This window comes from Pomacea canaliculata, linkage group LG3 (genome assembly GCF_003073045.1).
Source record: "Pomacea canaliculata isolate SZHN2017 linkage group LG3, ASM307304v1, whole genome shotgun sequence".
Taxonomy (NCBI): domain Eukaryota; kingdom Metazoa; phylum Mollusca; class Gastropoda; order Architaenioglossa; family Ampullariidae; genus Pomacea; species Pomacea canaliculata.
Genome location: NC_037592.1, coordinates 26,948,358 through 27,092,536, shown reverse-complemented (window position 1 = coordinate 27,092,536; position 144,179 = coordinate 26,948,358). Strand labels below are relative to the sequence as shown.

The 144,179-nt window shown below is 38.4% G+C and overlaps 4 protein-coding genes across 5 annotated transcripts in view; 2 read left to right on the top strand and 2 right to left on the bottom strand.

Moving 5' to 3' along the window:
• Nucleotides 1-31,242, bottom strand: part of LOC112560739 (gamma-aminobutyric acid receptor alpha-like) — a 41,090-nt gene extending 9,848 nt beyond the window's left edge. The window contains exons 1-4 of the mRNA XM_025232766.1: nucleotides 30,976-31,242; nucleotides 13,751-13,848; nucleotides 10,025-10,092; nucleotides 6,367-6,590 (exon numbers count right to left, since the gene is read on the bottom strand). Coding sequence (XP_025088551.1) covers nucleotides 6,367-6,590; nucleotides 10,025-10,092; nucleotides 13,751-13,848; nucleotides 30,976-31,022 — 437 coding nt within the window. The 5' untranslated portion in view covers nucleotides 31,023-31,242. The remainder of the gene's footprint in view (nucleotides 1-6,366; nucleotides 6,591-10,024; nucleotides 10,093-13,750; nucleotides 13,849-30,975) is intronic.
• Nucleotides 31,243-56,566: 25,324 nt separating this feature from the next.
• On the top strand, nucleotides 56,567-115,843 carry LOC112560694 (gamma-aminobutyric acid receptor subunit beta-like). The gene is made up of 9 exons (XM_025232710.1): nucleotides 56,567-57,033; nucleotides 58,793-58,884; nucleotides 68,800-68,867; nucleotides 87,609-87,832; nucleotides 88,429-88,511; nucleotides 97,968-98,105; nucleotides 98,254-98,406; nucleotides 102,494-102,744; nucleotides 112,280-115,843. Exons 1-9 carry the CDS (start codon nucleotides 56,948-56,950, stop codon nucleotides 112,670-112,672), a joined length of 1,488 nt encoding a protein of 495 aa, XP_025088495.1. The 5' UTR covers nucleotides 56,567-56,947; the 3' UTR covers nucleotides 112,673-115,843.
• Nucleotides 115,844-120,366: 4,523 nt separating this feature from the next.
• LOC112559419 (phosphatidylinositol 3,4,5-trisphosphate 3-phosphatase TPTE2-like) lies at nucleotides 120,367-134,053 on the bottom strand. Of its 2 annotated transcripts, XM_025230667.1 has the most exons (16): nucleotides 133,749-134,053; nucleotides 133,031-133,392; nucleotides 132,138-132,329; nucleotides 131,577-131,714; nucleotides 131,301-131,312; nucleotides 129,920-130,086; nucleotides 129,418-129,482; nucleotides 128,948-129,008; nucleotides 128,687-128,768; nucleotides 128,133-128,283; nucleotides 127,260-127,340; nucleotides 125,154-125,259; nucleotides 124,663-124,760; nucleotides 123,833-123,928; nucleotides 123,133-123,206; nucleotides 120,367-122,749 (listed from the first exon to the last, which is right to left on the bottom strand). In XM_025230667.1, the coding sequence occupies exons 2-16, from the start codon at nucleotides 133,306-133,308 to the stop codon at nucleotides 122,635-122,637; spliced, it is 1,716 nt and encodes a 571-aa protein (XP_025086452.1). In that variant the 5' UTR covers nucleotides 133,309-133,392; nucleotides 133,749-134,053; the 3' UTR covers nucleotides 120,367-122,634. The 2 variants fall into 2 exon arrangements, with proteins under 2 accessions (XP_025086452.1, XP_025086453.1); XM_025230668.1 differs by lacking the exon at nucleotides 131,301-131,312.
• A 95-nt stretch (nucleotides 134,054-134,148) lies between these two features.
• Nucleotides 134,149-142,326, top strand: LOC112559418 (ankyrin repeat and LEM domain-containing protein 2-like). Its single transcript, XM_025230666.1, has 11 exons — nucleotides 134,149-134,705; nucleotides 135,311-135,465; nucleotides 135,905-136,093; nucleotides 136,481-136,675; nucleotides 137,030-137,152; nucleotides 137,906-137,975; nucleotides 138,366-138,553; nucleotides 138,951-139,066; nucleotides 139,350-140,648; nucleotides 141,406-141,534; nucleotides 141,780-142,326. Exons 1-11 carry the CDS (start codon nucleotides 134,333-134,335, stop codon nucleotides 141,991-141,993), a joined length of 3,051 nt encoding a protein of 1,016 aa, XP_025086451.1. The 5' UTR covers nucleotides 134,149-134,332; the 3' UTR covers nucleotides 141,994-142,326.
• Nucleotides 142,327-144,179: the final 1,853 nt, after the last annotated feature.

Genomic DNA, 144,179 nt, shown 5'->3' with positions numbered 1-144,179 from the left:
GTCACATATTTGGAAAAAGGAAAAATGCTTTTTTTTCATTTCTTATGCAGAACAAAAACAAAGACTTGCAACCCTAGGGATTCACTCGCATAGACGCGTGCACGTGTTTGTCCCATGTGATGTCTCTTCAGTTTGTTCGTGCTGGCTGCCATCCTCAATATTGTGTCATTTTTTTTTTTTCAACTTCTTTGGCTTGCACTTAGATTCATTCTTTCTTCTCATCAAACTAAAACTTCTCTTTTTTTGCGGAACAATTTCTCGCGTTCTGATAGAGTGGGCCTAGGTTTAGACCTAAAAATCACGTGACGTTTCCCTGTAATTTTTCTCTAATTTTGCACTCTGACGACGAAAACCTTCCAAAGAATCAATAATCTAACTGGTCCACATCTCTTTTCAATAAAAAAAAGAAGAAGAAGAAAAAGAAGAAGAAAAAAAAAGAAACTAAACTGCGGCATGTGGAGGTTCTTCACCAGCGTCTCGGTTTGTCGTCTGATTGTCCTAAGCATCCGAAGAATTAACATCCTAATTTGCGAGGCATCTGAAAATCGACCTGCAGGTCGATGTCGCAATTAGCTTTCAACTTTTTTTTTGAGAAGAAGCTATCTTAAAAATGGGAGTAAACCTCTCTAGGAGATTGGTTTATTTTGTTCACCCTGCACTGAGGTTCATAAGACAAAGAGACACTTGTGTATTTCTCAGTGCAGCAAGTCCATACCTAAATTTAAATCTGATTTCCAAGGGAAGTTGCAGATGGCAAGCTTTCTGTAACTGTTTCTTATTTTTGACAGGCGGTTGTTCAGACGTTTTAAAAAGTGATTGAAACTATAATTTTTAACTGTGCGTGCGAGAGCGAGCTGAGATATGTATGGTACACAGCTCACACAATTTTTAGGATAAAATATTACAATGCAAATAGAAAATGTGAACATAAGTTTGCATCAAAAGAGAATGATAATAACCACGTGGACATGTATTTATTCGTTTAGGTATTAACACATTTTACGTCGTAAAGAGAGAAAGAGGAAAAGAAAAGATGAGAGAGAGAGAGAGAGGGGCGTTTGTTCAAGTATTCAAGACCACGAGACTGTACAAAAAGATGCCCTGTCAAAGCCATCACAGGAATAAGCACACACCCATCGATTCATTTCATCATGCCCTGACTAACCTCCAAACACACTACTCTTTCCGTTTAGAGACAAAAATGAAAGGCATGCCACAAATCTTGTCACGTGTCAATGTGTCATTCGCTGTGGCGGTCAAAAGACACTAAACAAACTGCAGCCAGTTTCCGCTTCAGCGCGCACTAAAGTTTTTTTTTCGCGTCACCGGGTTCTGGAGGCAAACAATTTCTTCTGAGGGCGAAGAAGCCCGATTTGCCGGGAAAGCGTGAATAGACCCTTTTTCATACACACTGCTGTCGTCCCAACATTTTTACGCTCCTGTTCTCGGCCTCTGGTCATTACGTGTTCGTCACGTGTGCACTCGAGCAGATCCGTTTTCCAAGCAACAATAACCTCATCCTGGTCCGCCATGAAATTGTTTGCACTTAGGTTCCTGAAATCTTTGACAGTGTTATGACTATGTTTATCCCGAAGAACCGCATGAATTAGTAAATACACTCAGCAAACAATTTGTGAATATTTTTGTTTGCCATTAATAGGATATTCTCCTTTTCATGTCAGAAAACTTATCTTGGCAGCTGCGGTTATCTTTATATTATCTTCATCGGAAAAGGTTCAATGGAGTCTCATTATCGCAGTTCTCATTTTCGTCAGCTTTTAAAAACTCAGACGACATTCATTTGCGCCATGTGAAAATGGAGTTTGTTCGATCATAAAGCAAGAAAAATATACGCTAGAAGAAAAAAAAGTTTTCTTTCCTATTTATTTCATAAAGTCGTATTAATACAAACTCGAACTTGGGGATTACAGCAAACGAAGAGTAAATGAATGGGAGAGAAAAAAAGCCAACTGGTCAACATTTTACCTTAACACCTGTAAAAATCGCATACTTGCCTCCATCTGATAAAAAATGTGCAACATCTACACCTCCTTACACATTTCTTCACGTAATCATACACAGCTATCATCTTGAAAATAACTTTTACATTTGAATTCCTATTTTGGGGTCAAGAAAGTTTATTTAATCAGAAAAAGGTTTTATGTTTTGGTCTCAAGGGCTTTTTTCTATTTCTGAATATTTCGTTTAAGAACAGCAAGCATGTCTTTCGTTCGTAGCGGTTACAGGTCGAAGTTTGCCCAAGGATAAAAACATAAATTTTGAAATAAAGTCTGAAAGGATTTTATCCTATTCGCGTGCAAAATCGTAGACTAAATTGAATTCAGATTCTCAAACTTCAGTCACCCGGCTCTGAAAAGGTTTACATGATCATTGCAAGCAAGAATAGTGATCATTCTTAGCATTTTCAGTGGCACTCAAAACTCCAAGTTCTTTCACATTATTTCATTGACCTTTTTTCATTTTCTTTCAAATTTGCATGCCTGGTTTACAATTAACTTTACTTTTTATCAAAGTATATTTATTTTTGAAAGTTTTCAATAGAATTCTGCTTAGTGAATCAGGAAATCACTTGAAAATTGCGCAATGCATATTATCTAAAAGGAAGTCCGTTCTAAAATGTCTCTAAGTAATTTGATATTTATTACAGGAGAACAAACAAATTTTTGTTTTGATCCACTTGCTTCATTGTCTCCACTGACTGATCTGCTTTTAGGCTTTAGTTTAAATGGTTTTTATCATAGCCTTGTTCTCTGTTCAAACATTCTATTTCTGTTTCATTTCAACATTCCTTTTACCTCTTGTCCTAATTTTGTTTTTGTGTTTTTCTAACCGTTTGTGACCCCATGTCCAAGGAACCAAATTTTCTTCCTCAGACAGAAAATACAACCTTTCCTGGCAACACAAGAATGCTGAAAGCTTGATTGTTTGGGGTCTATGACCTGCCTTAATGTCTGTTGGAGATTCCCATAGCCTCTACCACAGGGGTCTCAAACACGCGGCCCGCGGGCCGAATGCGGCCCGCGAAACATTTTTGTGCGGCCCTCGGCCACGTCCGCGGTGTATATGTATGTTGTTCTTGGTGATTAACTCCCGCAGTGAAAATTACCCCCGTTATTAGTGACAGAGACAACGTCAACTTATTTTAATAAAGTAAACTGCCTGTGCATGTAATAAACTACACTAAATGTAATTAATAATTATAAAAACTTTATTTTAGCATTTAACTGCAGTGACAGTAGTGTTCGTAAAATTTAATGAAAAAACATTTTCTTTTCGTGGTGCGGCCCGCTGACTGGCTGTTACTTTCCACTGCGGCCCACATGCTAATATGAGTTTGAGACCCCTGCTCTACCACCAGCACGAGGGACTGAACCGAACTCAACCCTAGAGCTATTCTTTATTTAGACTTCATTCTCAAGATTCAATGTATTTGTCAGTGTTCTTAACCATACCTCATTCAGCTGATACCAATTGTGCCGTCTGCCAAGATTGCCTGAACCTTAAGAAGGATCATAACTCATGTTCCACAAGTGTCTAACATTGTTGCCCCTTGCTTTCACGCATTGTATAAATTCTCAGTCCATAATCTTTATCTGGACCAAGCAAGTTCTATCTTGTATATTTTGCTAAAATTGGTAAATTCATAAAAAAAATTCTTTTTTTAGAAAGCCTTCCTCTGTCTCTGTGCCCTTTGCCAATTCGAATACTTTCTTTGTTTCCGCACTGTTCTTTTCTGCTTTAACCTTTTCCCAGCAAATCACAGTCCGCTCCTTCGTTTTCCCATGCTTGCGCAGACCACCCTTTCTCTGTCCTCATGTTTCTAATCTCTAAATCGTTACACAGCGCCTTGGGGTTCCTTTCTTCTGTTAAATTCACTTCATCGATTTGAAGGAACTTCCTCCTTCTCTGTATTTTACTTCTTCTCGAGGTAGAAGTGCCGCTGTCTTTGCTATCCTGCTCATTTCCTGTGTGAGAAGGAAAGATTTAACGCTCGCCTCCCGCCGAGCGACATCCTCCGACACTCAGCATGTGGCATGCGGAAAGATTTTCGGTCCTCCCAGGATTTGACCAGCCCACGTCAAAGGTCACGCTGATCGCCGCGAATGAAAGAGGATTAGAACTATCTGCAGATTTTGTAAGCTACCAAGATTATTAAATAATTTTCCTAATTTGTGACCTAACAAGTTCTCACTACTTCCTCCTCCTCCTCCTCCTCCTCATCATCATCATCAGTAGCAGCAGCAACATCAACAACAATTTAAAAGGACGCCAGTTTGAAAGCCAGGGCTCAGAATGATATTCTAAATGAACTTTTCTGAATTAAATATTCATTTACTCCCCTGTCTGATCATTATTTTCATGAGTCTTCATTGACTGCGCTGTGACTAACATGTTATTTACTTCATCTTGTCAAAGCCACTAATCTTCCCAAACTCTGATTGAAGGGCAACGTTTGTCAAAACCATTCAAACCCACATCTACACCGTGTTATCATCTACCAGCGATCAGGGCGTTTCTGCTAATCTGTCGATCTCACTGCTGGAAGCAAACCTCATTTGGTATCGAGCCCGATTTTGCAAGAGAATGCCAAGTAGCAAGTTTCATTACACACTGAAGAAACCTCTTTCCGGACCAGGAAGATTACGTCAGGTTCGTATGCAGAGCCACGAATGAAAACTGTCGCCGCCTCAGCGTACACGGGGGCTTCCTTCATTACACTGAGTACTCCACTTCGATTTTCGTCCCTTCTCACCCGTCGCAGAAATAAGCTTCCCATCTTGGTACCCCTGGCTTGCTAAATTCTCGCTTCTAGTTCAAGAAAACACGTATGAAGATGCATCTGGCAGAGGACGATGCTGCAGACCTGTCCCCTTTATCCTGTAGCCTTGCGAACTATCTACTTTGTTTAAGTCTGGATCTTGATTTCATCCTGAAAATCGAATAGCAGAGCCTAATAATTTCAGGTTAAAGAATCCTTTGCGTGTTCAGCGAGCTTCACCTGAGGAGGAGGTGTCCTGCCAAGTGTAATGAAAGAGCAAAGAAGGTTTGCGTGTTTAGTCCAGACAGCGTTCATTGTCAGAAGAAACCAGGGACAGGGAGATAATTTCTGTCCATCACAAGAAACGAAGATGTAGGTTTTCATGGCTTCTGTACATTTTCTGGCTCAAAGCAGCTGCATCTGTTTATTTGCACGACGGAATGTAATGGGATACTTCTCAGAAGGTAGCCATGATGGCAGAGACATCGTGTCCTACTAATAGTTGTAAGACGAGGAGAAACAGCAAAAGGATAAAATAATTCGATAAAATATCAGTATAGATAAATAACACCAACGATAACAACGATAACATCTCAGCGAAACACGTTTTCATTCCTCGTCCCAAGTCTGAAAAGTATTCCATAAAAAACAACCCACTATTGGTTACTTTGGAAGTACATAAGAATTTCCCCAGAAAGGCAGCGAGCTTCCTCAGACGATGTTGGCAGGAACGTCAGGGCAAGAACGTCTGCGCGAGACATGCGCGTGACAAGCTCTCTTCACAGGACAAAACAACCATCGCCCGTGATCAGAAGGCGCGGTCGATTGGGTGTCTCTCTTTCCCTCCCTTCAAACGACCAGACAGGAACGCGAATTCCCGGACAAGATGGCGATAGACATGTGGTTGACGGCTGAATATGCACTTCAGTTGTAGGAGCTTTTACGAGTTGCAGCACATTACTTTGCGGCAAGAAAGTAGTCGTTCCGTAACGATTTATAAATCGTAATCTCAGTTGCTGTCTATGTATGTCTATGTCTATGTCTATATGTCAGACCGGAAGACTCAACAATAACAGTGGAGACAGGTACGCAAACAATGGCCTAGCGCTCTAATTGGTTTCAAAGGACACCTGACGCACACCCATCGAACTTTTCTCACTACTCTTCCCTTTCTAGATTCACAGGGCTGTAAGGGGAACTCCACCTTCATTATCCCCCATCTTTTAGCACTGCGCTTTAGTTTGTGCATTTGTGATTACTGATTTACAAACTCCACGGATGGAGGCTGAGCAGACATACCACATACACGTATCCATTGTCGCAGGTACATTATACGAGATACATCATGCTGGGGGTCATGATCCACAGGTCATCGCTAACTACTCCATATTCAACGCCCCGTAATGCGCATGTAAACCTTAATTTAAAATCCAAATTTATATTCAAAAACATTTAGAGTTCTTGAAAATGAATTAGAGATTACAGAATGTTAACAAAAGGAGTCCGTTTCAAAAATGTGTTATTTGAGTTAACAGGAAATAATAGTAAAGGAGCATAACTATAGGAGTTATAAGGGCACTGCTCACCTTTTCGACATGTAGATGTTGCCATTGGAATGAAGGCGGAGAAACTGGTTAGGTACCGTGATGTTGTGCAGCTTGGATCGGCGGCCGTTGAGAAAGTAGGTGGTTGGCTTCCATATGTGGTTCATGAAGCGGTTGCTAAGAGTGAACTGTGTGACGTTTGGAAGGTAAAACTGCAGGCGGTCATCCTGCCACCTCTGCCGGAAGTAAACTTGCATGGAGTAGGACTGTTTAGTAGAGACAAATAAAGGCCATTGTTACACGGACACACTACTAGCTACCACCATTAGTTTCTGTCCCCGAGTCTTATTCACATAAACAGTATTCAGATACTCGCCGCAATACCTATATACATATAATACTTTCTGTGAGGTATGTCTCTGCGAAGATCAAAACCACAAAAATTATGATTTACATTCTACGAAACCTTGTCATGCGGTTAAACATCCTCTCATTTACCAATACACATCAGTACAAGTTCATGCCTTAGAAAAAACAATAAAAATATAGTTTGGCTAGTTTCCTTGCGTCCACAATCCCAAATTGTATTTAATTTTTTGTTGTCTTTCGTCTCCAGCAACCAAAAATGTCCTGCTTCGTTTCGCTAACATGTTTGCGGCCGAAAAAAAATGGAAGAAACCTCGGAAGCAAGCATAAAAGTGCGTCTGTCTGTCAGTCAGTTTGTTTGCCTGTCAGTCTTCTGTTTATCTCTGATCGGCTTTTGTCGCAAGCGGTAGAAGGCAGACATGAGAGGAGGAGAGAGACACGAGAAGTGTGCTGAGGCCATGGAGCCAGATGAGACTGTGCACGCTTGTCTTGCCGTTCTCCCTAAAACATCCTTGCAGACGAAGCGTTTATTCACAATCAAGCTAAGCGGGACCTAAACGTTTAGAAAAGAAAGGCGGGGTGAGCTGCTGAATTGGGCAGCCAGATCACGTCTCTCGCCATATCGATTCTCGTCTGTTTGTCTATGATCCTCCCCGAAGGGGGCAGCACAGGCCAATTTGCACGGGAGGGGCGGACGCCAGATTGGCACGTTTACTATTTCCAACGATGACAGTCTTCGGCTGTGTCCGCTCTGGGTTGCGAACTCGGTGGGGGATGTTAATGTGAGGGTGTTCCTGCATGTGTGTGTGTGTTCGTACATGTGTGTTTGAGCCATCGTTTGGCTGCATGTCTTTTATATATTTTTGTGTATAATTGAATGTGTGTGTGTGTGTCGAAGCGCGTTTGTGTGACATTTTTTGTCTTCACTCGAGAATTAGTTTAGTCATCTCAAACCCGTCAGCTCATCCTGTTTTTTTTTCTCTTACACATCCAAAGCAACATGATCTTTAAAAGTAACTAAAGCTTCTCGTATCTAAAGAAAAAAAACTATTTACACAAACGAAAGCAAGCAGTTATCATGTCAAGCTGCGCTGCACAATCTTTCTTATTGATGACAATGGCGCGCCTGCTGTACAGACTGGAGACAAAGGAAATGTCTTTCCGTGTAAACCGTCGAAAAAGTTATTACTGAATCTTCCACAATATTTGCACAACAGTAAGAGTTCCCTACAGCTGTGATAAGGGTATATAATGATCGTCAATTACGGCAGAGAGTGTAGACGAGGGACATGAAAGGACTCTGCACACGAGATGTGCAGTTCTGCATGTGATTTCTTTATGATTTCAGCACTTACACAAATCCTGTGATGACTAAATTCATGTAACTATCAAGTCTATTGAAGAAAAATTGATGTACTACGAAGAACGGCATTGGATGTTTTCGCGCATAGAGCTTCAAAAACTTCCATCAAAGCTAAGAAATTTATGCACGCGATGTATATCTTTTGCTCGCTGCTATTATTTGAAAGATTAATCGTGGATTGATGTCAGATATGATCATAGCTTGTTGAGTTTTGGAATAGAAAAATTCAAGCACTTGTAAGTATGCATCCATGTCTGTAAAATGTTTATATATAAAAGAGTCTGCAAGTCCACTAGTACTATATACCATATATATTACAAGAATATGTGACAAGAATTTTTGACTCCATTAATACTGTATAACATTTATATCACAAGCAGTTATTTTCTCTGGTTGAGTGGAAAGAGGGGGAGAATCTCGATTACAGATTAGTCTGCTTGTTACTAACGGTCCCTCTACCAACAGATCGCTACTTCCCTCAGACAGCCACCGACTGGCGATAAGGCAGGGTCCTTTAGTATTGCCTCCTCTGTATACTGTCTGGAGTCAGGGTTCGATATTTCTACATGAATGCTAAACATTAGCACGAATCGTTGAAAGGATATTGAGGAACCTGGTTTGTGACTAGCCTAGCAGTGGCATAGTTACATGGACTACAGGAGAGGGAGGAACACGCAATTAAAGTGGAAGTGAGGGTACCGGGGTAGATCTGACACCAGTGCAGAAATGTTACTTGGAGGGCAATAAAACAAGATATTGATTGATCGATTTCTTGAAGAGGCCTTCAGCTCATTTCAAGGGGAGTCAAACAATACACAGTACAATATAAAAATATGCAACATGAGTAATATTTGTGCATCTCATAGTTTTAAAAAAACTAGTGCCAAATGCACACCAAAACATACGTAGAATGATAATAACACCTTTTTGGCACGACATGCAACATCCTCAAGTTATTGGAAACAAGATAAGAATGTTGAAAAAAATCCCTCAAAGATATCTGTACATATTTGCAACTTTGATCTCCTCACTTCCTAAGTAACATTTCTCCTGACCAGGTAACCCCTATTGCGGAACACAACACTATTTCATTTCTCCAAATTTATAACCAAGCTTAGCTGCTTGGGCAGTACTCTATAAAATATCTAATTGACCTCGAAGGCCTTGTGGGGCATCTGAAGTAAGGACATCATTAAATAACAGGATTAAAATATGTAGTAGGTGTACTCCATGTTTACCATGCTCAATGATATTTTTGTTAATGTGTCAATAAAAAGGTAAAAGTGGACAGAACTACATAACACCTTGTTTAACCCTCTAGGGCAGAAGAAAGAATTACTAACACCACAACCTACCCTAGCTTTTGCTTGGATAACATTATACAGCGTTTAGCCTTTTCCCTGTGGCCGAATCTCTATTCAGAACTTCCAAGAACTTTTTCCACGCAATAAAATCAAATGCTTTTTTGAAATCTATTCATGCTACTTAAAGCTTTTTGGGGTGTGCCAGTTGTTCGTGAACCATAGTTGATTATTAATACTAACTTGTTTCTAAAACCAGGTTGTGCATCCTATATAACCTAGTTTTCTTTAATACATTTAGAACGTCTTTTGTTCAATATATAACATTTAATACAACTTACAGCTTATATTTAACAATGGCATTCATTTATTATTGTCAGGGTTGTTAGGGTCACCTTTCTCATACAAGGTTTGAAGTTGAAGCCAATCACAACCACTTTGTTTATTCATTCGGAATTGGATTAAATGAACACGATCCACTGAAGGATTCTGAGAAATAAAGTGCCAATCCTGCCTGGAGCTATACCATAAATAATCCGTTATTTATAAAATAGGTAGGTGCCTTTTGCAGGCTGACAATTTATTTAAAGCTTCTAAGTAAATATTTCATTTTTTCGATCGTTTATTTTGCTGAACCAAGAGGAGTTCGTAAGAATAATACGCAGCTCACCATGTCGTTCTCTGAAATAGGCCCCATGCTCTTTATTAGCATGTTGGTGTCCACGTAAACTGCTTCGCCTGTAAAAGGAGACAACTCTATCAATTTGTCTGTCGATCAGGAAGATAATCATGCATTAATTAATGGCCACACACTCTCACACACAATTCTGATTTAACTTTATTCATTTTCAAACGATTTAGTAATTGAATGACTTACTTTTAAATGAAAAAACAAGCAAACATATTAGAAGTTAGAAAAAACAGTGCTAAGTATTCCAAGAACATTAGAACATAAATACTCCTAACAACCCTGGTAGCCAATATCCTCAGCGCGAGGGTTCTCCCTGGAGACTGGAGGCCGGTGCACAAAGGGACTGGCACCTCAATCTTCTCGCGACCTCCTTAGGCCGCGTGCCAGCCGCCACGTGCCGGTGGTCAGACAATGGACAGGAAAATGAAGCCTTTGACCGCCCGCGTGTCAAGTCCGCGCTCCTGGGGTGCTCCGAGAATCTGGATCGCCTACTAAAGCAAGGATCCCTGACATCGAGGGCTTAACACGTAGGGATAGGGCTTCAACGAATTTGCGGCTCCTCCTTGAAATTAAAATGTGCCTCAACTTTATAAGCGACAGGAAATTCGAGCACATAGGATGAAGGCGACAGCGATCCTGATTGTCTGCAAGATTATTACCAAGAGTGCCGATGATAAAAAGTCTGTGGTCGAAAATATAATCTTGCTGCGCTAATGAACTCACCTCACTTTTGACTCTTGAAGAGCTGGTAGGACTAGACAACGAAGACAGCGTAAGAGAGCACATAAACTAGAAGTAGGATAACCGATTTATAAGGTTCGAAGTATAATCTGCAAATTCGTCTTAATGCACCAAATAAAATGGATTATAAATTAAAGGAACACTTCAAGAAAATGAAACTTATCGTTTATAAAACCTCTATGTTAGAACTAGATGATTAGCCTTTATCAGATGATTAGTTCCTTCATAGACCTATGTGCTGATCTCTTTTGATGTTTTCCTTTTCTTTCTTCTAACATTCTTTTTCTCCTCATTTGTTTCCCGAGTAAGGGACGGAGGAAACAATTTTAGGAATGCCTCCTGTTCATGTTTCGCTTCCTCCTATTTGTCAATATAAAGTGCACATAAAAATTCATTCGTGCGTTTTGAGAGAAACAAGCAAGCAATTAAAACGAACAAAAAAAGAAACCTTGTATAAAAATAAAGGAAGGATAAATGTAATAGGGAAAAACTCAATGATGGGCAGATGGATGGTTGGACATAAGAACGTGTGAAGAAGAAAAAAAGAGAATTGCATGTATAACTGACATCCCCGGATGTGTTCGAGAATTTCCCGCACCCGAGAGACACTAGCGCGTCACCGAAGTGGAGATGGGAAATAAGGACTTTTCCCTCTGCCCAGCACGTCGACACTTCTTGAACCCCAAGACCTGGTCCCTGTAGGAAACTCTTTCTTTTGTAAATGCTCTAGCCTGGATCTTTTCTGGAGCTGGGAATGGGTTCTTTTGTCGCCTTCCAGCAAAGGAACTTCTTTTCTCTCTCAGCTTGAATGCTAGGTGGGAGTGTGTATCTGGCAGGCATCGGTGAGGGGTAGCTAAGGGCTCTGGAACGAGGCTTGTAAATGGTCGAACGTCTTCGCTTGTTTATGGCCATCTGTGATTGGACAGCTGTGCCCTGGAGATAATTTCCGGCAAAAATATGGCCAATCATCTCTTTTTAGCGTACCCATCATTACATCGAGGCTCTATTTTCGGAGCAGGGTGGAATCATAGGATTTTCCCTCCAAGATATTAACCCCCCATCCAAAAAAAAAAAAAAAATCGAGAGCTGATCGACCGGGTTTCCAAACACCGCCATCAGATACTAAATTTTTTATTCTCTGTAGCTGCATCAAAGCTTATATTCAAAAATACAATACATTAAGATGCCCTACCTTCGCAATCCCAGTCAAAAGCTGTTCGATTATGAAAAGAATTTGTGAAACATTATACTTAATTCTGTATGATAGTTCTCAGAAACTCGTAAAGAGGCAACTAAACATTAGTATGTCTTTCAGGTTAATTAATATAACATAAGAAACATCTAGTTTTCCAGAAATACAATCACCTCACAAACTATTGGAAAATTATTAGCATTCACATACAATTCTACGCAGAATTTTAGACAAATACTGATGACACTTTCTGTATGTAAATTTTTATTTAATGTGTGATTATAAAATAAGCAAACTACGAAAGAAAGCACAATGCTCAGAAAATCAGCGGTTGGGAGGGGTAGAGAAAAGTCGCATCATCCTTTGTAATTTCATTTTTTTATTAATCACTTTATTTTATTGTACAGCGCATACTTTGATGTTCAAAAAGTGTTCTGTACCATGTAATACATTAATACACACAGTTCTTCATGTCTCTGTTACTAAGTAGGCACTCCTTCGTGTTTGTCTGCCCGCCTGGTTGCCTCCACTTTCCCTATTTGTCTGTCTGCTCCTCCGTCTGTATGTCTGGCAAGAATACTTAACCTAGAATCAAATAATGCACTGGTTTTTTTCGCTCCAGATCGATTCCCGCACAAAATAGGCGAAAATGCTAGGCGGACTTCATTGACTGTCTGAAATCAAATTTTATGTATAGAAGATCTGAAAAAAATCTGCTTAGATAGAGACACTCCGGTTTTTTTCCCTTCCTCAGAAGATTTGCCTGTCTGAATTACCAAAGTAGCAAAGAGTCAAAGCTCAGCTGGGGGGACCAATAGATATTGCTGAAAACTTCGCTTTTCTGGAATGGTGGAAGCAGGCATTAATAGATTTTGCTGATCTGTCCAGCCAAGATTGCTGGTTATTTCGTCAGTTTAGTAGCTTCTTGCTTTACCACCAATCTTGTCCAGAGAGCTGACATTTATCTGGGCAGGGAGCGTGTGTTTGCGTTGACGTGAGGCGGTCAATCCGGACATACAAATATCATTTCTGGTCCACACGGCACAAGGCCAGACGAAGGGAAAAGCTGTCCTCTGCAATTTTTCTGACTAGACGGGCCTGATGTAATCTGACTTGGAGTGAGTGTTTAACGGAAGTGAAGACAATAATGTCTGTGCACATCACAAAAAGTTTCGCGAAGAAGTAATATCACAGAAGAGTCAGCATTATGACAAACAGGCGATTTTATTATTTTTTTTTTTTTTTGGTTTAAAACATTACCAGGGTTTAAAAAAGCACATTTATTGTAAAGAAAATACAGTAATAGATGGATCAGATTCCGAGTCTGTAATAGTTTTTATAGTGTTTTATTGCTTCTTGAGATGAAAAGATATTGGAATTGTTCACAATAATACAAAATGGTGAAACTAAATTCTTAAACTTTTTGCCATTCTTTGCTGTATAGATAACTGCGACTGTTTACGATATTTTAGCACTAAAAGCTAATCTTCCTTGAAATCAGAGTATGATCAAATTGTGTGTGTGTGCGCGCGCGTAAACTCTTTATTGAAGTCTCTCTAATTAAATGCTTTTTATTTATCTTCCATTCAAAGCAAAATCGTAATATCAGAATTGCATATTACTTTCCGCTTAAATAACACATTCAAATACAGTATGGCTCTGTTAAACTCCATTTCAGCTACATTATTTTGGAATATGGCATGCCACTCACGAAGTTGTTTAGTGTCTTGCAACAAGAGTCATCTATTATTAAACGAATGACACATGCATACCAGCTATCCCCGGCCTCATTTCTTTGTTGTAGTTGACCAGAATCTCATCCAGCACCTTGGAGACCGCCGCATGATTGGACAAAACACCTTGTCCGAACCTGCAACAAACAAACCAAATGTGACCAAGACTGGCAATCAACGCATCACCTGCTGAACGAAACGTGATTGTTCATGTTGAGAAACAGAGAAACATCAAACATAAATTGTGTTCTAAATCTTTATTTGGCTTCGTTTTCCCAGCGTTTAGTTCTCTGCATGTTTTTCCATTTTAGTTGGTACCCAATCTTTTCTCTCACTTGTTTTATTATTGTGTGTGAAATAAATAATCATAAACCTTTAACTTATAAGTGTCATTTTTTTATTAGTAGTATGCATTGCAATATTAACCTTCATTCTCGGTCTTGACATCGCAGATGTGCAAACCAGTTGGAAATCAAGAAACAAGACTGAGGAGCACACCGGAAAATGATATTTAGATGAGTACTAAAACAGGCATGGAGACTCCTTATTTAAAATTCCACACGATTAGTCTGTCGATCGCGAGGAAAGGACAGAATAAAGAAAGTCATCCAAAAACATTACGCTCAGCCTAACCCATCTACTCTTGGTTCACAGACTCCTTGGTGGAGGCTTGCTTGCGATTCATCCGGCTGTTGCAAGCTGTTACGAACGAATTACGCAAAAGGCGGAAATGTTAACAGGGTCATTTTATGGATGAAAGACGGATTCAATATGAATACAAAATAGTGGGTTTTCCAGATGATGGCTTCGATAATTTCTGACATCAAGCTCGTTTCTGCCTGAAATTTTCGTCACTGTCGGTCACAAACCAATGTCGTAGCGAAGAAAAAAAAATAAAGCGAAAATAGTAAAAAGGAGAACGCAGATTATGAATAAATTCAACTTTATTCAAAGATATGATAATGTTTTCATTTATTTATTTCGATTGTCTAAAGTGTGATTACAGCTTATGGCGGGGAAAAATGGTTCGATCCGAGGGTGATGACGAACACACGCGGTTCCCGGTGCCGAGGTGGTGACTCTTCGCTAATTGCTTCCTTCTGGCCAGACAAGTACCTTCACCTTCCTACAATGGATCGAATACATTCTTTCCTGCTAGACAGTAAAAGTTCTGCCTTTAAAATCTTCTTTTCGTTAACGATTCTAACAGGACTGAACGGGTGCAATCGTAAATAAATTTATTGGTATGCTTCTCCTCTTTCTGTTCCAAATATCTTTGTCTGGTGCAAGATTTGTAAAGTACTAATTTTTTAAATAAAATAATTTAAAAAAAAACAGTGAGGGAAGCAAATACACAATGAACCAAAGAAAATAAATAAAGCAAACAGAAATAGCAAAGAAAAATCTTGACAGACTGAATTATGCCACTGGATATGACAAACCCGTATGCACAAAAGCACACACACACACACACAGACAACATGCACGCATTCACCTACGCATGTGTGGAAGGACAGGCATCCATCATCTCTGAGAAACACTTTAACCATTTTCGCACGACCGAGAAAGTTCAAAAGTCCCCTTGTCTCTCAAGGTGTATAAAATTTTATGTCCTCCACGACACATTTCCTCACCACTTTCCTTCCACCACTTTCCCTGAAGGAAAGTGATGATTAGCACAGCAATAAAGCGTACTGTACTATGCCGACGAGTACTAATTGGCTGCCATAAAACTGCGAGCTTCGAATTACAGACTCCAAGAATAACGCGGTGCCAATGTTCCCTTGACTCGACCAGTCTTCTTAATTGATAATGGCTTCTCCTTCTCCCTCTTACGCATCTCTCACCCCCACCTCTCTCTCTCTCCGTTCTTTATTTTTTATTGTCCCATCAGGTTGTCATGGAAACGAGTCTCAAAATCTGCGCTGTAGCCTTAAGAAAATCCCAATCTTGATGGACGCTGGAGAAGTCCATTAAAGTCTTACTATGCACTCTCCTGAATTTTCTTGGTTCAAGTCAGTGCAGTTGCTGTCGTTCGTTCAAGTCACGGTGCATAATTTAGTAGCATTGATAGGTACTACAGGACTTGGATGTCCTTTTTTGTCTTTTCTGCCCGTCTTTCTCTTTACTGAAACCGACTTCTAAAAGGACATCTGTCCCGACCATCCCATCCTTGAAAGCCTTTTTGGGAGCAATCTCTCGCTACTCTCACGGTATCCTAAGAAGCAGCACATGACACACGGAGGTCCCCTGAAGTGAAGGCAGGCGTAAGTATGATCCAAAGAAGCTGATCCCCTTGCGCCTATTTCGTCTTCCGCACTCACTCTCTCCTCCTCCCCTTATCCTGAATAATTGCCTTGCGGTCTCTCCAGGGGTCTGTTTTTATAATTATTTTTATAATTTTTTTCCCGTTGATAAGGAGATTTTTTTTTTTTTTTTTTTTTTTGCTGAGAAGACGCTTGTTGTTTACGTCCTACTCACGTTGTTGTAATCGGCTGGACAAACAAACTAAAAGCAGCAGTCATCTGCTCATAAACTATAATATAAAGATGTTTCGAGTGCTTAATTTGCAGCTTTGCGTCACACTAACTATAGCAATTGAGATAGTACTCTTTGCTGGGAGATATTGATTCTAAGCCGATTTTTGTCCTTATAATTGCACAACTACGTTGTTCTCCCAGTCAATATTCTAGTAAATTACACAGCGTGTGCATCAAATAGAAAAATCACGCCCACCAACAGGGATTGAACAAAATGAGAATTAGCGCCTATTGTAGTTTTTACCTTATGTGTGGCACTTGTGAAACGTTGTCGCCTCTCTTCTCTGAACTAATCATCAGCTATTACAATAACCCCCTCCCTCCTGCTTCACACAAATTATATCCCTTTTCCTTAACCACGGGTTAGTGTAGGAAACGGGAATATATAAAAAAAAGTTGGTCTTTGAATAAATCCGAGATTTCAGAACATGAGAAAATGCACAGACGAGATTTCAAGTCAGTAAACCAAGTAAGGGATAAAGCATGTTTAATATGAGAAAACCCAGACACTGCGCACGTGACAGGTCTAATCCACGAAGCAAAGCATTGTAAACAACGAAGAAGAAAATGTCGTCTGCAAGTCAGCGAACTACATCACAATAAAAAATCTATTAAAAAAAGGTAATAATACTAATATGTAAGTCGAAATATCATTAAAGGATCTTCAAAATATTCCAAAATGCTGTCTTTGCTTTATAACAAAGTAATAAATAATGAGAAGAAAATAAGGTTTGGTAACGAAAGTAAATGCATAATTTTCATTTTAAGTCTGCATGTGCATCCCAAAGATTTAACTTTTAATTTTTGAGTTAACGCAATAAGTAATAAGAAATAAAAAGAATATTAAAGTTTTCCGTGTTTTTTCTTTCTTCAATTTCCTTGCTTCTGTTTAAATGTTCTGATTCTGAAAAGATGAATTTTCTATTTAATTATCAAAGATATTTTTTTCTGATTAAATAATATTACTCTTCCGGAATAGATTGTTGATTTTTCGTTAAGCTATTTAATCATAGTTTTTTGCTTTGCTTCTCTTCATATTTCTTAGTTGTCATTATTATCATTTTATAACATTATTATTTTATAATTGTCCTTCAAAGAACAAGTCGCTTGTGAAGTGCCTCCTTGAACCCCTCCAGCAAAATGTCCTTTCATCTGGACATTGTCACATTTTTATGTGTATTTTAAATTGTTTCTCGGCTTTGCGCTTTGAAACGAGAGACTGAACAGAGGTTTAATGAGCTGGCTGAGGTTACATTTCTGAACAAATCTTTTGATTAACTGGATTAAGTATGATTTTGGAATGTCATGTTTGCACCTGCATAAGTGCAATCTGGAACTTGCGTAAGAAATGATGGAACATTTCTTTCAAAAGTTGTTGCTAATGGCATGAAAGGTTTTCTTTTTTTATACTCTTGAATTTCTGTTATACGGATAGTGAAGCTTCAAAGGCTCTAATTATTTCATAATTTTCAAACACAATACAGCCCAATGGAAACTGGTAATTTCGAGCAAGGAAGCTCTTGTAGTTGCAGATTTCTTTATCTGTTTGTTTATTAATTTATTGTGAGAAGCGTTTGAGAGATTGTTTTGTTATATACCAAGCACCAAAATGACAAAGATTGATTATTCTAGTTTGTATTTAAGGAAATGAGGTAGTGATGTGGAAATCAATGAAATAAACAGCCTCAATACACATCAAGCACTTTGAAACCTGCACATTATTTTGCATTAAAAACTCCCCATTCCCTATTAACATTACTGAAAAAATCAAAGTCCTCAATACACGCAGTTGTAAAGACATTATTAAAGCAAATGCACTGAGCTTTGTTTTCAAAATAATCTGATGACAAAAAGGTTTTGCAGTAATGTAATTAGCATTCATTATAGATTGTCACGAATTGAGTGTATGGAGTGCTAGCCTACTTTTATTTTCAAATTCTAGTCCATGAGCAAAGGCACTTAAACAGGAAAGTGCATGCCATAAACTGCACCGAACACACGTAGAAATAAATTATAGCAAGTAAATTTATTTTTCTTCTGTTTCGTGATGTTTAGGCAGCATTGTGTCCTTTTGAAGTTGTAAATACCTATAACACTGGGGACTGTTGGTATCCGATTGAATTTTTCTTTTCTGGGAATAAATTATTTTATTTGATTTATTGATACATGTAAAGTATATACAAGCTAAAAAATTTAATTTTTTCTCGATCTTCCTTGACAAAAGAACTTGAATAATTACAAACATAATCTTTCTTTTTGCCAAATGTCTGTATTACCGATTTTATTCCATACAATCGCGAGTCTAAATTTTAGGATACAAATACTAGGATATACCTTCTAAGTAAAGAAGTTCTTTTTTTTTCGTCTTACTTTAAGGTTATAGGTAAAACCGAGTGTTTAGGCGATATTGCCGATTGATACATTAGACCCTAGAAGAACTCATTAAACAGGTTAATTACTAATTATTAATGAGGTTGGATTTCTGTCTGAATAACCTGGAAACCTGTGGTGGTAGTTACAAAGCAACGATGAGTTATTGTTCTAGGGCAGCATGGGGAATTCAAGGAAAGTGTCTTGTTTCCAAAATTACAAAGGTGTTGTCCAGACTCCGACGATGCTGTTTTGTCTCTGTAACTATAGTTACAAAGCGGTGACAAACACGCCATGGGATACAGAAACATGAAATGGGATCCAAAGAGTCTAGGCAACCATCTATAACTTCAGAAACAAGACGCTTTTCCTTGAGTTCCTGATGTGGCCCCAGGGAGACGACTAACCTTCATTTATAACTACTGCCCCTGGCTTCCCCAGTGGTATGTGCTGTTATGTCTCGTCTGTCGCTAGCTTGAAGATAACAAAACCAAATCGTTCTTCGTGTGCAGCATATATCTTTCATAATATGTTTATGTATTTGATATTTGAGAACTACTTCGGAAGTGTTAAATGCTGAAAGGAAGTCTTTACATCAATCTTCATCAATCTGACTGTTTCTATTTGCGTCTACAGATGATCCGACTTCATTATTGTATTAGTGGAATAATCTTTAAAAATCTGGATGATCTTTAAGTTTTAATTTTTCCCCTCAGCATCGACCAACGCTGGCATCTCTAGAGATGTACATTCTTTTCAGTTATCCCATGCCCTTCATGACAGCAAGGGCACCTCTATGCAATGTGTTCTTTTTACAACATTTCTCTAGAGTCCTTAAATCCATGCCTCTTATCCATAATCAAGACGAATGACACATAAGAAATGAACAATGTAGTGTTCAAGCTTTTTAAAAAAAGGTGTGAATTGCTATTTTCGAGTAATAAATAATCTTCTCTGTTTCAGTTACAGATTACAATAGCATTACAAAATGACAAGGACCACGTCAGCAACAAGACGGTATAGATTTTTATCCAATTAATATTTGCCGGTTCCTGGGCTACAAAATGCTCCAAAAACAAAAATCTGAAAAAATCAGGTCATTTCGTCCAAAGATGTGACTGGGGTGGCATGTGATGACTAAAAAGTCAGCCAAGCAGAACAGGAGAGCTCTAGGTGTTGGAAAGGTCTTCTTAGTCAAACCAAAGACACAGCAACATCCGCAGTCCAACATCAGCCGACACCGAGGTCGATGTGATGCGCTCGTCCTTTGCTGACGAGACAAAATCTGAGAGACTAGCGGGAGACAACTCTAACCGAAGACAGATCTTTGCCCTTTTCCTGGCAGCCCCATCAACGCCCGGGGGATTTCCGGGTGCTACTTTCTTGTGACCAGCCCGTTTACAATCGTCTGTATGCTGTTTTAACTTCCCTAAGAAGCCACAGACTTTACCCAAAAGTTTCACTGAAAGGAAAGAGCAGGCAACCGACAAGACGCGAGCCATTCTCGGAACTACACCTAACGAACCTCGCTTCTGAATCACTGTCCTGTTATAAAGCGATGATGTTGAGAGATGTTTACAACGAATCGACTGTTCTATCACTGAGTGTCTAGATGAGACATTTTCAATTACTGTAATATTGATTGGTGGGAGGAGTTGAACGACACTCTCCATCGAAAACAGTGCATGTTTATATGTCAAGAGAGAAGTGAGTGCACAAAACGAACACCTTGCCCTTCCTTAATTCTGTGGTCTGACCACACAGTGATTGTTCTTGTTCTGCAAAATTATTTGTCTGATGTGTCCTTTACATTCAGACTTTTAAAAGGAATTACATAATTTGTTATTTACTTTCGTATACACTAAATAAGCATAATATTCTCCGGCCTTCTATTTGTGCAGGCTAGCCTAGAGAAGAATAGACTCCTATCAAATGTCTTAATTACAACGAAATGCATTGTGGGTAAGTGCAACATATAGAATAGGTTGGTACAAACAACTACAAGGAAATGAAGAAGTGAGAGAAAGGGATTTGTGATCGTGTAGCTGAAACAATGGCAAGATATAAGGAATTACCATTGTAAGAAGCAGATGTCTTTGATTGTGCAGATGCTTTGTGTCTGCCGCTACTCTGTAAACCTGACTGAGATCAACTGATTGTACCTTAGTTCATCTTTCTTTTGTGACAAAGTCGTGGGATTCTTGAAGCTGTGTAAGGAATTTATAACCAACGTGGTCTAACCTTTGTATGTTGCTTACAGTGTCTGAGAAAACACACCTTCTTGATAAAGATCGCTAAGCAGAGCAATAACAAATACATCCTGTAAAAAATATCCTGACACTCTTGAAATAAAGATCGAAGGTACTATTGTATGTCTTCGTCGCTTAGAGAAAGTGATACGGGTGCACACAAATCACCGGGTACAAAGACACCGTTGACATCTTTACACCCTAAACCAAGTCGTGGGATTCGCAAGCAAATTTTTCATAAGACTACTGTGTGAACGAAACAGCATCACCAGGCGACCTCTTATTGACCTCTTCCAATAAGAAGATTAAGATTTCTTGGCTTCTGTTCCGGGCGGTAGCACGTTGCCGCCATGTCGGTGTTGCTGTACGTGTTCGATGCGAGAGGAGGAATCACGTGGCTGGAGCCAGAAGGTTGAGCTGCATGTTCCTCTGTCTCGCCATGGCAGGGCTTTGAGTTTTGTCAGGAGCACGAGGATCACGAAGTTGAAGATAGCGGATTTATTTTTCTTGTGTTTGAAACTTGTTCTCTTGGGTTAACTAAGAACTTGTTTTTCAGTCTTGTTTTGTAAACACCTCCAGAAACATGACATTTATGATAGTCATATTACATCCTGTTTTCCTGAAATCTCTATGCACGTGTGTAAGATCCGAAGGATTTGTTTTCTCAGAGAGAGAAAGAGAGAGAAAGAGAAAGAGAGAGAGAGAACTTTGCAAAGAAACAGCAAGGAATAAGTAAATTTAAGACCGAACAACTCATGTTAAGTTCGGGTGTATATTTACCCGTACATGACCTGTTTGCATGAAAGAATGAGTAGGCAAGTGTGCATGCAAAGGAAGGAAAGGAGGAAGCGATTGAAAGAGAGAGTCAACAAATAATATGTGGCGATAAAGAAGAACATTGCTGTCTTTCCATGTAGCGAATACGGCAATAACGAGATTGAGGGCGCAACAGAATGCATCATCACTTAACATCAATAACCGTCAACTGTCAGGCACCCTTAAATCTCGTGCAAACGGATCTGTTCAGGAGAGAAATCCAATTCTTCCCAGTTACCCGAGCGCTTGTGTGTACTTGAACGTGCTCACGAGTGAGCATGCCTCTGTTTTCGTCTGTACGTGAGTGTGTCTTCTGTTGTTTGATGCTGACTCTCTACAATACCAAACATGCAAGTGAGATTTGAGCTGCACTGTCTGACAATAATGTTCTCCTCGACCAAGTCTACTTCTGGCCTTTAAAAGGACACTTGAATCTGCAGCAGACAGGTGCTGAAATCACATCGCCACAAGACTGAAGTGTCCTCCATTCCCCAGAAGACGAGCAATACGAGGTTACTCAGCTCTGAGACCCAAAGAGTTAATGGACGTAGGCAAGACTAGAATTCAATTCTAGACGCTCAAGTGCCAAGGAAGTCCCTGGTCAAACTGTGCACCTCCCCCTTGATTACCCAATTTACGGTTTTATCATTCTCCAGGCTGAAGAAGAGAGGCAATTAGATCAGAGGGCAAAGAAAAAAGTGGAGAAAAATTGTGTGAAGTGGCAAAGGGTAGAGTCAAACCTCCAAGGATAAAGAAGATCACTGTCCTGGGCGGAAGAAGACAAAACTTTCTCAGCAGCAGTTTTTTGGACTACAGACTCGTTAAAAAACGCGCAAGACGAAAGAAAATGCAAAAAAGGGAGAATAGAACATTTTGCCGGGTCGATATAGAATTTTTTACAAGCAGTGCACTGTAATAAAAATTATATACATTTTTCATTTTGTTTCTTTTTTTATTTTCTATTTCCGTTTATTAAGTTTCCTTTAAAATTTGAAAATTAAAACGTTTTCACATGCAGTATAATTAAAAAGTCAATAACAACATTGTAACAATTCAGTATTATTCAATTATGTACCTCATAAATATGTGTAAACAAACGCGTGTTGTTCTTCATCTTCCCTCGAGGGTAATTTGGAAAAAAAACATAATCCTTTGATCCTACTGTGGTACCATAGGTTTCTGTGATCCCGTCACTCTATGGCTCATGGTTTATTTTTTAACTTTCCTGATCAGTGACCCTTCCACGTATGCTAATCATATTCGTAATTTTAGTGTCTTTTTGCTTATTTTTTTATTTATGTTTTCTTTCAGTTTGAGATCAAATGGACCCTGTGGTACCCTTCGCGTTATGTAGGTTTATTCTCTTTTTTCAAGGCTCACGTTTGTTATTTTTAGTGAGAATGTTACAATCATTAGACAACATAAAAATACAAACGACAAAAATTCTTGAAGGACAAGAAAACTTTATTTATTTGTGGTGAGTGCAATAAGTTTATCTGCAAGATCACATAAATGGCTGTGCAACCAGTGCCATCAGTAAAAGGTAGGAATATAGGAATACAGTGATATGAAATAATTAAAAGCTCACACACGCAGCGTTGTGCAATATTATTTTGTATTTTATAATGCAATGCTGTTTAATATTATCTGCAAAATATTGTTTATATTCTTGTGATATAGTATGTTTTATGAGAGTGGGCCAAACTGACCCCATAGTTCTCACAACTTAACTTTTTTAATGGCACCAGAGTAAGATTAAGAATAACAAAGGAGACATACAGTAGTATAACTACATCACCAAATTAATCTTATATAAATATAATCAAACTAAAAATTATTCTACAATAAACACGATGAAGAGAAATATTCATCCTGAAAGAAAATACATTTTGTTTGACCCTAGAGTAAAGCATTTTAAAAGAGGTAATTTTTTTTACAATTATAAAAAATAGAATGCAAATCATAAAACCTTATGCATGAAAGGAAATACGTAGTTATATGTAACATTATTAAAGAGATTCGCTTCTGTTGATTTTTATCGCCTTTAGAAGGAGCGGTCAAAAAAATTGATCTGTAAATCGAGAAACACTGCAGGTTTGATTCCACTACGAGAGGGTGGAAGGACAACTGACTTAACATTTATAATTACTTGACATATACCTCAAAGAAAGAAAGAAATAAGGAAAGAAAGAAATGAAGGAAGAAAGAAGTGCACGCCAGGCTGTTGTTCCCTGTTAATGTCTTCCTTTTTTCTCTTCACCCCCACAAAAAGAAGCAACAAGAGATCAGATAGAAAATGTAAAACAGATTGGAGGACACCATCACTCTTTGATGCGCGCCATCTGAAATGCCGGTAGAATCTTTTTTTAATAGGATTGGAAAATTTTTTATAGGTCTGTATCACTCATTGCAAAATATTGCTATTGAGTTAGTCTCCCATCAGTGATTTTCAGTGATTTTGTTTTTATTTTAGGAGAGGACCTGTCTGTACAGCAAAAAACCTTCTGCAACGCTAATAATCAGCGAAACATGGGGAAGACTAGGAAAAAGTTGATTGAAAACCAAATTTAATCATATAAGTTAATTCTTTGAAAACGCTGTGCAGCACAGCCATGGCATTTACTATTTCGAAAATGTCGAACTTTGATTCAATTAAAGTGCGTATGTTCAGTTGAGAGTGATGATGATTGTTGAGTGCTACTGGGAAATCGCAAGAGTGCAAAGCACGTGAACGCAGTGAACTACAAAGACGACCAGTAGTTTATCAAAATTTCAAGACGCGAACTTATCAAAGATTCAAGATGCTCAGCATTTGAATTCCTCTCAAAATTTCAAGACATGCCTCTACCAGACCAGCTTACATCGTTGACTGAATAAATGTTGAATAGGAAATCAGAAGCATCAGCATAAATGCTCGTGAAAAGAAGTTATCAGGTACGGAGAAATAAATCAAGTCCTAGCTTCAACTCGACTTTTCCCAATTTAAAAGTTGTTATTTTTTTAAACTAAATGAGATGATAGCACACTCTGTTAAAAAATATAAACAGGTTTTGGACACTAGCAATAATCTATGGTCGACGCTGACTATATCCACAGATACATGTTATTACTGGCTCGGCGAGGAGAGAAATATTCCAACTCCACAAACAATACTTTCCAGCCAGATTTAAGGCGAGAAGACAAATTGGCACCGCAGGATGTCCAAACGGGTATTATCGGAAAATGTAACTGTCCCGACAAGTTTAAATTTGCGACAGCGACCAGGTTCACAAACGACCTAAGAAAGCAAAGTTTTTCCAGCCACGGGTTTCTTGTTGAAGACATTTCTTTAGTGCAATGTACTGAACATGGTTCTCGCACGTTCTTTTGACGACACGGTATGCAAGATTGGCAAAACGAGAAGGTACATAGAGCTCAGACTTGAGGGAAGCCGTATCCTGGCTTGCAGGAGAATATTAAGCGCGTATATCACGCGCGGCCTGAGGACCGTGATAGGCTGGGGGGACAGGCTCCGTGTCCTGGCGTGCGGCAATAATGAAAAATTTCCGGCGAGGACCAGGCGAGAGCTGAAGTCCCCGATGAATTACGTCGGTAGATTCTGCAACGGCACCTCGTAAGGGGTCTACTTTCTTTTATGCCATTGACAAAAGTTAAGACACCTTCATGCGAGACGTTTCAGTCTGCCTTGCGCTAGTTTTATCTTTAAGCCTGTCGAAACTTCTTTAAAATTCATGTTATTGTGCGAGACATGCTCGGCATGAGTGAAAACTTGTGGGAATATCTATTCCCTGAAAACTGCCAAACATGATCAGGAAGCGAAATGTTTAGCTTGCCGCTTTTTGTTTTTCTGCGGGTCTTCATGGGAAGGTCAATCTGCGCTCTCAAACAGCTTTTTCAAATGTCATAGGCTCATGGATTCAGGAAGAACAGACTATGGAAAGAAGACAATAGAGAAATAAGCTCTGAAGTTCAGCATATACGCTGTATCAAGACTCAAACAATGTGAGCTTTATTAACCATTTCAGACAGCTTTCTACATCACTTCGTACTGGTTGGGTCTTTTTTTTCTAACCTAACCCTTTCAGCGACTCTCTAGAGCGGAAATTATGTAGGAAACCTAGTAGCCATACTTTCATCTCCACTAATGGACTCTAGCCCGCATTTTGGTGAGCAATATTCTAATAGGTAAGAGCCGACAGCAGTATGAAAACCTGGCCACGACCTCAGAAACATGATACTACAGAATAAAACAACAGAAGTGAAAAGAGAGAGTATAAGCATCATCTACTTGATGATCATATAAATTTTAACATCATGTTGGACCTCCAACCTTCCTCCCTCCCCCTCTACCCCACTGATCCAATATATTAGCACACTTCAAGAAGTTGAACGGTCATGATGATGATGATGATGATGATATGATGATGATGATGATGATGATGATGATGATGATGATGACGACGACGACGACAACGACAATAAAAGTATCTTTATGTATCTATATTTATACAGAGGAAAAAAGGAAAAGAGCGAAATAAAAATATTGATGAAAGGAGCGAACTAAAAAATGCAGGATGTGGCGAAGAAAATGAAGGTTTTAAAATTCGTATTGAATATGCATTGAATCATTTTGTGAAATAAATTTCTTATTCCGTATTCGAAATTAGTTTAAAAGGCTTTGAACATGCGCTAACCCGAAGACACATCGACAGACAGAGTTCGCAAACCGAGAGTGACAGGAGATTTGTCTCGGTCGTGCAACTAATGGTGACTTGCCGAGTCCCTGATAAATAGAATCAGGTTTCTAGATTATCTCTTCCTGCCAGGCTGTAGGCAGCTGATCCTTAAATCTCCTTATGTGTCTCCACTAAAAGGAACTCTCTATTTCTTCCTGTTTCCACACTGAGAAAAAGCAATGTTTTATTTCATGTTGCTATTTGGAAACACTATATTTTTCTGTAACTTTCTTTTGGACATTAGATACTGGATTCTCAAAGTGCCTGAAGACTATAAGTTTATTTCGATTGGTGACGGACGCAAAGTAATAAGTAATCGCGATGTACATGCTAACGATTAGGAAAGGAGTTACCTTTATAGATAGGACTGTCAATGGCAGCTGACAGGAATCGTAGTGATCTTTATTTTTCATATAGTTTTTTCTCAGAGAGTACAACAAAAGTACAAAATTGTCAAGAGAATGAATGGATAAAGCTGTTCAAAAGTTTACTTATCTCTCAAATAAAAATCTTGAAAACATCCTGTTGATCCGTATTTAAATAAAAACTGTTTCATACATCCAGTCTAATAATAATGAGCAGCAACAAGATTACAATGCAAACAAAAAAAATGATTTTTTTGTTCTGTTACTTTTCAGAAAGGTTACAATAAAGTAATTAAAAGCTACAAGGAAAATACAGATGTTAATTTGAAACACATGAAGATTATAACATCTTTTTTACCCCCTTTTCTGTGCAAAAAATAAATTTAATGATTCTTCCATAGCATCTCTGTGTGTTTGAACGAGAAAATGAGGAACGTCCATGGCTTCTTCAAACAGGGAGACCACTACAAAAAACTCATGCATCACTGTGTCCATGATCGCAGAAGATTGACCACCGTCCTGAAGAAATGTTGACCAAAACAAACTGAGAAAACAGAACGGGACAGGCCGCGTCCACCACAGCCCTGAAACTAATCATGCCTTCAATCGATATCCACAGTATCTGACTTCATCCAGCAGGGACGTGTATATATGTAATTTTAGCAATATGTAAACACAAATCTCGCCAGCGTTCAGGTCACGCGAGGTCTCGCGATAGCCACGTCAAAGCGCAATGCATGCCGGTAGAACGATTACGAAGTATTTAAGGCGCGTGCCCCGATGCGACCTGGGAAGGATCCAAGAAGGGCTTAAGTTAATGAAAGTGGGGTTTGCAGGGTCTTCCAGTCACGAGCGCTCTTTTCCCGCTTGCATCGCATGGCAATCACTTAAAGGGTAGCTGCCGGGTCTCGTGTACGATTGTCAGACAAGTTCTGAATGCACACAGGCACCAGACATGTCACAGGCTGTAGGCACTTTGCTATGTAAACTGTAAACATTTAATTTTCATATATAGAAAACAATTTTCTTCATCAGGGTACCCTAGTTTTAACTAGTGTAGTTAATGAAACATTGAACATTAACAGAAGCAGCATTTCGAGATCAAATTTTAGTTTCGTGACATTTTAAAAGCTAAAGTTTTGAAATTAAAATAAAATTATCACAACGCCTACATTCGATAGAGTATAATTTTTATTAGTGACACTAACTTTTAGTTTTCAAGATACATAAGAGTAAACTGTATTTTAAACAGAAAAGTCATCACAGTCATTATAAAAGCTAAAAAAATTGAAATAAATATTTATCTCGGAAGTATAAGTTGTGTTCATTATTCTTTTCACTATTCGAAGTTCTGTGAAAAACACTTTGTATGGGCTACATATCATGATCTAGGCATCCTACTGAAAAAAAAAACCGAAAAGAGAAAAGTCATAGATTAAGAGCGAGAGAGAGAGAGATCGTCAACACACATACATTACCATGGATACAGACTCCAATCCCCAGCCAACCCCTCTGAGATGGCCCCTACATTTCTTAGAAACACATTTCCTCCCGGACAATCAGGAAAGGCGTTAACAACCCCTCTTAAATAACTCAAAGCGTTTCTGTTTTGTGCACTCCTAAGTCCACTCCTTTGAAATTTCCTTAAGCGAGTTCAAGAGGACTTAGCAAGGATGGCTGGTAGCTGATGAACTGTTTGCTTCGTTTTACGACAGCAATTTTGCATGAGGCAATACATCACTGCTTCAGTAGTTTGGACTCTTAAAAAATAAGGTGGTCGTAATGGCTGATTCGTGCGGCTGAGCTGCGGCCGCTACTTAGGGCAAACACGGGCATGGCGACAGGCTGACAAAAGCACGGCCATTGCAACTGGCTTTGATGTATAGTTTTATCGGGGTTATCACGGGAGCAGGTTGTTTCGTGAAAAGTGAAATTAACCTCCTGCAGATATTTTTTTTCATCCTTAGCTCATTTTAGTTTTTGTTGTCAATGTGTACAACACCTTGTCTTCATCACTCTGTTTTTAGCGCGCGTACACACACACACACAGGATACGCACACATACACATACATATACACTCTCCCTCTCTCACGATCTGAACCGCATAAAAATTAAGTAAACGTGCATTCAAATGCAAGAACGCATTCACACAAAAATAGATAATTAGACTGATAGATTAATAGATTGATTGAAACTTTTAAAAATTGATATTGATAAATAGAATGAGAGATAGATTGAAAGAGCGATAAATAAATTAATGGATAAATAGGTGATCGAGAGATAACTAGACTGATAGATAACTAAACTGAAAGATAAATAGAGAGACCAATCATATTTGCTTAAATAAACAAATTTAACGCAAATCTACTCATTCAAAATGTGCGGATATATATATACAAATGTTACAGGATTTTTATCCCTATGGAAAAAGAAGTATTCGTAACCCATAGGTTTAATTTTTTTTAATTCAAAGTATCTAAGCTAAAGAATGTTTAGATGCTCCGATTTGTGTATAGCATTTTTCTGAGTGGAGGACTATAGATAAAAGCTCTTTATGCTCTTTATACGAACTATAAGAAAGTTATTAGTACTTTCATGGCAATATTTGTGAAACTGTTTTAAGTCCTTTGCTCACTATCCATCAGTCAGGTAATCGTTTATTCTATGCAATCATAAATTATGAGTAGCCAGCGCATGCACACACACACACACGCGCACCCATGCAAACACGGAGAGAGAGAGAGAAGCAGTGGGTGGCTGCCATGGCTCAGTGAGTTCTGAAGTCACTCTGGTACATCATTACACTTTTGCTCGCACCACTTAGCGACGAGGTTAACGTTGTATTTCCGGGTGATGAACTGTTTCAGGCAAACAAAAATCGTTAGCTGGTATCCAGACCCCTCCCTCAACGGACAGCATCGTTCTTGTGGGTGTTATAAACATCATAATTCATTTGTTAAACATTTCATTTTGTTACTTGTGTTTTTGTGGTACTCTATCTTTTACAGACAAAACTTTGAGCTTTTGTTGCAAACTGATGCAAATATTATCACTAAACCCTCTTATTTCACCTTCTTCAAAGTGGATATCTACAGATTACTATTATTAAAACATGTTACTTAGCTGACTATAATCATGTTAAAATTACTAAATTATATATCAGAATAAAATACCTAAGATCATAATGTTTCTTTTTATGTACTCATCAAAGTAAATATAATATATACATATATTATATGTGTGTGCTTCATCAGATTGCATATTGTGTTTATAAGGCACACATTATGATCATAAAATCCAAAATCAAGTGAAAATACTTAGTTAACTATGGTTACTAACACATCTGTGACTTGTAATCATCGAGATTATTCTAACAGAGTTAAGTGGATGGCCGAGAACACAAGTTCTTTTTCAATCGTGGACATTAAAATAGCTAAATATAACCTTAATGTTGTCTGGATACGTTAATTATAATTATATATAGACTAATTATGAGAATCGTGTCCTGCAAAAGAAAGAGTTAAACAACAAGAAATGCAACATTATGGCAGAAAGAGACAGAAGGAAAGAGAAAAAGCAAAATGAAACAATGAAACAATGAAACGAAGAGATGAAAGAAACAAGAATATAAATAACAAAAAACACACACAAGAGAGAGAGAGACAAAGACAAAGAGAAAGACAAAGAGAAAATATACCAGGTCTGTAAGCTTAACAATTTTTAATTATCATTGATTAGGGAAAATGGTTGCTGCTGCGACGCGCATCTAGTTACTAATGAGGCATAGGCATTGACAGAGCAAACTAGCTTTGCCCTAAACGAAGAAAGCCGTAAGACAAACAAAAACATAGACTTGCGAACAAACATGCAGGCAGGTAAACATAGAGACAGGCACACATAGATCACTTGTGACGGCTACGCGTCCTTCTTATTCTTCACGAACCGCGAAGTAGTAACTTCACATTTAAGTTTATGAGAATAAAAAAATCTGGTGCGCACACACACCAACCCACCCACGCACACCCACGCACGCATGAAAAGACGAGCTTCAAACAAACAACCTTTAACAAACCAATACCTGATCCAACTAATTTCTAATATTTTACCACAAGATGGAGTGTGAACTTTCATTTCTTTTTGAAACAGCTCCCTTCTTTACAAAAAATTAAAAGAAACTTTTGTCTTACCTGAGCAGAATGCTAAAGGCCATCATGAGACAGACGTGGTCAGCCATGCTTGAAGCGGCCCCTGCGAGGCGGACGACGCTAGAACTAAGTGCCACGTCCTTCTCTCTCTCTCGCTGGTGGCGCTTACACGTCTGGCTGTACCGCTACCCTCCGCGCCAGCGCGGCTCGCGGTGGCCAGTAACGTGGCTCCCGTACCACTACGTCCTCCCTCGCCCAGAGCTTTTCTCTGGCAACAACCAGGGCTTACTTCCCTCTATTACGCTCGGCTGGCCTCGGCCTTCGCTCGGTTCCGCGTCTTGGGAGGAAGATGCCTTGTGTGGGAAGCAAGCACTTGGTCGATGACTAAAGGCGCTTCTCGAACATCGTCCTTCTCCCTTCTGGCTCCGGAAGCTGTCCTTTTTGACATACTCTTCTAATGTTTAGTTACCCTATCCTTTGTTTTACAAGCAGTCGTGGATGGTTCCCCCGCTTGTCCATTGACCGAAACTCGATGGAAACGAGAAAGGGGCCTTAGGTGGCTTCAAAGAAAATTGAGCCTTGTTCTACGCGGGGTGGGCAGTGGAGAGAGTTGACATTTTTAACAAACGGGAATGAAAAGTTAACAGAACCAGCAAATAGGGCTTCGCGGGTTTCGTGTTCCAGACGGAACTACTGGTCACTAAGGACGACAAGAAATAGCAATGAGGATTGCAGAGAGCGACAGAGTGGGTGATAGTGAGGCACGCATGCGGACCTGCATAATACTTAATTTTAAATAACAATTAATGATCATTTGGCAAAATATAGTTAATGAGCTTTGACTTGTTACATGAGAAGGAAGAGTGTGGTGGGCAGGAAAATCTAGAGAAAGAGGAAGAATATGAAGTAAAAATATAAAACAGTTAGCTATAGGGTATAAACCACTTCCTTAATAATTAACTACTGACGAAAACTTTGTTCTTCTCGACGGTAAAAAATAATTGTAGTTGCTCGTAATTTTATGTCTATCACTCAATCGATTTCAAAGCAAGTAGTCAACATTAAACTGTTTTAATTATTGTTTATTGCTAAGATGATTTATTTTAATAGTTATTATTGATAATGTGCTTCAGTAACAACGCACAACTGGTATATAAATGATGCTAGCAAGAGGGTATATAATAAGAGCAAGAAGAACTTTGCAAAGAAGGGGTAAGGGAGTGGCAGAAGAAGGAGAAGCAAGGAGGCACAGAAAGAAAGAGAGAAAGAAAAAGAAAGATAGAGAGCAGAGGAGAGAGAGAGAGTGGAACAGAGCAAGGCAGATAAAATGAAGATGAGAGAGATCGACGATCAAAGAGACAGAGAGGAGTACGGGGTGGAGGAGAGCGTTGGGAGGGGGTATGAGAGTCTGCCACATTAGGAGCGGCTGAACCGTTGAGTGTGGAAAGAAAGCGCAGGAAAAAATCAAGCTGGGTTTTGATCCATGACTTCTTCTTTAAAGAACAAGGTTCCCAGAGGGCTGTACCATCGTTACTGAGTCAATATTCGTACCGCATTTCCTTGAAGGGCTGATATTTTTCTGTCACTTCTGACAACATTAATGCATCTCGGCCTTATGAGGTATAGAAAGCTGGGGAAAGGAAAAAATCCACTTGCGCAACTAATCACAGCAAACGGCCTAAGCTCAGACTAAGTGCAACTTGGCATGAAGTCTGCAACACCCTGGGAGCGTGAGTCAACATATTTTTGTCTAAAGCTGACCTACCTTTACACTTACATTATGAGGCCTGTCGTCTGCTATGCAAACAGGCGCGTCTTACCAACGGTGTGGAGCTCCATACCTCGGCTTTTCATTCTTAATGTTCAGAAAATCTAGCATAGGAACAACAAATCCCACAACAGAATAAAATGTTGTTGCAGACAAGAATAAATAACAGGCCAATATTTAGTTACTAGAAATCTCAATTTTTTCTTGCTTTGAAAATCTTTGTCTTCAGTTTCCAAAGACACGATGAATTTTGAGTTATTTCTCACAAATGGAAAAAAAAAATGCTTTACACTGCACGATATCGGCTAATACTGCTTCATTTTTAATTAAAAATGATAAGAAATTTAAACTTCTAAACTATTGTAACAATGTATATGCTCTGTCAAGAGGCAAGACAAGTTCTCATGTCAGAATCAAATGATTAATAATAATAAAGGCATGTTTTGTATAGCGCATATTAACGCTCGTAAGGAGGTACTCTTGAGACAAGAACGATACAGGTACAACATACGAACGAACGGAAACGCGAAAAACGGTATTAGTAATGATGATGATGATGGAAATTTATACAGCGATTTTCCAATGATTTGCTCAGAGCACTTTATATAAATAATATACAGATTAAATCATCAACAACCATGAACCCATGAGCATTTAACACATCCTCACACCCGATTACAGGGATGATTAATAAAAGACAAATGTAGAAAACGCAAAGAGGAATCAGGTAACAAGAACTAAAAGTGTCATGATTCAGCAGAGGAAGGCGAGTAGGGAACTGGCAGTAAACTGATGTCAGGAGTAATACTCAAGGAAGAGGTGTGTCTTTAGTGGACATTTAAAATATTGAATGGTGGGTATGTAATGTGTATGGAAGAGGAGAGAGTTCCATTGTTTTGCTGCACAGTAACTAAAAATGCTGTCACCATATGTTGTTCTGGTGACAGGAATGTTTCTTTTGCTTTTGTCAGCAACAGAGAAATCATCGTTGTTTTTGATGTAGACAACATGAATGAACAATATATTGCGTACACAAAATATTCCCCCATTAACTTGCGAGAAGCGATTGTTGCTTTTTCTCGGCTGCCGGACTTGCCTAATCGACAAGTCACTGTATAAATGTATAAGTGTATAATAAGTATAAATGTTTGCGTAACTACATGTAGGTAAGTACACATGCACGTACGCATACCTAATCATTCATAGCCTGACATAAATACACATTGTATGCATATATATTCACAGACAGGGCACACACATACAATAAAACTGCATACATCCATATGCATGATCGCATAGTCATAGACGTAGATAAATATTTTCACTTACATACATGAAGACACAAAGGCAAACATACCTACACGTGCATAAACATTCATAAAATGTATAAACGCATACCCATCCACACACATACAACATGCGTGCATATATTTACACACGCATGTGTAAACTGATACATACCTATATATATATGTTTATCTTTCCTTTATTTACATGCACCCGCTACTGCTGGCCGACGACGCTGACAACTGACTTCTGTCCACTTACTTCATCCTCGCTCAAGCCCTGGATCCGCGGAAGGACACAAATAGGACCTGATTGTACGCATAGAATAACATTATATTACCAAAGTCTAGCTGGCCAGCGTCGACGAAGGGGCGCACCAGTCGTGCTTTTCTTTGATTTCTGGCGGCATCAACAACAACCCCGCCGCTTCTCTCTAAATAACCAAAAGTCCAGACTAGTCTGTGCGGGCAATGATGGCTCAAGCCGCACTGTCTCTGAACCGCATTGGTGCCCGACAGCCGAGTACAGCGGTTCGTCTGAAGGGAACATCGTTAGCCTCATTTGCCGGGTTCTCCACGAGTAGAAGACAGTGAAGTCTAGTGAAGGTGTCCTGCTTTTCACTTTAGTGGTTATTTTTGTTATTGCCATTTCATGCTTGTCGTCTTTATTTTTCCGTGGTTTTTTTCTGTCTTCTACCTCGTTGACTTTTTGGACTTGTTTTGTTCAATTCTGGTCCCAGTCTTCACACTTCACTTTATAACATTTTGTGTGTGTTTTTTTTACTTTCTCTTCAGTTCGTAGTATTGTTCAGGATAAAACATCTTTTTACCTCCTTGCAGTTTAATGGTTTGCCTCTTTAATCAGGTATTGGCTGCGTTGTACTTTCTTTAATAACATTTACTTTTAAGATCATCTGATAAAATTGTGGTGTGAATGTTTATATTATACATGTGTGTATAAAGTGCCTATCACTATGACAATGAAAATCGAGTATCCTGGGCTCGTATCTCGGTTCTAACATACCTCTCCCTCTCTCTCTCTACATGTGATACACGTTTACAGGGCTCAGCATCCACTGTGTGTGTGAATAAATCTGTCAGACCATCTGACCCCAAGTAATAAGTGTACTCGAGCGATGCCATGTATGAGTCCGTCCTTGTTGTTGGGATAAGCCACTCTGTAAATAAACATTAACATTAATAGTGAGGGAGGGGTGTGTATGCGTGTCTGTATGTGTAGGGTACTTTAAACTATACATTACCTATTTTCAAAACTAAAATTTTGTGACTGCTCCAATAAATATCTGATCGTCGTTGCGTCATCAGACTGTCCTAGAGTTTTTCGCTATTTTCAGAAAGAATGCGAGGGCTAAAAGTCTGTGTCTGAAGATGACGATGCAGCGCTCGATACGTTTACACACAGCCAGTGGTCCGGGAATCATTTAGTGTAGTAGTCAAGCCGAAGCGCATATGAAATCAAGAAGCCATGTAGGGCATTTATGCCTCACTGATCATTACTGCCTTGTCAGCAATGACGGAAAAATATATCCAATATTTATAACTGTCTGAACATTACAGATTATAGGCTGGAGATGGCTTCCGTTTTAAAAAGGGGAGACGACTGCTTACTGGCGATGTGTAATTTGTGTCACTCCGGGAACGGAAGCGACGTCAGTGTCTGGAGCGGCAAGTCTTCGTATCATCGTGAGATGCATTTCATCCGTGCTTTATTTCGTTTAGGAACCAGTGGTCTTAAATAGGTGAAACTGTAGCCTAGTTTATAGACGAGAGTCGACTGATTCATATTGCGCTCCCCTACTCACCTCGAAAACATACCGCGAATCAAACACACTTGACAAAACTAGAACGGAAGAAGCAGAGTAATGACTTAGAAAATTCGAGTGAATAGTAATGCAGATGTCACGTGATATATTTTACAACACAAGCATCATACTCAAGATGTGTTTACATTGATGAATTCTGCAATAGGTTCAACTACACAATTATGTTTCTCGCTTAACTGTCCCCCCAAAGTCTTTACACAGCGGAACTAAGTACAAATAACATTAAAATTGTCTGAATATACCTATATTTAAGATTAAAAATATCGCAAACACACTAAAAAGTGCACTCGACCAAATCGTCACCACATGTAGACATTCAGTCTATATCCGATATCCACTTCCGGTGTTCGTGAATTAGCCTGCTGTGATGGGAGGTTGATGTTTACGTAACCGTGCTGGCCAAACAGAAGTGACCTGGACTACGAGGGTCACACTGCACAAGTGTGAAAGTTTTGTCTGAAATAGTGTGGAAAGTGATATCCGGTCATAAATGAGTTCTCGGGCGTCAAAAGAAAAAGTGCTCCACGGTCGATCACTGGCGCCATCTTGCTTTTGGAGGATTTGTTTACATCCTGGAATGAAGACTTGCAGTCTCGGATGACGAGCTGAGTAGATGCTTCCATTACAAAGCATGGCAACAACTCTCTTACTTTTTCTTCTCTCTCTCTTTAACTCGTTTTTTTGACAGCCTTATAAAAAAAAAACGCGTTTAGCAAAATCCAGGATGTACACAAACCTACACACACAACATTCATTTGCCTGATCGCACAATATGTTTGAAAGTCAAGGGTTTGCTATTTGTGCTTAATGATTCGTTATAATTATCTGTCATTTAAACATGTAAATTAGTATGCAACAGTGGATGTATGCATGCAGCCCATGTGTGCATGCGTTTATGCATGTGCAGACAAATGGATAGAAGCTATGAAAACATTCATATATATATATATAAATACTGATGCTTGAATGTAAAGAACTATCATTTTACAAGTATGTTTGCGTGTACTAATGTTTCTTTGTGTGTGTGTGAGCGCGTGCGGGTGGGTCGGTGCGTGGATGTGAGGTGTGGGTGAGAGAGAGAATTTCCTGTTTGGATGCATTCAGAACCTGAACAACCGTTTAAATCATAAAGTTGCTATATTAGTAGAAAATTTATGTTAGCGTCTTCTATCGAAATAACGGATATTTTGATATAAACAAGACAACTCTTTCGGCTTATGAGATCATAAATCTGAAAGCTGCTCTGAGTTTTCTGCAAACTCCAGGCTGCCAGCAATGCACACGGCTTTCATGAAGGGAAGAGCACTGTAGTCAAAACGAGGCCACACTTGCAGAAGTAGACCACTAAGCCAGTGAGGATTTCTAAAGAGGGAAGCAAGAATTTAGTTGACCAAAATCTTACTCCATTGTTAAAAATTGAACCCTCGGTATAAATTGGTCGTCACCGTCTTCTGTAGTCTCTGTCGCAATCTGTGAAATATACCTTTTCGGGCAGGGATGACTTCAACTGATATTACTCAAGGGAAAAAAAAAGAAAAAAAGAAAAGATAATAATTGCCTGAACTTTGCTGACAAAACAGCCGATAAATTATACGCAGTTTGTCAGTTCAGCTCCATCGCCTGCAAAATCAGTGGTAGTGGTGGTGGTGTGGGTGGAAGCGGAGATAAAGAGGGGCAAGGCGCAGAAGCGCTTAAGGTTCTCCATTGTAACATTGGCTGAGCAGAGGTCCCTGAGGTCGATCATATGGAATTCTATTCAAGAAAACGTATTTATGAGTTAATTAAAAGAGTTAACAGCTATTTGCAAAAGTTTAACATATTATATGATATGTGTCCCAGAGCACTTGATACAAACTTTTTTAACAGAAATAAAAAGCGAGACGAGACAGTCTTTAAGATTAATAAGGAGGTATCGTAAAATATTTTAAACACTGACATAGTGAAAGAAGTATGTGCCATAATATGTTTCGTTTTAAGTATCTATTCATCTGTACTGAAAAAGGGCTACTGCATTCAGCTCCTTGTTTGCAAGGGATATGATACAAACTGCAAACACTATAAACCTCTAACCCCGCCCCTCATTTTATCGCATTAAACATGACAAGAGGCAGCCAATCAATGTTTGGTCCTGGCATCTCGTTGCCTGATTACTTGCTGTATTAGAGATGAAAGTTCTTTCCATTTCTTTGTCCAGTAGCTCGCACGCTCCAGTCGCAGGGAAGATCATTGCTACAAACAGAAGACTGTTTAACTAGTTACTTTTTCCTGAAATCGCTTGGCCACGTTGCGACCCCAAAACCTTCAAGAGGGAAGAATAACGGCTCGCAGGATAATGTCTAATGGATCATCCAATGTTTACTCACTGTAAGGAATTTGCTGGCTGAAAGTCTCTGTATTTTGAGGTCCTGCTATGGTAAATATTAGTGCGTGCTGCTTTTGTTGGCACCACAAAAAAATGTTTGACGTAGTATGTGCAATTAGACCTCAAGCAAGTCTCGTGCAGTTATTCCCCAAAATATTATTGATTCCTGAACGTTTCTGGACACTGTCAGAAAATCTTTCCCCTCGGTCTCCTTAGATAGTATTTCTGTACCATTGAGCGTTTTGTAGCGAGTCTCCGAAGTGTCGAATTAATGCATTAGCTAGTACACCGTGCAGACACGGTTTGGTAGCACTGCCCTCTCTGGTCAACCATCTCGTTTACAGATCAAAGGACAGTATTGACAGAACATGAGTAGGCGTGAATGTGTAGGGACAAGTGAAAGCAGCGAACAGAAAGAACGAAAAACCGAATTTATATAGACACGGAGAGATAGGTAGATGAATGGATGATTAACCAGAAATGGAAAAGAGGGACAAGAAACTCAGAAATAGGGCAGAGGACGCCCACAAGTATGTTTTTATAAGCGAAACAACCAAGACGTAGAATTCGTGATAAGAAAGCAATACACTTTAAAACTGAGACAGGGGAAAGACGAATAAGTTCTTAAGTATTTGATTCATAAAGTGGAATGAGAGATTTTTGCGATTATTTAGCCAGTACAGAGACCCAAGACTTGAACAAGAACTATTAGACTGTCGACATCTATTTATTAATTTCTATTTCTATTTTACTTCAGTTCTGAACTTTATCTTGTTGACATTTAAAATATGCAGTTTAGAAGGACAAACTATAAATAAGACACATGTTTCATGTTATCCCCTTTCGCTGAGTATATATTCTGACACCCACCATAGTGCACTTTAGCTGAACCTTCTCTTTATCTACATCTGCGTCTTGTTAATTTAGAAACTAGTTTTCTCAACATGTCAATAACCATATTCAAACGGCAACATGTTCGCTCTACTGACACCGACTTCCTGGCATTGAGAACAAACTTTCTGAAGAAAAGAAGTTTTAGAAAATTGTACTTGACAGGCTGTTATGTTAAAATCGACGTTACCTTCCTCTTGGGCTCAGCTTGTTACCCGCTAATTTCTTTTGGTTTGTTTGTCAGTGTCACACGCTGTATAGAGAATGACATATCATGCAGTGAGGAGCCCTATTAGGCAGATTTCGATAAAAACAAAGCGTAAGGGAACATCTCTTCAGGGGGTTAAGGTTAAAAAAAAAAGATGGTCGCAAGAGCACGAGCATGGCAGCGGTGAGCTGATTCAATGTGAAGTGTCTTCTTTACCTCAAACTTTCTATTTGTTGAAAACTTCTCTTCAGCTTTTCTTTTAATGTTTATTTTGTCGGCAATAGCCTAATTACCTAGTTTATTGCTTATTTTAATTATGTACCAGTTGTCTTGACCAGTTTGTTTGATTTTTCTCTAAATGTACGTTTCATCCCGAAATTGTTAAATCTTTAGTTTTAGTGTTAGATGTTAAAGCCTAACACCCAACACCCAACAATTATTTTTTAATAAATTTAAAATAGTATCCGTTTGTCTTCAGTGTGAAGTCAGTAGTAGACCCGTAAAAAATGGGAATATGTGAGTTACTATTCATACTATTAACGAGATACAGCTGACAGCAAGTGATGTATGGTTCTTTCCACTCCATCTGTGATCAAACTGTGGGAATGTACTCTATCTCAAAGCTATTTTCTGCTGGAGCAGGCCTGTGAGGTCCACAGAGCAGCAGCATCGACTAAATTTATGATGGTATTGATGATCCTGGACGTGGTACCAGTATAAACCCGGCAAAGGTTGCTCTTGTTAGTCATCAAGTGATCTGGAAACAGTTTAGGGATATAAAAGCGAACTGTAGTAGTAGAAGTAGTGCGCGCGGACGCGAGTCTGTGTGCGTGTGTGTACCAGAATTCTGTGCGCGTGCTTTGTGCTATAAAATATAAAGTTAGGTGGTAGGAGTGTATGACTGGGAGAGACTGGGAAGAAACTAACAGAAGACAAGAAAGTTCTAAGAGTTCTTAACAGAGGAGACGGCGTGTGTGATGAGGGATTGTGAAAATGGGAATGGCAAGAAGCTCTGTGTCAGACTGAAGTGAACTTTCCGGTCTTCAAACATTCTTGAAATAATTTGCCTTGAATAAAAAAGGTTTTACAGAGAGCTTTCACGTGTTTGTTTCGCCCGATTTCGCTGGGAACAGGAGAATAAAATCAATTAAAAGAAAGATAATGAGGCCAGTTATAGTGATGAATTTATCTGTCAGATACTGGGGCTCTATTTCGCGGCAATGAGCCGTCAAAATATGCCAGATGAGAGCTGGGATACGGACCAAGCGGCAAGTGGAGAAAACCTAGATGGGAGATCTTCGGCTTCCGGACGCGAATCAACAAGAAAGGCTTTGGGGACACTTCGCAAAATGATCCCTTGGAGGGAAATATCGTCTCTAGCTGATTTATTATCAGAGTCCAGTGAAATCAATGGAAATCCTCGATGCTTGAAGACAGCAAGTCTAAATCTCATTTATGCAATGACTAGGAAAAGAGCTGGACTTTATGGTAATGCCACATTCAGGACACAGTACCAATTCTAAGACTGCTATCATAAAAGTGAGAATTACTATTCAGCTAAGGAGTTTTGTATTAGCTCGCAGAGAACAAAGCAGAAAAGAATGGCTGACTTCTACTGTGGACAATCATTCAATCGCGATAATACTGAGACAAAAGGCATTCAAAAGCTTCCTTTGGCCGTATCTTCATTAACTTTCTTATCATCCAATACAAATATTAAACATCATACTTAAAAATTATGAGGTGCAGCATGAAATATAACTAGTAGATATTTAAAGCGAAAGCATCGTGTCTGGTTTCGTGTGGTTACCCTCTAAATGACGAAAGTAGACATATCCACATTAGTATTCAGATTATATGACACTTTTTAATTAAATTAAAGTTGAAAGAGTTTTCTAAATATACAACTGTTGTGCAAGTACAAAAATCGCTCTTAAGTTATGGAAAAATCGAAAATAAAAAAATAAACTCAACAAAATAAAGAACAAAACCCGAATATTTGTTGAAAAGTACTTAGTACGACCAGAGAGACAGGCAAATAGGTAGACAGGCAGCCATGCATGCAAGATGACAACTTCAACATCCTTAGCATGCTTGACATTCTACATCTTGCTTTGTGACAGTGAGATGAAGGGAAATCACAGGGACAAGCAAAGTGGTAGTTCGTAAAATGACTGGGACGTTAGTATTCCCCGATGTAGCCCCCGGGTGTACGCTACCCTGCACGAGCCAGCTTCTGGTCGTGGGAGAAAAAAGGGTGACTACAAGATTAGAGTGGCCTTCCATGTCACATTCAGCTTTGCTCTCCGTGAAAGAGGAGTTTTTTCATTGAAAACAACAGGAACTGCAAAAGAAATACAGTTTTTTAAAATTCTGAATCGCACTTTTCCAAATGGAGACTGTCGCTTCAGGAGTAGTATATAAAAAAGTTAAAAAATGAGTTTTTATTTATTGTTAAACGAAGACGAACAATGCTACAGAGCAATGACCGTGACAGATGCTAGTCAAGGGTGGTTGAAATGTTGTCAAGTTCCAAAAGTAGCGGTTGGCTGAGACGTTAGGCAAACAAAGAGAAGAAGTATGAAGAATGAGGAGGGAGTATGGGGACAAGGGGTTTTACATAACAAAGAACATAGGCTGTTACAGTTGCAGGGGTTATAGCATTACACAAACCGCAAAAAGAGTGCATAAAAGGTTTGCTGAGACAGCTGTTGCAGAAGTCGGTTGCTGGTTACGAAGGTCTCTGGTCTGAAGATGGGTCAGAGCAGTGACTGGAGGCATCCTGCCCAAGGAACAGCGATAGGTACTGATTATCTTTCAGCAATAGTATAAGGAGATGGTAGAAAAATCTGCATACGTCATTCCAGAAATATAGTGAACCACCTACAGTTTAGTTCATTAGTGGTTTCAGTTCTTTTTTCACGGAAAGATTTCGCAATCGACGAGGTTCCCCAGGCTTCAGTTTCTTTGATCTTTGTGTGGTTTATGGATAATTTGTCATTCCTACGAACTGCATGCTGACTTTGGAATGTACTCTGTGTTCATACTGATGTTTAGTCCGTGACATACTTCACATTAGAATTTCGTTACCTGATAAGGACTTTTCAGGAAATGATCGGAAAACTAAACCTCTGAATTCTTGGAGTGTAAAACAATAATATAAGGTTGAATGGTCAACTATGGCCATAATTTAAATGACGACAGCAGACATTTCCACCTGATGATTCAGTCTAGATATAACAGCTGTTGGGCAAGTCCAAACCGTAGATGACACACATGTGAACAGTGTGCACGAACGAAGAGAGGCAGTACTGTATTTTAAGAGATCTTTTCCGGGATGACTTGTCTGTCCGTCCGTCCGTCCGTCGTCCGTCCGTCCGTCCGTCTGTCTGTGAGAGAGAAAAAGAAAGACGGAGGGAGCATGTGAACGCGCTTGTGTAACCGCTTTTTTTCTCATCCGTGTACATATAATTTATGTCCTCGCACGAGTAATCTGAAACTTTGAAGATTGTAAACGAATGCGGACCTCATTCAAAATCAACGCAAGTGGATCAGGGCCAGCGCATGCCAAGGACCGAGATCGATGGGACAAGCTGGGAACTTAAGATCACAAACATTCCGCTCCTTTGAGGCATATGGTTTTGATGCTGTTTGTCTCCGCATTTCTTTACTAGTGGCAATGAGTCTCAATTACGGCATCAAGCTGCAGTGTTGCGGAGTCTTGGCTAGCCACCACTTTGATCTCTTGCCTACTTTCAATTATCCTTGGTTTACCTCCCAGTCCCCTCTTCTCATGATCTCGCCGGGGTAACGCGTGCTGTGAGTTACAAGCATGGCATTTTCCCGCCACCACTAGAGTTGTCGCCCATTGCGTGGGGAGAGAAGCGCGAAGAGGCGCAAGGAGGAAAGAGCGTGAACAGTGAACAATGGCGGTAATGGGTTGTCAAATCTTCTGTGATAAATATGTAATTAAATAATTTTCTTGGCGCCACACTCGTATTGCCCCGTTCGTGTGACGAAGGACAGGTCTGTGAAAAGGGGAGATTACTTGCATCGCAGCTCACACAATAGCCAGAAATTGAAAGACATTTGTCAACTTCCCTGCGACCTTTTGAATGACTTGTTTATTTTGAACGTTGGGGAAGCTAAATATAAAAAGAATTGGCTGCCGAAATAACTTTTACACCCAAACCAAAGGCACACAATTTTGAAGTATTTGTTTTTAATTTACTGGTTTCAAGCATTTTGTTTTGAGACAGGCCATTTTCAAAGTTCAGCAAACTGAATTTTGCTGATCGGGTTAATCTAATTCAACATAACTTTGCATAATTTACCGTAAAATCTCTAGGACATGAAGAGGACGTTAAAAGACGCAGAAGAATTATTTTGACGAGGGAAAGTTTTCCAGGAAGCATTTTTTCCCATCACATCTTTCACTCCACAAAATCTGTCTCAAGCTACTGCATTGATTCGTGAGAGGACCAGCTGCTGGCCAATTAAGGCGACACAATTTCATTGCAAAATCGTGCTCTGCATTTCAGCAGGCAGGGACGATAGCAGGCGGCCACAAAGCTGCATTTGGGGCACTTTATTTAACGCCTGACAAAGCCTCACGACTTATTTCATTCTTACGACTTAATTCCCCGCCGCCATGTTGCAACCTTGAACCCATGAATAATAATTAACACCCATACTTTATTGTTAAGGAATACATCAAAATGTCTCGTGCTCTCAGCACCACTGTTCAAACAGGTGAATTATGCGAATGAAAATTGTTAAAGCAGTCATATGTGGTTATTATTAGATTCTTAATGCCACAAGTAGGAAAATTTCACAAGAACGCTTCATGAATACACTAGTTTTTGAGTCAGTTCCTTTTTGTCAAAAAAGTTTCAGTTTTATTTTAATTTTTAAAATTTTAATAATTATTTTATTTAAAAAATAAGGTGTGGAAGATATACGTGGAATATAGCAAAGGTGAAAAATATAGTATTAATAATGCGTTTTGATTTACATATCATAGAATCATGCTCCCATAAGAGTATGCGCAATGCGCCTGCGAGAGAAACAAGAGTATGTCAAAGAAATGCGATGAATGCAACAATAAAGAGAAAGTCACTGGAAACATCAGAGACGTAAGAGGAAACAGGTACATTAGCATGAACTGTATATAGTCACATGAACTCCTTCAGTACAATAATCACTACCAGATACTAAGTGGAAAAGAATTGGAATACAATTTGTGTTAAAAAGCCGGCACTTTTCGACAGCTTCAAAGAATAGAGTTTCAGGTATATAATTAAGGATTTTTAGCAACGTGAGACACAACATTGCTCATGGTTTTAATAGAACATTATTCATTCACCCACAAGATGTACTAAAACAAAGTCAACCCTTATATTGTCAAAAACTGAAAAACCCTGGAGAAAGAAAGACGAGACACGACAGCCAGAATAAGAAAAGGGTAGAGAGAGAGATAATGACAAGCACACTGACAATGACTTAAAATCCTGCCCATAACCGATATTGGTGGAGAGAGATGATGGGGAAAATCAAATACAAGTTAAAATGCATAATTACAGCAACCACAACAAAATAGCAATGCTCTGAAATCATTAAATTGACTCTATACATAGTATTTACTTAAATATCATTGATAAGAAAATTATTATCAATATACGTTAACAAATTGTTTATTCTCCCTAGTCTGTAGCTCTATAAAGTAGGCAACTTTTGAATTAATTTTGGGCAATTACTTGCAAAAATACTTGATAAAACTGAGAAGTATTCTGATACCAATTTTCAGTTATTTACAACTGGCATAGACCTTTACATGTTGGGAACGTAAAAAATGTAACTGTAATGGAGAAATTTAAATCGACAGGAGACAAATCCTTGTAACTCTGTTTGTGAAACCTTATTTTGTAGCTACTAGTATAAATTATTAGCAAATTATTAGTAAACCTCTAATACCAATATGTCTGACGCCAATCAAGCAGCATTATAAACGACTGCCATGAACTGTAGCAGGAAAATCGATCATCACTACGATTGAGTCAAAAGAGATTGATAGATGAAGACAAGACTGCTGAGATGACAGAGGAGATATAAAAAAATGCATAACGAGAGAAAAGGATAAAAAAGAACTTAGAGGAAACAGAGAACGTAATAAACCAAAAACCAAAAATAAAAAAGACAGAAAGGAAATGACAAGCACCATTATACTGAATGAGAACAGGAGACTGCGCACAAACATTTTTGCTTGTCTTTAGGTTCTTTAATTTCTTCTCCTAACCGAGCCGGTCTGAAAGCCCAGTCATATCAATTTCCCAGGATTTCTCCTGTAATTATAATGCAAAGGTTCTCTTTTCCTTACCCCTGCTTCAAAGAGTGCATTGCGCAGAGTTGTGGGGTTGTTTACCCGACGGTGTCCCTGACTGTGCCAATGTGATGGGTGTATGTATTTAATTACGGGTGCTTTGTAGGTGTTTACACATGTGTGCACTTTATTTTTAGATGTATGTAGATGATGGAAAAATTAAGTCTAATGATTCTGTTTACATTTTTCAAGCCTGGGTATCATACTTGTGTGTGTTCACGTATGTAAAATTTTGTACGTACAATCATGCGCATGTGTGTGTGTGTGTGTGTGCGTGTGTGTGTGTATCACAAGAGACATTTACAAGATGGCAAAAATTATTCTTTATCGAGTACAACTCACATAAATCTGGCCCCGTGTCAGACACAGCCGCACGCTTACATATCAATATTCAAGAGATTTCTGGACTTTCCTTTCTCAACACGTAGATAACTGGCTGTCCCCTGAGGTGGATCCCACATACATCATTATTATTCTACTTCAAAAACGGCGCGGGGCAGATGTAGTCTGTGAGCACAGAGTAATCCCATGAGCGCGAGCAATCGCTCCGTGCGCCCAAAATTTTTCAAGGGAGAGAAGCAGTGACAGCTTGATTCTTTTCTGGGGACGACGATGGAGGATATTGATGGTCCTTGGCTTGGGAAATACTTCTCGTACGAAGATTCCAGAAACTGTCTCGAGTGCGATTTCATTTACGGATAACTGCATTTGTTGATTTAATGACTGCTATAATCTTCTCCACGGGGTCTGGGGCTGGAGTTGTTTTAGGCTTTCAGAGTTGTCCCCAAAATGTGCTTGAAATGTTTAGAGACGATGACAGCGCATGTAACTTTTAGAGTATGAAGGAGGTAGGCTTTTTATTTTAAAATATGTTATAATGAACAATCAATAACAATAAATCAAGAATAATTGGTTATAATAATAAATAATCTAGAAATAATGAAATAATAAAACTACAAAAATTATGAAATTAATAAGCAAAAATAATAAAAGTAAAACATTAAGATAAATAATTATAATGATAAATAGGAGAAATAAGTAAGATAATAAGTAAATAAAAATAGAAAACAAGTACACTAACAGGAACTGATACACGAATCCTTATTCAAACTATCCCAAGGGGTGGCATGTATAAACACTTATATCGACTTTCCATATATGAAAGTACCCATAAATCGCAGAGGGTCGTTCTGTTTATAAAGAAGACGATCTGACAGCTCATGATTCAAGATTAAGTGGGTTGGGTGACCTAATTATTTATTATCTCTTTTTAATCGTAAACGGAAAGAAATATACCAAAAGGGGAGACTTACTAGTTTACGGTTGATTTTATCAATGAAAAGAAAAGAGAATATTCACGAATGAACCATAGGGTATCAGAGGTTAGAAAGTCAAAACTAATGGATGGCAGGAACAGAGTGCTAGATAAAGCTGAAGCATAAGATCGAGAATAAAACCGACGTTGATGAACTTCCGACAGTCGTTAACACAAAATGATGGGCTCAGACCACGATCAGGAAATAAGTAATCTGGAAGATGAACCTGTTTCTTATATGAGGGCTTCCAAAGAATGTTCCTAGCTATACATGGGATTCAACAATTTTTTCCTATTATTCTGTATCTCATACCCACATGCACACATTATAAACGAGGAGCATTGTCTTCACCGTCACATAACATCACAAGTTGTAGCTTAAAAATACAAACGAAGGCTAATTTTGGTATATATAAAAATAAATATTTTTTCAACTTTGAGAATTTGAAAATATGCAAGAAAATCTTTTTCTTTCCTACAAAATACTGTTTCTAGTGTGTAGGGTTACATTCGGTGAAAGTCAACTCTATCGCTCCTGGAGACAGAGCGCAGGACATGAAGAACTTCATTTGCATTCCCTATACGGAAGCCTGGAGCAGCCTGTGACATATTTCATATTTTTTGGCGAAGTACTGTCTGCTCCTCAGATCCTGTACTGAAGTGCGAGTAGACATGAAACAGGAGAAAGCAACGCTACGCTTCCTCATCCATCCTCTGTCCGGTCATCATCTGTTGTTGTAAAATACCATGGCATAAAGTAGGTTCTGCTGGTCATTGCATTGGATTACTGGCTCCTGTGAAAAGGGGATACATGGTATAACAAGCAGCTATGATATCGTCTATAACAACATATCGGGGGTAAGATGACATACGAGTCGGACATATAATTTAGACATACTTATATTTTACTTGCCTATCTCTTGCTCAGGAAGTATATAGTTGAGTGGTCAGAGCTCTGACGATTTAAAACTAAGCCGTACATAGATTCATACATTTGAAGATAATGGTAAGGCTATAAAGCTAGCTTTCAAATGACAAACGTACAAATGTACTTACAGCCATCTAAAAATCTGTACTTAGCAGGATCACATTTAGGGTAAGGGGAAAAGGTTGTCTCCCCTGTTATCCATCCCGAGAAATAGAGAAGAGAAAATTTATGGCCCATCTGTTTTTATATAAATATGCATTGCAACAATCTAAGTGCTTGTCACAGGCTAAAGTCAAAAATTTTCACACTCATTTAGGACGTGGACATTCTTTCAACATCAGCAAAACCTTTAGTTTGTTAGTTTTTGTGGCTGTCCATGTTGTATTTCAATACCTTCCTGGACAAAGGACTTTCGACAGGACAAAATAAAACAGTAAAAACCAAATTCCAAATTCTCACAGGGCTAAGTGATAAGGGGAAAAAAGCCAAAGAACTTTTCTTTAACCCAACCCACACGTAAACAGCATAAATCCATGTGACTATTTGTTTAAAAGTTACAAGCGTTCTAATTAGTTAGTAAAATAAGGTCACAATTTGAATCTCAGTTCGGTACAACGTTCATCTCTATTTGGTAGAAATAACTTACCACTGACAGAAAACCCGAGATCCTCAATCCCTTTACAACATGATTAATAGGAAAACTGCTATTTATTATAAAGATGAAGAGAATTTTTGGGTTACACGGTTCGCACATTTTGAAGCTAAAGAAACAACTTTATCTTCAGTATCAAGCATCCCTCTGGCGCCACAACAAGCATATTGAAACTGAGGGTTGTGTGATACCATCTATTACTGTAACTTGTCTTAAGCCACTCGATCAGCAAACTAAATGGGATAAAGACCATCTGAAATACACTGCTCTTAACCCAAAATATAACCGCAAACTAGGAACAACAGCCCAACCACCTCTTATTCAGAGTGTATAAGCTTGACTGGACTGAAAAAAAGCAACTCACGCGCACGATCCCGGCTTACTTTTTATGGGCGGGTATAAATCATTTCTCATATACAGTCGCATCGACGACCGCACGATTATTGGTTTGGCTGACAGAGAAATTGCGTTTCTTGGACAAAAATTCTAGCAAAAGCGGTAACTGTTAAAAAAATACAAATGTGCCTGCAGGAAACTGATTTCTGTACGACCATTTGTGCACAGTCAATCCATTATTAATAATAATTAATTAATTTTAGAATTCGACATGTATGCAAACCTGCTGTTGCTGATAAAAGTGTTGATAAGTTATTGCTTACTGGCGCAAAGTTATTGCTTATTGCTTACTGGCGCAAAGAGTCCTGCTTTAAAGTCACAACTAGACATTTTTTATTTGGACTGACTTGTGGGACCAAACTCGACACGTAAGTGCCAGTCACATCCATAAAGCGTCTTTCCCCTGAGAGCCTACATGAGGTTTGCCTCGTGCTTTAGCTTCCGGTCTAGAGCTTCCAGATATCACGACAGCTGTTTTGAAGAGAGCTTCTACATAGCCAGAGAACCTAGAGGATGCTGAATGACCATTTCAAAGACTTTCCCAAACACACTAGTCTCTCTGCCAGACAGGTACTGTGCCGAGTCCAGGTCGGTCTGAACAAGCGTGTCTGGACAATGTGGACCAGGAGCGGCTTCCATGATTGCCAACGTGACCAAATAATTAGAGCAAGAAACCGGGGGAACTCTCCTTGCACCTGCAACAACAGCTTTGCCTCAACGAATCCACACAACCCACGTATCTAATCCTCCTCCTGTCCCCAACAGTCAGCCTACGCACACAGGCAAACACACCCAACAGTCTCTTCTTCTCGGTATTGTTCTGAGACTCAATTCACTGACCACTCAAGCAATATTGCACAAACATAGACTTGTTTGAACTTCGTCCCAAGCCAATCGATGTTACTACATTTTTTTTTATCTGAGTTGATGTTTGTAACATCTGACTATGCTCTACGGACATAGATACTGGGTTATGTAGTGAAAGTAGAAAACTTCTTCTAAAATGGTATTAAAGTATACATGCAGCCTCCTCTACTGTTTGTCAGTCACACAACAACAAAACAAATTTGAGCTCATGAGTGTCAAGCTTTAAATTAGATAAACAGTGAGCTATCGCAATAGAGAGCTTCGGTCATCGTCAACGTCTCTTAGAGTGAAACAAGTAATCCTAATAAATTTAATATTTCACTTAAGATTCAAACGTTAAGTGAAAATTACATTATAATTGACATTAAATAAACTTTAATCAGGTTTTTTATTATTATAATTTATTAATACGTCTACGAGTAAAAAGACGAACTATGAATGATATATATATATATAGAGTACAAATTATTCCAGAAATTTCTGTAAGACATTTGTGCTCCCCAGTTTGAAGTTATTGCTTATCCGTAATCGTAATTTAATTACAACATCAATGTATAATTAATATATAAAACTATGTATACACATAATTTATTCCACGCGGTCTTGATGTACTAGTAATGGCATAGAAACAGAGATGCGCACGAGAAACACATTCTCGTCTACACAGCCAGTCAGCCCCAAATTCCCGGCACAAACTGACTTCAGAGTTGCCTCAGTTACAACACCCATGGCAAGTCTGGAATTAGCATGACAATGCCATTAGGTTTCCTACCAAGTATCAACTGTACAAATACTCAAAGATTCATTACTGTCCGACTAATGCAAGACTTTAAACTGCATGCTTGCAAAAAAAAAAAAATTTATCAGGGGTATTTGAGGCCAAATGTCTGAGGAAATTTTTATTTAAACTTTTTGTCACATAGGCCCTAAGATTCTAATCTCTGGTGGGCAATGGAGAGTCCCTTCTGGTAACAGAGAAATGTCTGGCATGGCCACATGACCCAGTACAACACTAAGACTCTCTCTGGAGTAAGGCAGACGCGAAGGGGATAGGGGAGGAAAGAGAAAGAGAACAGGGTGGCAAGGACAAGAAATGGACTGATAATAACATGCAAGGATTGATTATCTCCTTTTCACACAGACTTCGGTGATCAGTATGTATCAGAATCCCCCCTCTTTCTCTCCCCCACACTTCAGAGACCTCAACGGCTGACCAACAAAAGTTAGTACTGGTGACGGAATGAATGAATGGCACTGACACAAAGAATCGTGTGAGTAACGCTACTTACTATGTCTGTCACAGAAGAGTCTATTAAACGGAAGTGCATCTTGTGGGATATCTGCGCAAGACTCGCCTCTGGTCTTAACGGCGTTTCAGCTTCACCATGCAGGAGACGGCAGAGAATTTATTCGCTGTAATGACGGTGCAAATCGCACTCTGACGGGGAATAAACACAAGGAGGACTTTTTTTCCCTCTGCAGAAAAAGAGTGAATTTATGCTGGCTTCTCGATTTTCCTGTGGGAAATTACCCGATCAAGCGAGAAGGCGAACGAGCATTAAAAATGTGGACAGGATCGAACGTTCTTCGGCTGTCACGTGACTCTAAAAAGTTCCAGGCTAGAAGAGGAAATAAGAAGTCTGTTAAGTTAGTAGTGCTACGTATAACCTGGTCAGTGAAATAATTGTTACACCCACCATTGCCTGTCACACTTTCTTTCCTTATCACCTTCCCTCCTGTCCTTTTTATATTAGTGAGTGAGATGGAGAGAGAGGACAAGAATTAGAGAAAAAAATTAGAAAATCTGCTTGACTGAAAATGTAATCGACCCATATCAACTAGGAAAATGCACAAAGCAGCCCACGTATCTAATCCTCCTCCTGTCCCCAACAGTCAGCCTACGCACACAGGCAAACAAACCCTACAGTCTCTTCTTCTCATTTATATTATCATATGCACATAAATACCTGTGATATACAAATGAAAGCATTCAAGAATGCAACAAGTATGAATTTTAACAGGAAGGTACCAACGGACTAGGGCTATTGCAGTAAAATGAAAAGTTTCTTTCAAATTACGTACATCGAAAGCATCATAAATTTCAATGGGTTACATTACTACAAAAATGCTTTTTACCAATAACCAGCAGAAAAGAACTAGAAGAAAGAAAGATGATATTTATTTGAAAATCCAATAGCTTAGACTGAAAATAAAACAAAGTTGAGGATAGTCATTTCTATAATTGGCCGTATTTGTCTTTGTCATTCTCCCTGACTGCCTTCTTCTATTGATTGTCTTGACAATGGCAATGCTCAACTTTATATGTCTGTCTGTCCGTCCGTCGTCTGTCTGTCAGTTGTTGTCAACGTTAGAAATTAGCATCTCTCTAATGTCTAAGACAAATGGAGTTTAAGAATTATGTGGCTTGAAATTCAGAATTATGCACCCGTGCTTTTTAGTCTTCATAAAATCTCGAGCTGTGCAGTGAATCTGTCATCAGCAACCTCTTTATCTGCATCTTCCTGCCGGGGTCCTTCTCGGAGACTTCGTTTCACGATAAACATGTCGTCTTCATCTGGCGAAATAGCTGCATTAAAAACTAGACGATTTCTACAATAGTGCCATAGTTTGAACAGTGTTTTACTGATCCCTGATTTATACAGTGTCAAGGCGTTTTAACTGTGTGTTTGTCTTGCAAGCTGTAAAAGAAAAAAAAAATACATGTAAAAATAAAATGGTATATAAAATATAAGATGTGTTGTAAGGTGGAAACTAGAACCTGTACGACGATCTTTTCTCATAAACTCTCCTCACTTGTTAGTGATGAAAAGCCGTGTGCTGGGTGAATCGTTTCATCAAGGTTGGATGAAGAATCAATGTAGACATTGATACCGGGTATTTACAAACTATTACAATGCATTTAGCCAAATCTTTGAAGAACGATAGGTAACATTTGTTGACATCTGTCTACGATAATACTTCGCAACTTTTTTCTATAGTATGAAAATTACTTAGTATGAAATTTATGAAATAAAAATAAAACCTTGGTGACATGCAAATACATTCATATATATATATTTCTAAATATAGATCACAACTATGAAGCCTCATGTATTTGGAAAAAGGTCATTTAATATGGCCGGCATGGTCACATAATCTAACCCCATTAGACTTTGTAGTGTGTTCAAGTCCGAAAAGTTGCCTTGTCGTTAACATCTCGGTCCCTTGACGAAGGTAGGAGTCCAAGCAATTACTGAGCAGCAGCTGCAGTGTAGTCTATCAACGACATCAACGCCGCTACAGGTTTGTTCTGTAAATCACTCGCTAAGTGAAAGTTAAGGCAGCTTAATAATTTTTTAATGGTTTGTTTGTGAATGGGAGAACAGTTTATAAGCAATATTAAATGGAGTTTAAAAAACATAAAAACATTAACGAAAGCATTTAAACATCAGAAAACTTGCCGGTGTGCATGCACAGGTTGGTTAACCTCGATACCATTCTGCCGAATCCAGGTGAATATCCTTTGTGAGTATATGATATACATGTCATACATAAAGGTTAACTCGTGGCATCTTGTTTGTACATAGATACACCTTATTTACATATAGTTCCAGCTGCTCCATCGAATGAGGCCTTCACAACATAATGGTATCCATGTTTAATTCTAATATTTTACCTCTTTCTGTGTGTAGTGATGTAGGCGTGCGTTCTAGAGAACTAAAAGTGAAACTGAAAATAGTTTATCATTCCACAAGGATTTTATGGACACCCTGTCTCTTTGAAGTTGATGCATAAAATTAAAAAAAACCAGCAGAATTTACATAAAAGCGTGCATCGACGGAAACCCTTCAATGCAACATTTGAAGGATGTGTGTGTGTGAGAGAGAGAGGCTGAGGGAGGAATAGAAGTTGGAAGTAAACGTGGTTCACCGTGTCATATTGAGGAAAAAGCTCAACCCACTATTTATCTTTTTTTTCTATCTGCTGGTTACCTTTCTTGATAACTCAGGTGATAACCTATTCCTGTAGACTAGTAGTTTGGTAAGCAGGGAAACTTTTTTACGATAGAAGTCATTAACTAGGGACCTCGTGCTGCAATAAAAAGCACTAACAACTAGGCTGCGCCGTCCAAACACACAAAATGAAAGAAACGAAAGAAAAAAAAAAGCAAAGAACAGAGGAAACTAGAGCGATCGAAACGAACAAGCAAAAAACTTATTTAAATGAGTTAATTAAAAAAACAAATTCCCAGAATCTGATTAACAGTTTCTGTACCATTCACGTAGTGCAAGCACTTGAATATTGAAGCCATCATCTGAGTTTTGGAAAGAGGTCAGAACCTTATTTCCTGTGACTTGACGAGTTGATATGAGCAGCGCCTCATTACCATACGCTCGAAGCCATCATATTGGCTGTGACCTTTACCATGTAAAAATAAAAATCAAACAGTATAAATTAATGTCAAGCCAAGTTGTGTTTTTATTACAGAATTAATTAATAATTCACTGCGCATTTTGTAACAAACTAACAGCAGCAATGTTTAGCTTTTTTTCCTGTTCGACGCGAGTGAGCCTTTAAATCGATCTAACAATTGATTGAAATTCAGAAATGACTAGCCTACCTAACAGACACAAACTCCCACACGTCTGCTATAAATTCTCTTGGAGCTGAACACGTGTTTTTAAAAAACAGTGTGATGCCAAATTTGCTCTGAAACATTAAAAGTGTTTTTCAAATCTCTGATGCCCGTCAAACTTCTTTTTCAGACTTGTGCGGGTTTCTTGCAACGGATGACCGTGCGTTTGGCCAGGCCTGGTGCAGAATTACACTTCGGTGCCAGAGCTGCAGAAGTTCACCCCCTTTCCAGACGCAGAAGCCCAAGCCTGATCGCCAGAAGCTCGTCAAACGGAAAATCGTATGACCTTTCGAAACTTCTCGACAAAGCAACTTTCCTCCTCTCCTCCTCTCTCCTCCCCCTTTCTCTCTCTGTGCTCCGCTGGTGCAGATTGACAGACATGCAGGCATACGCACGGACGAACAAAGAATACTTCTGAACAAGACAAGTATTTCATCAGATCATCGTTGCATAACTCCATCTCAGAGGTCGAGACACCATCTGCCAAACGACATCAAACCGGAAAATTTTGCCCGAGGTGAGGGTGGGGGGCACGAACTCAGGAGCTCTTCTCAATGGCGTCTTCTATTCCAAGATCCAGTTTGAAGTTTACCGACAAAAGCGGCAAAGATTTCTTTTGATCTTGAGAAGCACTTGCTTTACTATCGAGCTCCGGGGAGAAAAGGATATGCATTCAAACGGCTTTAAAATGTAGTGTGGGTTTACTGTAATGCAATGGTATGCAGATATATTTGAACATTTAATTTTGTGGATAATATTGTGGATCCACTAATGATAGCCTTTAACATGTAAATATTTAACTTTAATATTTTTTTGAATCCTATTGTATACTATGCATGCAGTCTGTCTTGATAGAAGCTGAAGATATTTACATCGTAATTTAACCGTCTTTTGCAATCAATAAGTAATGATCAGTAGAAACTGTGGGTAAAGCAAAGAAAAAACATTTTTGTGTCAAAATACGTGATTCGGAGGTCATGAAAAAGACTATCAACAGCTTAGATACAACAAGTTACAAGCAGGGCTATGGAATGGTAGAATTTAGTCAAATATCGGACTCTGTGGCTACCATTTCCTTAGGCTCGTTACATGTGAGATAATATATAACTGCCTTGATGCATATTTCGCTCACCAAAAGCTTTCAATCTCAAGATGTAAAAATTTCCCACGGGGACGCATTTATGATTATTACTAAATTTTGTTGAGCATTTGTGATAGACCTATGTCATAGTTTAGAGTTGCAAATGACTCCCTGTTAATTATAAACTTTAAAGAAGAAACGTGACGGCATTGATCAGTTGGATTAAAATACAAATAATTTTTATTATATTTTAAGAGATTTTTCTCTCTGTCTTCATTTCCATGTTCTTGTTTGACCCATGACTAGGTCAGTGTAACTCAATTTGTTCTCCTTGTAAGCCCACTTTAGCTTTGTGGGTGAAAGGACTCATTTCCACCTCCCATCAGAGGGGCGTTGTAGATCCCGAAGTCGCAGACCTCGATCCTGTTCCATCTCTCTTTTATCTTTAAAGAACACTTTTCTCCGTCATTGAGCGCCCTTCGTGGCCTTTTACATCTCCCTCTCCACGACTGACTTAAATCTACTAGCACCGCCAGTCTGGTATCCATTCAACGGACAACAGCTCGGCAACGGGGCACGCCGCTGGTCGATGCCAGTAACTGTGGCGAACACTTGTACGGAATCAATTCAGTACCAAACTGTCTTTTCCGCTAGCTTCCTTACTCGTCGCAGCCAACACCTTTCATTCTGCGAAAGCCGCAAGGCAAGACGGGCACCGGGTTACACCAGAATGCCGTCGGTGGCTGTCCCTCACATCTTAACTGGCCAGCCTGTGTGGGACCACCGCCAGCTTCGAGCCAGACCCACAGCAGCAGCAGCAGCAGTAGCAGCAGCAGCACAACAACAAAAGCGGCGGCGAAGTCGCAGCAGCGTTGAGCGTCAGAATTCGTAAGCCGCAGTGTCTTCTCTCCGCGTCCCACCAAGTTGTGGACGTACCCCAGACGGGACGGCGGGGGCGGTTAGCGAATGAAGTCCTTCTCACTTATCGCCTCGCTCCTCCCGCCCCCCAACCCCTTATGCCCGCGAGGGGTGAGCGCAAGCGTGATCTCACTGATTTTTGGGCCCGTATTGAAATCGCCGGGTAGGTGCTGCACGACTTTCACCACCGTCGTCGTGAAGCGACACGCACTTGACGCACGTCAGCTGCAGCAACCTGGAACCATCGCGCTTCCCCTCCCTCCCTCCTCCCTATAGACGGGCTCTAACAGATTCACTGTGAGGGCTCACTCGTCATCCGAGTCTCATCCAGCCCTGTGTATTCCTCGACTCCACCTCCACTACCCCATCCCGAACCTTACACACACCACCCTTACCATCTATTTTCCTCTCCTGCTATCATCTTCGGCAGACTGTGACGTCTTTAGGACCACCGTTACAGCAACGTGTGTGATTCCTTCTCGGATGTTAACACTTCTGACAAGTGATGTCATGGCTGGAACCGTAATAGTTCTTTGCATAGCCTGGGTAACAACAGTTATGTCAGTCGGGTGAGTTAAAACTTTTCTTAGTCTGATACAAATAGTCTATTCCAGCCATTCAGTGCATGCATAATATTCTTACCTTTCTTTCTCTGTCTGCTAGTCTTTCTCTCTTTTGTTGATTTCTCTGTTTGCTTATTTGTATGATCTGCCTTCTTTTTCTTTTCTGTCTCTGTATTTTTTTTCTAGCGAACTGTCTACTGTCAGGTAGAGACACATGTAGAAAATTAGCAGAGACACAAAGTCTCTTAACATGAGCAAAGTTTCATTAAAACCATAAATTCCCACCTAGGTAGAACATGTAGGCTGAAGTTAATCATGTGATGTAAAAATGGCTTGTTTCCTGTAACGGACGACAAATGACTCACTTTATCAATCCCAGTGAGTAATTATAACTTGTAAAAGTATGCTAATTTACGAAACATAACCAAAGCTAGTTACAAGCTAAGTGATGGTATCTATACAAGGCCTTGTACTCAATCCTACTCGTAACGCAATCTCATTCATTTTCTCTGCGTTCCACTTCCCTCTCTTGTTTCGTCTTACATATACATCAGCCCCCAAACTCCCTTTGTCCTTCATAGACATCACTCTAAGTACTGATGTGTGAAAATGTGTTTTTCTTTACTTTTTAATATGGAAATTGTGTGCCTAAAACTTTACCTTTCAGCTTTCACTGCAATATTGTGGTGGTATCACAGAAATATTTTTAAAAAAAAAACGATATTTGCTTCCTCTGCACCAACAGTCACACCCACCACCGGAGCCAGTATCATCATAAGCAAATCTGTGATTACTGCGTTTATGTTTACTTCTAAAATTGGTTGTATTCAACACTATGTGAATTTTCTCGGTCTTTAAAAAAAACCCCAATCATTATCAAAGTATAGCCATTAAATGTGTTTACACTCATAAAAAGATCATTGTCAGTAGCGTTTTTTAAATTTAGTTTCTTATTGACTTACCCCTTCCCAAGTAAAAAAAAAACTGTCTGACAAAATTGAGTGCAATTGAAGCTTTAGTGTTCTCAGCTGCCTCTTTTATGCCACTAAGACTACTCTTTCCCTGCTTAAAAAGATTACCACTCAAGGCGATACCAGCAACCCTTTTTCCTTGACTGTAGAGTCACCTTCATAAGGGAACGCCGACCACAATTGATGCTATCAGGAAAGTAATTTCAGTGGAGCTAAGAACCCCCAGACCCTTTCTGGGTTTCCCGGAGATGATGCATCACGCAGTCTCGGATCACAGCCTCGAAGTCGCTGTCTCTAGGAAGGCGAAGCAGTAAATTTCAAGGAGCCATTGTCGTGTGTCTTGACTTGTAGGTGTAAAGATATGCACCAATGCATGTTTGTGATATGTGTTTGTGTGGGGAGCGTTGTGATCAGTATGTTTGAAATATTTTGTTATTGTTTTGCTTATATTCCAGCGCTCGTGTGCCATTGTCCTATGCGCGGAGGACGGGGAAGACGGGTTGTGTGGAAAATGTGTAACTTCCACGATAAAATACTTTGTCACCTTTGTAGAGTTTCATGGGTCTGGTTTTATTTATGTCTTATGTCCACGAGTATTTTTTTAAAGCCGAAAATTTCAAAATATTTCTCTTAACAGAGTCATATTTTATATGAACATTTTCCTCCCCGCCAGGGTCGTGGCCACCACTATCGATCTCATGCGTGACATCAGTCTGCATTTTGTAACAACACGTCATAGAAAGCCCTGCCGAAATATCTGCAAACCATTCAAAATGGTTTTTTTTTTTTTTCAGAGCCCAGAATGCATCGCAGTTCAAAAACGTTTCAATCACGATTGATAAATTGCTGAAAGATTACGACATTCGCTTACGACCAAGCTTTGGAGGTAAGCTCACTATGTAAAAAAGCTCATTATACTACCATACTACTTTCATTCTTAGCAACTGCATTAATTACTGTCTTATTATGTTTAAACTATGTTTGGTCATCCCTTTCACAAGCATCCTCGTCATCCAAACGGCTCTGGCAGACGTCTGCTTTTCTTTCTGTATGGAAATTGCCTCTTTGGCAGTAATGGGATCGGACTATAAATATCTACTATGAGGACCACCGAAGAAATAGATCATTAATAATTGTCGCATTATGTGTTTTCTTTGGGAAAAAAAATCGTTATTACCTCCGACTTTATATCCACTCCAGACTACCTACTTCTCTCCGTCCATCATATTTGATTTACTAGCGCATATAGTCTACTGGTTATCAGACACACCACAAAAACCATAAAGACCTTTATTATGTAACATACATTTTATTATTTGATTAGTTTGAAGGTGCAAACTATTATTCATCATAGTTTTAGAAGTATTTGTATAGCTTTATTATTATTATTATTATTCACTTTTTAATTCTAAACTTGTTGATATATCCCCGCGTTCTGAGCCTAAGTTAATGGTTGAAAGATTTCTTTCTTCTTCAGATTTGAAATCCGAGTTAGGGCACAAGCGTATCAACGTAACAGACATCCGTTCTCTCCCCCTAACACTGCCATCGATTGGAGTGGTCTCCCCTGTAGAGTTCGCGTTGCTCGAGCTCCGGTTAGATGTCAGGTGCAATTTTCACGCCACCTATCCAGATTTAATGGAAGAACCTGGGAGAATTTAGCAAATATTCACCCTATGGAAATACAGTTTGTAGTGTCTGATCAAACATTCCTAGATACTATGCTAATGAAAATTAGAATGAAAACAATAACGAGATGAAAACTTGATTTAGATTTCTTGGAGGTGGGAGGGTGGGGCGACAGGCAGTATAGGTGAAGAAAAGAGCCGGCTCTACAAATATCGAGAAGGTGCCAAGAGGGTGTTGGGAGTACAACCTTTTATTATTGGTGGGTTTTTTTTGTTTGTTTGTTTCTTTCTTCTTCTTTCTTCCTTCTTTTTCTTGTGAAAGGGAATGTAACGGACAACCATGATTACGTCAGGCCATCTACAAATTGACAGCTTGCCGCTGTAGCTCGACCTAGGTGAGGGGTTATTCTCAGCAATCAGTGAAGTTATGCTCTTTTTTGAATAAAAGTGCGAAAAACATTTTTGAGGCAGGTTTTGACGAGATCAAACACGTATATGCGGCAATCACATTTGGAAAAAATACAACAGCGCATTTCGCTTCCTATTCCTCTATGTTATCTATCTATTGTTTGAAATGAGCTAACTACAAAAAATGTAGGCGTTTTATATAATGTGTGTTTGTTCCTTCAAGTAATTAGCCCAATATCCAATAACTTTTTAATACTCACGTCATTTACACTAGGATAACTTTTGTAGACTATGTAATGAGTTATTTGAGTTATCGATTTTCATAACAATGTTGTCATGAGAGATTACATTTAAAAGTAACAAGCTAATATTTCAGGTGTTTGAAGGAGGGAGATGGGTGGAAAGAAAAATGTTCTATTTATTGTTTCACGTGGACAAGGTTTAAATCGCAGCCACCCATTTGAGGTCTGTACGCGAGCGCCACATTAAAAGAAAAAAAACAAAAACCGCCGCGAGATTGTGCGGAAAATAGAAAATTTTAAAACAAATGCTGCATTGTAATTCGTCATTAAGTCGCATCTGAATATTTCTAAAGAAGTGCCTGTAGAACCAGTATCGACCGAGGAGTCCAGAGTAAAGACCTAAAATAACACAACCTATAATACCCTTTAACGAGGCATCAGCCAATTACATTCAAGCCATCAATCCACCCGGATTAACACAAACTCAGGATGAAGTGATCGAAACAAGACAAGTGTTCTTTAAGAAGCTATCCTGATTCAGATAGATGCGAGTAGCAGCTGGAAGAAGCAGTTCTGGTTATTCTGAATCCTCACTCAGAGGCGTAGCCCACCATTCATCACCGCGCGAGAAGTCTCACACAACGCCCAGGCGTGCCCAGGTCCAATAAAGGAGTGTCTTACAAAAATGAGCTGTTACGACATGAATGCAAAGAACAGATAAACGTCGTCATTTGTCACCCAACCACTCGCTGCATCGCATCCTAGAGTGGTGTCCCCTCGCGTGTCGACTAAAGTTAGCCCTGAGAGAAGACAGAGAGTTCGGTGGCCAAAATGCTTCAGCTGGACTCAAATATTCCTTTTTTTTTTTCGTCTTTTGAATGATTTCTTGGTGGGTATTTCTGGAATGCATTGACCTGGCAAGGCAGTTCTAGAATGTCCAAGCATAGTGTCTACAGGGAATAAACTCTTCAGAATTTTTGAGAGGATGACCAGGACTCCATAAATCCATTCATTATTAAGGGATCGAATGCTTTAACACGGTACTGTCATCTGAGGTTTTATCTTGGCAGTTTCGCCCACAACAAAAAGCCACACGTCATAGATTATTATAACACACCCTCAAGATGACACAAGGAGGGCAGGAATTGGTATTTAACACCGACCCAGCACCTAACGATATACTTTGGCAGAGCCACAATAAACAGATGCCGCATTCAGAGAAAGAACATCGTGCCACAGACAAGATCTGAACCCAGGGCAGCCAATCTTCAATGTATTGGCGACAGGCACTAACCGCTGCACAGTAGGACCGCCTGAAGCTTATAGAAACATAGGAAATAAACACAGTTTCCCAAGACGGCATCTACCTCTAGTCATATTTATGTGGTTTAATTAATCACGGTAAAAAGATCTGGAAATCGGCAACAAAATGTGAAGCAAAGTTGTCATGAACATCTTTTTGTTGAAAATAAAGTTGTTATATCAGAATTCAAAGCACGAAACAATCTGTTTCGTTGATTTCATCAGACATTGTAGAGGATGGTTTGCACTCAGTGATGACGAGGCGGACGCCATTCTTGTGGACACACAACGTCCTCAGTTTACTTGTTTCTCCTCTCTCCAAATCGATGATACTACAATTCATATTTCTTACTATCTCAGAAACCTGGCTTTCATATTTGACTGAACTCTGTCCATGTACCACTTTGTCTCTTGTACTGGTGAGATAATCTGTTATAAACTATGTTGCAGTAGCCAGACTGGAAAGCATCTTTCAGCTGATGATATTTATGTCGTTTCTTTTTTCCTGTTGTCTTTCGCATTTACTGAAACTCTCTTCTGTCTAATCTTTCGGAATATACCATGTTTTTCAACATGTTAAAAACAACGGTACTCGCTTTATTTTTAGAAACCGTAAATCTGTCACATCACTCCTTTCCTTGCGCACTCTAGTGGCTGAAAACACATTCACTTCAGTTAACATTCTCTGTTACAAGCGCTTCATGGGGTTTGCTCCTGCCTGTCTACCATTCCTTCTTAAAATCTACACTCCAACTCTATGTGTCTTTGCTTGCCTGTATGGATGTCTATATGTGCGTTTGCGTGTTTGTATGTATGCACCTTCAACTGTTCTTGCTAAAGTAGGCGCTTTACAAACACTGACTATTTAATTAGCATCAAGGAGGAAAGAGACTGGATGATTAGGACCATAGATATTTTGTATTTCAATACAAGGAAGGGCTGCTCGATGTATTCGTATAAGAGTACACCAGTGTCTCAATACTTGGAGAGCAAAAGACCATAAAAGTTTACCTGGATTTGTGACAAACAAGTTCTATTACAATGACAACATTTTCTGGGAAGCTAAAACAAGCACATGGATTTTAGATGAGCGGTACAAAGATCATTTCCCGGAGTGCTTTTTCACAGATTCTATAAACTAAGGAGCAGATAAGCAGAGGGACCGTGAACTAATGATGCTGTGAAAGAGACACAGACAAATGTCTACATCGCTTGCTAATGACAGCGCCTTCATTGCCTCCCACAGTTTAATTTTGTTTTGTTTTTGAAGCAAAACATTTTTGAATGGTTTCCTCTATGTTGTTGCTATTTCTGCTTTCTTTACACTGAAACCAGGCAGAATTAAATTATATTTGTTGCCTTTGTATGGTTGTCTCAGCAATTTTCAAAACTGAACTGTTTAACACTGGGTAATGGTGCGAACCAGAAAAGCTTTTATAGCTCATCAAGAAGCCAAGAAGGCAATCTGTTTTTCCCCCTCCCTGGGGGTTCCCCCCGATGTTTCTAGGAACGAAAACTGGTGGAGGTTGCCAAAATCAAAGGTTAGGGTTTAGCTCTTCTGGGATCGTCGACTGCCACTATGTCTATCCATTAGTGACTTTGTGAACAGAAGGTGAAAGTAAGCAGACTTAACCCCCTTCTCTGGACTGGACATCACAGTTAGCTTGTGGCAAGCTCTTTCCGGTCCCAAATATCGGCTTCTAGACTGAAGGAATTTCGAGTGCTGCGACTACTCAAGTCTGCTTCCTGGCTTCTCTGTTCTACTGGCTGGTCTGGTCTTTGGAAGAACTACAGACTTGAAAGAGGCCACACTCCCACAAGGGTTTCGTATGACAAAGTGCTTTCAAAGTGCACCAAAGTATCAAGAACAAATAATCGTTGAAATTTGTACATGCACATTTATTATATCAACGTAATTATTTAACTTACAGAAAAACTATATATATTAACATGCTAATGAAGAACAATCAATTATTTCCAAGATACAATTCTGTATTATTGTACTACAGACAGAACAAGAAGGATTCAAAAGATAATCGAATTATGTGGCTAAAAAGCTTATATAAAAGTATATTTTGTCTTTTTTCCAGCTTAAAATGGTTCTCAAATATCTAAGCTAATTTTGCCAAAATATTCTAAGTGTATTCAATCTTGATTTGTAATAAAAATTAGTTTGTCTAACAATGAGTACCTGAAAATTTCAAAACGAAGACTTAAGAACACGTGCGTTTGATCATTATTAATGCCTTTTTCTAAAATGAGATCAGTAAAGGTTTTGCTAAGAGAAAGCAATAAAGGATCAAAGGATACGCAAAAAACTCATTAGCAAGAGCCCTTGCCCTAGAATCTGACATCGAAAGCCCGACCAGTTGACAATAGTATTACTTTCTGTGCGAAGCGACTGCACTGGGTTTGTGCCATTGAGCTTTTCTGATGGAAGATTCCACAGTTTGGATCATGTTCAGACTTTCTAGTTCGCGAAGGTGCTGATGGCCTACTCAAGTTCTTTGTGTTGGACCTATTTCCAACTGTTTGCTCTTAATCTTGATGACCCGAGACAGCGAGCGCAAACTCGTGGTAGACGATTTCGCTGACCATTGACCAGACCTGTTTACTGGTGGTTGAAACCCACCCAGTCCTGGTTCTGCTTAACACCGAGCTCAAATAAACGATGAAAAGGAAATCGTTTCGCTTCTGCGTGTGCGGGGAGCCGCTGTCTTAGAGACGTCTTTAGAGGATTGTGGATCAACTCGACATTGACCAAGGCTCAGGGTGACGAAGAGAGAGTTACTGAGATGGTTCTCAGGATGTCCACTGATTTGCACAGCTCGCGGGATAGTTTCTTTTCTCGCGAATCTGAAACTGCTCGATTATCTGACAATTCCTGGAAACTCCAAGTTTGTGGAGGTCACGGCCTCTGTACAGGGAATGTATAAAACAAGAATCAGCAAACTCTTGTCTTTAGTAATTTATGACAGAAGACTTTTATACTTTTAACCTTTCAGTCACTAGAAAGTAAGGTGTAAGAACCACAGGTTTTGTCGGGACAGCTTTTGTGAGGGTGGTGTCCATGTTTTCCTTTTACAGCTCGGTCATCATGGAAAAAATCTGCGCCCGTACTTCATGTGTGAGTGCTTGTTTTAAGTTTTTTTTTTCTTTGATTGATTGTTTGAGAGAAGTGTGACATCAAGTGGATATGGAGGGGAGAAGATTGGCACATATCAATTTGATTTTTATTTTTATCTCTAAAATTTAAAAAAAAGGTATTGACATATAAAGATTAGTCAGTTTGTTGTCACTCTCAGGATGTGTTGTACATCATGACAACATTAAAAATTTCTAAAAGAAATACTAATTGACTTTTAACTACTGACAACCCCTTCACGGTAATACTACGTGCAAGTGATACAACTGCTTAGGCCAATGTGTCTGCGCCTTTAGTTGACGGCTTGACGATGAACCTGAACAGCTGCATCTGATCATCGACGCTTTGATCGCTTGGAGTTAGGTCCCTCTATTTCATCTATACCACCTCTGTAGCCATTCATCGATGTCATATTTTATTAAAGGTACAATTTCCATTATAATTGCTTGTATTTGCTATGTACGTTCAGGATGTTCTATAACGCTGACCTGACTTAAAATACTTTGTCAGCTCTAATACTGCAGGCTTGCGGTGGCCATCATCGTCTTTGATCGACCTGCCTCCACCTTTCCTTCCTCCTGTTGACCAAGCATTGAGTTTAGTTGTGGCTTCATCATTGTGCCCTTTGCTAAAGTTTTATAGGAAAGGCAGACGTTATTTCCATAGGCACGTTCTGATCCAACCGCAGACACTGTGGAGGAAGGCGTGTATTCTCCTGTGTCAGCCACAGGACCTGCCCATTGCCCACGTGCTGGCCAAGCAGGCTAGACAAGCTTGGACGAAAATGCAAAGAATCCCGGAGGCTTTATAAGTCGTGTCGAAATGGAACAGACTGGGAGTATTTCTGACGCTGGAGACTAGATGTCAAGAGCACACTTCAGACTACGAATGTTTGCACTTCAGGTTTTCCTTTGACACCCTTGCTGATAGGCAGAGGCTGCCTCGGTTTCCCAGCCTGCGCGATCAGAGAATTAAGTTACCGGGCTCCTCCTGTCTCTTATTTCGTCTGCTGGACGAGACAGGAAGTGAATACGCATCGACTTTGTATAGCGTGGCATGTCAAGGAGTCAGCCAGTCACCCAGTGCGTCAGCCAGCCAACATACCAGCTGACCACACGTGGGAGGAAAATACCTACCAGCCTACCGCTATACACCCACCACTCATGCCAATAAAAACCTAACAAGCTTGCCACTCACCGTAAAAGCTGTCTTTCCCTGAGTTATGTCACTCCTCTTTATTTATTATGTTGCTTGCTGCTCGCGGGAGAGAAAGGAGAGACAAATTTAGGATTGTATTTTTTAAATGATAGTAGTACTCAATATACCGTGTTATTCCTGCGATACATCCTTCTCCAAGAGGGTGATGGTTTCGCTTAGTATACAATACTTGGCATTTCTCGTCGTGTGTGGCTCCTAGTTATTGGGCCACCCCTGGCCTTAACACATCTGAATGAAATAAATCCTTTCTTATATTATTATTCTTTAACAGCCATCTTTCATATTAGAGAAGGCACCATGAGGAGTTAGAGCCAGCTGAAGAAACAATAACTAATGATGAATGTGATCAGTTTACAGCAGCAGCAGAAGAAAAAGAGAGGAATATTGTGTTGTCATCTAAATTCAGCCTTCTCTAATTAATGCAGACATTGTGTTTTTCTTTTGGCTGTACGTGACCCCAGGCGTCTTCTCCTCGTAAGAAAAATGGTTGATTTCATACACAGCTTGTGCTTTCTCAGAGGGTCCTGACCTCACTCTGAATCGTTCGAATGTTCGAAATCGATGATGGACCCAAAACAAAACTCAGAAACTTAAGGATGATGAGTCGAGCGAGCATTTCCCTTCATGGCTAATAGTAAGCAGGATCTTTATTTGCTGTTCGTGGCGATGTTTTAGCTCTCAGAGATTTATCAGTCTGTCATTTCCTAGTGCTATAGAAAGGGGATCGATTCTGTGGGTGGTCTTACAAACAGGACCTGCCACAAGATGTCTCAGATCTGTTTCAGAAACATATCATTCTTAACAATTCACTCTTGGTGCAAGCGAGATGCGATAGCAGAAGTGTTCTTCGTCATGTCTTGGACACAGGAAGAAACTTCAAAGAGTTCTTAGTGCCATACACAAGCACGCAGGCGTGATTAAAGAAGAAGGCCTTCATTTATCATGTGGTCCATATGCTGACATTGTGATCTTGAGAAGTCGCCGATCATTAGAAACCTGCAAAACTATCAAATATGTTCCACAATGCATTTCAGGAAGACTTACACTGTGTCCAAAGAGTTCTGTCAATGACTGTTGTCCGTTTAGCAATCAGTCCTGTGAAGAAGAGATGTGTAGGCTGCATTAAAGGTTTTGTCAGAGCTTTGTTATTCATTTATATATATAAGTGAGTGCTAGGTTTTTTCAATGTAGGACTAGAAGTACTATTTTCAGACATGTCCTGCGGGTGAGCTTGCTTAGGAAGGTAAAGAAAACTTTAAAGTAAGCAACATCTACGCAGCCAAAAAAAAAAAAAAAAAAAAATCAACGAAAGAATCCTCCTTATTTACTCTTCTCGATTACATCTGGAAGCTTAATTTTTCGCACATTGCTTTTATTCACTGACTTTCTCCATCTAAAATTGCCTACGGCTAATCCCGCTACTTAATAGCCCCGAGTGTCTTCAAAAGCTTCTGTTCAAATAGCCAGAGTAGTTCTTCACAGTAAATCGTTTCAAAAGTTGTCAGCACAAGTGTTAAGGTAATTGCTAATAAACTGGACATTTTTGAATCTCTCAGTAAGAACATGCTCGTCAAAGGATAGCAGTGAGACTGATAATGGTGAAGGAAATAAAAACATCAAAGAATCCTTCCTTGCCTCCTGGCTGTCCGCGGGGGTCTTTTTATCTCTGTCTGATGTATGTAGGGTCAGAAGCATAATAGAGGGATGTCTACTTTATCGGAAGTCTGTAGATTTTTATATCTTGTAATGAGCGTAGAAAAAAATAAGTCATAAGAATTTTCTGCAGGTCCTAAAAGAAGAAAACATTCGTGCTGTTCTTAATTTTAAGACTTGTGTAGTCTTTTGACTTCTTTTATTTTTATTTAATTTTCTACTCCCTTTTATATAAAGAGATACTCGTTGTATTTGTATGAAAATAGATAAATCTGTTGGTATTAACTTTCCTAGAACTTGTCAAGAAATCTTTTGTCGTTAAGACTTAAAGCTTTCCTCATTTAAACTAACCTCTCACATTCACTCTTACTCATTTGATAGTAATATTTAATGCTTATATTTAATGTAATATTTTATATATTATATAACTTAAAGCTTTGTCTGTGAATGATGTTTGATAATTCGATTGGAAACGCCCACAAATGCATTGGTTTTGACGAAATAAGTAAGGACCAAACAGTCGACAATAAGAGAGCAAACCATGAGTACTCGCTGAACCTCGGCGAGATAAAAGAGTGTTTATGAGAAGAGAAACGCAGTAAGCGTGCAAAGGTCTCTACCTCGGCGTGATGAAACTATGTTTATGCCGTTGTTGTTTATGTCAGCCCATGAAATGTTTTCGGGTCGGTTATAACAAGAATGGGTTCAAAACACAGGCCATAGCAAGTTCCCCTTAACTTTTGATTTTATTCTACGAAAACACGTTTTACGAGTTAGTGAAACGAATAGAAGCAGCAGTTCTGGTGCTTAAGACAGACAGTTGATGTGTCTGCACATAAAACTACAGACAACTCTTTTACAAAGTTTAATGTTCGACTTCCACGCCTACTTTTCTTTAAACATCCTCTTGAGTCAGTGCAACAGATGCGAATGTAGTTATGGGATTCTTTGTTTGCATTGCTCTGAGCCGATACTTTATTCAGCTGAACCCTGCTAGAATAATCTGGTTCTCATAAATTTCAATGAAACATTTACAAAAAATTAGAAAAGACATTATATTTTGTCTGTAATATTATGTAAGGAAGAAAGTGATTAAAATAAGATGGATAACATTAGACAAATGGACGAATGGGTCGCACTCATATAAAGCTAATATGCAAGGTATTCATAAATATGTAAAATATTTTTTTTTATTATTATTTAAGGTGCTCCATTGGAAATAGGAATCGAAGTTATCCTTGCAAGCTTTGACAGTATATCGGAGGTCAACATGGTAAGTATACATCTCAGTTTCTTTATTACATCTTTATCATGTTTAATTCATGATTTGATATTTTGGCCACAGCTTCCCACTAAAGTCTATATTTTTGTTGTCCTAACAGGGTGGTAAAGGTAGTCACAAGATTTATCAAAGCATAATAGTATTGCCAATGACACATAGGTCATTTTTTGAATAAGTTTATTTTCTGGGTCCCGTTACTGTTAAAAAAAATGGTCAAGATAAGTTTTGTGATGCTTTAGATATAAGTCTACAATAAAATAAAAAAAGAATAGACGTATTTTAAAACCTTTTCCCACATCTTTTCTTGTTAATGTCAATGGCTTCTGCTTACTCTGAAATCGTATCCGAAACCGTTATGTCTTTATCCCAAGAGAACGAAGCCAAAACTTCTCAGTCACCGAAAGAAACGGAAAGGCCCTTTCGAATGTTAGCTCAGGTGAGGACCCCAAGACTGAAGATTTTTAGGGTGGGCTAAGTGAAGTAGCATGTTCACCATCACAGCTGTTAGACAGCTGCTTGGAGGCCGGGGCATCGAAGAAAGGCTTCCTGGTTTTGCAAACCCAGGACGGGAAATTGATCGCAACTTAGTTCTCCGAGTTTCCAGTACGACTTGTCTTAAAGGCGTTGACCCATGCTGGAACGCAAATATGGTGTTCGTTAACACCGTGGCCTTTTCATTTCAGAACTCATCGGTTCAGCTAAATTTAGAATTGTAATTTTGAATCGTTTTTAGCTTCGTGCAGAAAAATGTTAGAAATAAATTAAAAAATACTTTGAAAAGAAATTATGAGATCCTCAATAACGCGATGGGGTAATATTGTGCGACAAAGCTTGTATCTTGACATGTCTTTCAATTAGCTTTATTTTCCAGGATGCTTGCCTGATTATTGAAAGGTTGTCTAGTGCCAGTAAGATGTATGATGAAAAACACCACATCCATAGAATCAGCCAACAATAAAAAATCAGTCAAGGGTCCTCTCTCTGTCTTCAAAAACTTAGACCACCTTGTGTAAATGAGATAATTTTGAGAACATTGTACACAGTCTTAATTGATAGCCTGTGGCTTGTTGGCATTGGGATCTGAGTGCAAGGGACAAACATTTGGGTAAAAAGCTTGTGAATGTGTGTGGACATGTCCTAGGCTTATATCTTTGTATGCATTGTATAAATGTAGAGCAAGGACAAAAACGGAATCATTCAGGAAGATTCGTCCTTTGTCGTCGTCGTCGTCATCATCATCATCATCATCATCATCATCATCATCATCTCTTGACATATACTAGCTGACGTGGTTGTTCTTGTCCGCCACTATATGGGTCGCTGGGGGAGTAACTCGATCAATGCAGCGACTGACAAGGTTCGCCACTTAGTCTTTGCCTGACCAGTTTATTCTTCTCTGTTAACTAGCCAGCTTTCTCTCTGTTGTTCCGCTGCATCGACCATCTTTCAAGGTACCCAGGAGAACATTCTTAAATAGACTGTTCCGAATTTTATGACCAAACCAATACTGCTCAGCCCGGCCATCGTTGCTGTCGTTGTTTGCCATCCTGAAGTGGACGTTGCCGTGCAATCGCCGTCTTTTGAAACGATGACTTTCAAGCTGTTCATCTTCTCGAGCTGTATTTTGCTTGTTTAAAAAGATTTCTGCTTGCTATGATACTCATGTTAACTACGACTTGCTCTTGTCAATGCTGATTTCCATTCTACATTCTTTCAGTTTGTTGGCAAGGTCATGCAGTTTTCTGTTGATGCCTTCACCAATCAATGTTATCTGCAGAAGCGTGTGTTGCATAGGAGCCTCACCGATGGAAATGAAGGTGTGATAGTCGTGAAGGGGTCTTTTCGACAAGATGTTCTCCAAATAGATGTTGAACAGAGCAAGTGATGGAGGGTGCTCAAGACGGACATCCTCAGTTGCCGCAAGAAAATCTCCCAGCTGGTTATTCAATTAAATTGCACTCATCGACCTTTCACTCTACGATAACTTGAGCGATGTTCAAAATTAACATCAATATTTCCAAATTTATCGTAAAATAAAATAGAAATTCAGTGCGCTCATTTGCTTAAACCTTTTATGTAGGACTGGTAGGTCTGCGGTTTTGCTTTGGAGTCTGCTTCGAGGATGATGGTGTCTGTCATCAGTTGGAAGACGTACAGGTCGTTACAGTATTCAGCATCTACTAAATAATTTGTGATCCATTTTGTTTCTGCTTTTTTTTGCCTCTTTACCATCTGAATGTTGCGACTTTCTGATATTTTCAGAAAGGATGTTTATATCACAGTCCAACGTGTTTAGGGATGCAAACTAGGGCCTTGAAGGCTCTAGCATCACTTGGGTATTGCAGGTTTTCTAAGTCGAAGCGAATTCGGGAGTTTGCTGTGGCATTTTCCATATATTAGATAGCAATTACCAGCTACATTAATTAGGGCAAAGATTAATTGCGCTAAAGCTGTTGACTAGTTGGGCAAAGAGAAGCTTCATTTATTTTCCGTAACATTAATAAACTAGGATTTACTTGATTATGCGCGTGTGTTTGTCTGTGTGTGTGTTTACCCACTGAAGTATTTGAAACCCGATTAGATGCGACATCAAGTTTTGTGAAAGTTCCAGAATTGGTTTTTAATATTTTGCCGAAGCTTCCCACAGGACACGTTCGTGAACTCCATCAGGGTTTTCTAATTCTTGTACCATGTCTGACCTGACATAAACGGTTGTCTGCTCTTCCATCCTCTTGTGATCGTATCATGTTAAGCGCTGGCATTTTTCACAAAACAGTGCAATAAAACCTTACGATCTAGATCATAGCCTTTAATGGGTTTTGCTGTTGACAAGACAGCAGTAACCGTTAGTAAAAGACCCCTTTACTCCTTCATCTGAATATCGATGCTTCAGGCGATCCAGATGATCATTACGTCTTCTCAACTTTCCTGACGCGAGGAAAAAAAGTGCATCCAATTTCTTTGCATTACTGATAGACAAAGCTGACATTTCAATATTCGGCATTCGTAAATCCATCCGCTAAGATAAGAGCCTGTGGCGCTCATTTTCCCGGGCAACGGTGGAGGGTGTGGGACCCTCGTTCCCCTGACTCTGCTCTTCCTGGTCAGCCACGGTGTATGGAGTCGTCACAGCAAAACGTGCCGTTGTATACCTACCTCATAGGGAAGATTGTGCTTCGATAAAGAGGCTCTCGCGCCCAAAATCGAGGCACGTGACTCGAGCTAAGCCAATATGAGCTGTCACTACAGTGAACTCATTTATCCTTGCCGACCACAGCTAGTCGGGGTATTACTACACAGAGAAGAGGCCATGAGAAGGACGAAGTGTGCGTGTTCAGGGCACCTTGCATCGCTTCACTCCAGCCTACATGACTTTTTAGACTTAAATTTTTATATTTTCCACCTCTTTTCATTAATGCAATAACAATAATGTATGTAGGGCATTATCGATTCAATCTCCAAAAAAGTGTAGATTTTATAGATAAATTTAACTTAATTTGTTATAGATCGAAATCTGCCAGCTGCAAAGAAAACTTTCAAACTTTCATCAGTGTGCACACGGACAAACATTATATGTGTCTGTCACTCACATGATCGCTCAACATCCACGCAATCGCCCTGACAGCTGAGCTTTATTTTGTTCCTGGACAAAGACAAACATATATCCAACGCATATCCGCTAAGGAAAGAAGAAGCCGCCAGTGAGGGACGGGTGACTTGTTTCTTAGCAACAACAATTTTTCGGCCAGCAATATCCAAGCCATCAAAGTTCGTTCGTCTGATGAACCCTTCACGATTTATATGCCATCCTAGGCTTAGAGGTTGTGCTTATTAACAATTTATTAAAGGAGTTAAGAAGGTTTCTGCATTTTAACAAAATGATAAAATTCCGAATCCGGTATACAAGAAGTGTACCCCACGTTGCTTGGAAAAACAGCCTCAACTTCCCGCAAGTAGTGTCTCGACACCTGCCGTGTCTCGGGAAGTGAAAAGTTGGTTGAAGACGGTTAATTACACCACACCACTATCCCCTACTAGAATATTCTAAGCTATTTGTAAAAGGAACAATCACTCATGCTCTCGCTGTTACTCATTCAACATGTCCGGCTTGGCTGGTCTGGGTCGTGCTCCGGCTGCACACCATGTCCCTCGTCCGTGACACACACACGCATGGTCTTGCACTAACACACACCCGGTTTAATACAAACGAGAATTCACGAGCATGAATAAGCAGTTAGCCTTAAAATCGGAAGAATACACATTAAAACAGTTTTAAACGGTAAAGCTCACAACCAGTGTTGATTTATATAGCCATTTAGTATTTTTATTCAATATTTTGCAAGGTATTGTTTTATAAACTTTCCTTTAAAACTACTAATAGCTCTCAGTTACAATTAATAATAGAACTCTGTTTCTTACCTCATTCGTAAATATTAGTAGTTTTATAGAAGACTGAGTGGACAAAACTTTGTCTTACTTATATGTTTCTATATTTAAGTTAGAGATCTCAGATCCAGGCAAATAATATTCCTATGAACACTTGTTTCCTTTTTTTCTTTTGTCGTGTCTTTCTTTGCTTGTGATGAAAAAATTTACTTTTTGTCATTATAATGTTTACAGTGATCTATTAATGTTATATTATCAGTGACTTTAGGAGGGCAGCGGCCATATCTGCTTCAGTGAAAACGTCTCTGCCCGATGAAAGGTCACCGTGTCAAATGGTATAATTTGAACGAGAATCGGATCATTTTATCTGCTTTCGAAAAAGATCGACAAAGCCGGATTTATAGTCCGTGAACGAAACGGGAGGTGGGAAGAACGGAGACGGCCTCGATAAAGGTGACATCACCGCCTCCCCAAGTAGATTCCTTGAATTCATAAAAAATATCTACAACTTTATCCTCGATGAATCTCTTCGATCTGCGAGAATTACAGCTCCATCTATTGATCCGAGGACGTCCCAGGTTCCATACACAGTGCAATAGCTTCGTGCACAGTCAAGGGATATTTTATCTCTTGGACAGTCTTCCGTTATAATAACTGGTTACAGACTTTACGTCTGGTCCTCTGTGCGGTTATCTCCGACAGGCGATGACTAGCGGGACTTTTGGCAAACACTGCGTGGAAAAGCATGGCAGGCGAGAGCCAGGTCAATCGTTGTAAGCCCTCATCGCTTCCAAAACAGCAGGACCCAACAGGCGAAGAAGACTTCTTGGAATGACAGCCCTTTCATTCGTTTAATAGTCACTGTTTTATATGCATTCTACAGAACGCTTTTATTTGCCGATGTCGTGGGTATTCTCATCCATTTTTTATGGAATGTCTCCTTCTAAGACGGGTTTTAATAAATATATTTACATAAGCTGATGTCATAGGCTGAGTACGTTTAAATGGCGTAGAGTGTATTTTTTAAAACTCATTTGGGCTAATTGTGCATCGAAATTTATGTAGACTATGCAGGAATAAATCAAAGAGCATGTACAGGTTATACTAATAACGAATAAATCCGTTAATATAGATACTCTAAACTATTTTCTAGAAATGTTTTCCTCATTGGAAGGCTTATTCAGGGAGGCTAATTCTATCTGCGCCCCTATCCACTACTAGGTCTGTGCGTCTATTCCTCCATTCCCGCCTCTCTACTACCTGTCACTCACACAAATGCACAAACAAACAAATAAACAATCAAACATAAACTCACAAATACCAAAGGGGCTACTGAAGACTAATATTGACTAGTACTTCGATCCAGCCGTGCCGAGGAAAAAGTCTGGAAAACCAGCCATGTTTATGAGACTGAGAAACAGAGAAGAGAGCGATAAAACATTAAATAGTTATACACGACTGACCAATGAGGGGCGAGAAGACTCCAACGCTACACCTTGTTGAACTATGTGTCTTTGCTCTACTAACTCTCTGGACCCCAGGACGACACTGTCCTCATCGTCGTAATTTAAGCAAATCAGGACCTCTACCTTTCTCCTGCCTCTAAAACAAGCACACCCAGTGCATACCCACTCACGTGTACACATACTGTTATGCCTACTAAAATGTTTCTTTGCAGATTTTAAAATTAATTTGACCACATGAAATAATTTTTCTACTCTACGAAACATAAATTAAATTCCTACACTTTTTCGGACATAGTTAAAATGTCTTTTTGTGGCTATTAAGCAAATGAGTTTTCACCTTTCTTACTTTAGACTAAAGGTGTTGCACGTTATATGCTACCAGTGATTCCAACTGAAATGACCCACGGCAAACCCTGACGTCACTAGCAGTGACCTTATATTTTCAAGTCTTTGATATTTACTTTATTTCATAGGTTATTCAATTAGGGGAAAGATAGGGAGAGGTAAAGATATTTCCTGATCTTAGAACTCTTTTTGTTGAAGGGAAGGTTATAGATTGTGCTTGGTCAGTGGTCACAGGGAAGCAAAGCAGAGCTGTCAGTCTTCGCTAGTGCAGAAAGGGAATGAAGAATAAGCATCGGAAGCACAGAGAAATTGAAGCAGCGTCAGAACACACGCATCTGATTATTGGAACTAGTCTTTCACTACTTTGCTACACCAAAGCCAAGCATGTTACTGAAATGAAAATGCTTGATTCAAATAAAGTAAAACGTTGACAATGTAATTACATTTGGAATTGCTCACAAGAGAAATCAAACCGGACAACGCGAGATACAACTGCCAGGTGTTTATATAGACATAGACAATCTCACAATACAAATTTAAACATTAGCTTAATTTATTAAATACTGTTTCATTATTAACTAATGCACATTTGTCTTTATATCGACAGCATCAATTACAAGAATTTTCACCACGTCCTCGTTTGTCAAACGTTTTACCAGTCGTACTTTCTTGAGATTTTTTTGAGAGAGATACAAAGTCCTGTCAAGGCGCCAGTAAAAAAAGCTCTGTAACATCAGAGATGCAAGCAACAACTCCGTCTGTGAGATGAAATTCATGCTTAAGCTGGTAATAAATGGCTTCCTGTAATGGTGTTGGAAGCAACATATGCACAAGACACTTTTCTGACCTTCAGCTGACTTCACTAATATCAATTCATTATCTTCGGCTAAATGGTAAAAATAGGACAGTTTATGTTCTGCTCAGAAATAAAATTAGGAATTTGTTGACATTCTGTCTCGTCCTCTTACATCTCAGTGCTTCCATTATCGGCCAGCTTCCTGGACATTCTAGACAAACTATTGCATGACGCAGACCCTTAGTTATCGTTCTCCTTTAAATCTTGGTCCTCCACCGCTAACCCTGGATTTTCCCTGACAATAAAGGGAATATTTGAATGGGAATGCACAGATTACGGACATCAGAACTATGTTTTCGCACTGTAAACGCAAAAGGAATGCAACACTCTCGGCAGAAGAAACAAGCACCTGATCCTTTCATGTGCAAGTGTTCTTGGTGATGACTGATAAGAAAGAAAAGAGGAATAAAATAAACAAGAAAAACCATGTAGCTGTTTTGGGTGTTCTAAATGACCTTTTGGACGCTTTGTGGTTACTGGACTTTCAACCCCTCTCTCTCTCTTTTATTTTTCTTTCAATATGGGTGTGCGAACTTTGTGACCCGACAGAAATTAAGCAGAAGCAAGTCTGCCAATGCTTTCACAGTCTCTTGGATTAACTACTGGCAGGTACCGCTGCTTCAAACATCGAAGGAAAGAAGCTGGGTAATTATCAGCTCGCCGTCGCGTCAGTGCCGATAACCAGACCGGCCTTTACTTGATTAAAGTCGGGCACTGAGTTGTCGGACCTGCGTGCTTGGTGGGGCAACTGTTTGGCTTACTGGGCTTCTATCTCCTAATTTGCACGTCCCGTGGTCTACCGAAGCACCGCAGCCCAGCGTGCAAAGACGGCCCAGCCAATGCTGTGATGGATGGTCGTTTCCTAGCCTCATCCTTCGTCCAGTTTGCTTTATCAGGTCAAATAAGTTATCATCAGGCGGTGGTCTCTTAGCGCGACTCGCCGACACGAACCTTGGGGAATGGTAGCTAACAAGACAACTGCGGCTCATATGTGAAGTTGATTTTCATCAGTAAAGATGTGCTCTCCAAAATGGAGGTGACGATTATGGGCGGCATGGGGAAAGTTTGCTGCATCATGTTATTTGAGTTGGCGTTGAGCGAAGTTATCAATTCGTTGAAACTGAGACCAAGAACATTTCTTATATTTCAGTGTTAGCTATTGATAATGTTAAGCTTTGTCGAAAAAGAAGATTGAAGAGACGCTTGTCTCTCTTTCTCTCTAATTTTATAAATCTGCATCGGTACCTCTCTCTTACTCTGTCACGTTAACAGTAAACGAGTACCACTACTACTATAACCCTGCACAGTGCCAGTCTCTTCTGAAGACAGCAAGCCTAAACTGAAAAACAACGGTCATGCTTCAGTCCTTCAGCTTCCTGCTCAAGAAAATGTCATTGTGACAAAAACACTTCCTTGGCTGGGCTTGATCACATGACATAGCAAAGAGTGTGTTGACTGCACGAACCTGTAAAGATTTAGAACGAGCTGTGGGATCGTCTCCGCTGGAGCCAGTGTGATTCATGATGGATGCTAGTTTTATTCTGTCCCTGGAAACTAGCCTACAGGCATTTTCCTTTATATAGAATAATAAAAAAAAAACTCGCCGCAAAAATTTTCTGCAGCCTTCTTCGGTTGTCCCATGCGCTTATACTTTCCTTTCTATGTCCAACTCTTTTCAACAGAATTTTTACACTGGTTATCCTATCGCCCATTCTGCTTTTAAGTCTGCGGTTATTTCATCTCCAGCGCGAGATTATAGTGGTAGTGGTTGTGGTGATGGTAGTGGTGCTGTTGTTGTTGTTGTTGTTGTTGTTGTTGTTGTTGTTGTTGTTGTTGCTGCTTCTGCTGCTGCTGCTGTGTTCCTTCAATAATGAGGTTGTTTGTTATCGTCATGTGCGATTCACACCCTTGAAGCAAATGAGAAATACATACGTTCCTAGATACGGGTACGCTTGCCTTCCTCACAGAGCTGGGAGCTATATCCAATGTCTTGCGAGGCTGCTCCATGTCTGGAAGAAGTCTGTTGCGGAAGTTCCTAATGCTAACAGGAAATTACCCAGTGGCAGTCTGCTGTGACTCGTTTAAACGAAGGAAACAACATGGCATGGTGTTTCCTCGACTAAACTCTATTAGATTAAACCTATTTAAATTGGTTTCACTATACAGGATCGACAGCTAACAAGAAAAAGGTTATTTTACGTCTTAGAATATTTCTTGGTTAGCTAGAGTTTTACAATTATTTTCTTGGGCTCAAAGAATTGAGTTGGATTTTCACAGAATTCAATGTACCTCAGCCTATCATGGATTTAAATTTAAATGACATCTAAGTCATTTTTAATTACTTGTCAGCCATGCACCAAGAGGCATCCAAGTGATGATCGTCAGAAAGTTCTATACCTTTCTGGAAGCTTTTAATGTGTTGGAATGACGAGTTTGAAAGGCAGTAGACTTGCAAGTAGACAAGCATGAAAGTTGTTGCTAAAACTAGCTTCACTCCATGTCAGAGAGCTGTGTGTTATCACTAGGAGTTACCATGTTTCAAAACCTGTGGTCTAGGAAAGAATCATTACAGTCAAAAGGTTCAACACACGTGACCTATCATTAAATACGTTCTTTCCACACCAGAGTGGGTCCATCACTCGTCGAGCGAGGAAACAACAAAGACCTCGGTGTGGTCAAAGTATCGGAGCCGTTGAAGTGTGCATGTGTCTTGTTAATCACCGGCACCTGCAATATGATTTGACAGTTTTTGTTAAACTTATTGTACTATTCGTTAGTAAACCTTTGAACTCTGTAAATAAATTCGGAGCACTGCACTTTGACCTCTGCTTCTGGTGATTTTTTTGTAAATCCAAGCTCTCTGCTGTTATTTACACATTGAAAGATATAGAAATAAAACAAAGCTCATTCTAACTTTAGAAAAACAGAGGGATGTTATGGTTGATCCTCCACCTCTTCTTAGCTGTTTTCTCTTTTCCCAGTTTTTAAAAGTTTGTCCTTTAGAAATCAAAACCTGAAACGCAGCGATGAACTGATTCGGCAATAATGTCGTTCTTAAACCGAATGAACCACTGCTTCGTATGTTTATTTTCAATATTTTGAAGGAAATTCAGATGCTCTCAAAAAAGCATTCATTGCTGACAGAAGAAAGGCGGCAGCTCGATAACCACGACTGTGGTAAGTGCTTCCGGTTTGTGCTGGAACATCAGCGTGTCACGGTGACGGCGCACGTTCTGGGGCGAAACAAACAAAAACGGTAATGAGGTGCTAGCATCGTGAGTGACAGCAGAACTAAAAACAAGAGTTTGTTTTCGTGTAGCCACGGCTGCTGCGTTTTCTGCGGAAATATGTTTGAGAAGGGAAAGAAAGATTTGTTTCCTCGTGATTTGTTCGTGACTTTGACATCCTTACTGCAACAGCAACATTGTTTACATGTTCTCCTCCTTCCTTCCTTTCTTCTTTTTCTCCTCTCTCTTTCTCTACCTCCTTATCACACCATATATATCATTGTTTGCACCTCGTTAGTCATCATAAGAACTTAATACCCTACTGAAGGTCACATCCACCCTCGGGACAAATTCTGATGTTGTATGGGTCTGTCTGATTCAGAATACACCACACCGCAAGTAGTTTGTTCTTGAGAACCTTTCCGGCGTCTGCGCAGAAAGTTTTCTTCAGAGAAAGCTCATTCATCACATCCTAAGAGACCATTTACCAGAAATAATTTCTGCATCCTGTCTGAGATGCACACCACTGGTCACAGTATTTAAAAACGGACCTGACTTGTGATCGATAGCAATAAAGAGGCTTTGCTCACACTTCAGAAGATCCACGAAGATTATTGCGTTTTTTACACTTAGTTCTTAAAATACTAAAAGTTTTTTCTAACACCTATCTCCATACATAGAAAACTATATTTAGTTGTACAGAGATGTATCGGTGTATGTTTAGTAGTCACATATCAGTGTATGCTTTTGTATGATATGCTAATGGATCAAGTAGAAGATGAATTATCAGGGTATAAGTGGATAAGAAATAATTTATTAAAAAACTTATGTTGCAAACATAATAACAAATAAATAGTTTAGTTCAGCTTCCTTTAATAGTATGGTATGTAGCTAAGCTAACCTCATCCCCCTCCCCAATAAAAAAAACAAACAAAAACAACTTTAATATTGTCTTATCTATCATACTGTTGCTCAACTGTGATATATTTTCCTCAAACAGAAAACAACAGCAACACTCCACCTTTGCTTTTCAAGTTAAAGTTCATTCCAATTTCTTTTTTTCCTATAGCCCAAATAGGCTCACATCATTTGAAAGTTTTCATTACACATTATGTTTCTAGCAAACATATTAGAAATGTTTGCGCAAACTCCATTAACGGAAAACCAAACGATTACAACCTTACGACAATTTTGTAGCTCAAATGAGAAACTAGCCATGCTTGTACAAGTACAGCTGTTTTTAAGTGACAACTACTATAAAATACACGAAAGCGGTGGTGAGTAATTAGAATCAATATTTGAGAGAAGAATAACGATGAAAACTGTAAATAACGTAGACATTGAAACAGAACTCTCGTTTTTGCCTTTTTCTAAGCTGATTTGTGCTTAGCTGACTTTCTCTTTTTTGAGGAATGTTTCTTATTGCTTAACTTGTCTGATTTTATTTTCTTTACCTTTCAGAAAGTATTGTTGGTATTTTCTTAATGAAGCAGTGTGGCAGGTATTGATGGATGTACGTTCGCGGTAATATTCCTGTTGATTACGCGAAGGTCACAGGTTATGTCTGATTGCTGTAAGCTACTTCAAAGCATGTTTAGTACTGACATTTATTTCCTAAGTTCTAAGATGTTAAAAAACAATACTACGCAGAAGACTTGCACAGTACACAGAACAAGTTTTGATGTATCTCTCTCATACACACACGCGCGCGCTCGCGAACACAAAGAAGGCGATAGAGAGAGATAGTTACGGTAGTCACAAATCAAAGTCGCAGAGAGAAACATAAAAAGGAACAAATAGGAAGCAATTACTTTTATCTTCCCCCTCACTGGAAACGTGCATACATATATTCCGGAACATGAGCTGCCAGCTTGTCCCGTTAATGGACATTAAGTACAAGTGTTTCACAATTTAGCTATACACTGACGCTGGACATGAATTCGATTGACTAGTAAAATGAAGTAATAGATCAAACCCTGACAGCAAAACTACAGCAGCTGATAGCAGCTAAAGGCAGCTTGGGCATGAGAGATACCCTGGCTAGTACTTAAGATGGCGAGAAAAACAGGGAATGGGGACAAACTAATACATTGTAAGTAATGTACCTTACGTGAGAAGATTGTTGGAAAATGTCGATTGTTTCCTTTCAAAATGATATTACGTGAAAGTTTTTTACAAGCTTTCCATAAATCCGAAATGCACAGACATTTGTAATAAAGGATCGATCCTTTAATAACATTATTATACGACGCATACACGACGCGAAACGGCCTCGGTGATAAACACAAACAGAGAATGCATAAACAATACAAAAGATAAACAAAAAAAGTGACAAGTGAATTCAGGCATTCTCAGCGGTATGTACCACAGTGATCCCTCTTCATATATTCAGATATGCAGAAAACCGACATATTTACACTAACACAAGAAGGATTTGTCGAGGGTGTAGTTGTCAATCTCGGGGATTACCTTTAAATTTAACACATAAAGTTGCTTCCTAAGATCATCATAAAATATATGCGTGAAAGAATCTCTTAACATATATTGTAGATTTCTACACATGCACGCCCACGCACGATCGAATGCAAAACAAAGTAAGACACATTCTTGGGCACAGTTCGATTCCACTTGCAGGCGCACATAAATGCACAGGCACACATGCTATTCACCGGCTACTTGTACTGTTCACAGGAACCTTGCTTAAGAGGACAACTCTGCCGCCTTCTTTTTTTCTTTTATCAAAAGCGCATACTCTTCCTGTCATCTGGTTCCGCTCAAATAACGCGGGTTCATCGTCAAGCAAAAAAAAGTGCTCGCCAGGCCCCACGAATGCAATTTAAAGAATTCGAATTCGATTGTCTCGCTCTTCCTTCCGAGATCGACATTTTAAGTCTGAATCTGATTTCGGTTTTGCAGGGTTCTTCGCTCAATTTTGGAAAGTGTGTTTGGCAAGAACGCTGTCTCAGAGATTTCTAATTACAGGGGTGGAGTCTTTTCATAGGCAGCAACTGAATGTGTTATGTGGTTCAATACTCTTGAGCCGTTTGCCAGATTTTTATTGCAGTCTGCGTAATATTAGTTTCCTATGATTTCCGCCTCTTAATGCAAACAAATGTGCGCCAGTCGCTTTTATCAAAATCTACTTCAAGATTTATGAAACAGTTTGCAAGTGCACAACTGAAGAGTAAATCTTAAGGGTGTAATGTAGTTATCATTAATAGGATAACCAAAAAAACTTTCGCCCCACCAAGAAAAGAAGAAATATAAAAACAAGGAAAGAAAGATAGATAAGAAGGAAGCAAATAAAGAAATTAGGAAGAGAGAAGCTATTCTAATTTCATTTTTATTAAGGTTTAGAGAAAATTTAACTCTTAGGAGTGAATGTAAGAGAGGTGCAGAGGAAGTGGATGAACATACCGTACATCTGAATTCAACAGCACAGGATCAAAGCACTGCTTACTACCGGTTTGCTGCCAGCCAGAAATATTGGGTAGGGTCTACCAAATCTCTTCCTTAACATTATAACGACAATTTTCTAATTGTTTGAGTGGCATCTGAACGGTGACATGACCCATGTCTTTATTTCTCATTAACGTGACTGACAAAAAATGACTAAAAAAACTGAATTATATCAGACAAGAAATTGAAAATTATCAGAAAGCACAGTTTCATTTACATATCATACTGCATGTTTGCTACCAACAATTCACTTATTTTTTTGTCAATACAATGAAAACTCCGTAGAGATTTATTCTCCACTGAGTTTTATACTTGCGACATGTTACAAAAAGCATGTATATTCATGTTTGCTAGATCTTCTCAAACTTCAAACAACATGTTTGTGGGAAAGGTCCTTGTTGAATAATGCATTAGTCTTTAGCCTGAGTATTGCTTGACTGGTGTGTTAAGGCCATGTCATACAGAACTATGTAAACTTTTTTTTTAAACTAAGCATTCTCCATTACTCGTGAACAGATATTGTTACCAATACGTATAAGTTAGCATGCCTTAAGATAATCACCCTCGTGACAGATGAGTCATACTTACAAATGCTGAAACAGTCTGAACCCGATCCTTTCCGGTCACGATATAGAAACATCTTCACAAACAGAAAAAGTTCCAAATTTAGGTGCCATAATTGTACATAAGTTTGTTTATGCTGTGAAAGCTTAGGTCGGTGGGAAATAAAGGGACCGTGTGATAATCAGGTATATCACTGTACAAACGTGACATCACGAGTTTCACCTCTCTCTGTGCATGATGATATTTACAGCCGTGTGGCTCAAAATCGGCAAAGAGATATAAACCAAGATTTTGGTAAATAGTATTATATACTGACCCTTGTCTGATAACTGGGAGAAAAAAATTGCTCTAGACCTTTGACTTGACCCTGATGACACATGGCATTGGGGTTCTCTGAAGGTAAAACTGATTGACGCATTGTTTTCTTGCAGTAGATCAGTTGCCTCACCTCTCCCGAATCTTCCAGAAAGATATTCATGGAGGACACGAGGCTTGGTATTGTAGATTTCCTGCAGTATAATCTCTCCCGTCCTGGTTATTTCCTGTCCATACGGCGCCAATTTCCTCCCCAGACATTTCTGCCTTCTGTGTGAAGGCATAACATAAACGGGTCTGATGGTGACGTCGCAGCGAGGATACTGATGAACCAATACAGAGCTATTAACGTCCTTCTAGTTGTCAATCAACTTGATTGAAGATAATGATTTTATCTTGTGGCGGACAAGATAAGTACTTCCTGGTTTTTCAGGGATTCAGTTTCAGAGTACAAGAGTGAGCTGTAAATTAATTTCAGGCCTGACCATGTATTTCGTATGACGCCATTTTTCATCATTAGATGAAAGTAAAACACTTTGTAAATGAAAATAACTGTTAAGTATATTTTCAAATGTCTTGAAAGCATGAGTTATTATTTTATTTTCACTTGTAAAATAGTACCATTCATTAAAAATATTTGTAAATGATTGATAAATTTTAGGGCTTACACTTATCAAGGATGTCAAATTTATTGTGTCTAACAAATTTGCAGTTATGACGACTAACATTTCTCAGCGCACTTGTGGTTCTAAGTTTATTTTTCTATGTTCTGAGAGAAGTTTGAACACTTTCCCTGAGACCCCACATCTACCCACCATCTTCCATTCCCATCCCAATACTCCCTTCCTTCCTTATGCCTTAAGTAAACGACGCGTGCATTCTTTCGATAACTTTTAAGCATTTTGGATCGATAGATAATCAGAGGTAAGGTTATGGAGGAAATGGTCGGAGCAGACATGGCAAATTCACTGACCGATTTGTCAATGATGGGCGCGTGCTGCCTCGCAAGAGGTTCCAGAGACTGTGTCATTCTTGACAAACAATTGAAAGAACGCCACGCTTCCTGAAGATTATATGGCACAAGTCTGTTGGAGGCCATTTTTGTCATGCCCAGTGGCCAAACTTCGAGCCTGACAATTTGTTTTCAAGCGCTTCCGGGAAGAGAAGCGCTAGTCGCCATTTTTATTTTATTTTTTTCCTCATCTATATGCAGTGAAGCTTGAAGGGCTTGTTTCTGGATGAGCTCATCGTTTCTAGAATACTTGCAATTGTAACAGCGTTTCAGAGTGAAAACAGATGCAGCTATACCAGTGTTTGAGCATTAGATAAGAAAATTACCATCATTAGTTTCATAGTCTTATAAATGAATAAAATAGTTTTTTTTTTTTTTTTTTTAAATCTGCAAACATTACATTTACGACATCAGGTTTCCAAATCTGATTATAACCGAAACACTTTTACTCTAACTGCTTAAATGCGATTTATTGATATGACATCTCATTCACTTTCGGGAGATATATCTTCCACGAAGAAATAATTATTTTGTCTAAAACAGCAAAGAAAAACAAACATATATATTATTTAAGGGATAGCTTTTTAAAAGTAAAATACCTCAGTTAATGAAAGCCATGTACTTCAGTATATTCGCTTTCAAATTTGTTTTGATGTGAGTGACCATGTGGCTAAAATTGCAATCATAATTCTTTAATTAACTCTTGCGCTTTATCTGCTCAAGCTTATAAATTTGTTTCACAAAATAATAATCATAAGAGAGGCTTGTTCCTATTTGTAAAGTGTACTGAAAACAGAGATAAGCAAAGAACTATTTCACTGCAATATCTACTGTCGCAGATAGGTTGCAAGTTACAATTTATAAGCACAGGGTCAGACTGTATCAAGTGACTTTTCGTGGATTGGAATATTACTTCTCCACTGCCTTTCAAGACTTCAGTGCTTTTGGGAAAATTAGAAAATTGACTTTCGATCAGCTGGTGAAATGTTGCCACCGTCCCCATCAGAACATTAGTATATTTTACACTCGGGAGTCTGTTTGGTTCTCGAAACTAAATTTTCTGGAACATTTTTTCACTTCATTACCCATGGGTGCTCCGAGTTTCATTTCGCTTTTGTCTCTGTGTACCCCTGAGAATATGGTTGTATGTGTGCATCACTGTTTTATTCACAGTTTGACAATGCTATTAGCTGCCAATAATATAACACACACACACACACACACACACACACACACACACACACACACACACACACACACACACACACAATTACTCTCTTTCTCTCGTTCTCTCGGTGAAGAAGGGAAAAGCGTACTTGAGTCTTTGAACATAACGTAGTATGGATCCGAAAAAAGAAACATCATAAATAAAAATTGATGTTAACCCAGACAGATGCCTTTATCACACACAAATGTACTTTTCATCTCACAAACCGAGTGCTAGTGCAGTTATTGCATTCCCATAAAGTGCTTTTAATCTTTAAATTAAAAACTTGGGGAGGAGGAGGGACGGTTATGCTAGAATGCGGATAAAGAGTACAGACAGTTTACTATTCACTCATTCACAGTAGACAACTTCTCTTTCAGACTCACATCTTCCCCACTTGCTCTGTTCTGCTGCTTTCTTGAAAAATCAAAGGATGTCTGACCCACTGACTCGCATCTCCTCCTTTCTGTACAGCCGTCGCTACCCAATGATACGTGTAACTACAAGCACTAGTCCTCGTAGCCCACACCCGGCGATCATTCTATCTTTATGCCGCAGACCACAGCCGAACTATTAAGCTAATCAAAAAGCATTTAACTGTTTGCACAGACGTCGTGACCACACCAGGCAGAAGCTACAGACAGGCTTGCGATCCCAAGATTTCTCTCGCAAATCTTTTAAAACACATACGAAGGAAACCTTAAAGGAAAAGACCAACAAGAACACGTGTTTTTCAGCGCTTCTCATTGGGCTCGCCGTGTCTGTACACTGTGAGCAAGATAAACACCGTGCGATCGATTTCTGCTATCCATTTGCGGTTCCTTTTTTTTTTTGCTCCATTTTGTTGATACGAACCGTTTCCCGTCTTCTTTCATACCAGTGAAACGTAAAGAGAGATGGCCGTCTTTGGCTCAGTTTAAACTGCCACGATTCGGTGTCAGACACCGAGAGAAGAAATCTGGGTAAAATCTAGTTTCCTGTTTCGCAGTAATTCAAAGATAAACAAGTGAGGTGGATATCTAAGCGTATTTTAAAACGTTCTTACGGTTTTTAATTTTTTGCAACGGCTAATGCCTTTTCTGTAAATTGGTGTGCACGATTTCAAGACTGCAAAAGTCCGAGAACATTTTTTACTCTAGTAGATATGTTTGTTCTTGAAAAAGAGAAAGAAAGTAGAAACAAAATTAATTTTCGAGATTCAGCATTGCGACAGTTTTTTTGGGCTAAATATCACAATGGAGAAGATTACGATACGGTTGAATGACAATCCTGTTGTAACTTTTAGAATATTTCCTTGTGAGCCAAAAATATCTTAAAAGTCAAATGCTCTCCCATAGTCATCAGATCGTTTTTTTTTTTATCTTACATCGTATTCATATGAAGCTTAATCGTTGATCTTAAATGACTTGGAGTTTTTGTACTTTTTTGAGTCCTTAAAAATCATACATTCATAAACTGAACATTAGACAAATTAGGAAAATGGGTGTAGAAGAATTATACACATTACTCCTGAACTAAATAATGTTATTCAACGTATATGATCACTTAAATAATTAACATTTGTCTTGATATGCTATTACTATTTTACTGATTTATGGTGGACATAATGTCTTATAAGTAATTTATTACCAGTTGAGAGCCGCGAGTCTACGATTATATTTAATTAAAAATGTACCTCTTTAATTCTTTCCTTCTTCTTACTAAGTATATATTTCGACTATTCGTTTAAAAAGAAAGTTAAATTCTGTGAATTAAGCTTATATTTATATGTAGATTGTCTTTACGTGATTATTAAAACCTCTATATGAGGCTTATTTTTTCTATTATTACGTTTTATTTTTATTCTTCATTAGATCCTCGCTTTCTTACCCTTATAACTGTTGTTTGTCTGACAGGACTACACCATCACGATGTACCTAAATCAGTACTGGCGAGATGAGCGGCTTGAATTTTCAGAGAATGAAAATGAGAGCATGACCTTGACCTATGACTTCGCTGAAAGAATTTGGGTTCCTGATACCTTTCTGGCCAATGACAAAAGCTCGTTCCTTCATGACGTCACAGAAGTTAATAAAATGGTTCGTCTCTATGCCAATGGTTCACTCGTTTATGGAATGAGGTAAGAGCATTTTTAGCTAGGAGGATACGGATTCAGATTTTTACCCGGTAATGGATTGCTTCCTCACCTTCAATGTTAGTGTTTACAGGAAAAATAATTAATAATATTTCCAATACCAGCCAACAAATAAAAATAGAAAGTTGGAACTTGCATACACGATCGAGAAAAAATTACAGCTTAATGTACATAAAAAATCAGACATGCATCCACTGAGGCAAACAAACAAAATATGAGAGATTTTTATCTTCGTATCTTCCCATCCATTTTATGTCCAGATCTTTTTTTTCCCCATTTTCTGCATCGCTTACTCTGTGTGTATATATAAAAAACCATTTCTCTCTTCGTCCCTTTGTTATGCTTCCATTTCTTTTCTTGCTCACCTGTTCAAGTCTTCTAGCGCCTATGCATCTGTACGTACACATACCCCTCTGTTTAATATACCATCTTGCTTTAGCTTTATAGGTCCACTCTACCATCAAGGATGCAGTTTTCTCTTAGCTGCATATTTAGTTAAATCGAGAAGTTCCCCTTAAATAGTAGCTAGATATTGGCTCAGAAATAAAGAGACCTGATGTTGACATTTTCTGTATTGCCAGATTTACGACCACGCTTGCCTGTATGATGGACTTACATAATTACCCACTTGACCACCAAGAATGCACGGTCGAAATAGAGAGCTGTAAGTATGTGCTTATTCAGTTTTTGTGCACTCATAAACTAACATGATGTAAAGCAACCTAGTTCTATAATATCGATATTTCTATGACTGTAAAATCTTATATAATAAACCTCGGCAAGAGTCATTAGTACATTGTATAAAAATATATTTATTGTATAAATCAATACAAGTAATGTACAAAAAGTATCCAAATACGTTAGTACACTTCTAGTAACAAATATTTTCATTTAATTTCCGGCGGAAACTTTATTTAAACACACACACACACACACAAGCACGCACACGGGCAGACACACAAACACATAAGCACACACTCATTAACTCACACATTCACATCCTCTCTGATTTCAGTACCGTTAAAATACAAACTGTAAATGTTTCTTATATATTTTTGTAAAGAATTTTTAATGTGACGAATACCAGCATATTGTTCACAAATCGCAACTTAACACCAACCTTAGGAGTTCATCTATAAGAACTAGTGCCTCGTTTAAAATGTTGCGCATGCACTTAATGTCCTACATGCTCTTTCTTCCTGTTTTTTCTTTCATCTTCTTTTTTTTCGTAATCTTACATGCTGATTGGTAAGTGTTCTTTCGAAAATAACAAATAAAATGAAAAGCTCTTCAAACGTACTAGTAACAGCTTCGAAATTAGTGCGGTGGGTTTCAGCTTTTACTGTGCAAGATTTGTAATACTCAGCCATTTCTGCCTCTGCCCTGTTTTCGTAAACTTATCAAACTGACAGTCAAACTCATAATAACGTGACGCGATTATCTAAACACTCGTGTAAATCTCGACTGTATTTATTCAAGCCACTCACTGATACAGGTAAAAATGTATAATTTATTATCATTGGTGATCATATCATCTAGCAAAGTAATTGTCACGACTGTTGCTCGCCATCCGAGGAAATAACAAAGGAATCAAAGACAATGTTCACGGTCGCATTTCATTGGCTTTTCAGTTTCCTCCCTTCTCTTTCTCTTTCTTGTGACATTCTTATTTTGTCTCTTTCCACAAATTATATTTTTTCTCCTACAATTCTCCCATTTGAGACTATTCTTCACTTGTCTCAGTTTCCATTCTCGTTGTATAACGTCTGTGCCTCGCCATCACCATCATCCCCCACCCACCCAAAACATCCGCTTTTCCCCTCTTCCTCCCCCGACACAGCCTGAGAAACAGTGCCGCAGTTTCACGCAGCAGATTTTAACGGAATCTGACTCACTGGAGCAATCATGGAATGCGAAATAAAATCAATGTCAAACCGTTCCCAAGCTGCCAACCTTTCGCTTGAGATGTTGCGAAGACCACAGATAGAACCCGAATTCTCTAAAACCATATGATTAAGCTACCATCACGTGTAAGAGAACCTGGTGTAGCACGAACAACAAAAAGAACAACACTAGGCCACATTTTTGGGGGTGGGGAGAAGGTAAAGCGCCCACCAGATTTTTTTTTTTTTAGATATTCGTAGCGAAGCAGTCGTGTATAAACAAAATTCTCAGTATGGGTAGTTGCCCGTTGATGGCATTTTATTAATTTGCCAAAGAATGACATGTCTATTGATCAGTTTTAAGGGTTCATTTGTGTACTTTAAGAAGATATTATCGATCGTAAGATTCCATCACTGGATCATCCCTTTTGCCCCACTAGATACACAATTTCTCACTCGTGTGTGTGTGTGGGCGTCTGTGAGTATTTAGGACACAAAGAGTACAAGAAATATAAAGGAGAGAGGGAAATAGCGATAAGGTGAGAATGATGGAAGGAGAAAGGGAGGCGAAAAGTTTTATTAATATCCGAACACTTTTCATTCGTGTCCCTCCAGGTCTTGCCGAGATGTTTTGATAAGTTTTCTGAAGGACTTACAAAGCCAGGAGCTCCCTGTTTCGTATATAGTGTCTCACGGTGTGTGATGCAAATATTATCTATGCTTGGGTAAATTGTGTCTCCTCTTTTGCTAAGTACAACATCTGTTCGCGTTCTTGGAGACTATAGTTTTGCTTTTAGCAGAGTGGGTCTGACTTTGCAGACAACGAGCGTGTATAGGTATGAAGTCGTGAGTGAGTGTGAGATGTGCACGTGTGTAAGAGAGAGTGGGTGAGTGAATTAGTGTGCGTGAACGCATTTTGTGCGTTTTTATGCACACATTTGTGGTTTTTTTTAAGGATACATATATGTATATATGTATATATGTATGCATAGTAATGCTTAGTGATGTACTATATTACATTCATAAGCGGTCGTTAGGAAGTTTACAGACAGGCCGAGAATTATGAAGACTGGCTACCCAAACAAAAGGGATCATCTCCGAAGCCCTCAAGCTGACTACTAGTGATGTTAACATCTCAACCTGAATAAAGATAGCAGAAACTGATCAGTTAGCTATATTTGTTCTCTGGCTTATGTGTCCAAGTTGACTCCTTCAGTGTAGATTTTGAATTTTTAATACAGACACTTTGAGATGTGGTCCCCAATATCCCGTGGGAAAACAGTCATCATCGTCTATTCGAAAGGCTTATCGAATGGTCTTACTTCTTCAAAATCCTATCGCCAATAATTCTTTTGGTAAATAGAGAAGACAACATGTTCTGCCTAAATAATCTTTTTAGGACATGTCCTGTCATACGTGTGAATGCATAATTTTTATGTAGCTGTCTTGTAAACAATGCCAGTCACCGCATGGTCACGCGAAAAAGAACGTGTGTCTAATTTAAAGTCATCTTTAGTGACACTCGACGAAATGTGTTCTAAGAAATGTGTTCTAAGAAATGTGTTCTAAAGCATGGACTACTAACCAAAAAGTCTTGTAAGAAACGACGTACAACGCCTTGCTGTTGTCCTCCCTAATGCATGTTGACTTGCCTTTCCTCGATTCCCCTTTCCCTACTCCCCCCTCCCCCCCCCCAAAAAAAAAAATAAAAAGGAAAGAAACAGAATTCTCGCATGTGGGGAAGAAATCGATGTGTTTGTATTTACGCTTTTGCTAAAGATAACGCTACACCGTTTCGGGGGTGGGTGGTGTGTGGGTGGGGAATCGAGCATGGACTATAAGAGAAATGAGTGCAGCTTATTTAAATGGAGTGCAGGCAAACACCCGCCCCACGCACTTGCCCATGTTTATGGGAATGTATTCAGCTTTGCCCCTGGCCGTATAGGCATGCTCCTTCTCGCATTAGTGTAAGCGATTGCTTAAACAATTGACTAACTCGTGAAACATGTCTCAAACGCTCCCGCTGAGCACATAGTGAACGAGAGAGAAATGCAGACGATATAAAGACATTTCTCGTCGTACTGAATGAAAACTGCTTAATCTAAGATGAATACAAATGAAGCAATTGAAAAGCGATGATGCGAACGCCATTAGTGAAATAAAAAGAAAAAAAGAACGTGCGTTTGGTTGCATCTGTTCATTTGCAAATTTAGAGTGATTGAGACATGACCACCACTTCCCCAACCCCCGACACACAGAGCTGATATTTATATCAACCTTTAACTTGAGAAGTATATATATATATAAATTTATATGTTGTCTAGTAAAGGCTAGAAACAAACCTACGTCAAACTATTTCAAACTTCTGTAAGAAGGAAACAGTTTTATGATTGTGTCTTCCTCAAGCCGAAGGCATTGCCCTAGTTCTGTCACAACCGCAATAATTCTAATCGAGCTCGCACTGACATCAAGATTGCTGCTTTGTTTCTCTGGCCTTTACAACCTCCCCTGACCTGACTGGCTGAACTGCTGAAACACTACCAGACGAGCAGTGACTATCACAAATGATGTGCATGACCTAGCTGGTTTGCCATAGAAGTGAGCGTGAACATACAGAGGAAAAAAAGTTGGCGGAGAACTATATATATACTATCTCTCTTTCTGTTCCAGCGGTCTTGTATTTTTTCCTTCTGATTTTATTTTTACAACTTCATTCATTTCTCTTTTTACTGTTACTGTGTTATTGTTTCATTAAATACTGTAGTACTAGCGCCTGCTATTACTTCAAATTAATAGACCTAAACCAGCATAAATAAACCAAGATGATTCTAGAAAATAAAGCACGTTTATATATATACTACTCAAATCCCTAATAATGATTTTTGTAATGGAAAAGGCAACTGCTGAAAAAAGAAATGGAAAGGACTTCGTTGAAAAAAAAAACTACAAGCTGCCTTGTCCTCTCATTGAAAGAATGAGAAATTGCTATGCGTCGACTATCTCATTGTTGTGTCAGGGTTTCTTTAGATTGCAAAACAACAATCCCATAATTTAGGGTGCCTTCTCATGGTTTCGCCACTGTTGGTTTTGAAAAAAAAAGTGGAAACTTGTATAAACAGAGAGCAATCAGACACTGAGAGAGATTTTTTTAAGTCGCCCTTTCTTTCGCAAGCAAAATGCTAACGCCTTACCTTCTGTGTACTAGTTCTGGCAAGCACAAAGCAGTGTAAATTCTTATGTGCGAATGCTTCAACTATAACCTGAGATAGTCTAGGCTGCTGCAGGAATTCCGAAGACGCATCATTCAGAGCCCGGTACATAAATGTTAATAACCAAGCTGTTAAAGGATGCCTCTAGATATATTTGTACATAATGAAATATTCTAAGAAAAAATAGGCTAAGGGGGATGATGTCTAAGAACTTGTCACCTACCAAAATTTCAATTATTAAATTGGATTGTCATTTCTGTTGTCAGAACAAAGTTTATTAAACTATGAAAAAAATTGTATTTTTAGAATAAAATTCTTTAATAAATATGATATTTCTAATGTTATATAAATATGTGACGAAAAATATTGGAGATAATAGTACTCAGTGAATTCGGTTGTATAACGTATGAATATCAATATCCCGGGTCGTTAATTTTTCGCTCACTCACTTGCTCAAAGGTATAATAAGATAATTATATAATAGTCGCTTATTTCCCACAGACACGCGTGAAAAATGCATTTTTAGCTGCTAAATTCAATTGTCAGTATTTTTTTTCTTCAGTTTTTCCACTTGTTTGGGATGAACGTTTTTACGTTCGATGGTATAATGAAATTTGTAGATAAATTAAGTAGTGATAGTAAACAATGTTTTGGCATTATAACACTTATTCGTAATCTCTCACCACACTAAAGTGTCTTTCATAGAGAAGTTGTATGTTGTCACGCTATCAGTCTGTTTTGGCATAATTTATTGTCTCTGTTTCTTACCAACTAAATTCTTAAGAGAAAAAAGCTAAATTTGTCACGATGACTTATTCATTCGAGGTTTATCATGCTGTATAAAGGCATTTAAATGTTTTACTAAAATACAGAACAAAATGGCTTGACACATTGTGAGATTTGTAAAGGGCAAAGTTGAAAAAACCAGGCATTTAAGATGATTGAAACGGGACTTGCCTGCTCTGCGCGTCAAGGCATCCATGACAAATCTGACGTTCCCTTTCCTCCAAACCCCTCGATCACCGAATCGAAGCAGGTTTGACCCAGCTATGGCGGTGGGTAGATCGCTTATTTTTGGCTCAGGTTGTGCTCTAAATCTTATAAAAGGGGAGATAAATTTCAACAAAGTACATACCCTCTCATTACCCCCCAATCACTTTTCCATTGATCTTTCGTGGGAATTTGCACTAGGATATAACAAGTTGTCAGCCCTGTCTAAGCGCACCCATAAAGCTTTACCAAAGGGCAAACAACAAACCAATGCGAGTTCGACAAACGAGGGATTCCTAACCGTTTGTTTGACGCCAGCCTTACAACTCTTATTCTCTTCATTTTGTTCTTTCTGGAAGTATGAGTACGCAAAAAAACTCATGTAGATATTAATGATAGACAGCAAAGTTACTTAATACCCTTGTGCTTAATTATTTTATCAATGTATTAATAAAGACAAGCAAGGTGGTATTGCGGCAGAACAATACTTTTCGGCTCTGCATCTCAATGACTTTAGACCAGTGGCCTTAGCATCGTTCGTCATGAAAGTATTGAAACCAATCATCAAAGCACTTCTTCTAAATGACACTAACAATTATCTTGACCCCCTGCAATTTGCATATCAGTCCAAAAGAAGTGTTAATGATGCCAAACTGTTTATCTTTCATGTTCTGTGAAAAACACCTGGAGAATCCACAAGTTGTTTGCTAACTTCTCATAGGCTTTAAACACCATACAGCCAGATATCCTAGCTGGAAGACTCCTCGACGAGTATTCTGTTGACCACCAGCTATTGTCATGGAACATCCATGTTTTGGTTGACATGCAGCAACGAGTATTTGTCAATGGCACTTATTTATATATATATATCTAAGCAGCTTCAGAAGTAACCACGAGGGTTAGAATTTTGTTGTTTTCGATGACACAATGCACTGCTTTTTCTTCTTCACGGGCCAATAGATACCCATAGTGTAGCCTTGACTGAATTTATTGTCTGGTGCGCTCACACTTTCCTAGAACTTAATTTAAGACCTAAGGACTGTCTCTAATTTCCCCGTAAGTGGCATCCATGACAAGGATGTGAAAATTGTCCCTACTTTTAAACACCTGGGCACCATCTTCGATGGAGACCGCTGTCAAGCTGTCATGAAAAAGGCTGAGCAGCGCCTCTTTTTTTTCTCCGGAAGCTAAAGTCTTTCTCTGTCTCCCAGAGATTTCTACAGCTCTTTCATAGATCCCACATAGAAAGCGAGAGCGAGTTGTCCTTCTCACTTATCTATTTTTACAACAGTTTATCATCGAAGGACAAGAGCAGCCTACATCGTACTGTATTCACCTGCTCCAAACTCAATGGGACAGCCCAGACGTTTCTTCAGACTCTATATAACAGGCAGAAACTTCTGGAAGTGTCTAAATTTCTTCGTGATGACAGGCATATCCTGTCAAGAGAATTTTTTTCAACTTTCAATCAGGAAGTTGATTCTGTGTATTTGCATTGAAAACCAACAATCTGAGGATATCTTTTGTTGTTTTGGCCGTGCGACTTTTGAACATTGCTTTGTCCGAAAGACTGTAGCTCCTATGTAAGCAGAGGATACAAATATGTTGGGGCATTATGTTTTGTTGATGTGTTTCCATATATGGCTGCCTCTAATTGCCCTCTGGAATTAAAAAAAGTTGTATCTTATCCTTTTCTTATCTTGAAGTAAGAACATAAATCCATTTCGATTTTTTAATGTATATTTTCTTTATTTATCCTTAACTCTATTTCAGTTAATTGCAACCACGCATACTTTTCCCACAAGCTACGTAAAATAAATGTACATTTATATTTATAGCTTGTACTGCAGCAAAATCCCATGCATCAAACAGCATGGATAGACAAATTATCCCCAAAATAAAACACTTATGTCATAGGTTCAGTTTTAGCCTCAGCGTGAATTATTTTTTGGTAAAGATAAATCCCCGAGTTGAAGGCATCTCACGGTAAATCGCGTTCATAATGGCATCAGTCAGTCAGTATTTGGTCGGCATCAAACATTTTTCGAAAATAAAACTTTATCATTCTACCTCAATGAACTCTGCATCGATCTCGTTCAGTGTATTTTCTTTGTACTTGCTAGTTATCTAGCCCCGCCTACCTCTTTTCTTGCCCAACACTTCTTAAGTCTTCAGACGTGCTGTAAAAATCTCAGTGGAAGCATCTCCCAGAGACCACGTTCTCTTGCGTGAGGTGGCGTGAGAGGCCATCAGCCGTAGTTAGGAAACAGCTGGTGCCCGCATTCGTTCTCCTGACATGTATCGATCACACAGCAACAGATTTGTAATGAGCCTGTGAAGTCTGCAGTGATTTTCGGCACAGAAAGTATCAGGGAAAGCACTGGCGACTGTCAGTTCCTTGCGCATTGTCATCGCTCAGTGTAAGAATTAGTCCAAGAAGCAGCTTACAAGCAGTCGGTGGCTGCTATGGTAACGCATTCAAGAAGTCGTGCGCGTTCTAGCTACTTGAAAAGCCTACCCCGACGCTTGCGAGCATTTAAATTCTCAGCCTGTCTGCGCCTGTTACTACCTGCTTGTTCGTTCGTCTGTCTCTCTGTGTCCGCGTGCTTACGCGTTCATGCCATTGTGTCGCATGTGCGTTAGTGCGCGCGCGTTCATGGGTGAGCTTATGGCCTCGCTTCGTCGCTTGTTTTCATTTATGCTCAATGGTCGAAATACCGCGCGTGCTGAAGCTCTTGAATGTGAGAGCAAGGCATTAAAAATAAGACAATTTGTTGGTTATATTCGCGTCCTGGAATAAGCCAGCTTTCCCTTTACCTGCACAGCATAAGACTATAAAATACATAACAATACAAGAGGGTTAAAAATAACCTTTCTTCTCCTCTGTTTACTTTTCATAAGTCTATTCATAAGGCAAATATAAGAGGGATGCACTTGTAGCATTATCTCATGTTCACACAGACTACTTAGTGGCAGACTTTTCCTTATTCTTATTTGTCCTTAAGCCCGGGGTCTACATCTGGAAAAAATTATTTCCCTATTAGCATGCAATACACACTGATGGGAGTGATTATCATAAAGCGGCTATATAAATAGTTGGTATGTAAAAATACTTTCTAGTCTCATAATCATTGTGACTTTCATTCGCGCACTTTAATTGGGAAATGTCTTTAAAATATCAATTTTTATAGTTTATTACAAGGTTTTGTTCATTTCAGACTACATCTCATCACAGGTCTTGCTTTGGAAAAGTATTCTAGTTCCTACATCGCTGAGGATATCTGTAATAAACGTCTTTGGAGGCTGTAGATTTTATCTGCGTCTATTATGCTTCCATTTATTTTTTAGAAGCTGTTTATGGCTAATAGAAATACTGACAGGAGAAAAAAATGAAGCCTTTTGGAACAAGGGTACAGGGTTCACAGATCATATAACATTAAAACGCACGTCTGGACGTTTTCCTGCATGCATATTCACACACACGTACGCACGCACACTTACACAGATACTGAGCATACAAACCAAGTATTTTAGAACTCAAAGCGCGTCTCTTTTATACATATTAGATGTCTGCTGGTGTTTGCAGATAATTTCAAAGGAACTGAGCTTAGCACCAGATGCATAATTCCCAAACTCTGGGCAAATAACGTCCCTTTCGTTCTCTAGACACAAGCCTATAAACATCATGATCCACAGAAAAACCATGACAACACGAACTGCATGGATAATATATGCTTACGTTGTCAAGGCAACAGGCGGTGAGAGCATCGCAGCCATAAGCCATCCATGCAATATGTTATCATTATAGAGCAGAGAGACTGTAACAAAAATATTTTATATATTGTTCGTGTGGAAAATGATAAACATTATCCAAGGATGCAAATTTCAGCGAGTGCTGGATCGTACAGTCTTCTATCAGTCAATTAATCAATTGGCTACTCAATCGATCTGTCGTTTAATCACATCATATAGCCATCCAGCCTTCTGTTTTGTCTTAGATGAATATACCACGGATGACATACTTCTGCACTGTTGCAGATGGCTATACCATGGATGACATAGTTCTCTACTGGCTGAACGACAGAGATGCAGTAACTGGAGTGGATGATGTCTCTTTGCCCCAGTTTTCTGTATCTGACTACGAAACAAAGAATAAAATAGAACAGCTTTTAACGGGTAAGGCATCCTGGTTCAGTTCTCTCATATTATGACACGAAACTTGCATTTCTTGCTGTATTTTAACATTTGTCATCATATGCTTCACACTTAATTGTACTTTGCTTGCAATTAAGCAAATATATATGTGGAATTCTTGTTGTTGCAGGTGACTACCAAAGACTATCCCTCACCTTTAAGCTCCAGCGAAACATTGGATATTTCATCTTTCAGACCTACTTGCCTTCCATTCTTATCGTTATGCTTTCATGGGTCTCATTTTGGATTAACCATGAAGCTACATCCGCACGCGTGGCGCTTGGTAGGTCTCTAATCAGTTACCAATATCTTGCTACATTTAATTTGCATGATGTATGATACTTTTTAGCCAAATGTCAAAGGTTACTGAGTATTATAAGACTTTATAAACCTATATAAATCGTACGTTGATAAAATTATTAGTGACTTTAAAAAAATACATTCTTTATGTGATAAAGATCTACAGCACAAAAACCTTTCATAACCCAGAGGTCATATCCTGGATAACACTCGCAATATGAAAAGAACTATTGTCAGAGGAAAGAACTTATTAAACAGTTCTCCCCTTTTCCTTTCGAATGCTTATTTGTTCCTGGAATATTTTTCATTCGCTTCCTGTGTTGTATCACAACAGGAAGTTCGTTCCACCCGCACCATTCAAAATCCAATTTTCAGGCCATGAAAGCGCCTCTTCTCTTCGACAAAATATTGCAGATGCACTGGGCCTGGAATTAAGAGTCGTGCACTTTGAACCGTGGACACTTTATCAATTCCTCCACCCTAAACTGGAACACTGTCAAGTGTGCAGGCAATCTTCTTCGGAGTTTACTCCGCAAACACATCATCTCCACATTTCGGAAATGTTGAAGCTGCCTTAACGTAGGGTCTGCCTTATTAAACAGATTTAATGCTGACATGTAGTGTCAGTAAAGCCATTTAGTTCTACCTTCGGCCGTTGAGATTTTCCTCTTGGCCTCAGTCAAGTGCCAGAAGGCTCGGCGATGTCCCAGAACTTTTCAATAAGCGATTGTCGGATCGCCAGCTTGGCTTAAACTTACGGCTGTCTCAGGATTTCTGAGAATTTGTTCTTCCTCGTTTCTTTCACATTCTTTTATTCAATTCACTGTATAGCAGACTTGCCGCGTTTTAAGCGGATTTTCTGTATAGACCGTATCGTATCGTAGTCACACCATTCCCGATATGTTTCTTTGAAAAAATCGTTGGTCCTCTGTTGATAGACTCGATTGTTTTAAACTGTTTTCGGTCCTTTTTTTGTATTACAACACTAACTTTTGTTAAAATTCTTCTTTTACAGATTTTTTTGTGATTTATATGTGTATGTGTATTTGTGCGCTCGCGCCCGTGTGTGTGCCATTATCTTGCGTATAAGGAATTATCTTTTATTTTAAAAAAGTGAAAGAAGTAATCATAATATTTACATCACTCTTTCTAAAGAGAAGATTTTCTGGAAAATGTTATGACCACAGAGCTGGGATATACGACCGAGGGAAAATGCCATGCCTTGAGGAGAAGGCTATTCACAACATATTTGAGTATTGATTTTAGAAAGAGAAAGTGACAACGACGAGAGAGAGAGAACATCAGCGTGGTCCTGTCAAAGAAGCCCTGGAGAGCGAAGACGAAAGGGCAAAATGCGATGTTCGCTGCCTGCAAGGGAACATGATTCTAACTTGGCAAAAGATTTACTTTTTTCTCACTGTAACATATAAGGAAATGGTGGCTGAAATAAGGTTTCTTATCAAGCAGTCTTCTTTCAGCCATGTATTTTTTCTTACTTGCAGTTATAAGTGAAAGTGATAATGAAGTGAGCAGAAAATAAATGATAAAATACTAATAATATGAAACGTTGACCATATTCTGCTAGCAGCTGTTTCCTTCAACTGATCTGGGAGATTTTATTTTCTGACAATGGTTTTTGTATTACATACAGATATGCAAACATACAGTGACGTCGCTATCACAACAGTTCCAGTCTGGAAAATTATACAGCTTGACAATAATGATTTCCAGAAAACAGCTTGACAGGTCTAAGCTGATTGTCAGCAGCACAAAGACTGCACGTGCGTGTTTTCTCTGCACGTGACCTTAGCTTAATTGCACACATCGTCATTACCTTGTGACTGGGACTGTCGTGCAAGTGCGTGAGTCAATCAGCACAAAAGCTGCAAAAAAGTTCGCTAGGCATGAAAGAAACATTATTTCTGTGAGTGCACCTCTTCTACAACGACGCTTTAAGTTGTAAAAGCTGGACTCGAAAATGAAGTCGCCTGTTTTCCAGCTATGTTTTTTTTTCGATCTGCTGCTCAATTAATTTAAATTTCTCCATCACAGGACAGTTTAACGTGCGCCATATCTTTGGATGAATTCACGAAAGTTCCAACTTTGTTCGGATTACGGTTTCAGCTCGGTGCTGCAGAATAGCTTTGTTGATTTTATGCATGTCTCTATCATCTTTTATGAAAACTTTGCCATGCGGATATATATATATACACCTCAAAATTGTTTCCGTACATAAATTTACCAAGTTTAAAAAGGAAAACTAAAAAATTCAGTCAACACAGAGGAAGTAAACTGTAAATGGTCTACCGTGTCTACAGCAACAAAATGTGAATCGAAAACTGTTCTAAAGTTGAGTGACCATACTACACGGCCATGGAGGGCCCATTGCACTTGACTAGAGGTTTTGGACCTTACTTCAACAAGCAGATGAGCACGTGACTTATCAGGACTGTTAGGAAGCGACAGAAGGAGAGGATGGGAGCTCAATTTCTCCTATACATGACAAAATGCACCTCGGTGGCAGTTATGAATAAAAAGCCAACTACTAACATTTTGCGCAGCAAACGAAGCTTTATTATTTTCAAAGATATTAGCACCTGTCTTCACTCAGATGTTGTGCAGTTCCAATTTCAATGCAGTGAATTTACTTCCAACTTTTGGTCTTGATTTTCACAGCGTTTGGTTCTTACAGCTTCACTAAATTATAGAGGAGTCTGATGATGTTTCAGTAGCGTTTCACTCTCAGTTTCAACTCCAGGCTCGTTAAGATCAGGTCGTATCAATGCCTATGTCAGCGCCTGGATATGTTCTAGTATTGATCTTGTAGATGCTGAATTTGAAGCGTATAGGCAGCAGCATGAAGTCGATTTCGTTGTGGACCAATTCGTTTGGCGATTGCAAAGTGTGAGGATGAAGTGTCTTGGCTAATGAGAGTCGATGACTGCGCAAACTCTAGGAGTCTGGTTTCGAATAAGTCCAAATTTACCCACCGCTCCTGTCCATCCCTGCCAGGCGTCTGGACCTACTTCTGCGTTCCAGTCACCGAGTATATCGATGATGTCATTTTATTACTACCTTTGTAATCTTGTCTAGCTGGTTAAATTCTTCGTGAGTGAAAGTCTGAGCATATACTTGGATGATAGTGTGACATTGTGAACCCTGGCACAGATGCGAATGAAGATCAGTGAACTGGATATGAGTGTACAGCTGACAACAGCTCTGACCACTTCCTGATTTACGATGAAACCCACGCAATACTCGTGTCTGGCATCCATCCCACTGAGTTTATGGTTCTCGGCAGCTGTTGTCTCTACAAATTCTGGTCATCTGTACTCCACTAGTTCAACAATGTCCCACCATTCTAGTTTATGGGTGAGTTGTTTCACTTTTCCGAACTGGTGTAATGTGCGGACGCTTTCAGGTAGCAATGGATATTCCTTCTCTCAACTGTATATCTTCTTTTATTCCAGAAGTAAGTTTTTATCCCTACCCTGGAGCTTGCCTATAGGCTGCACAGTCGATGTTGATCCAGGCATAAAGTTTCTTCATTATGTTTAACGCCGTCAGCAACTTATTAAGCCAAGCAGCCCTGTAAAAAATGTTCAACGAAAGAACAGCGTATCCGAGACGAGATCTGAACCCAGGGCAGCCTGTTCTCGTTGTGCTGGTGGATCAGAGTGATGTCCCCTCACCTAATTCGTGTTGGGCGGGATTGTGTGTGTTGACGCAGCCCTGCAGTGTGGAGGACACGGTCCGCTGAACACCGACATTTTGTTATCTTATTTTGACATTGCATCACTATCTGCACCTTCTGTCGTTTGTAAAGCTAATATGCATTTCAAGGCATACATTTTTGTCTTTCTTGGAAGTCAGTTACACGATCCATGAGTAAAGGGTGGATAGAACAAGAAAATGAGACAGAAAAAAGTAATACATACAACAGAAAATATATAAAATATATAAATATAAAATGAGAAGTTTAGACAGAAAACAGACGGACGAAAGAGAAAGAAAGTCAGAGACAGACACTGTGCTGTCACCTCTTGCTTGTAATAAACTTAATTTTACAGGAATTACAACTGTGTTGACGATGACAACAATCAGCAACGGTGTTCGATCGTCCTTGCCACGCATCTCCTACATAAAAGCCATCGACATTTACCTCGTCATGTGCTTTGTTTTCGTCTTTGCGGCTCTCCTGGAGTACGCCGCCGTCAACTACACGTACTGGGGCGCGCGAGCCAAGCGCAAGGCTAAAAAGCTGAAAGAACGAGCCACGTCCATACGAAAAAGCAGATGCGAAGAGCACACAGAAACCTTGGTAAGTTGTTTTTTCTGGGAGAAACGTGTAATGTTACAACATTATTAATGTAAGCTCAGGTAAGTACAGTGTTTACTCAGTTTTACTATAACGTATTCATTCGAAAAAACAGGATTAGGAGACATTCAAGGCATTTTAATTACATAAAAAATAATAAATAGTTCATCTTCATTTGTAAGCAGATACAAGACGAGCATATTCTTAATGATGAAAAAAGAAGCACAGTATAGAAACCATGCCTTCTATGCGCAGACACATTCACAAACAGCACAGACATAAGAATAGAGTGAATCACATTTTTATCATGCTGCTCATCTTTGAGCCTGTAACAAATGTAGAGTAATTGCACGTAGAAAGGGTGATAAAAATCAGGTTCATTAACGCAGGTGGTTCTAGCTTTCCGGCTTGCATACTTAAACAGAAAGAGCACGGGTATTTTACAACACCCACAAGTCGGCTGAGACAAGTGTGACCTGATCTTCATGCATGGATATTGATTGCGTCCCTTGTAAAAAAAAGGAAGGCAAGGAAGAAATGAGGCTTTTGCCATAAAATGTAAGATTCCCTTAGAACGATCTAGAGAGAAATGTCTAGTGACTGATGCCACATGATTTTCTTAAATATGCATGAATTCTTGATTTCTAGTCAGGTGCTCGTCTAGGATTACCGAAGAGCTCCTACATGAAATACAGTCCCTTGAGCTGCATGAAATTTTGTGTAGAGCGATTGATACGATCTTGATTGAGTAGGTCGATATCATATCACTGTAATAATTCTCTGAATAAAATAAATCGGTGCGCAAAAGGTTAGTAAATAATCCATTAAACATTTCCAGCATTCTTAAATTTCTTCCTTTTTCACACTTCTAAAGTATTTACGCCGACTGGGAAAATTTTTATCCATTTCTGTGGAACAAATGAGCGTTTAGTGTATTAGTCCTTACTAGGTAGCCAAGTGGTTAGAGTGCTAGCGTCTGAACGAAGAGCGCGCTGGTTCAATGCCCGATTAGTCCAGCAAATTGCCCCCCAACACACACACTCTTCCCGTCGACCCAGCTTGCGAGAATGGGTACCTGACTCCATAGAGGGTTGGGGAAGTAAGTCTGCGAGTGACAGGATATGGGTTGGTGTACCAAAAAAAGTGAGATCTCACCTCACCCAAATCCCCTACCACCTGAAAATGCCAGGGGATGACCTTTACCTTTTACCTTATCATGAACACTTTCCATTTGTGTAAATGACAATGCACATTGTGGAATTCAATTTTCAAAAAATATGTGAACAAAGAAAGCCCTAAAATTAGCAAGGCCCTATTGCCAAGGGAGTACAAAAGTGTGTCTGGGATGGTCAGCAACTTCCTCACCTTTACCCTTCAAAAAGTTATAAATAAAAATTGGGAGCATGTATTGCGTCTTTTAAACGCAATGGAGCTAGCATATATCACTTTGAGATTACATGATGCAAGTCCCTATAATGAGAAAGAGTCTAGACAACAACTTGGACCAGTTGTAGTCTGGACAAGTCTTCAGGGCATTTTGCGCGTCCAAACTGATGCAAAGGACCTACTCGGGTGGAAGGAGGAGCTTTAACACGAGTGTAATGGAACGTGGTTTCTCACTGGTGGGCTGTGTAGCTTCTCACTGGAATCAATACGGACATGACAATAAGGTATCCACCAAAGTACTAGAATTGTGTGTCGGTCCACAATGCATTTCACGTTTCTGTTCTGCCTCCAGTCCATGTTACAGTCAAGATTAACATTAGGCAAATGAGACATAATACCAAGACTCGAGGGCATGATTATATTTCTTTGATAAGTCGTGAAACCGATATACTTTGTCTTGTTTAAAACAATAAATTTGAGTTCTTCTTTCTTTAGAGGATGGTATCTGATTGCAGACAGCTCTCTCTCTCTCTCTCTCTGCACAATGGGATGTTTTAGTTCTCGAAGAGCACGAAAAGAGAACTAGTTTCTTTTGATTGATCGTAAAGTGAAATGCTGACCCGTGTGACCTACGCACAATACCTTGGCGGATTGGTTCATAAGGCTAGATCTGCGTCTCGAGAAAGATACCCTGACAAGATATATTTTAGCCAGTGAATCTCTCTCTCTCACACACACACACACACGCACGCACGCACACACGCACACATCGCCTCGGTTAACGAAAGAAAATGCGTTTTCTATGTCACCAGGTCATCGTCCATCGACTCGTACAGCAGCAAGGCATCTGTAGCTGCCGCCATGCTAAGAATAGCATATTTTTTTTTATTTTCTTATTCGCAAGCTTTCGTGTACACCATAGGTTTGGTGAATGGAGTCTTAGATAAAATACGGCTTTGCATTATTTCGTGCTTTCTTCTTACAAGCTATATTCGTTCTCCCGCTTCCCGTAACTTTCTCGGAATAAGCGTGTGAAGAGGCTTCAACTTCTCTGCACTCGGCTAAATCATCATACACTAGAACACCACATATTCTAGAACAAAAAATATTCTAAAACACAAGATACACTAGAACACAACATACGCTAGAACACAATATACACTGAAGCTTGAAATCTGCTGTCAGAAAATAAGTTTGCAGACGAAAAGTTATATGTTAACTACACTGCTGTTTCTCTTTATGAACGAATCATGGAAACGAACGAAATGTTTAATATAAGCAGCATATTTTTTAACTTCAACTTTGCAAAAATCCGTTCTTCTCAAAAAGTGTACATATACTTGCATTGGAGAGAGAAAAAAAGTGGCCCCATTGTTTCGTTAGAGACGTCTTGGCTGTAAAACTTTCCTGTTGGGGCAGTTTGCTTCCACTGTCATCAGCTCTCCTTATCACGTGCCCCAAGGGAAATCAGCACACCCTTTTAAATCATGCTCCAGAACACAGAGCTTGGTTCTTCATCAACGTCTTAGCAGACCGTCTAACCGAGGATTACGCCCACGATATCTACCGCGAGATTAGAAAATGTGGACCTCACGGAAGTACCTTCTCTATATGTGTGTCTGGATTCTGTACCAGATTTTTATTAGATCAGCGAAACGGTTAGTCTGGTAAAATTAAAAAGATGAAATTGTATCAGTTTCGCAACCATTACTTTATGACCATTTACAAAGTTCTCACAGTATTGTTTCCATATAACTATCTATAGATATATAGAAAGAATTATTATTGTATAATATTGTTAGTGTTATGGTATTTATAAAACATGTTAGTTTTTTATTTCAAAGTAGAATCACGTGAAACATGCCCTCTTTTGTTGATTAAGATTATAACATGACATCCCTTTCCCCGACAATACAAGCTGCCTTATTTATTATATTTTCTACAGTGACACATTTTGTTAGAAAGGTAGTCATCCTCTCGGCTCGATACTTTGCTAGGTTCAGATTAATGATTAGAGACTGGCTTAGCCCCGAGGTCATGGTTAGGTATTACGAACTTTAACATAGTTGCTAAAGTGCCATCAACCGTCCTAATGCATCGTAGGGGACTTGGATGGACAAGAAATGGTGTTTCTGTCCAAGGGCTGAGAACTAAAGCATGGATTTGCTTCTTCATCAGGTGCCTGTTGTGCCAAGCTTCCGGTTACAAAATATTATTCTAGGAGTTAAATACTTCTCCGTTGGAAAGTTAAAGGGATTTTCGCTCACTGAAAACTGGCTTTCTAAGGTTGGCGGTAAGGCCAGCTTTGATTCTTTTTCTTTGTTAATTGTGGCGCACCCTGTTATTCCTATAGGGGTTGTTTTTCTCTCTCTCTCTCTCCTTCCAACTCTCTGCATACACGAGCGTGTATCTGTGTCTCCTTTCTCTATAAACATGGCAAATGGAAGGAGAGCAGAAACACAACTAGATTCTCTTCAGACCTTCAGTCTTGGAAATTGCAGATACGCATTCACAGAAGGATACCCGGCCTTTCTCGAGGCGGCTTCTCGAGCCACAGAAGCCTAAATTCTCCAAGACCGGGCCTAGATTAAGACCTGATCGTGCGCAGGCCAGATTCCCTGAATAGCAAAAATTGAAGCACCACTGTGCTTGATGATCAGTTGAAACTGAAAAGAACTCGGGTGTTCGGGGAAGAAAAACTGAAGAGAGGTTAAAGAAAATAGAAAAAGAAGACTAGAATGCAGAGGGAGAAGGCATTTGCGTTGTTGGAGTCTCGATGATTGGTAATCGATGACATGCACTGAATTTGGATGGGAAGAAGACATTGCTTTGCCTCCCGTTTAACGCCTGATTACCTTCCCCCTTCTGTCACTGACGATGCAGGGCTTCGCACTACATATTTTTATGCCTCAGACTGGCATACCGATAAGAATCCAGTGCATAAGTCAGAGAGAATAAAGGGGTCGAGGATAAAAGAAAGAGGGAGGCTTGAAAAATTGAACAGTTTGAAAAAATCTGAAAGAAATTGCCTTTCTCTCTCTTCATCCATGTGTGTATCTGCATTTCAATTTTTTTCATCTAAGTTTTTTTAAAGCTTGGAAGGTCACATATCTCAAAAAAATAAATATATAAAGCCAAGATCCAAGTACCCGTGTGTGTCTTTTCTCACATTACACAGTCGAATTCACATTAACTGAAGATATTCGTACTATGTTTCATAAACTTTGCCACAGGCGGTATCTACTTATATCTTTATTTCTGTGAGTTGAAATACTTTCAGTGTGAAATTTAAGCCAAGACAGGCAAAGATAAAATTAAATAATTAAGCCCGGAGCTTGCAACAATTCACTTGAAAACAAACAGCACTGCCCCACATACGTGCCGGATAACTCCAGTGCATTGAAATCTCGTTTGTCGCTTTGTTTCCCTTAAAATTCGCAGATGCATTGCTTCTAAATCCAATTATATAATCCCTGTAGCTTCTTGCTCCAAAGTAATTTACAAAAACCTGTTGATCTGAAAGCACATTCTGAGTCAGGCTTTCTCAAAGAAGACACCATTTGCTGCAAAGCTCTTCTGTCTTATTGGTTTAACACCTTCGTGGACGCTAAACAAATACAAATCGTGCCCACTCTTTAAAAGGAAGACTGGAGTGATCATAGCAGAAGAGCTACTAAAAAAAGCCGACGAATAGACACGAAGCAGATGAGACAGATGGTGGGACAGCAATAAGAAGAAAGAATTTCAATATCTGAAAGAACAGACTGGTCATGAAAAGAAACTGCCTACAGCCATTTAGTACTAAATTATTCACACTATGTTTGTAAGAATTTTGATGAATTTCTCGAAATCATTACAGTTAAAACTCAAAACATAACATTCTGCAGTATCATATTACACCTGCTGTTAATTTAATTTTTGAAAGCCTAGATTTTTTAAATTAAAGAATATAAATCAGAAAGTATAATATAGTATAGTCTATATTATCGACTCCGGCGTGGTCGAATCGACCAGATACCTAAAGGAAACTGACAGGCAGGCGGATGGACTAAAGGATGGACAATCAGACAAAAAGGTAAATTACATTATAGAACGATGGGGCTAAAAGCATCAGAGGATTTTTTGATGAAATGATGAGATGATGCTGCATAATAGCAGTTCGTGGCATTTCAAATCTCCTTCAAAGGCGTAAATGAGAAAAAAAAAAATACACAAGAAAAAACGAGGGAGAAAGAAGAAGAGAGTCGTGACAGGAGGGTCTGTGATTCATATTCATTCTCATCTAAGGTTATGGCCCTCCTTTCATGTTCTTCTCTCAAGCATTAAGATCACTGACCTTTCTGCTGAATGTGAAAAATCAATGATTATGAGGACACTCTGAATAAAACTTGGTGATCTCGAAACTGCTGGTCCAAGTAGAAATTTGTCATCGGTACAGATTGTTAATGTTCTTCGTCCAACACAAAGAATCAGCCTGGGATTAACTTTGTACGGAAGTCTTTTCTCTCCTAATGGCTTCAAGAGGGAAATGAGGAAATATCTGTGAAGCCGGAAAATCGTTTATTATCGTTTTTAACTTGACCTTTCAGCCATAGGAACGAATGGACACCAAATATTTCCTGCCCAAGGAGAGTGGAACATAGCAGCAGTATGCCTAAGGAGACAAAAATGGAAGGGTCCTTTAATACTCTGAAAAAGGTCGATACTTGCAGTGAAAAGTCATTGAATTACTTGCTCTTGAAACATGTGTAGAAATAGTACAGCTACCTTCAGACATCACCCATCATATCCCTTGCTTCTTTTCCTGTGGCGGACACCTACGGTTGTGCGTCCGATGAAGTGACTTGAAGTGAGGAAGCTTCTTTCTTGCTGCTGGATCCATTTCTTGCTGAGTAGCTCTGAAGAACAGGATAACCCTCCAAACTTTCGTGTTCGCTCACCGAAGACTGTCTCTCTCTAGTCTTGTTCAATGCATTTTCTTCTTACGGAAGTCCAGGACAATTTTCCTGTCGGATGGTTGCACAATAGAAGTTTCAAGTTTTTTCGGCCAATCAATGCTTTTTTCCTCCTTCAAAGTCTTAGAAACGCAGTTTGTAGGGGGTCTGAGAATTGCCATATTTTTCTCCGCAGTCTGCTTTCATTGCTAGACATTTTCTTTCAGTTTCTTTCATTCTCACGGGATCGAGAGCAAACACTGGCCCTTTGCACCCTCGTGAATAAAATTTGATAGTTAGCGTTGTTGAAATGAGATCATCAGAGTTTCGAGAGGTATCCTTCACTGAACATTGTCCAGGAAGAAGATGAATTCCACATTGAAGACGTTTTGATTATCAAAATATCAATTTCAGATGTTGACTGGCTTAGGACTTTTATGCGCTTTCTCCTTAGCTGTTGTAGTGAGCTGCGAACTATGAAGACCTTATTCAAAGCATCTCGTTCTTTTCTTTAGAGAAGTAATTTTAAGCTTTCCTGGGTAGGAAAGAAGGAGAGTCCTCCTTCAAATGATTGGACCGCATTCATTTAACGCAACAGTTAAAGTAATTTGTTGGGAAAAAAGAGTTGGGATGGGATGAATGTGCCAGCAGGAACGCTATATACCGGCGAAAAGAATTTCTTTTTTTCTTACTGCAGTGCCGTTCGCATTTCGTTTTCTTCACAGGGAGCGATTTCATGATTAACCAAATGTTTGGAAGTATTCTACTCATAAATTGGACAAAGATGAATGATTCGTGAGCTGAACGCGTGAGAAAAGAAACAAATGCTTCTGATGCTTCACGCGGAATTTAAAGGTCAAGTTCTCTTCTTATAATCCTTCTTCCTGAATGTGTTTTAAGAAAAGGGACAGCGCTAAGTGACACTCGAATTTAATTAACCTACGACTAGCATCTGAAAAATACTATTTTCAACGAAGAAGAACGTGGAGATGTTTCTTGCAACATTTCTTCATTGCGCCTAGAGACAACTGCAGTTTATTTATTCATTTAAAAAGAAGCCAGAAACACCTTTCGTGTCCCATCGCCGCTAAGCTCTTTATCCAACCTCCGTTCGCACTCCTCTTTTATTTTTATTTCTGCCATGTCTATTCCCTTTTGCATGCTTAAGAACCTTAAGTCTTTTCTGTCTACATATTTAGTTGTGCCTCTGGTTGCCAGACTGCCTCAGCCTCCCTCAGGGGCAGCCGTCTGCCTTCTTACTTTCTTTTCTTATAGAGTTGTTTTAAATGTACCGAAAACGAAATGAACTGCATTCTTTATCTTTGCACTGGGAAAGTTTCAGGTCTTTTAGTCTGCAAGGGATGAAAAGGCAATGTGAGAGAAACACGTTCGAGACTTCAGAGCTGATCTTACCACTTACTAATCAAAGAAAAACCTTGACTACTCTTCAACGAGCGCAGTATAACTATATTATGGGTGAAAATATTCCCAGAGAGAACATGCTTCCTAACAGAAATATTTTTATACCTCGGACTTGTGTGACCCTTTCGTATTCATAGTCAATATTGGGTATTGGCAAAATGAGTCATGCACTTTCGCGATTTAGGGTTTGAAGAAGTTTTAGTATGTGGCTGATGCTAACACTAAAGAGCACCCACTCATTCACACATCCCCACATCCATCCATACATTCCTAACTCTCGTAATATTTTACCCGAAAATTCACAATTGTAATTTGTAATCCGTAGAGCTCTGTAAATTTACTTCGTTGTCTCCGAAATACAGTAGAATGATAAAAAGATTCTTATTTACCTATAATTCACTTTGCTGAATTGTTTAGTTCCACAAAAACTGTGTGATATACAAAGTGGTGTTGTTTGATAACAATAGACCTAACTTCTGTTTGTATTGCATTATAACAGCCAGTCTTGTGATGATTACAATAAAGGTTTTCGTGTGGAATTTAGTTCAGAGGATGCTGAAATCCATTTTCATTTATGCAAAAAGGGTAAAGCAATACAGAGGCCCCGACAGGGGTCAGTGCTTTGGGATTTCTTTCCTATCATTATCGCTAATTATGTCACGCAAATTTCTGCTTTACTTTGGTCGTCTGTCGATATACTTCACCAACAAAGGAAAGAAATCGAAAAAGTCTGACAAAGTCAGCTGCCTCTTTACTTATGGCTTATCACAGGACTACGAATACAAATAGCCAGTCCAAGAGATCGCTAAGTGCCTCACATCTCAACCCAAGGCTGAGACTAGACGTGGGAGAGGCAACACTTGCAGTGTTTCTGTGTCTTTGACACGAGACGGGGTCGGCAAAAGGGAGGCAAAAACAAATGTGGTAAAGAAGATTCGTGGGGGTAAGTAGTGGAGATACCAGGGTGTGGTGGATAGAGAGACTAAAATTGTAAAGATGCCGACTACAGTATTTTGGTCTTTGCCTTCTGCGTTGTTACAGTACAGATTGTATTGCTATGTTACCGCTGCTACAACTAACAATACTTATAAAAAATATATTGCAGACTTTCTATTATGAACCCTGAACAAGCCATGGAACAGTAATGCATTATTGTATCTAACTAAAACATGGTAATATCATAGAGGGAAATAGAATTATTTCAATAAGAAGTCTGACACTATGGAGAAGCTAGAAAAGCAGGTACCCATAAAATCCCTGAAACACAGCCTTGTTTCTTAACTGCAAAATTATATCTTACCTTTATACGGTCAACTGTCTTGTTTCATGGTCCTGTTCTGCCGGTTCACAAAACATTTTACAAATATACTAAGAAGTGTCATTGCTATATCGACCGATTCATTTGCTAGATAAGAATCCTATGCCAAAAACATTTTCAATCATTATTAATCTGACGAAAAATAGTCTTCTTTTGTTAGCTGTACCTGTATGCTGTGTAGAAAATGACCAATTGATAGGTATTATTTTCGCTCTTGCCAGTAGCAACAACGGCAGTTGTAGCAATGGCGATAGAAATAACAGGAGGTATAGTAGCTACCGCTGTTGTGGCAGTGTACAGATGTAAATGTGATTGAGTGGTGTATCACAGAAACAATAACAGATTGCCAGAAATGCACTTGCTACACTGAGTACCATTGTAACATGAAGTTCCACACTTTCATCTGTGAAGAAAAAAACCCCGACCACTCCATTTCTTCATTTCTTGATGTCTGCAGTTTTTTATCTTGTTTTTGCAGAACAACTCTGTGGAAGCCGTGGAAATGAGAGAAATTCGGTTGTCCCCGATGATGGGGATACGCAACAGCCAAACCTTCAGTATGGAACCTGACGGAGACAGCTCCACTGATCAGAGTAATGTGCGGATAGCGCCTGCTCCTCCCAGAACGACGTATGTGTCACGTGGTTATCTCCCTAGCAACGCAGTCAGGCGAAGGACAAATACACCTACAAATATTCCCCCTCGACGAAGGAGACTTCTGTCTAACTTCAAACAAAAGGCTAAGTCAATCAAGGTGAAGATTCCGAGGGTTCAGGATGTCAATACCATTGACAAATATGCCAGACTTGTCTTTCCTTTGCTTTTCGTCGTCTTCAACGCCAGCTACTGGGCTGTTTATCTCCTGACGTGACGTTTACAACCAGCGTATCCTGTTCTTCGATCCTTGTCTTTTCGTAATTTTTGTAGCCTCCTTCTTTCTTACCATCTTTAAATCTTTATTTTGTATACCACCACCACCACCGCCACCACCACAGCTGCCACCACCACCGCCGCCACCACCGCCACCACCACCACAGCCGCCACCACCACTACAGCCGCCGCCACCACCACTTGTGTCAATATTTTATGTTTCTGCGTTATGCTCTAAGTAGTTTCAAATGTGTAACATACGTAACATTGAACTTGTACATAGCAGATATGGTTTTGATGTATGCTAATTCGCGTGACTGTTGATTGCATGGTCGATTGACTAATTCGATGACCAGTTTATTGATGAGCACTGAGGCTAATGTGTAACTGAGTGTTGTTTTCTACTCGATTGTAATACGACACAATGTGAAAACGTTTTAGTCAGAGCATTTTGGTGTATAGTATATTGTACAAACTCGAAAGTTGCAGAGACTTGGAAGAAACATATTCGAGATGTTTTAATTCTGACAGCATTAGCCACTGCGCATCCACTAAGAATGTAGCACGTGACAGGACGGTATATTACAGTTTAAAAGTCAACTGTCAATGTCTGCAGCAGTGAAAGGTTGTACCAAACTATACGTTACAGCAGAACGATAATAAAATGTTGCATTATCTGATCACACAACCTTTTTCAAGCGTTAAGTGAGAAATGAAGAGCTTTATGCATCTTTAATAAAACTGATTCTATAACTTTCGCGTACACCGACACTATACTTTGGTCAAATTATTTTATTTTTAGACAATGAAAAAAATACATATTCACCTACCTTTTCATTACATCTGATTGTCATCCCCTTTGTCTTTGATACTCTGCTGTCTTCGTGTTCACGAAGCCGCCTGGATTGGGATACATCCGAGTAGTTTTCTAAATCCGAGCTGCATTCTGTCAAACGTGAAGATGAAGTTGAAGTATCTAGAGGTATTTTCTCATGCATGTTTCCAAGAGCCCTTTGGCGAGCATTGACATGCCAAACCGTGCAATCGAGGTAGTGCCGGTCAATGGCCTGTGTTACGAAATGGTCGTCTGTCACACAAGTAATTTCATAATATCTTCTTTGTAAGGTTGTGGAACTTTAGCATAAAGTCATGTGAATAACTAGAGAGTGTTTTTCCTATCACTATCTTGACTTTTTCAGCATCTCTTGACACACAGCTATGTCGTTGTTCTATCCTGTTTTTTTTTTTTTAAATGTATCACCATGTAGGTTACTTGGAAACTGATCCATGTAGTCTGGTACTGCGACCTGTAATCCGCATCTTTCCAATGGAATATCCTCACATTATGAAAGTTCGAAAATGTCTTCCGACGTCTGCATTAACAAACTGCAAGAATAGGCTACGGTTTCAGTGAAATGTAAGGCAAGACGAATTTCGGCAATTACCAGAAATCCTTGTGTTCGTGGTTGCTTCCACCATCATATTCATAGTCGATTGTTAGTGGTGGGTACACCGCTGTCTTCTGATTAAAATTCGCATTTGAAGAAGATAGACGTGCATATTTATAGAGTAAGCAGACGAATCTACGTCACTTTCATATACTTCCGCCTTCACTCCCCTTATAAGTTCCGGTCTGAGGCCTCTTTGAGGATAACATTTTTTTTGAAAATTTTTTTGCGCGTAGAGGAATATTAAATTTACTTTTATTAAATTTGCTGCATAAGGGGCACAACAACTTATAGCCAGTTGGAAATGTATAAAACTAATGTGACACTATGTCACTAAGATAATACCATATGTAATCAGTTATGAAAAGTTCTGTAATTGTACCGAGGTTAGATCTGGGTAGAACAAGAAACTTGATTTTTTTTAAAAGAAAGCTAAACAAACTATATCCTTAGCCTAAAACCAAGATAAAAGCATGCTATTTAATTATTTTAGTTTAATTAACTTGAAAGCCATTAACAATGAATTTCTCCAAGCAACAAAGTTCGCTTAACCGCCGCTTTTAGCGAGAGTTATTTTTATCTGAACGACTGACTGTATTTCACATAACACACGTTTGAGGATCTAACAAATTTTTTTCCTCGCCTCGTGTCTTTTGCTCTTTTATGAGAAGCTCGATGCTGTAACATGTTTTGGTTTCACATTTGATTAGTTTTTTTTTTTTTTAAAGATTAAGTTATGTTTGGGGTTCACATATCTGAACCTCGCGTGACTTGCAAACTGCGTTTACACACCGTTCATATTGCGCAGTTCCTCCAAAACACGAGTAAAGCTGTGAAATAAGGAAATTTTCGGAACAAATGCGTTATTAGTTATTGTTTTTGTTTGATGACTATAGATAGGTGAGATGAATAAGATAATCAGATATCCCAGTGTGTACAGGAAAGTACATATCGCAGATAACACTTGACTTCATTTGTTCAATTACTATAACTTTTGGGTAGCTCTGCTTTTCTTCCTCCCTTGTACCTCTCATTTTGTGTTGCTACAGAGGACATACGTGTACATAAATTTTTTTTTCACTTGCAAAGTGTGAGTAGCTAATACCCGTATTCCTTTCTATCTTGGCCGCATTTAACTGTAATTTTTACGATGTTAAATCAAGCTTGCTGCCCAGTATTGTTTTAAGCTGACGACGATCACTTTGACGATTTCGTTAATGATTCAGTGGCAAGCCTGCTGTCTTTCCTGTCGTTAAATCTGACCTTACTTTGTATGTTTATAGATGTCAGTGAAATCTTAGATTTATTTGTATGTCATTCAAAACACTAATTATAACTATTTGCGTACTTGATTTAAAAAGACGACATTGTTCTTGTGTCATTCTAACTGTACAGTGCTTAAGTGGTCTCTATAATTTGTATTATTGTAATTGTTCAAGTGTTTAAGTTTAAGTGAAGTTTCTATAATCCGTTGCATTTATTAAGACCATTTAGTTTACATTTAGACGTGTCATCGAAATTTCCTTAAATAGAAACTGTGATGTAATATGTAATAATTAATATTTCTTCATCTCGTACGTTATTCATCAAAGGCTCGATGCCATCTCACTTTTCTGTACTTAAGCACAATGAGGAAATAATTCCGACGGGACAACATCCAACCTGCTGCAATGATTTGGTCTTCCTAACTTAGGGAATTGCATAATAAATGATTGATACTCAGACTTTAAAATTTTTTTGTAAATGCATCATGTCGTTTAAGTAGTTAATATTTATGCACAAACATCGAATGACTTTTACTGATTATGATTGAAATAATCAGTTCAAAGTTATAATAGCATACTATCATCGAGTTGACGGGCATATTTTCATTAACAATGTGGCTTCTATTAACACATGTTCGCAAAAACTCTAAAGATCTTCCATAAAAGGCCTGCACATAAATATACAAATCTGACATCCTCCTTTGTCTTCCAAGATGTGTCATTAACGATGGACTCCAGCTATTTACATTTTTAATGCTTTTTTAGTGTTGTTCCTCTCAAGCTTGCACGAATGGCAGTTTACTAACAGCTGATAGTGTCATTTTTATTGTTCGAGATAACATCAAAACCTTTTACATTGAATACTGTCAATGAGAAAGACCATCTTCACTGATTTTAGTGTGTCTTCACTTTAGCAAGCCTCCGCGCCGTAATAAAGGACTGAAGGAAGCAATGAGGTTTCTACGATGTGCTGGTCTAACGAGGACTAGACAAGGATGCAAACTTCAGTAATTTGATTGCGACCTCATGTCCATCCTGTGCGGGACGTGTTGTTAAAACACTCCTCACACTGTTCCACTAAGGCAAACAAATCAGACTGTCTAACACTAACTGAACCGTCGGTCGAAAATACATCACCCTATTGTTAGAAGCTTTTTCTACTGGAATCTTTTGTCCAACACAGCCAGGAAATGAAGGAAACCTTTGATTCGAAGTAAGATGAAATAATTATTTTTGGTATCGACTTATGGAAGAGCCAAGGTTCAGAAAACGAAAGAGTTCGCTCATCTAGATGTGTATTCCAATCACTTACATGGTCCTTGTGCTATTCTAGATTGTTGTATATCCAGCGTTCAGGGTGTAAATAAGAAATAAAAGAAATGTGAAATTCTACATTTAATAAAAGTAGTAGATGTAAATCGTTTGAGTCATGTGTTAAAATTGTACAGCCAGTATCCTCTGCAAGGCTAGACATCATATAGAGGAAAGATTTTCATTTTAATCACAATTACCGCTTTCTTTTTTTAGTTTTATTTTGAAAACGTGAATCCAGAGAAAGGAGAATGAGAGAAGCTATTTAAGGAGTCACAAAAATGGCTCTTGGAGCGTGAAAGGGGCAAGGCAAAGACATCACAGTAAGAAAATTCCGTTATGACCGCAGAGTTTCATGATCCAGCTCAATAACTAGCATCAGGCACCGACATTACTGACTGTCGCGCCTTTTTTGTCTACACTACCTTAGCAAGGACACAAGATTATCGAGAGAAGAGAATTTTACCGGCGTTGACGTCACTTCTCATCAGTCGACAGACTGTCTCGACCGTCGGCAGTCAACGAGTGGCATACCCAAGCGCTGACGAGGGACTACGACTGGTGGTGGTGGTGATTGTTGGGAGGGGGTTAATCATCTTCGACCGAGACGCTTCGCAAACAGCACGAAATCTGCAAGTATATTGACTACCTTTCAAAACACATCACAAACGCCAACCCCTCTGTAATTCAAAACAAATAAACGACGGCAGAAGAAGGAAGCAACTTGTCAGGTCTAAACAAATGAGGTCCCGCCCGGTGGCCAAACAAAGGCCGGATGTCTTTAGCTGCCAACCTGTCTCCTTTGAAGCGATTACTGTCCTCCTTCAATCTTTGCGCCCGATCACCTTCAGTTCGAGAGATCAAACACAATCAGAGAGAAATGACTGCTTCTCTGCAGACGACCTCCGTGCCAGTAAAATCCCAGAATGCCGGCGGTGACATGGAGCGTCTGGGCAAATGCCGAAGAAACGGAATTCGGCTACACACAGAGGGACAGGCAATACTGTAAGCATCCCGGCCGACCAGCCACAAAGCTGTCAAATTACAAAGACGAAAAACGAGCCATTAATTCCAAACGAACCTCAGGAGGTCCTCTTAATGTCTGTGGAGCATTTAATTTTAAAAATACTTTTGTGTTCTTTTCTTTCTTCCCCTATTTCCCCGCATGATGATTAAGGATGATGATGAGGAGTAGTAGTTGTATTTAATTGCAAAGTTGACGAGAACCACATAAGCTAATTTCCAACAGGTCAGGTGAAGACCTCAAGTGGTTGATATGCCAAGCAAACGCCGATGCAATTTATTTCAATGATAAACTCTGTAATGCCATTAGCTTGGCGAGAGTTGAGGAACGAGAAGCCGGTCAAGGGACAAGGGAACTAACCCACTTTTCCGAGTTGGGCGGCAAATTTAGCACGGCGCCCTCGTAATGGAGTAAAATCGCTCTTAACGCAATTTTCCACTTAAAGTGCGCGTCTGACATGCAATTTTACTTCTGCACGTGCAGCATCGTTCTAGAGGCAAACACATTAAAGATTTCTATATTTGTCTGCACGAGTGTCAGTCTTCCGACCGGATATGGTAAAGGTCTTAACATCTGAAACTTTTTCTCCTGTGGATAAAATATTGGTCATATTAACCAAGAAACCTTGACAAAAAGTGTCTCTCAGCAATAGCAATGAGTACTGAAGCACGAAGAAATGCTTATTCAGACTATCTTTTTATTTTAAATAGACCCTTGAAATTGCATCGGTAAGGCTCATTAAGAAAATATAAGAAAATTATTTCATATTCAATTCATGAAGGAAAATCTATATTACTGAGTCATCATGGCTATAATCGAGAATCCGGTTTCGTCCCCTATATTTTTAAAGAATTTCTGTTGTATCCTCGATGCGAGGGAAAAATACGCACGCACGTGCCTCAAAGTGCAAACAAACCCTACCAGACTAAAATATCACAACCCTACCGACACATCGCTTAGAGTTCTTCATCAGCTATAGGTTCCAGGCTTTTAAAGGCGTCCCTTTTATCTAATCTCATTCTGTCCATCCCTTGAACCACTCATCATCTACATCACGGGCCCGATCCCCGCTTTTTTCGGCTGATACCAAACAAACTGTCTGGAGCCGTGACTGTGCAATACACGTACCCATGGCTATGGCAAACAATTTCCATGAAAAGTCAAAGAGGTCACACCTCCTGTTGCGACGTAATTGTCCATCTTCCATTTATCAAATGAAGACAGTGCACACACGTACCTGCGGCATTTCACATTTTCAAAAGTAAAAAAAATTGTCTTTTTATACCTGTCAAGAAAGATGAGCGGAATATATATATATATAAAAGCAACTTTAAAAACCTCCTCAAGTAATTAAGGCGAGTCATGGATCTTTCATATTAAAAATAAATAGACGAATTCCTTCAAACGCACGAGCCTGAAGAGCTATACATCCCATTCAGCCCATGTACACGGGCCTTATAAACACTTTATGAACTGTGTGGTTGCAGGCCGTTTCTTCTTCCTCTTTATAACTACACGTTTTATAACACGCTTTGATACATGGACGATGATGTGGCGAGGTTTTCCCTGAGGAACTCGACCGGTTATCCTTGCTCAGCACCTTCTGATCTCGGACACATCCCACCTACACAGCCACGCCGATTATTCCAGTGCATTAGGACTTTGGAGGGCCTGGATAATACTTGTAAGTTTACAGCAAAAGCACTCGAAGGTCTTAATCTGCCCATCCTTTATTTTCCCCTGCGCCATCAGGGAGATTGGCTACCTTGAAGAGGTCTGGTCAATCTCCGACAATAATCATTTTGATGCGATTACATAGAGTGTAATCTGTTGAAATCACGCTGGATTTACCTCTTCACATCTTTCGGGGACAAGCCAGAAATGGACGTGGCACATCCAAGAGCAAGACTTGGATAGCTTGACCAGTTCTATACCTACAACATGAGGTGCACTGGCCAAAATGTACTTCAGGCTCCTGATGTCTGCAGTCTTATGTGTCCTTAAACTGAGTGCTGCATTCAGTTTAGTGCTCTTGGCTTCTGGTGTTTAATGTTCTCAGCTTTTCTGGGAGGTAAAATGACACATCTCAAGCAGCCATCCACATTATCAACGACTGTCCTGAATGCATGGCTAGCTATGTTTACATATGTTTACCTTTGTGTAGGTATAAACTCTTCCTCATGCCTACTACCAATCTGGACAAATACCTAGTGCGAAAGCCACCGTGCACTTCAAGCTGTGCCAAACTACATGAATCAAAGTCTGCATCACATCATTTTAGGGAAGAACTGACACTTTAAATATTATAGGTCTATAGCATACCAACTGTGACCTTAAAATAATGAATAAGTGACATATTACAAACAGAAAGGAACCAAGGTATAATTTCTGTGTATAAATGTCATTAATTTCTTTTCACAGATGTGACCTCATTGGGATGAGGATTACAAAGTTCTAGAAATACCCATAAAATATATTCAATTCACAGTGTCTTCCAGTCGCACCAATCTTGCTGAAATAGCATAAGTACAATAAAAGCGTTCTATCCCCTGAACAACTTAACCTTATAAACCAGAAAAATATCACATCGAACAAGTCATCTGTCTTGCACAACGAAAATTGAGTTAAAATAAAACCAAAACATTGATTTGTGTTTTTCATAAAAAGCTGTAATAAGTTTTAATGACAAAAACAACTGGGAAAGAATCTTTGGCCATTATTAACAATGTACATTTAATGTATTAAGCATTTTAAATTATTTCCATACTTGGTGTTCAAGACGTAAAACAGCAAACTCCTCAGTACTGACGCCATGCCATTTCTAGCTGTGAATGCCATTTTTACTAATTTGATAATTTCACTGACAAGACTTCAATTATTACAATACAAAGATACTGGCACCAAATCAAGACAATACTGTTCTTTGACTTACAAATCACCCGATGTGGATGCTCATCACACTTAGGCTGCAAGAAAGCATTTTACACATCCAGAAAATAAAAACCCTATTTCAAACTTAAGTGATATATTACAAAATTACATATGGCGCCAAACAAAGCTTTTTTGGCTTCATAGGACTAGAGTTTGCAAACTGTAATACAGGTGTATATACTGTTTAAAATAACAGTTCTAATACGCACAATGGTGACTCACTAGTTTCTTAAGCAATTGCATATATCCCTCACATGGCCTTCCCATTTTAAAAATGAATAAAAAGACACAAATTATTTAGTAAGCACAATACTGCTGTATATCTGTAACAAAAGCACTGAACAGATAGCGAATTCAGAAACCTAGGACTGTGACTTTATGGCTTTCTCACCAACCGCATATCAGCAAAAACACATTTTGTAATACGAGTAGCGCAAGGCACTTATGAGTTTAAGCCTTGGGAACAGATAAAAAATTAAAGTTTAGCCAAAGTACTCAGTTTGGAGCATTTAGGGAGATGTAGAAGCAGGCAAGTTAGTACTTTACTGTTAAAAAAAAAAAGAGCAACGAAAAAAAAGGACAATGAAATCTTTTTTCTTGACCATAAACCATAAACTAAACAGAAACATGGAATGACTGTTGATTATTTAAATACATTTTCATAACTGCTCTATTCCACTTATTGTAGGTAAACACATGATACTCTTTTGGAAAAAAAGATAAAACAAAGTGCACGAATAAAGCAATATGAATAAACATATTACTTGGTGAAGTGAAAGAAATGAACATACACATACAAAAATATATTTAAATATGAAATATTAGTACATTAGCAGCTTGAGTATTACAAATATAGCCAAATGGGCAGTAAAATGAAAGGAACAGTGCCAAATTCTATCATCTTCATAAAATAGTCATGAGACTTGTTGGAGAGTTGAGTTGGGGAAGGGAATGTGATGTCATACCACAGGGAGCAAAAGAGTACTTCCCCTTGGTATCAAGAATCCTAAGATAAATAATTTGCTTATTTTCAAGAAAACACAAGCCTCTGTCAAAACACCATTTTCAATATTTCTTGGATTAAAGTAACTACTGCACATGAATATCTAAATGTTATATTCACAACACATCATTAATAAGAGTGAATTTAGGGTTCTCCTTGATATTATAGGTAATATTGGTGCTTTCGTTGTCAGCATAAAGATGACAAAATAATATCACTATTTAAATGTCACAATTGTTAAAAAAAAAAAAAAAGAAAAAAAAAAAAGGTCAAATATTGCACAGTTAAAATATTTGTTTCAGATTTCGACTTTTTTCTATACAAATAATCAACACCAAAAGACCCACCTACTTTGCTGATGGTCATTATACTCTTTCGTTTGTTTTTTTTGTTTTTTTTTTGTTGTTTTTTTTGCGTTTTATGGCAAAGGCAACGGAAACAGCGTGAGTAGATAAAAAAGTTCTAAGGCTGTGTGCAGATAAAAAAAGAGTTTTAGCAAATATTTAAAGTTCAGGCAAAGGAAACAGAATGTGTAAATAAAAACAGTTTAGCCATTGTTGTAAGGTAATAGAAGAGAAGCAGAATGTGCAGATATAAAGTGTTTTAGCAACAACTGCATGACCTTCTCATGCATTAATTAAAAAGAAAATCATGATGCAAACCAAGTATAAAATGTTGCAGTTCATTTTAACTTAATATTAACTTACAAAAATTCAAAAAGCATAAAATACTTCAACTCTGAGTATATTAATAGCCGAAAAAGCTATAAATCCCATCAGTATATCATCTTGGTGTAGTAAGGAATGTTGGTAAAACAAATGTGCTCTCTTCTCGCAATGACATATAAGATCTCTACTAATCATACTGATCTGTAAAAATATACTTTTCTTCCCAGTTCAAGAAACAATTTTTCTTTTTCTTTCTATTTTTTTTTTTTTTAAACAAATCAGATTTAAATAAGTAGTAGTATCAGTTTTGGGATCACAGGTCATCCTTGACTTCTTCAAACTTGAGTTCAACAGCAAAGTTGTCTTTGTATAGATGATGCCGCTTCTTCTTGTGAGGGTTGTCAAGCTCATCTCGAGAAAGATACAACCTGTAATAGGCAGTGTGATTGACGAAACATAAATGAAGTTAAACTGTATTTCTTCAGCGACAAATGCTTTCTAAAACTGAATTTCTAATGTGACAGTTTTACCCATCTTTTTCTATAACTCAATCACCTTTATTTATAGGCTGCAGAATATAAAAGAGTCAGCTTTTACTAAGACTGCCTGTTACAGAGTGCACCCAAACTCTCTCTCCCTGTCCCTTTGACCAGTTATCTGGTATACTCCTATATCAAGTTTTAGTAATTATAAGATGTTATCATTAAATTTTCTTTTTGTTATCTCAACTATTAATGATTTCAAATTTTTAGTTTTTTGAGTGGTCAAGAGACTAAACTATTTTAAAATGACTAGTACATGGTCATCTTACCTATTGTCATTAATGAATGACGTGTGAAACCAAAAGTAGAAAGGACAGTTGTCATAATCCTTTGGGATTCGTTTCTGTGTAAAATGAAGATAAAATGCAATACAGAGACGACAAAATAAAATACAGCCAGTATTTATACACAATATAGATCTGTTTGGATTTTTTTTTTAAATTGAAAGTATGTTTTGTAATGACATGTATATTGTGTTCAGTGAATAAAAGTGTATGCGCTTTAAAAAAAGTTGAAAGCGCAAAATCAATTTAATAAAGCCAACAGAATCAACAAAGGTGATGTGTATATATATGCTAAATGTTCAGTTTGTTATTTTAACATTTAAAAGAACCTTCATAATGAGATGAATTTTGTGTGTGTGTTTAATTGCAAATAAAAAGAAATGCAGTCCCAATACACAATGCAGTGAGACATGAGGTTTTTCAAAACCATTAAAATGTTATAACATCAATAAAACCTCTACACCACCATAAGAACCACACATTAACTGATGTTGCAAATTTAGACCCTGGTGTGCTATAAAGCCTATATTTTTTTTAATGTCTGAAATTTTTTCCTGTGATATTTTTGTGCTAAGTATATCACATATTTGTGTGTATGGAGCAAATCATATGTAATATCTAATATATATGTAAAGGCTGGCACACGTTAAACCACAGAGAAAGCATGCATGTGTCAATCTCATACATTAGTAGTGTGGAACATGATCTTGATATCTCCCTCTATGTTGGGGCAGTTCTCCAGTTCCATGGCAATGCTGTCAGTGTCAGTATACTTGATCACCTGTATTACAGTTGCAAGATAAGTTTAACTCACAGTTTTAACAAGTAAATACAATAACTAGTTCTTCCCTCCCTCTTCAGCAAACAATTTTTTGCATTAGTTGGACACACTTTGGAATTCCCTGCCAGTTCGCTTTGGGCATACAAAGAGTCATGAAACCTTCAAAAAATACTTTAAAGCTCATCTTTTCCGATAATATTTAACAGATTTACAAGTGTTGTGTGTGTATGCATGCAGACAGTAGCTTCTAGCCATAGCCATGCACAATATAAAAGTTATTTTTACTAATGTTTTTAAGCTGTGGTGAACAGAAAATACATTTAAATAAAAATAGATTCTCAAGAAATGATAGAGAAGAACAGTTGTTGAGTAATCAAACATTAGGTGATAAATATTTTTAATATAAACAACAAGTAAACTTGCAAATATCGATAATAAATAAAAGAACCAGCAAATTACCAGCAATGACTAATAAATAAAGAAATTCCTCCCTTCACTGTGTCTATGTTTTCAATTTTTTATCTTTTCACTGCATCCATGCATCAAAAGTTACTAAACACTGAGAATTGTCACCATGGTCAAGAATATTAAATAAAAAAATCCAATTATATTCAGAAAAAATTATTTCTGAGAAAAAAAGACAAGCTGTCGTCTGAAATGTCATGCAAATATTTATTTTAATGAAATAAGGGTTTTTTGGAGGGCAAGTAAAAAACATAATTCTTGAAACAGACCTTGCAGTTAACCTGTGTGCCAAGATTACATTCATAAATGAGAAGCCCATCTTGTCTGAGTTCCATCCTGAAATCTGAGCCATCACCATGCCCAACATCTGCAAGCAAAAGAAATAAGGTTTTCAAATGATTTTCTCTCCTTCATGTTTCTCTCTCCTCATATTTTCCCATCTTTTTCCAGGCACTTGTCTACAAATTATAAAGTCAGAAAAAGAAATAGACACCATTATTATTCCCTCCTTAAATAAGTAATTCGCAAACAGTAGTTTTTATGTATACGGCGTAAATTCATGATCTTGTGCTGTCTTTCACTGTGGTTATACATGTTTTTAATGTGTGTATGAAATTATAAACCCAAAAAGTGTATACATGTTAGAGAACAAACAAAATTTCAGTATTTGTGTGAAATATTTCAGCAGAAGAGCCTGTTCAAAGAATATCAAGCTGACCCTAACAAAAATTGTTAATATAAAAAATTATATGCAACTTACTCCCAATGCTTTCAATCCTAAGAGACTGGATTTTTAGAACTTTTCTTGGAGGAAGCTGCCGGTTATACTCATTCTTCAACTTCTCATAGTAACCCACATAACGGCTCTGCAATTGTTTGCAAAAAAGAAATATAAAACTGGATTTGACTGCCTGCTTCCCAGCTCCAATCTCCACTCACAGAAAAAAAAGTAGAGTAGAGGAAGCTGAAAACAGATTAAGTGACAGACTGCACTGGGAAGAAAAAAAAAAAGGAAAAGAAGTTATTTATTTGCCAAGGAACATTGCATAATAAACTTGTTTTGATGATGACCTTAATTTACTCAGCAACTACAAGTCATACAGCTGGTTTGCACAGGATGTTTTCAACTGAAGATGGCTGCCCAAAACTGGGTATGCTGGCAAGATATTGTTGAGGTTCTATGCTCCTCGAGGAGTAACAAGGACTAAACTAAACTAAAACTAAACTATTCATACACACCCACATTCACAGATGCCAGTTTGCACTTTCTCTGTGTTTGGCTTTGTGATGATCATTGCAGGTTGAAGACTGCATCATCTTAGACTGGGTGTGTCATGTATGAATGCACAACTTCTCACAGAAAGTGATGTATGATGTGACTACATCTGTCTCCTCATGTCAGCACAAGGGGCTATCAATGCCTCACAGGCAGTTCAGGCAAGATATCCTTGTAGCTTATTTGTAGCCTTCTGGTTCCAGCACCTGACGGCCCTCACCTGTGGCGTGGCTGACTTGAGATGCTGGTGTTAGGAGAGCATCAGATAAACCATGGCATGGTTGAAGTGATTGCGAGAAGGATGGAGTATGGCCTTTGATCATGCAATAGCAGTGATCAAGTGTAGCCTCCCCTTTGGTCTTAACATCCGCTTGTTGTTTGTACCATGGGAGCTCAGTCCACAGATTAATGTGACTGAAGTCCCCCACCACCACTATGAGACAGTTTGGGAATTTGACTTTGATGTCACAAAGAGTTTTGGAGTGTCTCTCAACTGCCATTGTCACATTAGCCTTCAGGTGGATGTACACACTACCTAGCACAAAGGAGCTAAACTCCCTCATCAAATTATATGGTCTACAATGGAGAGTTATCATTTCAAGGTTGCTGGAGCAGTGCATGGACAGAACACAACAGTCCATGCACCATGTGTTATTTATGAAGACACATACGCTGCCTCCCTCATTTTTGCCAGAGCTCAGGCAAACAATCAGCAGGATACAGTGAGAAACCAGGTGATTGAAGAGCCAAATCTAGTATGCTAAAATGAAGTCAGGTTTTGGTGAAGCAGAACACTGGGCATTCTTTGAAGTCTCAATGAGATTTTAGTAAAAGGAACAGCTCATCTTTCTTGTTTGCTAGAAACAATGGAGAGAAGCATGGCACACACTGGAGGCCAGCTAGAATGGTTGCAAAAGTGAACCATTAAGCCACCGTGCTTACCTCTCTTGTTCTTTGTCATGTTTGACTGACCATGTGGTGCATAGAGCGATTCAAGAGTTATATCAGGAACAGACTCACACTTACAGTCAACAGTGGCTTTCACACACAGCAAATTTTCCTGACTGTATACTAGTGTACATTTGGCTTTCTCAGACAACAAAAACATAAAGAACAGAACAGTTAGGCCACTTTCCAGTTGTCATGTTTGTCTGGTGCCATTATTGGTAAAGGAAAGAAAATAATACACGTAGTAATAATAATTACAGTATTTGTAAAACACCCACTATTGCAACAGCAATTCAAGGTGGACTTGTGCATTACCCCCTCCCCCAGATACAATATGTAAATGAATAATAAATACAAGAATATATAAACATAATATTATATAAATATAATAAATACACAATCTGAATCTAGAAAATACAAGAAGGTAAGGGCTAAAGCAAGAGAAAAAGAGGATTTCAGAAAGCTTTTGGAAAAAGAAAAGAGTGGCTTTATAACAAGAATCAATCAATAACTGAATAAACAAATTAATCAAGCAATTATTGTTGACGATACTGAAACCATTAAGAGCAATACAACTTAGTCACCTATTCACATGAGAAAAAAAAAACCCATAAATATCAGTAAAATTAAAACTGATCCTACCTGACTTGGAGTTTCCACACCTTGAAATGTTTTACCTTTGGTAAGGTCTGTTCTTCTGTCACCAAAGTACTGTAAACTTTCCTGAAAAAAATAATGTAAAAGTTACAGTAAAGTCAAAAGAAAAAAACTTTTCTATAGTTTTTCAATGGTATATTTAAAAAGAATTCACTTATAACTTGGCAATTGGAGACTAATGTCCCTCTGGCTAACCAGATTGAAGATAGCAGAGCAGTCCGGTGGCGCAACGGTTAGTGCCTGTCACCAATACAGTGAAGGCTGGCTGCCCAGAGTTCATTTCTCGTCTCGGGCACGCTGTTCTTTCTCTGCACGTGGCATCTGTTTACAGGGCTGGCTGCCTTGCCGTAATATAGCCTCAGTTGCTGGCACGGCGTAAAACACCTCCCCCCCACCCCTTTTGTTTCATAGCAATAGTCTCAACTTAAAGAGTCTGCTAAATTTACCTCTAATTTCATCATGACGTTAACCTGCATGGAGCTAGCTTTGACAACCATATTCTCCCCCTATTTTAATACTTTGCCACTGTAAACAAGCCCTCAGTATATTATGATTAGCAAGGCCAACCTGGAAATACATTCCACATACAGAAAGTACTGTAAGCAAAACATAAACCACTGACCTACAATTGTCACCATCTTGGGGACAAGCATTTTACTGCTGGGTCTTGAGCACAAGAGCTGATTTTTTTGTCAGAAGAATACAATGCACATACACGTTCATTTCTTCATTGTTCTTCTGCATAGAGAAGCAAAGGCAATGGGAAATGCTATTCAGGAAAATTATGTTAAATGTAGTCTACTTCTCTACCTCTAGTGACAGGAATGTGACAGAATTCATAAACCTCTAATATCTTACTTGTGCCTCCTCAAAAATCCCAGAGTCAATGAGCCACACGCAGATCATAGTTCCTGTGCGACCTTTCCCACCTTTGCAGTGGATTGCAATAACATTTTTGGGATCTGCAGCCATCCAATCACGCACATTTTCTGTGAAATCCAGCATATCTCTGAAAGAAAGAAGTTACCTTCCATGTTTGCATAACATTTACAATAGCTAAGTACTGTGTGTATATGTTTGCTATGTAAAGCATTAGTAATGTTCTGCCTAGTTATGTTCTTTCCAGGCAAAAAGGTAAGTGACAATGCACATCAGTCTGAGTTTTAACTGCTTTAGAATTAGGCAAAATTAGGCAAATCAGGTAAAGTGAAAAATTATTATAATAAATATGGTTTTCTTTATTCTAATTACTACTCATTACATTGGATGATTTTTTTCTTGTATCTTGTCAATATCGCTGCTACACCACAAACACAACGATAAAAACATCCCCTCTTATTCTGCTATGAATAAGTCTAACATTTGTGATAGTTTGCTAATAAAAAGAGAAAATTACAAATGTTAAAAATTACTTGAGTTTTGGTACATTATGATCATCAATGTACACTCTTTCAACATTGTTGAAAAAAAGAGTTTCATCATAGTCTCTTTCACCTGTAAAAAAAGATTTTTGAAAAACATGTATATAGGATAATTAAATAATAAAAAAATAATGTGCATTCTCATATCTTCTAAAACCTTTGAAACCAAGACATATGTATATAAAACAATATTCAGCTGATTTCTATCTCACATTTACCATTATTATTTTTGCCATTAGTGAAAATGCTTACTGCATAAATTGTATATTCTGTAATGTCCTCTGTGCTTGGTGTTAAAGAATCTTGCTACCTCCTGCAAATAATATTGAGAAAAATTACTATAGTCCAGCATTAATGCCACTTTAGAACACTTCTGTTAATGTCAAGCACTAGCAGTTCCTATCTACAAATAAACAAAATTCCTACATCACCTTAATTCACTGCAAAATTATTTACCATTATATTAGAAGTTTTTACTAGGAAAGACATTATACAACAAAACAATATTATAGCAAGTTTAAAATCTTATCCTTCATCATTCTCTTTCGCTCACAATAAGCTTCATCATCAGTTGTACAATTTTTCTGACAATGAATATCATTATATAGAATGGATAAAAATATGTGACTGTTATCTTAAATCTAGAGCCACTACCTACTTTCAATTTAAAACTAATTAGAATCTATGCCAACTAATTTTGCAAAACACCCAATAAGACTGACCTCAATAGGGTTTCTGTAAAAAGCCATCAAGCCAGTTGATGGAAAGGACATAGCAATTATTCTTTCTATAGTCAAAAAAAGGAAACACAAAGAAATAAAAAAATGCACAAGCAGCAAACACACATATAGATCAAAAGAAACTATTGAAAAAAATGATCAAAATTTCAATTCAATTAAGACAACTTTATAATTGATGTCTTTCAGTTTACTAATAGTAAGTAAACAATTTGACCATTTAAAAAGACTAATCTCTATCAAACAATAAGAGATCCTGAAAAAAGTGACAGAAAATACAAGTGTTACTCTAGTTACTCAAGAACAGCTTTACAGTTTATTTTATTCAAATAACCAAAAAACACTTTAATAGATTTTTTTAAAAAATTATTGAAACTGATTTGACTCTATTCCTATAATGTAAAAAGAGATGGAAAAGAACAGAACACAGAACTGACATAGCCAGATTGGAAATCAGAACACGATTGGAAGAATGTATTAGTAATACCTGTTATATAACAGAGATCAAGGTCAAAACCATCCCTCTGAAAGCGTCGTTTGTTTTGTGACACTATTCTTCTTGTTGCTGTCTGTACATGTCTTCGCTGGTTTATCATCAGGTAAATTAATCGAAGCAGTCGAACAATTCGCACAACTCGACCAATGACAACAAGCCTGAAGAAATAAGATCAATGTCTGTTATAATTACTTGACTGCATTTTTATGACATAATTATGCAATCAGTGAAAGTTTTCAATAGTTTTGAATGGTCATATATTTTTTCATGTTTATATTATAAAAATATTTGAAACAAAAAATCAGATCTGAATAAAGTATGTTAAAATATCCCTTAATGTCTAACAACGTTATTTTAACTACTAATGTCAATAATAATATAGGCAAGGGAAAAATGTAATATGTATGTACAGCTCTTTTAACAGCATCAATAATGTTAAGAAATAGTTAAGCTTTCATGAAGCCTCAGCTTTGGCAAAATAGAATGCAGAAATATCTTTATTACTTTTTGATGGGGTCAGCAGTCATATAAGTATATAAGTTTTTAAAAAAGCCCAAAACAAGAGAAAGTAACTTGAAATATCAACAATTAAATCAATTAAAGAAATTTGTAGGTAAAGATAAGTACACAAACATCTGCTGGGTACTAATTAAACCAGCTGCAAGTCATATACAATAATATTAAATGTACATAATGTAAAAGTACAGTTAAGTTACACTACCAGTCAGATGGTGAAAAAGAACAGTTAAATAATATTTTGTTCTGTTAAATATGAATACTTGTAGTTTTGTTGTAGTTTTGATGAATAGAAAAGGCCAAATAAATGACTGATACAATACTATACACTTTAATTGTTCCAAGGAAAAATTAAATAACCCAAAGCAATCATAGACCTTCAAAAGACAAGCATTTAGATGTTGAATGACATTATATACAATAGTTTTTATATAGCAAAGGACAGAATCTGCAATCTGTACACATATCCATAAGACGTTTTGAAGAAGAGGTTGCTGTAAAGTGAGTTTAAAGACAAGAAATTGTATGTACAGAGGATCTTCATATAAAGCAATTATACACGGTTTTGCAGAATTTATATATGAATTTACATACAGGACATAAATCACAGCTGGTAAGTAATAATGGGAAACAAATCTGCATGCAATTATCTCTTCTTAACAGTTGATGCAAGTTGATCATGTTAATATTCATTCCAAACTGGCAACATAGCCCAACCCCCTTAAGGATGTAAAATAGCACTAGCTATGAGCATATTGTTTGAGGAAAATGTTTCTTGCATCTACTGCAGTTTTACAACATGGAAATCTGAGAAAGAAATTTAAAGAAAGTGAAAGTACTGAGAACTGATATTTACCGATGGTGATTTCTGGTGTGTGCCCATCAAACATAATACCAGAATAGAGCTAATGGAGAAACCATGTAATGATACATATCTTTTAAAAATAGGACTGAAAGTTATGAAACCATATGTAAGGACATCTACCTCCAAATAGTCTGGCTGTTGTCTGGTACGTATATATAGAACAGGATCTCACTTTCATGTCACACAAAATAAAACATAGATACTTTTACAACAATATCGATTGCACCTAAGTGCTTATGAATACATAAACAGTTACATTAAACATACCTGATGTAACCTGCATTATTATTTTTCTCCTCATCTTCACATGGGGTTGAAATGCCAGCAAAGACCATGTCCAGCACAAAGGACACCAGAACAATCAGCATGTCTACCACATCCAGCCAGTTGTAAAAGAATGTACGGCTGTAAAACATATGCAACACAAAAAAGAAAAAAGGGTATATTCTAGGCGCTCTGATGAATATTTTTACTGCACACACAGAGGTGCAAATTATTAGATGCTCTTAGACTGGCTGTATGCAAGAGAGTGGGTGCAACAGGTTGGACATGACCTCCTGGAGGGTAAATTTGCACATATAGAGTAGGCACAGGTAGTTTTTTTTTTTCATTTATGTCTGATTGTGCTATTAAAGTGGCATAAATATTAGTACTGTCACATTTTGCTTTGATGTGCAAAGAATGTTATAAATTGCTTAAGTTCTCTTAGCATTATTCATGAGATGTTTGCAAAATTTAGAAAACTATATCTCTATATGCATGTCTTTTTTTTGCATAAGCAAGCATCATCTAGCAGGAACATTATAATCAAAACAATGTTTCAAATACCCAAGGCAGAAGATTCTCAATGCAACTTCTAAAAGGAAATAACTTATGATGACGTGTGAGATTTTTTCAAGTACATCCACACATGATGCCAGGTCCACAACTACAAAGATGAAGTCAACAATAATCAGAATCACAGTGACCAGTCGGAATGCAATGTGCTCTACAACTCTTCGGATGTGAACCTGCAATGATCTGGCAAACAAAAGAAATTAGATATCATTAATAATAACACCAGAGTGGTTATCAAGTTTATTATTCTATTGTGCAAACAAAAGCACAATATATTGCTATTTGCAGTTTCTTCTCTCAATATTTGGGACATTAAAAAGCACTGACATTTTACTACCCCAAAATAATTCAATCTTTTAAAGTGGAGATAAGCTATATAGCTTACAGAAGGGTAGTGCACCAGAGAATCCAACATTAAAACCTGTTAATAGTTCTATAAATGATCTTAAAACCTTAATTTTTTTTTTTTCTCCCATGTCCACCAACCAGAATAATGTTTGGGCTTTTTCGTAAGCTGTATTTTTATGTCTGAAAACTTGTATTGGTTGTTCTCTGATATAAAGTTTATTTTCCTATCTTCCCTTCCTTTTGTGTGACTTTCTCTCTCAACAGGTCTAGTGGTACAGCAATAAAATGATTATCACAAAGATCATTGACTTAAGTCTCACTTCTATCACACAATTTTTTTTTCTAAAGGTGCTCCCTGTTTACCTGGGACTAGCTCACTATGATAATGATACCAGCTCTGCCTAAAAGACCAAATGTAATATGTCCTTCTGTATATGTATGTGAGAGGATGTTGTGTATATGTGTATCATTAATATCACAATTAATTTGGCAAAAGAAAATAAATGTATGGTAGCAAATATCTGAAACAAACTCACTGCAAAACTGTCTTGGGTTCTAAAGGGTCACCAGCTGGATCAGTGATGTACTGACTACTATCACCAGCCCCTTCTGGAGCAAGATAAAAAAGTGATTGATGCTGCTGCTGCTTCTGATCTGGAGTATTTACTCTTCCTTCAATTATATTTGCTGGCTTGGCGATCACTACTTTTACATCAGAGGGCTTTGCTACTTCTGATGGCCCCATATTTGTTTGGCCTACAGCACTATTATCTCCAGCAGTGTCCTTGTCATCAAATCTTTCATAAGAGGCCATCTCCTTATATTACTCCTTTTTGGAGTCTTTCACAACTAAGTTTTTTATTTTAGATACCCTTTTTCTTGCCATGAGATGAGCTGTCTGCAACACAGGCAACATAATATAAATAAATTTTTCATAGACTTCATAGCTTTTAGTTACATATATGTTATTTACTTGCAATGGTGCATAAAGCTGTGCGATGTTTTAAAGTGTTTTAGCTGATTCACATGCATAAGAACAGCAATATTTAATCTGATTAACGTGGCATGTATGTCATTTTGATGTTGATTATACAAGGATAGTCATTAATTAATGTTAACATAATTTTGACTATTCCTGTAAATTTTAAGTATGAACGAAGTTTGAAATCATGCACGCTAGATCGGCATCTGTTAAAAGTTATTTAAAAGCTATGACGTTTTGCTAAATAATCTAAAAACAAAATGTAGACTTACTGGATGTCAGTACTTTGCGCTTATGCAACAACTGTTACGGCTCTGTGACAAAACTTATTGAGAACTTTGATCGTTATTCTAAAATTAGGGGGAGTATCCCCTTCCCATACTGAATCATGCCGTAAAAAATAGCTACTTACTTTCTACCTATTCACAGCTGTCAACAATTTACGGAATTAAAGTGAACAAAAAAATTTATTTTTTACAACCTTAAAATTCTGTAACAACATATGTTTATCAATTTTATTAACTGATTGTGCTTATTAAATAGAAGGATAGGACACATAAGCTATTCAGACGTTAGTATTCCCAAAAGTTGACGCCGGTAACTAAAGCTACCGCTACATTTTGTACGTCGAGCCAGTCGACCAATCCTGTGTGATGTGACAAAATCCTCTCGGGTTAGCGCGGGCACTTACAATATGGCGGAAAAAAAAGTAATGTTCCTTCGGTCGAAGAAAAGTGTATGCTGAAAACATCAGTTGTCTTCAGGCTTCTGTTAGATGAAGTACATCATTACCAAACAAATTGATACGCAAGAAATAAAGCAGTAAAGTGCATGATATTTGATTGCAGCATTTATTATGGAACATATTGTTGAACGGCTGCGCTCGCTTGATGATTTGGAACTGAGAACAGAACTGTCTAAACATGGTGAGAAAACGGGACCTATTACACCCACTACTCGCCGAGTTATAGAAAAACGACTCGCGAAAAGGATATTTGCTATGGAGCATCCGGGATACGATGTGGACGAGGACTGCGCAACAGCAAAACGGGAATCGCCGACTAATACGAGTGACATAAAATTGGATGCTTTCGAGCTACAGTCCACTGAATCTTGCCAAGGAGGGTCGCCGGGTGACCAGCGCCAGATATCTGCTGGAAATCAAACGCAACCTGCGTGCTTTTACGTTGTAAGCAGTGTTCCGAGTAATGAGAAGGAAACAGGTGAAGGTGAGATAAGATTGATTTTCCTAAACGGAATTACAAACTACAACCAAATATTTTGTGATCTTTTATTTTTTGTTTGGTTTTGTTTTAGTTTCTAAATATATGCTATTTTGTATAATTTAGCTTATATACTCTTAGTGTTAAATTAAATGCCTTAGAAATAATAATAATTGTAGGAGTTAACAGTAGAAATATTACTAGTAGTACTAGTAGCAGTAAATCATGGCATTCCTGTTGTGCACTAAAAGGAGACCCATCATAGTCCATAGATTAGACTGATGTGGTGCAAATTTTATTCCTTTACTCCTGTAATAATGTCTTAACACCTCAGTCTTAGTATATGTATGTTTTATTGACACACTCTTGTAGTTAATTGCTTCCAAACCCATCTGCTCTAGGTCACTCATGGATAACTCCTTTACTATTATCTTAAGCAAAATGTATTTAGTCTTCAACCTTATAAGATTTTTAGCTGTAAAGTAATTACTTTAGTTTTTACTTGTAAATTGGTCATATGGGATTATTATCACTCTAATTTATGGACATTCTTGCAATATTTGTTAATGTTTTTGTAAGATTGCCTTGATTATATTCTTTAAATTCCACAGGTGTGAAAGATCAGATGTTCAAAGAGAAAACTGAAGCGTTAGCATTTATGAAAAAGAATATTGGGTCAAGGCTCAATATATTCCACACTGAATCAGCCGCAATACAGTTTTGCTCCAGGACTTTACAAGAAGACTGGGATTCCACAAAGTTCAAGGTAATCTGTATGCCACCTTCCTTCCAAGTATTTAAAAATAATATACTTATATACTTTTAGGAATCTTAAAGGTCTTGTTGCCCAGGGTCAGAAGCATACAGGACCTAAAAGATATATTCTGATATTAGATTGTTTAATTGACCCTATGCATTTACTGTAAAGTATATATTTATCTAAATATATATTTTGATTCTATATATCTGGATGGTAAAATACCATTTATTGTAGCTATTTATAGTTGAATGAATTTTGAAAAATTGGTAATAAACATATTGACAAAAAGAATTACAAAGTTAAAAGAAGTAGTATGTATGTAAAGAAAAAATTTGTATGGATGATAAAAATATTTTGCTTTGGTATCCCTGAAGAGTATGTTGTAATTAAACAGAATAGTGTAATAAAAATAATCTTAAATTTTTTTTCTTTTATTGACCTGCAGTCAGATGAGGTCAAAACGTCAAGCCAGACACTTGATGTAGAGAAAAGTCTATTCAAGGGCCCAAAAATACAGGAGCTTGTGCAGTTCCGAAAACTTATTGAGAAAGGAGACATTGAAAACACCAGAGCAACTGTGTGGAGCAATCCTCGATATCTGATCAGTGGAGCAGATACACCTGTCATTCTCCATGTACGTTGGAGAATGTCATTGATAGAATTAACAGTAGCCTGCAGATTCATTTTACATTTTTGAGTCTACAGGTGCTTAAAGAGAATATATCATCTAGTTTAACAGATGTATTGTGTTGTAGATTGATAATGAAATTGAATTTTTACCAGATTAAATGAAGAAGACCTTACCCAGTAACTTTATTGATAAGAAACGCCTAGCTGTCTGCAAAAGTACATAACAGCACTGCACAAGAACTGTAGAATTATAAAGTTATCAGTAATATATCTATACATTTCTTGCTTAGGATTAAATTTACTTTCATTATTATTAATCAAAGTTTTATGTTTAAACATTAGGTGAATACCTAACTTCAAAAATAAAAGAGATCAATATTTTTAACTTCAGGAGGGTATGCGATACAATGCATTACACATAGCAGCAAAAGCTAACCAAGCAGAAGTGGCAAACATTGTTCTGGATACAATTCATAATGAAGAGTTCACCAAACTGTTATACAGCAATTCGCATGACACAGATGAATCCCGCCAGAGGCGCATCTCTTTTCTTGTCGACTTGTACCTCAATTCTCCTGACAAAGGTGTAAGTTAAAAACTCCCCTTGTGTTTGTTTTATACTTGTTTAAAATTCAGTGTTTTAAGGGTGTTGGTTTTTTTTTAATGTAGCAGCTCTTCTTTTAAAAATGAGCCAGATGAGTGACATTAAAATTAAGTTACTATAATAGATGTATGTATTTAATTCAACTGCACAAAGAACTTGTAACAGCGGAGATGTTTCAGAGCTAAATGAATGTGAATGAATGAAGTAGTATTTGCTTATATGATTATTCTCTGTTGTAGATAAAGACAATATTTAGTAATACCAATACCTATAAGGTTTAGATTGATTAAATTTAGTTTATAATGAATACTAAAATTTGTTTTCATTATTTCAAAGGCTGGAGAGTCACCTCTACATATTGCATGCAAGATGGGTCATTCTGCAGTTGTTCGAGCACTAGTCATGTACTCTGCTACAGATTGTCAAATGCTGAACAAGTTTGGTGAAAAACCAGGAGATGTAAGACATCTTTCTTTTTTTGTGTGGCAATATTACATGTCTTTCACATTGAACCTGTGTGTTGCAGTGTGGTGTTATTAATAGAATATGTGGGTAGTATGCATGTATGCATATATTTATATATGGATGTATGATTGTAAAAGAGTAAAACTACATTTGAAAAAGGAAGTAAAGTCGGTAGTTCACTGTGTGCAGAACACATCATGGAAAAGGTGGAGCCTAGCCCTCTCTGTGTTGGGTGGGCAAGAAACTTTTTTAACTGTAGGCTGTTTTGATCCAGAGACTTACTGCTCCACAGACAGATTAACAAACTACCAAACAACACAGCCTCCTGATATTTTTATTATGAGATTTGTTGAAATAATATTAGCATGATTTTTATATTGTGGCTTTAACTCGGTGTCGACCATAAAAATTTTGTTTCCTATATATCAGTTTAAAATGTGTGAGGTGTATGAAGAGACAAGAAAAACAAAACAATTAAGTTCTATCTTTGGTAGAAGCATAAACACACAACTTTTAGATGTTTTCTTGTGATTGGGAACAACCAATCAGAGTCAAAACCGTGAAATTGGATAATAAATGCTTCAGCTTCAGGCATTAAAATTTACAAAGGGAACTTATCTCAACCTACCATAATCTGTGTATATCTTGGACCTTTCAGGGAGGTCTTTAAGAATTTTTGCTTATTTATATCATTGTGTCAGATGTCTCCAAGATTTCATTTTTACTTCTTTGGACATGTTTGTGTAGATAATATGCAGTCGAAGCACTACAGCTGCTTCTTCATTGGTGAAGGAAGAAATCAGGGAACTGCTTCAAGGTTTGCTCATATTCTGTAATAAACAGCTTTTTCTTAAAGAAAAATATCTGCATTTATTCTTAAGCAATGGACTGTTAGAGCAATAAATCTACTTTTCGCTTTATTTATGTTTGCTTACACATATACATATTTATCCATGCGATCAAAGCTGGTAGAGTTAATTTGTTCTATACCTAGATCATGGTGTGCTTGTAATGCTGCATAAGGTCTTTGAAAAACTATATAATATGGCTCAAGTGTTTACGCATGTTGCTATTAAATGCTAGTTTTTGACTGTCTTGCTCATATCCACAAAAAACATGTAAAATTAGGTATTTATTCATTGGAAACTTCAGTACAGCCTTTTTGTCAATGATAAATGTAAGTTTTTGAAGACTTGAGAATATTCAGGTCTCTGCCTTGTGCCGCTACTGAGGTCCCAAGACAATGTTACAACCCCAGTTGTGGGTCAGCCCTGCTCACCCAAGGACAGAGTGCCTCTTGGTCTTCATGCATGTCACCCAATCTCTACCGCACCCACTGCCACGGAACCTCATCTGTCTGTATATGCTTATGCTGGTCCCATGTCTCCCTCAAAGGTATTTAATACTGTGCTTGTTTTCTGATTGCTTAACTTTCAAAAGTTTATGCTGAATTACTTATTTAAAAATGTCTTAAAATGTCTGAAGGCTTAGGCTTTACAGCTGTAATAATAGTGTAAATGAGCTTATCTAGATTTTAAAGGGGAAATGAAATGGGAATTCTATGAACTAGTAGTATGAAAAGACCAAATCTGTATAATTTCTTAAAGCTAATTTCTAAAAAGCTTTTGTGAACATGTATTTATGTTGCTTTTATATTTAAGTGATTTGTTTGGTAAATATCAGTAGGAAGGATGAGATATTTTTAACAGCATTTATTAAAAATAAAGGTATTGCACTATTTTGAACTACATTTGTCTCCCTTCCTTAACCTTTTTACAATTATATAAATAAGGCTCAAGATTTTCATAAGCATTGGACCAACTCTAGATGCCTAAGGAGGTCGCTTTGTCAGGCTGAAATCAGCGCACGAAGAACAGATGCAGAAAAGGGTTACGAAAGAATTGGCAGGTCCGACATTTTGCAAACAGTGATTATTTTATTTCTGCTACATTTTTATTTTTATATTGCTTGCTAGAGCGTTTACATCTTATGTGTTTCCCCTCTTGATCTTCATCTGTTTGAAAGTTACGTAATATTTATTTTACCTGAGGGAGTCCATGTGACCTAATAGTAAGAGGGAGGGTGCATACATGCATGAAACTATTAAGTATACTTTCACATGGCTGACTAATAATGTGATCTACTGTAATGGGTTGAGCCAAATTGTGATAGTATCCATTTTTATGTGCAGAAAACTGGCAAGAGACCTGCAGGTCCCATGGACAGAATACTGGCCATTTCTGGGTATTTTTGCTAACTTGTCATCACAAGATGGTCTTCAGAAGCTTGAGCTTTACCTTAAAAAGCGAAAAGCTTTTGCCATGCTTTTAGCTGCCATGTCAAATGCTTATAATGCAGACAGTGATTTTAAAGCAAGTGAAACAGACTCTAGCAATGATTCATCAGAACATTTTTATAGCTGTGATGAAGAAGTTGAAAATGAAAATGTCAAGCACAGCCTCCTTGATCAGTCAAAAGAAACTTACACCAAGAGATCCTGTGTCCATCAGAAGCTAGCTCAGAAGGAGTTAGAAGAAGATGTGTACTACGAAGTGTTTGAAGACAGTCTGGGGCCAAATGATTTTGTGGATAAGAACCAGGGAAATAAATATGGATTTGGTCAGAGGCTGCAAATAAAGAGGTCTTGTCAATGGTCTGACAATCAGAAAGAAAATAAGAACAGTACAAACGAAAAATGCATGAGAAATTCTCCTCAAGAGTTGGAGAGATGTGTACAAAATGGTTCACAAGCTTGGTTTTACAGAGATGCCTTGAGTAGCACAGATGAGGAACAAGTTCTTTCAGAGGCATCACAAGCATCTGATGAAGGGTCTTCAGAATCTAGTTGTCTTAGCTTGGTTGGAAATGAAAAAAAGAGTAGCCAGGACGATGAGAGCAAAAAATCTAGTGGGGACAGAATGTACACACTTGAAAGAGAAAGTAATGGCCATGTAGATAAATCATTTAATACCAAGATGACAGAGCTGGCACAAGGGCTGGAATTGAAACTTGTCTTTAGCCCAGATGGAAAAACTGTGAATCTGAACAGGGGCATTCTGTCTGTTGATGTTTGTGTTTGTCTGCCTCAGAAGGTTCTGAGCAAAGTGCACCATGGATCTTTCAAAGGAAAGGCCCCCCTAGATATTTTGATCAAGTCATCTCAAAATGAAAATGGCTTTTTGGCAGATGTTGTCATCTATCCTGACCCACCAAGTCAAGAAGACAGTGATGACAGCTTTGCTTATATGAACACATCTATAGAAGATTTTCAGATGACACTAGAAAACATTTACTTGGATGTGAAGGTGATAGTTAAGAGTGCTGCTGCATTTAAGTATCTGTGTTACCTGACTTGTCCAACTTACATAACTGTTGAGGTTTTAACTGAAGACGGTACTCGTGCAGGAGAACATCCATTGCATACTACAGCACGAATTGCCAGGAAAAAGAAAGATAAAAGGTTTCAGAGAAAGGCCTGCTACATTTACGGGTTTGTATTAATTTGCTGTCAATTCTTAAAGAGACATCTTTTTGAACAAAATAATTTACAATATATGCAACTAAAAGAACCTCACTTCTGTTGTAAGTTTAAAATATGTGCCTGTTATATTTCATAGCTATTTTTGAACAACTCTGAAAAATATGCATAAGATAATTTACATCATAGGTTATTTAATTTACCAGGGTTTTTTTTTTTTTTTATTGTATTTCTATTTTTTATAATATTCTTGCCTGTCCAGTGCTATGCAAGTATTATTTACAATATTATTTTGGACGAAGTATATATAGATGATTTTTTTGGTACTTTTATTTATCATTATATGCATATGTGTGTGTATATATATATTGCCATGGTAGATTATTTGTGGAATTAGAATTTTTAAAAAGATGGCCGAGTTTTGGAAGTCTCATTTATATGTGTACAGTATATGTCAAGTGCAATGTATATTTATGCAAAGTGATTGAGAAGTTTTATAATTTTTATTTTAGATATTGATTTGCTTGACATTTATTGTTGGTCTTTTTGTATTTTATTGATTCCTGAAATCTTTCATTTTCAAAAATTTTCTGTTTAAAGGCAGCTTAATCAGTTCAGTTTTATTGACGGATATAATTGCACATTTAAAAAAGTCTGCCAGTGTGCTACCTGTGCTTGTCACATTGATTTTTTTTTCAATTTTCAATTTTCAATTCCCTTTTTTCATTTTCAATTCCCTTACCTTACCTTCTTCTCTTCTTCAATCTAGGTTTCAGCCTTCTAAGGCTGACTTGGATGTGCTGAGAGCCATTGACTGTAAGATTGATGAAAAGAGGTTTCCTAGTGTTCACCTGTGGTCACACATGGTCACCTCCAGTCAGCAGACAGTATCCCAGAGGTGAGTCTAAACCTGATTTAATGCATCTGAAGCAATTTTTGATGGAAGCTTTTCTCGTTGCAAGAATGATATCAGATTCTTCTGTTTTGGAACATGTGTGGATACTTTAGTCTTATTTAATAATCACAGTTATTATTTATAAACAAATCAAGAGTGAAAACTGTTGCTGGCTTCCAAGAGCTACCTTTATTTGACCACTGACTGTTATTGTCATAGATATATGGTTTTATTTTCTTCACTTACAGCTGGCCTAGTCCTGCCCAGCTGAAACACAAACAGCATCTGTCACACTTGCAACAAAGCAAAGGACGCAGCCCTCTTCCTTTAAGCCCTCAGATAGAGAGAGGGTTAATTACAAGTACACCACTCTCAGCAATTCGCATTAACAGAGACCTGTCACCTGAACAGCTGGACAGAAAATCTTTGTCAAGAAATTTGTTTGCTGAACTGGCAACATGATTCTGCATCTCCTCCTCACCACATGATACCTTGGCGGGTGCTTAATTTTGAGCAACTAGTGAGTTACATGTGCTTGAGCAGTTGTGCTTGTGCAGGGCTTTTTATGAACATGCAAGACTGCTGAATTATTTGCTTAAATACTGTTATATGCATGCCTTGATGGAATGACATGGTGCCTTTATCGACGACTGCTTTTGTGTTTTTAAAGTTTTATTTCTCAAAAGATAAATGTTTCATGCATACACTGAGATTCAGAAATCATGCACCAACAATTCTGGCTGTGACTACAATTGATTGGTATTAAAGAATGCTGTGTTTTAGCATTAAGTACAAGGTGACTAAGAAATAAAGTTGCAAGCAGTTTTATAAATATATTTTGATTATATGTAAGCAATATATGGCTTGTTAATAGTGTAAATTTTTTATCATTTAGGACATTTCTATTTTTACTTTGAATGCAAGTCTGTTGATTTTTATTGTGTTCTTCTGTAATGGTGAAATTTTCCTTTTCACAAGTGTGTGAAACTTCACAATTTAATAATTAGTATATTTAAAATAATTGTGTCCACAAGACCAAAATTATCTTAACCACTAATCTCCTGCTGTTTTGGTATCACCTCGGTTTCTGTTGCATAATCTAGTCAATAATAATAGTTTATAGGATGTTGCTAAAATAGCACTTTGGTGTCAGTCCCTATATGTGTCCTATGAATGAGCCCTTCAGGTACTGCCAAAAATCTTCGAAAAAAAACCAGCATTATGCGTAGATATTTTTGGCTATGCGCTGACCATTGGTGTTTCATAATTAATTCCCTTTCTTTCTTGGGTGGATTTTTGTTTAAACAGAGGCTAGTATTTTTTTTTTAATCAGTGATTTGAAATACCAGTTATATAAAGATCGTAGCTAATAAATGGCTAGGGTTGAAGTAGACAAAATTTGTCCGCTTATTTATGTACCCCCGAAAGAAAGTATTTGCATTATGTAACACAAAATTCACTGTATTTCATTTAAATACACATAAATATGATAATGAGTAAACGCACTAATGATGGTATGCACTCAGGAAATCGTTTCCTGTCATGTAAAGGAGAGTTTCTAATACTTAAGAATCCAACTTTTAACAGAGAAAATCCAGCAATAATTAAAAATTTTCACAGGAGGAAAGATCCTTCACTATTACACCTCCAGAATTTTCTAGTTAGCAGTTAGACTCCTTGATATATTGTCGCGACCCCACTTTTTTTTTTAAGCTTGCTAAAAAAAATTTCAGATTGAGAGAGAAAACTGGTTGTAGCAAGACATGTGTTATACATTTCGATGAACAATTCATACTTCTTGATGAATAGCATTTGAGCTTAAGTAACGAAGCAAACCAGGAAGAGGTCGTAAACGAGTTTACTTCACTGACGAAATAGGAGCTGGTGTTTGCTCGGTCACATCCCCTGCTACTGTGGTTGTGGCTACACCAGAGGGTGCCTGGGTGTTTGTGTTAGCCAAAGGTGCTGTTTGCGTTACTGATGGTGAGTTTAGGCGACAGCGACACGTGACAGGTAGCGCGACTCTTTCCACTGTCACTTCCGAGTTGTTTTCGCAGTATGCCAGTAGCGTGAACGGTACAGTGAAAGGCTGGCAGAAGGAACCAGGGGACTGAGGAAAGCCAGCCTCAGCCAGGCACTGGTGACATCTTGTTTAGAGAAAAACAAAGAAACCAAAAACGTGGCATTATTTGCGGGTGTTTTACGTGCATAATTTTTATGTATGCATCAGTCTGACAGACCTAGTGCGCAGCTAGCTATGTGTAGCAAATTGGAAAAGCACCTAAATATTATGTATTCGAAACTCGTCATTAAAGCGTGAATATTTTTTTCAGTTTCATAGTTAATTGCATTGCATATGTTTCTTTTTATTTTTGGTTATCGTCAGCTATAGTTCCTAAGTAAAAGTTCTTTATTCCATTCAACTTGTATTTATATATATAATGCTACTAAAGTTCTAAAGATCTTAGTGTTATGCCTGCTTGTCAATGTGTCTCTTTACATATTTCTGACACGTGGTATTCATAACCTGAGAATTGTAACCTGTTACATAAAACGGATCACATGGAGGTATTTCTTTGAAAGTGTTCAGAGAGAGGTTCATGTTTTTGTTTTCTATTGCAGCAAAGTATAAACATAAGTATTAAATA

Coding starts and splice junctions, on each gene's coding strand:
- LOC112559418 (XM_025230666.1), top strand. CDS start 134,333: ATGGAACATATTGTTGAACGGCTGCGCTCGCTTGATGATTTGGAACTG. Junction 136,676..137,029: donor TCAATTCTCCTGACAAAGGT/GTAAGTTAAAAA, acceptor ATTATTTCAAAG/GCTGGAGAGTCACCTCTACA. Junction 137,153..137,905: donor TTGGTGAAAAACCAGGAGAT/GTAAGACATCTT, acceptor ATGTTTGTGTAG/ATAATATGCAGTCGAAGCAC.
- LOC112559419 (XM_025230667.1), bottom strand. CDS start 133,308: ATGGCCTCTTATGAAAGATTTGATGACAAGGACACTGCTGGAGATAAT. Junction 128,769..128,947: donor CAGAATATACAATTTATGCA/GTAAGCATTTTC, acceptor CTTTTTTTACAG/GTGAAAGAGACTATGATGAA. Junction 127,341..128,132: donor GGATTTTTGAGGAGGCACAA/GTAAGATATTAG, acceptor TATTTTTTTCAG/GAAAGTTTACAGTACTTTGG.
- LOC112560694 (XM_025232710.1), top strand. CDS start 56,948: ATGTTAACACTTCTGACAAGTGATGTCATGGCTGGAACCGTAATAGTT. Junction 68,868..87,608: donor GTATATCGGAGGTCAACATG/GTAAGTATACAT, acceptor TTTGTCTGACAG/GACTACACCATCACGATGTA. Junction 87,833..88,428: donor TCACTCGTTTATGGAATGAG/GTAAGAGCATTT, acceptor CTGTATTGCCAG/ATTTACGACCACGCTTGCCT.